At 34.2% G+C, this 144,179-nt stretch overlaps 4 protein-coding genes and 1 long non-coding RNA gene across 6 annotated transcripts; 2 read left to right on the forward strand and 3 right to left on the reverse strand.

Annotated features, from left to right (window-relative positions):
- Positions 1 to 7,854: 7,854 nt before the first annotated feature.
- LOC123531616 (plasminogen-like) lies at positions 7,855 to 25,077 on the forward strand. The gene is made up of 6 exons (XM_045312734.2): positions 7,855 to 7,986; positions 10,934 to 11,029; positions 14,858 to 14,921; positions 16,014 to 16,271; positions 17,053 to 17,307; positions 19,606 to 25,077. The coding sequence occupies exons 1-6, from the start codon at positions 7,897 to 7,899 to the stop codon at positions 19,875 to 19,877; spliced, it is 1,035 nt and encodes a 344-aa protein (XP_045168669.2). The 5' UTR covers positions 7,855 to 7,896; the 3' UTR covers positions 19,878 to 25,077.
- Positions 25,078 to 39,614: 14,537 nt separating this feature from the next.
- Positions 39,615 to 55,637, reverse strand: LOC123532719 (uncharacterized). 2 transcript variants are annotated; one of them, XR_008365980.1, is made up of 10 exons: positions 55,433 to 55,637; positions 50,685 to 50,885; positions 50,279 to 50,429; positions 49,594 to 49,756; positions 49,176 to 49,233; positions 48,815 to 48,923; positions 47,896 to 48,287; positions 47,189 to 47,261; positions 44,149 to 45,909; positions 39,615 to 39,718 (listed from the first exon to the last, which is right to left on the reverse strand). XR_008365980.1 is itself a non-coding variant. In XM_045314280.2 (9 exons), exons 2-9 carry the CDS (start codon positions 50,880 to 50,882, stop codon positions 45,818 to 45,820), a joined length of 1,236 nt encoding a protein of 411 aa, XP_045170215.2. In that variant the 5' UTR covers positions 50,883 to 50,885; positions 55,433 to 55,637; the 3' UTR covers positions 43,927 to 45,817. The 2 variants fall into 2 exon arrangements, 1 of the variants encoding a protein (XP_045170215.2); XM_045314280.2 differs by lacking the exon at positions 39,615 to 39,718 and having other exon boundaries at positions 43,927 to 45,909.
- On the forward strand, positions 40,625 to 41,630 carry LOC123530854 (ATP-dependent DNA helicase RecQ-like). The gene has a single exon (XM_045311632.2). The coding sequence runs from the start codon at positions 40,732 to 40,734 to the stop codon at positions 41,590 to 41,592; it is 861 nt and encodes a 286-aa protein (XP_045167567.2). The 5' UTR covers positions 40,625 to 40,731; the 3' UTR covers positions 41,593 to 41,630.
- Positions 55,638 to 66,581: 10,944 nt separating the features above from the next.
- Positions 66,582 to 71,029, reverse strand: LOC123532625 (uncharacterized). The gene is made up of 3 exons (XM_045314099.2): positions 70,817 to 71,029; positions 69,046 to 69,257; positions 66,582 to 67,175 (listed from the first exon to the last, which is right to left on the reverse strand). Exons 2-3 carry the CDS (start codon positions 69,241 to 69,243, stop codon positions 66,582 to 66,584), a joined length of 792 nt encoding a protein of 263 aa, XP_045170034.2. The 5' UTR covers positions 69,244 to 69,257; positions 70,817 to 71,029.
- Positions 71,030 to 118,741: 47,712 nt separating this feature from the next.
- On the reverse strand, positions 118,742 to 121,072 carry LOC123530679 (uncharacterized). The gene is made up of 3 exons (XR_006682318.2): positions 121,019 to 121,072; positions 119,765 to 119,978; positions 118,742 to 119,378 (listed from the first exon to the last, which is right to left on the reverse strand). It is a non-coding gene; the product is annotated as an uncharacterized LOC123530679 (long non-coding RNA).
- Between the last annotated feature and the right edge of the window lie 23,107 nt (positions 121,073 to 144,179).

Consider the following 144,179-nt stretch of genomic DNA (forward strand, 5'->3'; position numbering starts at 1 on the left):
GAGGCTCATAACTAAGTAAGTAATTTTCAGATATCTCCAAATTATGTTTTCATATATTTCCATCTTGAATAACTGCGTTCACCATTTTACAATGATCCGCTTGAAGAAAAGTACATCTATTGCGAGTTTATTTTAGTGTACGTTTTATATAGTGTGACACAATAATTTTCAGCTTTTCACCAATTATCACCAATTATCCCATCAAAACGTTCATTGTATCGAAATAAAGAGGTAGTATTCTTCCTCCTGTGTTGGGTTTAGATTGACTGGATAAGTTTGCAGATGACGTTATTAAAACACATTATATCAGGGACAAGTAAAATTGTCCATAGAAACTAAAAAGCTATTAACTATTTTTGTAACATGTGAAGCCGGTTGTAAATCTTTATATAAAATCTGAATAAGCCGGATGTAAGACTTAAAGGTTCAAACTAAAAAAAAACAAAGAAAAAAAAAAAAAAGAAAAAAAAACATTAAACTATTTTGTTTTCAATATACAAACCTGAATGATTTTTTAGCGGATTTGGCAAATTTAAATATGCGCAGACATGGTTAAGGCTACACGAAATTGATAAATAGTTCTTCGGAAGATTTTTAAAACAGTCGAGCGATTGGAATTCCTTATTTACTTTGCCTACTTTTTGAGATATGGCGACCTTTTACATGTACTACGAGATATTTTTCTTATAATGTTCACTTTTAAAAACCAAAGGGGCAGAGAGGGGGATGGGGGAGGGGGTGTCACACTCTACCTTAATCAAACAACAAAGATGGTCGCACTATACGAAAAGGGGAGTTTTTATATTGTTTTCCTCGATTCAAATCCCGTAAGCAGCATTCCTTGAAAACTACAAAAGTTTTTGCGTAGCGCAAAGACTTGAATGATCCGAAAAGTATGTAGCAGGTTCATATCAAGGTATTTTTCTCCAGTATTTTTTTAAGAAAAAAAAAAGCACAACAATTATGAAAAACTTACCTCAAAATCTGTCATTTGTGGTAGAGACATAACAAGTTGCTTACCAAACCTTTCTATGATTTTGTTTATACTGGTGAGAACAGTCAAACCAGTGTTAGAAGTTTTGTTTCTACGTCCTCTGTAAGGCTGTCTTTTTAAGAAATGAGCCGCGCCATGAGAAAACCAACATAGTGGTTTTGCGACCAGCATGAATCCAGACCAGCCTGCGCATCCGCGCAGTCTGGTCAGGATCCATGCTGTTCGCTTTCAAAGCCTATTGGAATTAGAGAAACTGTTAGCGAACAGCATGGATCCTGACCAGACTGCGCGGATGCGCAGGCGCTGGTCACAAACGCACTATGTTGGTTTTCTCATGGCGCGGCTCATATACTGTAGTAGTGTGTTTATCTGTCAATCTGGCCAGACTCTCTAAGCTCCGTCTACATATTATATTTCATTGTAGTATGTGTAAAATCTTGATGAGGGTTTAACAAACATGCAATCGTAGCTGATCATTAAAATATATATTAATATAATGGACAGTCTTTATTCATTCAATTCAACGTAAAAATATAACTCTGACACTCTACAGTTCATTTATTAAGTACAGACACTAAGTTTCCTTTTTGAACGACCCGTCGTATGAACGTATTTATTTCATAACTTAATTCAAGTTTTATTCATAAACAAACTGACTTGTTGACACATTAAATTTCAGAGTTAGATTTCCAGATAGTAATTGTGTAGGTATTTTTCACATTTCATAATGCAATCCCGGATGCAGTTTTTTGCTTATGTTTGCGGATACCGCCTACCGCAGTTCCGGGTAGCTGGTAATGAAAAGCTTGAGAAAATACTAAACAATCTGCAAAATTTGAAAGTCATTCTCAATCGCCTGCTTTAAAGCGACTCGCTAGCAGATTTAAAGATATTCTTTTAAATTTATACTAATATGAAATAAGGCACTGCCTCAATCGGGAAACGATTCAACTTCAACTCATCCCATAAGATTTGAAAAGAACTGTCCAATGACAGCACGGAAGGACACGTCACTATATCTTATGTTCTCATAAACATTGGAAGAACAAAATCTATCTAATGACAAAATATCGTTTTTTTTTTTTAAGAATGTTTAAAAATGAAATCTGTTGTTTATGTAAGAATTGTGGGCTTATTTAATTCTTATTGCATCTATTCGATGTCACTGCATTTGTTGTCTTTTTTGAACATATTTTAAATGGTATAAAAAATCAAGAACATTTGATCTGTTGTTTGTATGAGCATTTGAAATTATTTTGAACGGTAATATATATCTTAAGAACATAATATATGCTCTCTGTATAGGTATTAACAAAGTATATGTGTCTGCACATACATTTGAAGCTGTTTTATATAGTACTATATATCTTCAAGAACAAAGTATATATGTCTGTACATCCATTTGAAGCTGTTTTATATAGTACTATATATCCTCAAGAACAAAGTATATGTGTCTGTACATCCATTTGAAGCTGTTTTATATAGTACTATATATCCTCAAGAACAAAGTATATGTGTCTGTACATCCATTTGAAGCTGTTTTATATAGTACTATATATCTTCAAAAACAAAGTATATGTGTCTGTACATCCATTTGAAGCTGTTTTATATAGTACTATATATCTTCAAAAACAAAGTATATGTGTCTGTACATCCATTTGAAGCTGTTTTATATAGTACTATATATCTTCAAGAACAAAGTATATGTGTCTGTACATCCATTTGAAGCTGTTTTATATAGTACTATATATCTTCAAGAACAAAGTATATGTGTCTGTACATCCATTTGAAGCTGTTTTATATAGTACTATATATCTTCAAGAACAAAGTATATGTGTCTGTACATCCATTTGAAGCTGTTTTATATAGTACTATATATCTTCAAAAACAAAGTATATGTGTCTGTATATGCATCTGAAGCTGTTTTATATAGTACTATATATCTTCAAAAACAAAGTATATGTGTCTGTACATACATTTGAAGCTGTTTTATATAGTACTATATATCTTCAAGAACAAAGTATATATGTCTGCACATCCATTTGAAGCTGTTTTATATAGTACTATATATCTTCAAGAACAAAGTATATATGTCTGCACATCCATTTGAAGCTGTTTTATATAGTACTATATATCTTCAAGAACAAAGTACATATGTCTGGACATACATTTGAAGCTGTTTTATATAGTACTATATATCTTCAAGAACAAAGTATATATGTCTGGACATACATTTGAAGCTGTTTTATATAGTACTACATATCTTCAAGAACAAAGTATATATGTCTGGACATACATTTGAAGCTGTTTTATATAGTACTATATATCTTCAAGAACAAAGTATATGTGTCTGGACATACATTTGAAGCTGTTTTATATAGTACTATATATCTTCAAGAACAAAGTATATGTGTCTGGACATACATTTGAAGCTGTTTTATATAGTACTATATATCTTCAAAAACAAAGTATATGTGTCTGGACATACATTTGAAGCTGTTTTATATAGTACTATATATCTTCAAAACAAAGTATATGTGTCTGGACATACATTTGAAGCTGTTTTATATAGTACTATATATCTTCAAAAACAAAGTATATGTGTCTGGACATACATTTGAAGCTGTTTTATATAGTACTATATATCTTCAAAAACAAAGTATATGTGTCTGGACATACATTTGAAGCTGTTTTATATAGTACTATATATCTTCAAAAACAAAGTATATGTGTCTGTACATCCATTTGAAGCTGTTTTATATAGTACTATATATCTTCAAAAACAAAGTATATGTGTCTGTACATACATCTGAAGCTGTTTTATATAGTACTTTATATCTTCAAAAACAAAGTATATGTGTCTGTACATCCATCTGAAGCTGTTTTATATAGTACTATATATCTTCAAAAACAAAGTATATGTGTCTGTACATCCATCTGAAGCTGTTTTACATAGTACTTTATATCTTCAAAAACAAAGTATATGTGTCTGTACATACATCTGAAGCTGTTTTATATAGTACTATATATCTTCAAAAACAAAGTATATATGTCTGTACATCCATTTGAAGCTGTTTTATATAGTACTATATATCTTCAAAAACAAAGTATATATGTCTGTACATCCATTTGAAGCTGTTTAATATAGTACTATATATCTTCAAGAACAAAGTATATATGTCTGTACATCCATTTGAAGCTGTTTTATATAGTACTATATATCTTCAAGAACAAAGTATATATGTCTGTACATCCATTTGAAGCTGTTTTATATAGTACTATATATCTTCAAGAACAAAGTATATGGGTTGACATCCATTTGAAGCTGTTTTATATAGTACTATATATCTTCAAGAACAAAGTATATGTGTCTGTACATCCATTTGAAGCTGTTTTGTATAGTACTATATATCCTCAAGAACAAAGTATATGTGTCTGTACATCCATTTGAAGCTGTTTTGTATAGTACTATATATCCTCAAGAACAAAGTATATGTGTCTGTACATCCATTTGAAGCTGTTTTGTATGGTACTATATATCCTCAAGAACAAAGTATATGTGTCTGTACATGCATCTGAAGCTGTTTTGTATGGTACTATATATCCTCAACAACAAAGTATATGTGTCTGTACATACATCTGAAGCTGTTTTATATAGTACTTTATATCTTCAACAACAAAGTATATGTGTCTGTACATACATCTGAAGCTGTTTTATATAGTACTTTATATCTTCAACAACAAAGTATATGTGTCTGTACATACATCTGAAGCTGTTTTATATAGTACTTTATATCTTCAACAACAAAGTATATGTGTCTGTACATACATCTGAAGCTGTTTTATATAGTACTTTATATCTTCAAGAACAAAGTATATGTGTCTGTACATACATCTGAAGCTGTTTTATATAGTACTTTATATCTTCAAGAACAAAGTATATATGTCTGTACATCCATTTGAAGCTGTTTTATATAGTACTTTATATCTTCAAGAACAAAGTATATATGTCTGTACATCCATTTGAAGCTGTTTTATATAGTACTATATATCTTCAAGAACAAAGTATATATGTCTGTACATCCATTTGAAGCTGTTTTATATAGTACTATATATCTTCAAGAACAAAGTATATTGTCTGTACATCCATTTGAAGCTGTTTTATATAGTACTATATATCTTCAAAAACAAAGTATATGTGTCTGTACATGCATCTGAAGCTGTTTTATATAGTACTTTATATCTTCAAGAACAAAGTATATATGTCTGTACATCCATATATCTTCAAGAACAAAGTATATATGTCTGTACATCCATTTGAAGCTGTTTTATATTAGTACTATATATCTTCAAGAACAAAGTATATGTGTCGATACATCCATTTGAAGCTGTTTATATAGTACTTATATCTTCAAGAACAAAGTATATGTGTCTGTATATGCATCTGAAGCTGTTTTATATAGTACTATATATCTTCAAGAACAAAGTATATGTGTCTGTATATGCATCTGAAGCTGTTTTATATAGTACTATATATCTTCAAGAACAAAGTATATGTGTCTGTACATCCATCTGAAGCTGTTTTATATAGTACTTTTTATCTTCAAGAACAAAGTATATATGTCTGTACATCCATCTGAAGCTGTTTTATATAGTACTATATATCTTCAAGAACAAAGTATATATGTCTGTACATCCATTTGAAGCTGTTTTATATAGTACTATATATCTTCAAGAACAAAGTATATATGTCTGTACATCCATTTGAAGCTGTTTTATATAGTACTATATATCTTCAAGAACAAAGTATATATGTCTGTACATCCATTTGAAGCTGTTTTATATAGTACTATATATCTTCAAGAACAAAGTATATATGTCTGTAATCCATTTGAAGCTGTTTTATATAGTACTATATATCTTCAAGAACAAAGTATTTATGTCTGTACATCCATTTGAAGCTGTTTTATATAGTACTTTATATCTTCAAGGACATAGTATGTGTTGTCAGATGAACCTGTTTAACAAGGTACTATATGTTATCAAGAGCTACGTATCTGTTGTCTGTATGAGAATTTGAAGCTGTTTTATATGGTACTATATATCTTCAAGAACACTGAACAATATGACTATTTAGTTTAAGAATATTTTATTGCAAATGTTACACAAGATACATTCATACACATACAGACAGACATAACAACACAAGCAATAGGATATTGACGGAAGTATTGAAATACTTATCGAGTCAACCTCCGGAAAGATAATATTTACAATACTATGGATGGCTGTTAAACTAATGTGTAACACATTCTTAGTTATTCATGAAAAGGAAAAAAAAGAAAAATGAAAAACAAAAAAAAAAAAAAAAAAAGGAAAAACAACAAAATGCTCAGAAATGAAAGGTAAAGATGAAATAAAAGTATGAGTACATCGCCTTTTTAGTATTTAGAATATTTTAGCAAAATTAGGTAACCATAATGGTTAAAGTATGAAATAGTACATAGAAGAACTATATTCACTAGAATGAAAAAGGAAGGAAGAAAATATGTAGAGAAAATGTTCAGCTGCCCCAAACCACTCCTAGCTTTATAACTTAACAGTCTTGTTGTCTGGAGATAATGACAGTGTGAAACAGTATAGGGGTCAGATCACAAGTCAAGCGAACCTATGGCTTCCAAGGATAAATTGTTGGATAGCTGTGAAGATTTGTCTGTTGTCAGTATCAGACAGAGAAGTATCACCATAAAGTAAGGTGTTAACAGTGATAGACTGGGTGAAATTACCAACAGAAATTAACATTACATGCCGAGGAAGGTAATAAAGTCTACATTCAAGCAAAAAAATGTGAGCTGGTCTCGGGTTGTCCGCAATGACAAAGCGGAGAGTTAACAATATTACGTAAGAACAAATGATAATTAAGACCACTGCATTTCATACGAAGTCTAGCATGAAGAATTTGTGCTTTTCTACTTCCACAGTAATAATAAGAGGGAGTTTGACGCTGGTCGGCCTTAAGACGCCTCTTTAACACACTAAGCGGCGGTGCATTTTTGATGTCATCCGAAAGATCGTTCCATTCGCGCACAGTCAAAGGAAGAAAGGAATTGAAGTATTGTGAAGTGCGAGAAGCCACCCAGCGGAGATCACCGGAATTGCGAAGGCTGTAGTTGGAAACTGAATTAACGACTGGCGGGACGAGACTGATCAGATACGAAGGAGAAGTGCCTCTGCACATTTGAAAAAACATGATAATTCTGTGATCGAATATGACTATCTGAAGCTGCTTTATATGGCACTTAAAACTTTACGAACATGGTATGAGCATTTGACGCTTATACATATATACTACATATATCTTCAAAACACGAAGCATATACTGTCTGCATGAGAATTTTAACCTATTTTAATATGATAGAAATTATTATGTTGTCTGTATGAGAATTTGATGCTGTTTTATATTGCACTATATATCGTCAAGAACATATTTTACGTTGATTGTATGAGAATTTGAAACTGTTGCAAATGAATTTAATATTTTTAGAGCCCAATACATTATGTTTTAAGAGTGAGTATTTAAAGAAAAATATTTATTGTTTTTTTTTTTTTTTTATTGAAGCTATTTTAACATTAGAGCTGAGGAATCATATCTGTTGTTTGTACACGTGTAAGCATTTGAAGCTGTTTTATATGATACACATTATTTTAAAGAACCTAGTATTATCTGCTGTTTCCCTGAGTATCATAAGCCGTTTAAAAGTACTAGATCGCATGATTTGGATTAAGAACTTGGTGCAGTTATGAGTTAATTGCAAATTTTACTTCATCTATAAGCGAGCAGCTTTAAGTAAATTTATCCTTCGTATTTAAGAGGCATTTATCTTACTTTTTTGCAACATTGCATGATCATATATCCCAGTCTTCGTTCAGCTCTCAGTCATACCCGGGGATATTCGAAGATGGCAGGACTTTATATCTGGATATTGACTATGGTAAGTGTATTCAAATCTTAAATATAATAGCAAAATCAATTAAAATGGAAATGGACTGTGAATCTGTAATTTATAACTAACTGTTTTAGGGAAAGCACTTGAAAAAAAAAAAAAGAAAAAAAAGGAAAAGCACTTCTGATTGTTTCAGCTTATTAACCAAGAAAACAAAACTTGATTCAACACTTCGTCAGAAAGTATATACTTATTTAGATTATTGAAATTCACATAAAAGATTGTTAGTTCATCCACATAACTTTGTAAAGTAAATTTAATATTTTCTACACTTCGTCAGAAGTTATATTAATTTAGATAATTGAAATTCATTCAAAAGATCGTTTGTTCATCCACATAACTTTGTAATACCACAGTCACACATATGGCGCAGGTAGCTACGTCTAGCTACGGATAAAAACGTAGTTATCCGTATCGATCCGTACCTGAGCCGTACGGATTGATACGGGTTACTACTTTAAGGTACGGCTCAGGTACGCATCGATACGGATCGATACGGATTACTACGTTTCTGTCCGTGGCTAGACGTAGCTATCCGCGCCGTATGTGTGACTGGGGTATAAAGTAAATTTAATATTTTCTACACTTCGTCAGAAGTTATAATAATTTAGATGATTAAAATTCACCCAAAAGACCGTTAGTTCATCCACATAACTTTGTAAGGTAAATTTAATATTTTCTACACTTCGTCAGAAGTGATATTAATTTAGATTATTGAAATTCACCTTAAAGATTCGTTAGTTCATCCGCACAACTATGTAATGTAAATTTAATATTTTCTGTATATACATGTATTATCACCATATTATGTCATGTTTCTATTGTGTTTAAATTTTATGATGTAATAAAATCTGTAAAAAAAGATCATTTGGAAGCAAAGAATACAACCAAGCAGAATAATAGCAGACTCGGTTTGGTTGAGTCTGTTCATGAGAGGTAATGAAATGTGCAACACTTTTCACGCCCCCTAGGCACCGGCTTAAGCAGAACTCTATTAACATATATTGAATGGATTCCATGATCCCAAAGGACCAGAAAATATAATAACACTCAATCTAAGTACTGTGAGCCTTTTACAGCCGCCACACGGTACTTGAAGATATCTATTGTGATAGTTAATAAAATCTGTAAAAAAGATCCTTTGGAAGCAAAGAATACAACCAAGCAGAATAATAGCAGACTCGGTCTGATTGATTCCGTTCATGAGAGGTAATGAAATGTTCAACACCTCTCACGCCCCCTAGTACCGGCTTAAGCGGAACTCTAATACACATATAATGAATGGACTCCATGATCCCAAAGGACCAGAAAATATAACAACACTGAACATTTCAAACAGTATAGTTTATGTGTAATAAATTCTGTTCTGTTCTGTCATTGACCGAACATATTATTCAGTCGCAACAAATTATTGCATGCAATTGTTTTGGTAGAAATGTGATTTCGTTGGAATATATATATATATATATATATATATATATATATATATATATATATATATATATACTTAGAAGCTCTTAGATATATAATAGTAGCAGTATTTTTGTTCCTCTTACGAAGTACGAAATGACTCCACCATAGCATGCAATATTGCAAATAAACATTATTTTTCATTTTAGAATAAAAGTATTTCAAACCTTTTCAGATGTTATGGGACTTGATTGGTGAAAACTTAAGTTTAAGACATTGCACCAGTAATTTTCATTCGATTACGTCCTCTCGTGAAATACGATATTTCGGCATTCTCCGGTTTTAACGAAACCATTGCTCTTACGAGTTTCATTAGTAGCCGAGGGATGCCGAAAATAAGAGACGGAAATTGGGAAATTGCTGATTGTCAATAATGGGTCCAATAACTTAAAGGTCCACTACTAAAACCCGAACGAGTATTATATAAAAACCAGAGTGTGTAGCTAAGACTTCATATTTACTGAAAATATGACCCACTGTTTCGGATCTGACCAAATAGTCGTGAATATGTTCAAGAATAACCAACAAATAAACAAAAACCTTCTGCCTATTTCAGACCGAAAGTATGTTTTCCGACTGCCTACGACCCGCCGCGCATCTTCGGATTTTTTTCGGATGAATGCTCCGAAACGAGGCTATGATTTATAAATAGATCCAAAGATAACGCGATGTTTACAAACATAGCATAGGAAATTCAACATTTTGTAACTCACAAAAACTTCATGAAAATCATTCTTATAATACAGGTAATATACAGCTATACTACAAGTTGTCGGGTGGACAATTTAGGCCCTTCCTGAATAAATGTGTTTTCACAACCTGATCTGCAAATTTATTTAGTCAATCTCTCTTAAGAATAGTTTGAAGAATATAGATGAATACATAATCTTACACACTAGAAACAAAATGTTATTGAAATTTACCTACATACACTGATTTATGTACATATTGCTACATTAATTCAATAAAAAAAAAATACATTAAACACATTGTCTTGGCCTAATATATGTCACTGTCAATTTAAAACTCAAAGCTTGTATATTTCATATTTTTCATGCAAATCATGTATAACTACTATCATACAAAAAATGCAGTTATTTTGTGGCGCGTCTTTAACGGACATTCGTTTGAATTATTATAAAATTACGTGATCCCGAAGAATTTCCGATCAGTTACGGAAAAACGATAAACACGGAAGTAGGACAAAATGACCACCTATGTCAGTCTAAGAAAATACAAAAAAAAAAAAAAAAAAAAAAAAAAAAAATCATTCGTTTCTCTGCACATGTTTTGACTTGTGGGAATATTGCACGGCTATCGTAATGTTTAGATGTATATTTCAAAATGTGTAGTTTTTTTAAGATTTATGCTTTTTTATTTGTCTTTATTTGGTACCTTTAACTTAATTAATAATATGTAAGCCTCGGCTCGTTGTGTAGTGATAAATTGTTTTCATTCTTTCTAGGTCTTACTGGCGTCGATCACAGAAATACTATGCGGATATGAAAACAAACAAAAGAAGCAGGCAACTGTTTTTCCATGCAGGTCTGACAGGACTACGGTAAAGTCGTTTCTCATAACTTTGTTAATTTGTTTTACACCAAAATCGTCCACTATCTTTCTTGCTTGACGCTCAACATTACTAAAGGAAAACCGTCATCACTTACTACCATCGTGTCGACGGATACCTTTTACACAACTGATATAAAAGAAATAATGTCACAATTACATATAAATAAAGAAGGAACTTACTACCTTCTGGCATTAACCCCTCGATAATGTTTTATATCGTTTCAGTGTAGTAAAGTGTATCAAATAGGATCATTTGGAATCTCAATTCTGAATTTGTGGTAAAAATACTTGTGTTAAATTTTGCAAAAATATTGTGTCTTTTCTTTAAACTATTTCTCAGCATTACTAAAGGAAGCCGTCATCAGTTATTACCATCGTGTCTATGGATACTTTTACAATTGAGGTATCGAGAGTCATTAATGAACATTGTTACATACCTAACATAAAAGAAATAGGCACACACACAAATAAGTTGGATATTGTTTTGATGCTAGCAAGATGTAGCCAGTATGGTCATTTTGATTCTTAGTAGAACTTTAGTCGTACTCACTTTTTGGTAAAAATACTTAAATACTTCATTTTAGAAAAATATTGATACATTTTTGTGTGTGCTTTTTTCTTGCTAACTAACAGTTAATGTAAGATTATGACCTTTAATATTTGTCAACACAGAGTGAGCATTTCTGAGTGTATGCACAGTATTGTTTGTTAGTTTAAAAATAGTGCACACTTTATAAATGTACAACTAGTTACAGTATGAATTTGTACTACTGTCAGTTTTTTAAACAGTTGACTGCTACTACATCACAATTTATTGTGAATGCAGGTTTACAATATATTTAGCCAAGATGAAATACACCTGCTGAGAATTTTCCACGTTTTAATGATAAAATATTTTAGAGACAGATGCGCATAGTATATTACGGAAGCATGGAGAGAACATCGGATTTTTTATTTTAATTTATCTCGTGGCCACGAGTTATAACTAAGAAAAAAAAAACGAAAAGCAAAAAATGTTATCTCGTGGCCACGAGATATAACTAAGAAAAAAAACAAAAAACAATTTCTTAATTCATGGCCACGAAATATAAGTAAAAAAACACAACAAAAAACGATTTTTGCTAATTCGTGGCCACGAAATATAAGTAAGAAAAAAAACAAAAAACGATTTTTTGCTATTTCGTGGCCACGAGATATAACTAAGAAAAAAAAACGAAAAACGATTTTTTGCTAATTCGTGGCCACGAAATATAAAAGAGTATTTCGTTTTTCGTTTTTTTTCTTACTTATATTTCATGGTTACGAATTAGCAAAAATCGTTTTTTGTTTTTTTCTTAGTTATATTTCGTGGCCACGAATTAGCAAAAAAATCGTTTTTTGTTTTCTTCTTAGTTATATTTCGTGGCCACGAATTAGCAAAAATCGTTTTTTGTTTTTTTCTTACTTATATTTCGTGGCCACGAATTAGCAAAAATTGTTTTTTGTTTTTTTCTTAGTTATATTTCGTGGCCACGAATTAGCAAAAATCGTTTTTCGTTTTTTTCTTAGTTATATTTCGTGGCCACGAATTAAGAAATTGTTTTTGTTTTTTTTATCTTAGTTATATCTCGTGGCCACGAAATATTTTTTGTTTTTCTTTTTTTTTCTTAGTTATAACTCGTGGCCTCCGATGTCCCCTCCATGCTTCCGTAGTTTTAATATATATTAATTTAAAAAAAATGAAATAGCAAATGATAAAACCTTCATAAGAAAGAGTAAAATGAAATATTCAGTCAGTTATCAAAGTTATTCATCAGATAATAAATCATCACTTTTCTTTATATGGCCTCTATTTACGCCTTACATTTTATTACGACAAAACCACTTATAAAATTTTATAACATTTGAGGTATACAAAAGAATTTTAACTACAAATTTGCATACAAAAATCACAATACTTATTCATCAAGATTTCATCTTCAGTGATGTAAAGAAATTATTTTGAGATCAGAGTTTGAAATGAGCCGTGCCATGAGAAAACCAACATAGTGGGTTTGCGACCAGCATGGATCCAGACCAGCCTGCACATCCGCGCAGTCTGGTCAGGCTCCATGCTGTTCGCTTTTAAAGCCTATTGGAATTGGAGAAACTGTTAGCGAACAGCATTGAGCCTGACCAGACTGCGCGGATGCGCAGGCTGGTCTGGAGCCATGCTGGTCGCAAAGCCACTATGTTGGTTTTCTCATGGCACGGCTCAAATATCATGTGACAAAATAGTTTTGCAGCAGCACTATCATAAAAGACACTTGCAAGATTAAATAAACCATATATTATAAACGCGGGGCGTTCGGGTATTCATTACATAACAAAAACCATTAGTCTTTGTTGATTCGTTTTATAAGATTCAAGTGTCGAGTCTATGCATAAAGGCGCCGTAAATTTATTTTATGAAAGGAGTGAATGCTACTTACCTTTTGTATGGACTTGAAAATGATTCATGCTGCGGCCCACTGCAATTAACATAATGCAAATAAAATATACCTTAATATGTTATGGTTTTGATTTCTTTGGTGCGGCAAACAAGACTACATATAACTCATATCTTTTAGAGAGTGTCTATAGTATGTTTAAAGATGAGCTGTACCTTTCATAGCCAGATCAAAATTTACTTTATGGTAATGCACCTTTTTTGTAATTAGTTTAAACATATTTTTATTCCGAAATGCATGAACTATTTACAATACAACATTCCAGGAATTGGACAGAAAGCTATATTAGCTTACAGTTGTCCTCTCCTTTTTTGTAATTGACAGTGTTATGTATAAACATGAGGTACGACAATGACATGAATTGTCACTAGATACGAAAATGTTATGAATAGTTACTAAATACAACAACGACTTTAATAGTTATTAGATACGACAATGATATAAATAATCATTATATACGACAATTACACGAATAACCGTATCTGACATAAAATGTCATTAGATACAACTGTTACAATGATTTAAATAGGCATTAGGTACATACAATTAAAAATCATTAGACGAAGGAAGCATAGGACATAGAATGCTACCAAGCAGACAAATAGCAGACTCGGTGTGACTGAGTCTGTTCATGGGAGTGATGGAAAGTGCAACACCATTCACGCGCCCTCAAAAGCCATAAAACCCTACGCACTGTGCGAAGATACTATTGGCATATAAGCATTGTGTAATGGTCCTTTATCAATATCGTTCAAGTCATGACCAAACTTAGCGCTGTCAATGGTGTTTACTTGTTTTATATGGTCTTAAATACAAAAAATACCCTCAATGCCTAGAGCTTAGATATTTGGCGTATTGAAGTCGTGCTCCTGGTGTCAAAATTTCCCTTGCTTTGGGGTTGACCTGTTATACATTGACATATACAGGAAATCTCAATTTATAATGTTGTAATCTTAAACTGTAATGTTTTAGCTTACATATTTGTATATAGCTTGTCATATAATTATCTTCAACGTTTGGTTATACCATGCTTTTTGGGACAAAATTAGCCATGTTCTTGGTGTTATTTGCTTTACTTAGACATACAAAAAGAAAAATGTAAATGAAAACAGACAACACTGTCCCAACTTTTTATTTGTATAGGTTAATGTTACTACAATAAAATTACTATTACTAAAAATAAAGAAAGAAAGATACTGGCCAATAAGCTGAGTTCGAAATGCCATATTTTAACTTGGTGTAAAGCGAGTTTTATAAAGACAACTAGTCTAGCACTTTGAACAAGGTCGCTGTACCTTTTAGTGTCAAATGAGCTTCATAGCCATCATGGACCTTTTTCTATTCTGCAGCGCTGTCCTCCAGGATTTCGCTGTTGTGAAGTCTCTGACGGCCTTTCCGAATGTCTGCGTACCAGTAAGTACTACTATGTAACTAACCGTGTCCAATCGTTACCCTGAGAAACCGGATAAGTAACTTATGACCTAGAATCAAATCGGGCAGGTTTGGTAATTCTGGGTACAATTTTGCGAAGTAATTCAGAAAAGTGCCCAGAGTTATAGGAACATGAATAGCAACCAAGTATTACGCAATGCCGGGAGCCTATCTTATGCAGTATGTCATCCTTGAAAATAATTTCTAAGAATTAGTAGCTGGAAAAACAATTTTCTTACCCAAAATCATCAAAAGTCGCCCGATTTGATCCTGTATACTTACTGGTGTAACGATTGAACATGGTGATACTCATTCTCGCATACCAGAGGTCTACCGTGGTTCCCCGGATGAACGTCTCGGGATTTTGACGGACATCTGATGGATGAGAATGGGTGATACTATACCTAAAGATAAGACAAACTTGAACTAATATATTTACAAACTCTTAAAGAGTGTCAAAATTTGAAATTACAATTGATAACTATATCGCATGTTGATTTTCTGTCATTTACTGTTAGTTTTCGTAACAACTCTTTGCGAGTATGTAGGAAGCATTGTTTTAATTTGAGGCTGAACTGACTGACAGAGTACATTCCCTCATAATCTAACTTATGAAATTTCGTTGCTGAGAATATTCAGCTGCTCTGTTCAAGAGACTCGTATTTCCCGATGATTGTGCGCAGATAAATAATACATGGATATGCGGTAAACAATGTACTTATTAAACTACATGAGTGTATATTTTGAAATGAATGTTATAAAATTGTAATTTGTACGAAACGTGCATCACTTAACCCTTACCCTGCTAAATTTCTGTAATGAATTTGTCCATCTTTCAATTTGGACAGTACCATTTACTGTTTAAAGGGGGTGCTTATCAAAAAGATACTGACTGAATGGCGACCAGTGCAGATCTTGATCAGACTGCATGGATGATCATGATTTGCACTGGTCGCAAAGGCAGAATCAATCGAAATCCAAAACATTACTTACACAATTTTGATATAAGATCCTATTCACTTATTTACTATAAGTCAATTGTGAATCACGAGTTTTCATGATTATTCAATATAGGGAAACAAAGAAAGTGTTTTGACGTGGGATTTGCACACATATACAAAGGGTATCAGACCAAGACGATAAACGGTAAAATATGTCAGCGCTGGGACTCACAAACACCACATAAACCGTCGAATTTGCGTGCAGACAATTTTCCCGACAATACGATCCAAGAAGCAAAGAACTACTGCCGGGACCCACATAAAGAGGGCAGACCCTGGTGCTATACGACTGATCCCAATGACCGATGGGACTACTGCGATGTCCCAGAGTGTAAGTGCTAGATATATCGTCGAATTCCGTGTGATATTATGTAAATATTGCATTCGTGAGAGGGTGATATGAAAAATGTTCACCTCGAGATATATGAATATCGACCGACGCATCAGCCTCTCAGGAATGCAACATTTATTTTGTTACACCGAAAACATACTAACTTAAGAATTAAGAAAATAAAGTCGGAACAATCAACATGATGAGTTAAATTATCTATTGAAATAATCAGTAGATTATCAATGCCCAATAAAATAAAAAAGACAGTCATCACCATAGAACACTGTGGCGAATTTGCTGTAAGACTTTGGTTTCATGCTATCTGCTTGCTTAAGCCGAGATGTTCTCGTATCGATAAGCCCCTTGTTTACATTTTTATTAATATGCGCGAATTTCAGAGTTGTGTTTTACCTAAACAGACAGCAGCAAAAAGGCGCTAAGTTTCTTTCTCGTTAGAAAAAAAGGAAAATCGGCAGGGTTGACACATCCATGAACACTAGAAAAAATAATCTAATCCTATAACATATCAGCTCCCCGACAACTTTGATCGTATCAGTCTTTAACTCAATGCGAAAGTATATCAGCCAATGAGAAATAAGAAAAGTAATATCATATTGGAAGAAAACCAAAATAGCACTGTAGCGCATGTGATGTTAAATGTAAATGTATGTAAAAGCATATCTATTTGTCACTATTTCATAGTCGGTATTACTGTATGCTTTTGTCGTATTGTTTATATACTAATAAATTGAAAATTCATAAAAAGATATATTTATTGAAGGTACGAAGCAAGACGACTGTTACAAGTACGGTTTCGTTAAGCAATATAAAGGGTTTAAACGTGTGACGAAAGACAATGTGCAATGCCAACGGTGGGATGCACAGAGTCCACACAAGCACAAGTACACAAACCCGGATGACTACCCGGATGCGTCTCTCGCCGACGCAAGTAACTACTGTCGCAGCCCTGAAGGATCAAGACCTTGGTGCTATACAACCGGAAGCAAGAGATGGGACTATTGTGACGTTGAAATATGTAAGCGTTTTCATTATTAGGAAGGCTTTGATATCATACATGCAGAGCAACTAATGATATAGATCTCTATTTTATATTTTCTCATTTTGCATAATTATATGAATAACAATGCCTAATTTATTGTTTGATCCACCTGATCCGGAAAAGGTTTTCCAGAAGTTCAGTTTTATTTTTTAAGGTCAATTTTAAAGTTATTCATCATTTTAACCTTTAGCCCAATGGTTCTGCCTTTGCACTGTTCGCTAATGAGTCAGTAAATTTTCAATGAAAACCCCTTCGAATAATACATGGTACTGCCCAAATTGAATGATGGATCAGTCCATTTTATAAATTTAGCAGGCTAAAGGTTAAGGTATCCCAAGTGGTGGTAGTATGATATTCTAATCTGCATATGAGCCGCGCCATGAGAAAACCAACATAGTGGCTTTGCGACCAGCATGGATCCAGACCAGTCAGGATCAATGCTGTTCGCTAACAGTTTCTCTAATTGCAATAGGCTTTGGAAGCGAACAGCATGGATCCTGACCAGACTGCGCGGATGCGCAGGCTGGTCTGGATCCATGCTGGTCGCAAAGCCACTATGTTGGTTTTCTCATGACGCGGCTCATATACTTTTGGTGATAGATTCTTGTATACCGAATTCGAAAACAAAACGAGTTAATAATATATAGCAAATGACATTCTTGAAAGCACGTCTTCTTAAAGCAAATCTATTGTATGTATAAGAAGCACGAAACATCTACAAAAATGACATTATGGCGAGAAGTTTATTACCTGCAGTTGAACGAAACTAACTTTTTTGACTTTATTTCTTCATGATACGTAATTGACAGGAAAAGAGTACGTCATCCTACAACCTTTGGTGTAAGACGGAGTTTCCAGCACCGGTGAAACACTAAAAACACCTGTCTAGTATACAAGTACATTCTATATTATGATAATGGACCCGTAATGACAATCGGCATTTTCCGTTCGTTTACGTATTCCCGGTATGCCATTTCGTCATTTTCCGGTTTTTCTGTTATGGCCGAAGGATGCCAAAATCGCATACGGAAGATTCGTAATGGAACGGAAATTGCGAATTCTCATTACGGATCCGTTATCAGAAACTTAAAATACAAATGTACACGGTCTTACAAAATGTCTATATCTTGGATCGGTAAAAGTATCTTACACTGAAACAACAAACAAATTTGCTATTCCTTTTATGCATTTTTAAAGGTGGATAATCAGATTTTGGCCATGTAACGGATTTGTTCGAAACTTTAGCATCTGATCATTTACACTCATTTATGTTCACTTAACACTTAATACATATTAGATTTTCACTGGAGGTATTTTTAAAATTTCATTTTCCTATCCTGGTTGCCCAACCAAGATAGAGTTATTTTATCATAAGTATAAATTTGATAAACATACTTTGCCTAAGGAAATGTATAAATATTAGACATATTGTAATATATTTGTAAAATATTTGCATTAAAAATTATGTATTTAGATGGAATGCAGTAGAAACGCAAGTTTGAAAAATTATTATTACCTCCCTTTGCCTATCTTGGTTGCGCGATTGGAAATAAATGAATTCAGAAGCTACACACAGCTTTTAAACTTGCATTTTGGTTCAGATTGTTCAATAGTTGATATGTCTATCAAATGCAAATGTAAAACTAGACATTGTATCGAAATAAAAAGAAATACCCAGCTTTTTATATACTTTCATATTAAAGGGGAGTAATTACAAAATTTTATAAAAATAATAAAATATACATTTCAAATAGGAATCTAACTCTATGTAATTGGTCTTTATGTTCCTTAAATAATTCTCTACTAGAATATACAAAAAGTAAAAAATGTCATTAAATGTTGTTTAAATGTGATTGACCACCTTTAATGGTTTTAACAAAATTATATCTAGTTTGTCCGCGCAACGTCGCATACATCGCATCATGACGTCATAATGTCGTGACGTCAAAATATCTTTGTAGAAAAACTGTAAATAATTCTATTACGTTTCTAGATTTCTTTTACATTTTATTATAAAGAATGTATATATTTATGATCCTGTTATATTTCTATACCTTTACTGAAGTATATATAGCAAGGACTTTTCTGTTATTTATACTTCATATTCTTTCGCATTCAAGTGCAGTTCCGTACCAGTGAAAAATAAAAATGATACTTTCACTGTTTGAAACAGTGAAAATATCAAATTTATTTCACTGATAAATTTCAGTATTTTATTTACTGAAGAACATGAAATAAAAGTATAGAAACTGCAAAACTGCACGAATATTTCAGGTACATTTGACTTTTGTCATGATGACAAGTCTTGGAAGTATCGAGGATTTGCTACGAGAACTCAGGATGGTTTGGAATGTCAACGATGGGACTCACAGTCTCCACATACTCACAAATATGGCAACATGCCAATGAAATTTCCAGAGGCCACAGTAAGCGAAGCGGAAAACTATTGCCGGGATCCTAGCTGGTCAGGTTATACCTGGTGCTATACCACTGACCCAAATATAAGATGGCAGAAATGCAACGTAAAGAAATGTAGAGATATATAATTAATGTTTGTTTGTGAACCAGCTTCATGTAAGGCAATAGAAAATGTTTTGTACCTGGAAAAATATTCCTCCTACTAAAGTTTTAACGATAACCCACTTCTTGTGATGAAAAGACCCAATTTTGATGTAGACAAATTAACAATAACAAAAACAAACCAAACAAACAAACAAACAAAAAATAATATCAACTTCATGCCTTTAATCAATAAATTTTTCTATGACTGAAAGGCCGTAACAATGTTAAGAAATGTTGGCTTATAGATAGAATATAATTATATTTTGCAATTTTTATTTTGCAGTTTATACTGGCAGGCATACAAAATGAAACTGTGCTGTAATAATGTTGATATGGTTTCGAATCTTTATCTGTTACTATTCTATGCCCATAATATTTACAAGTATTTTGTTTTTTGTTCTGTTGAATGGTTTGGTATAGATTATACAATGGCTTATTGTATAAACTGACTAAGACAGTGAATTCCTAAGAAAAGTGGATTTAATATGCCTAGACTCTACTATATAAGAGGAAGGGATACAGGGTGCAGTAAAAGGTTCTGACCTTTACACAATCAGTCCCCTGCCTATATTAGGGATATGATGGAAATGTGTAAACCGGTCAGAAACCTAAGATCATAAGACACGCTGTAACTGGTTATGCCAAGAACTAAAACCATGGTGTATGGCAATCCAAGACAGGTGGAACGATAATTTTAAAATTGAACCAATAGAATGGAAATACTTACATAGCTGGGTGTTTATTCTTACAAAAGATACATATCTACAGTGGTTCCAAACCAGATTGATACACAGAATATTAGCTACAAATATATTATTACACAAGATGAACATTACACCAGATTCTAATTGTTCTTTTTGTAAGACCGATACTGAAACTTTAATCCACCTGTTTTGGGAATGTCCAATAATAGAAAAGTTTATATTAGAAACCAAGAATTATGTTATAACTTTTGATCGAGACTTTCAGATTGATTGCAAAATCTTCATTTTAGGAAATTCTAAAAAGAACTTTGAACATTATAACATTTTTTGCCTGGAAGTAAAAAGATATATTTATATGTGCAAAAGAAAAGGTTGTATTCCATCCCTAAATGGATTGAAGGGAAGTCTAAAGTTAGCCTTGTCAATTGTTAAAGAAACAAAAATATCAGAAGATAAAAAGGAAAATTGGTCTTTGTTAAAAAGAATATGTGAATGAGTTTGTATTTATTTTGTTTTTATTATAAGAAGTGTTAGTAAGCTGTACAGAACTTTACTTCTTCTATACCAGTGTACCAGTGTCTTAAGGTCTTAAGTTATACTTGTCTTGCTAGAATGTAATATGACTTTTCATTTGAATGTTTATCTCCTAACATATAAGGTACAATACATCAACATTATATTGCTTGTTAGATACAGATTAACTAGTGTCTTTTATTATGTGTCTTTCATATTTTGTATATATTGCACTCTTTGTACGGTGTGTTCCCGTGGAGTGCCCCGATCCACGCACACCTATGGACGGGGAAAATAAAGATGTATTCAAAAAAGAAATGATGTATGGCAATCGCAGCTTTTCGATCAGTGCTCCAAAGCTTTGGAACTCCCTTCCCGTGATGAGAAGGGAAGTTCACACGCTAGCTGCTTTTAAAAGCCTGCTAAAACCCACTTCTTTGTACAACATTTCGTTAACTGACCGATACATTGTTTTTCTTTTCATAAAACATCGTAGAACAGTATTTTATCCTAGGGTCACTTAAATACTTTTAAAAATGTATGTATGTTCGTCTACATTTGTATATATATATATTTCCACTTTTCAGTGATATACATTTCAAATACCACATAAATTACAGATGAGAATGAATATAACAATGTAGCAAACAAATGTACATAAACAATTTCAATTGTAATAGAAGTACATGTATTAAGGTTTTCGCTTTAATCAAGATTATCTTATTTATATACATATATAGAGAAAAAGGTGTAAAACTTATATCAAACATGGTCACGATTCATTACAGCATACATTGCATGATGCAATAATTGCATTTGGCCACTTACTAATTGAATTATCTTATAAATTAATCATCTTTGCAAGAAAAATGCATACATGAAACAACATATCGAATGGCTATTCTTAGAAAATGCTTATGAACGTTTTTACAAGCAACTGATATCAAGCGTCTACCAATAAGCTTCTGAAATTTTGTGTCGTTGTCGTCGTTCAATAATTCATGCAATACATTATCGCCAAAACTAAAGCCTCTATAATTACAAAAGAATTAATCTCATTTAGGTTTCATTTTTATCACTGTCAATTGCTATAGGCACTAGCTTGTTATTACATAAAATTCCACAAGAATCACAGAGAAATATTTCTTCGTGGCTTGTGTCAGACCATAATTTACTTATTTGAAATGCATTTAATAATGACTCTGAACCTAGTGCACAGTCCCATAAAATGGCTCTGCAAGAGACGAAATCTAACAAAGTCATTGTCGGTATTCATTCTTTCCTTCCATTTATACACTTACGAATTATTGATACATTTTTACATATCAATTTTCACCTTTCTTTAGAAAGGAAATTACCTAATTGCATATAATTTACTATGTATTCGAATAATTCGAAGACTATTGATTGTTTTGTTGCTCATAGTTTCTACATAGATACAAAGAAAGGCGCGCGTAAAAAATTCGCCTGGATAACATAGTAGTAGGCATGTTAAATAATCTAGCCAAAAAGCCCAGCTTTCTAGCTTCTATCTGAGAAAGAGCGTTTTTCCAGCCTAGCATGCTTAAGCAGATATCAGTACGTGTTCTCATGTTAAAACCTTTGAATCTTTTTAGCTGCTAAATTCAGAAATTTGTAAAGGAGTTCAAAATCACAGTTTTTAAGGCTGTTCCACAACTCACAACCAAACAATAAGCATTTGGATAAGCTCAGCCGGTATGACTGGATTTAATACGACGGGTCAATTTTAAGGGACAATAAGGAGAAAAGTGACGATTTGGCTTTTTGACGAGCATTGTTAACCTTATCTCTGACAGTCATTTTGCTATTCAGGTAAATACCGACATGTTTGACATTCTGAGCAACCTCAATTTTATCAGAACCAAACTTGAAGTTCTAATTCTTGAACGATCTCCAAAGGTAACCACATAACTTTTAGATGGGTTAATTATGTATCTATACATACATGTATACTTATATGTAATGTCAAGCATACCCTGCAAGTTTACAGGGTGTATTGCTGACAGGGCAATATTGTCTGCTAATGTGGTGTTTCTATTATGGTATCTAGGATAAATGTGCCGATACCACTTTTCTCTAGTTCTTCGAGAAGGCCATCAATATATAAGTTATATATCCAGGAGGAAATTACTCCTCCCTGTCGAATTCCTTGTTGAACTTTGAAGAAATTTGACTTTAAACCGTTTGCCGCCACGCAGCTTGACATATTTGTATGGGCATCAACGAGTAGGGTCCAAATTTTTCCCTGTACACCAAGCTTAGACAACAGCAGTTTATTCCGTAAAGCACTTTTAAACGTGTACATGTGCATGAAAAGAGTGCTATATAAAGGTGGTATAATAATAATGATAATAATAATAATAATAATCTAATACCTAGTTTCTACTTTCTTAGATTGAGATATGTCAACGCATAAACTATATTATATAAAGAGATGCATTCCATTGCCTAGACTCTGTAAGACTATTTCAATGCATAGACTGTACAATCTAAGAGAAAGAGACACATTTTAAATCCTAGACTCTATTATATAAGAGAGAGGTATTTCATTGCCTAGACTCTACTATATTAGAGGGAGAAATTTCAATGCCCAGACGGGGGTCAATGCATACATTGAAGCGAACGTGTAACTTGCTTGTTCTATAATTGTCACGCATTATAGAACAAGCAATTACGCATTTCAATTCCTTATGGTAACACAGAATCGAAAACGAGTAAATACGTTTTTGAATGATTCAATCCAAAAAGCTGTCAAAACACTTGAAGTGTGTTCTGTAGATGTGTGTTCTGTAGAATGAGATACATTTAAAAAAAATAAAGTAGTTACATAATGAGTGAAAAGGTATCGTGATTAGGATATATGAGCCGCGCCATGAGAAAACCAACATAGTGGCTTTGCGACCAGCATGGATCCAGACCAACCTGCGCATCCGCGCAGTCTGGCCAGGATCCATGCTGTTCGCTTACGGTTTCTCTAATTGCAATAGGCTTTGAAAGCGAACAGCATGGATCCTGACCAGACTGCGCGAATGCGCAGGCTGGTCTGGGTCCATGCTGGTCGCAAAGCCACTATGTTGGTTTTCTCATGGCGCGGCTCAATTATGCTAAACAAAACAGCCAGCCAACACGCTATTTGTAACTTTTATATAGCAATGAATAGAGTGTAAGTGTATCGTGGAGCCTTTATCATACCCTTTTATATAGCAATGAATAGAGTGAAAGTGTATCATGGAGCCTTTATCATATCCTTTTATAAAGCAATGAATAGAGTGAAAGTGCATCATGAAGCCTTTATCATATCCTTTTATATAGCAATGAATAGAGTGAAAGTGTATCATGGAGCCTTTATCATATCCTTTTATATAGCAATGAATAGAGTGAAAGTGCATCATGAAGCCTTTATCGTATCCTTTTATATAGCAATGAATAGAGTGAAAGTGTATCATGGAGCCTTTATCATATCCTATTATATAGCAATGAAAAGAGTAAAAATGAGTCATTGAGCCTTTGACATACCCTTGTATATGGATTCTATACAATATCATTTCTCTCAATGGCATATCACTTTGGACTCCATCCCTGCCCTCTCATAACTAGAGCTAACACGAGCTAAGCGAGCCACTTTCTAGTTTATTTTAAAACTATGCTTGTGATGTATATTAAAATGTATTGGCAACATGTGACTTTTGTAGTATATTAAGTTCGGTGAATCACGTACATGTGCAGAAACACTTCCTGGTTTTTGTTTACTATACTATGCAATAGGTGATCCAACTTGACCGATGATTATCTTTGAAAAGGCTGAAAATAATTCATTTATATAGTATGTTACAACCTACACAAAGCGCAAATGGTACAGTGTTACGTTTTGTTTCATCTTTTGATCAATATCTAATGCTGTTAACTATAATACCTATATATATAACCATTAAATCATCTAAGCAGATATGCTCTTTGTTTTCTATCAAATCTTATGGGCGACGTTTTATTTCACAGTCCGGTGTTGTAGTTACAGTGCATTAATCAACACTATATGGAAATATTTGGAATAATAAACAATACAAGTAGCAAAACCGGTTCACTGTAGTAACAGTTTTGCTTGGTTGCACCCAGTGTTTTACAAATAATCTTCTTATAGATTTACTGATTTTGTCTCTCTTTTCATAAAAGTTAAACATATGCATAATCTGAACTCAATTCACGAAGGACACTGGATGGACTCCGTCATATCATCCCGAACAACTCCGAGTTTAAATACGAGGTTAATATTATACAAAAATCACAAGGCACTGCTTCGGCGAGACAGTGTTACGATAGGAATTTACTATGAAAACTACCTGAAACGCCGAACATATCCAATTACTGGCTCCGACTTTTTTCCCAGCAACCTAAAACAAAATGTCGGTTCGTTTATGAAAAGTGACCAATCGAAAGCTGGCTTACAAAAGTCATAGTGCCCTACTAAGCCGCGGCCATCTTAATGAACGAAAAAAGCTAAATGACACGCAAATGACCAATCTATAAGTAGAATATTGCATTAATCGCTTCTTCCTATTGCAGAAACGAGCTTAATAGTTCCGAAAACGTTGGTTAACTATCCAATTGAGCACTTAAAAACTTGAGTATTTGAAATGAATGCCATTAGGATATCTTAACACTGGAAATATTTCAGAGACTGGATACATGTTTATTTCATTTTAAAACAGAATGATTCAGATTGCTTTTTGGTGGTATAAATGATGACAAAATTTGCATCAGGGCTATGTGGACACTTCTGTGATATTGAGGTTCTATAAACGTTCATAGATCATGTGTACGTTTATTACCTTTAATGAATAAACTCGAATTTGCTATCATTGTGCTTGGTTGCGTTTTTAGCTCAACTGTCACAAAGTGAGAAGGTGAGCTTTTGTGATCGCGTGGCATCCGTCGTCCGTCCGTCCTAGCGTCCGTGCGTCCGTAAACTTTTGCTTGTGACCACTCTAGAGGTCACATTTTTCATGGGATCTTTATGAAAGTTGGTCTTTTATCTCGATGTTATCTAAGTCAAGTTCGAAACTGGGTCACGTGCGGTCCAAAACTAGGTCAGTAGGTCTAAAAATAAAAAACCCTTGTGACCTCTCTAGAGGCCATACTTTTCAATTTTGAATGAGAAACTGTGACAGGATGGTACAACCGGGGACAAAAACAAGTTAATTAAAAGAATAAAAGTAAGTATTTAATAAATACAATGTAGAAGGATGGAAAAAGTTGAGCCCCATGTCAATAATGGTTTGTAGAAAAAGCTGTTCGAGTCCGAAATTTCTAATACATTTTCATAGTGACGTTTATCAGATGTTTCAATTCCAATTAACTAGAGTAGCACGCTAAAGATTTAACACGATTTAAAATACTGTCCCATCAAATTGCGAAGAAGTTGACCCCATTGTGGCTCCCCATATCCGGTGTTTGTATCTCTGAGCTATCTCAATCGTTTACAAAGATCAGCTTGGCGGTTAAGGCACAACAATGGGACGTAGACTCTCAGCGCTGGAAAATCACATCCAGACGAGAAAAGAAAACCATGGGTATATCACCTCCGGGTCGTAACATCACCAGGAAAAAATGTCGTCTAGTGGATGTAGCTAAAATATATAACATATGGTAAGTACCATAGCAAATACAAATAAAAGCACAAACTGCTAAGTTGGGTACACCATACCTCTACAGGCTCCCATAAATAAAATTTATAGATAAGAGAATGATTAACTGCAGCTATTATTGTCAACCACACATTAACATAATGCAATACAAATTAAACGTAATACAATAGCTGGTATGAACGATAACTCTGTATTATGGACAAATAAGTAACAAAACGGACACTTTATAATTATGCAATACACCGGCACCAAATGTATCTTTTTGTACTACACTTGTCAGACCATACCTTTGTAGTATAACATAGAATACAATACAATGCAGTACCGGCGTTCCATAATTTCCAACGAAAAAAAAATGAAAAATACGGTTTATGAGGAAAAATTTTGCTAAATATCACGTTACACAATTTTCAATATAAATACAACAAATACAAAATGAAACATCTAGACTCCTCTTTCGAAATAAATAATTTACAAAAGTAAAAAAAAAAAAGAAAAAAAATAGCCTGACAACTCGAAACGAACTAATATCTTGCCGAGAAGTAAACTTTTTACAAAATTCTTTAGAATGAACAAAAATTTACTAAATAAAATCATAATTTAAAAATTATACAAAAATCTAACAAATAAACTCCTTACCTCGGTGGAGCAAATTTAATTGCTACAAAGAATAGAATAGAATAACATTCTGTCAGTCGGTAATGTGGTGTGCGCTAAACATATCTGGTCTGTATGGTTATGCCCCGCCAAATACTGAATTTTGCACGGGCGTCACGACATAGCCATGAACTCGCACTATTTCCGCGGGAAAGTATATTTTGGATTACCGATATTGCTATTTTTATTTTCGCAAATCTATTTTATTTTGAACCAATCTGACGACTTGTTTCGACAAGCACTTGGCTGAACCATCAAAATAGCGTCGACTGTCAAAGGGTGGGGAAAATGTACAGTCAACCCGGGGCTCGAACCCGGGACCCCTCGCTTACAGGGTGAGTGCCCTACCGACTGAGCTAACCGGCTGTTTGACACCTTACGTGACCATATCCGTACCATGACATGATTTCTCTCAAAACACCAGGGCATAGTCGCGATGTGGTCTTCATAAGAACTGTAAATATGAAAAACCCAGGCTAAATATAGATTTTTTAGACTTCTGGATGACATACTTAATATGGATAATCCGTTGTTTGATCAGTTAGTGGAAAATATTTATCACAGGGAGCTGCAGTTAAATAAAACTAACAACTCGGAGAATACTGCTTCATTTCTAGATTTACATCTCTCTATTTACGACAGTTTTATACATACCAAAATGTATGACAAGAGGGGTGATTTTAATTTCAGCATTGTAAATTTCCTCCATTTGGATGGGGATGTATCCCAGGCTACATCTTATGGGGTATATATTTCTCAGTTAATTCGGTTTGCAAGAGCGTGTAGTCATGTTGAGGATTTTAATGAACGTAACTTATATATTACAAATAAGCTTCTTCAACAGGGCTACCGTTATTATAAATTACGTAAGTACTTTTCCAAATTTTACTATCGTAATTCAGATTTAATTTTGAAATACAATAGCAATCTAAAGACACTTCTGCGAGAAGGCATATCAAAACCCGCTTTTTTTATGGGGATGTGGTTTAAAAACTTCGTAAGATATTGAGTCATGGCAATTTTCCAATTGTATTTAGTAAAGTCATTAAACGTTTTATGAAAAGAGGTTATAACCCAACTGTTTTGAGACACACCGCATGTTTGGTATTCAGCCCTTTTACAGTTGGAAGCTACGCTTTCCTCTTTGATTGTGTCTGACGGAACAGGTGGAGGACTCTATGATTAGTAGTTCTTAAATCCCACAAGGACTGAGCTATTATGATTTCCGTCTTCATATAATATATATATATATATATAAGAGCATTTTTGTGTTTCACATTACATGCCTTCTGTTGCCTTTACGTATGTTAGGTTTTTACCTGGCGGGGATAACTTTTATTTACGCTGTCTTGTGACTTTGGAACATGATGGAGGGTAAGAGTGAGGTAAGGTGCACCATAAGCCGGTTTAATCACCCAAGTGCTGGTTTTGCCATTGACCGTTCCAAGGCGGTGCCCCACACTGTTCCTGTATTTGTTTTTTTTTGTTCGTGTGTGTGTGTATGTGTGTGTGTGCCTTTGGGGAGGCTGCGGTTTTGGAATGTGGCTTTCCCTGTTGGATATTCTTCCTTGTTTTTCTTCTACTTTCACATACAAAATGTTATAAGTAAGTCTCTGAATGGCTAGCTGAAGGGTCAATAGCACGTCATATCAATAGCACGTCTTCAGATCTAATGTGCATAGCGTTAATTGTACATGTACATGTACTTTAGTCAAGATTGCTTTATTACTGAACAGATTTTAATGGAATTTACATGGAAATCTAAATTATGAATGCAGAAAAACATTAAAGGTATTCATTGCGAAAAATCTGACATTTACCTCAATAACTTAAAAATTTACAAAAAGATGATGTTATACCTGTCTTTATACTACAGATACTTTGAGGTCCGTTTGTCAGTGTGTGACAGAAACGTAGTCGGACAGGTGTAAAACATTTAAAAGTGAATAAGCAACACTTCTGCAATTTCTAATATTTATTTTAGTCTTTTGACGAGAGCTGATTTTGGACGTTGGTCAGAAAACCGGAGACAGACATTTATATGTAGTTATATTTGGATCGCATGCGCTTTTCGGATAAATATTGAATTTGGTCTCATTTGAACGTTTCTGTAAATATCAAAGATCGGTTAGACATGTAAACGTTCTAATTTCATTGTATACTACTTAATTACACTGTCATACATATAATATTGATAATAGTTTTCATACGATGTCTTGAAGTTGCACAACATCTTCATCCATTAAGCCGTTTCTCGGGCAACACAATGTAACAGTTAAAATATTTATTTGTAGTACTTAAAGCAATATATTTAAGCTAAACACTACAGCATGGCTAATGTCACATATTCATGGTTTAGGTATTAACTGTTGTCACTATGGCTCATCGCAAAATAATTTGGCTGCTGTTTTCCTTACAAAATTATGTAAAGAGGTTTTTTTTGTATTGGAAGCAATCCTCAACAACTTAGAACAATAAATAGAATAATTTGGTATCTAAACAACGGTTAATTATACATTAAACATGTATCAATATGGAGAAAAACAAACACTTGATTTATGCCTGACATATTGATAATACATAGAATATTATTTAGAAAGCTCAAGCTTTCTAGCCTTTACGTGTTTTACCTATATAGTTACCATTTGAACTATTTCTGATCCACTTAGCGCCGTTTCTCTTTCACGGGCAGGTGCAGCTATGTGTGATGGTATTCTTTGTGTTTCACCAGCCGGGAGAAGTGTTGCTAATACTTGACCAATCCTTTTACCCCATTTAAAATAAGTATGACTTTTGAATGCGTGAACATGCACCCAGACATTTTTGTCTAAAGTCTAGTGTATAAAATCTGTGATGATACTTGCAGTCTCAAGAGTAGCTTGTACCATATGCCATGGGGCACCGATTTCGCCTCCTCCTACGTCTAAGTAGATATTTTGTTCAGGGCGATTGTTATAAAACAAAGGGTTTTTAAGTGTCTTGTTAATGAAATGGAAATCAACTTCGAAAAAGGATGAATTGTTTATTGGCCACCAGAATGAGGGCGACTGACAGGCAGCGAAGGAAAACACATGTGGGCGTGTCCAAATGGCGTAGCAAGACATGAATCCTCCGAGCGAGTATCCCATTATGCCAAAGTTATCAGTTTGCAATCGCGTTAAAGTGAGCTTGTTGGCAAATGGGAGAGCTTCTTTCTCTAAGAAATCTAACATGTTATCAGCTAGTCCACCGATATTGACTCTCCTTCCACAGAAATCCAAAAGATACTGGGTAAACTCAACTGGGTCTGTTATATTATCCGGCATACAGCCACCACAGTTATCTGCAAACGTGCCATTTATACAAAACAAAAATGGACCAACACGTGGTGTCAGGAGATCAAACCTTTCTTTTCCGCCATTTCTGTAATCACCAAACCCTATCATTGCATACTCTTCTGACACTGCATGCGGATAAATTGGACCTTCCAGATTTTTCTTGAAGTATTTAGCAAAATGTAGATTGAGATCCAGAACGAATACCACAGGATAAGTTTTATATGTATTTTCATTGAAACTAGGAGGTGTATAGATCGTTACATTTCTCTCTTTGCCAATGTATGTAGAATTTATCAAAAAACTACTGATGGCGCCTGTTTTCTGGTAAAACCATGGGTATGAAATGAAGACAGGTTTCTCCAAAAAGTACAGAGAAGTTTTAGATACTGGAAAAATAATGTAAAAGTTAGCACCCACCATATCGTCGTAGTCGTCCGCCAGTACACGCTCTGAAGCTTATTGCCAGGAAGGTAGATGGGTTTTGAACGTGTTTGAGATTGATATTTGGTTACAATTGATTTATATGTGATGTTTATCCCCCATGTATCGTAACCAATCTTTGAAAGACGTTTACCCTTGTTCCATTTTAGACAGAGCCCATTGCCTCTGATGTATAATGTTGTTCGTCCATGGTTCTGTAATTAAATATAATTGATAATATTATAACTCAGGTTAACATTAAATGTCTAAATATTATGATTCCATAGAACAACAAGTATTAATTTTGAACACAAAATATCAAAAAAACATTAATTTAAAACAATTGTTTTAAATTAGATATTACCCGACCGGGTGTGATTTGGTTCTGAAACATCACAAAAACAAGCGTCCCAATGATTTGATTGACTGAGAAAACGTTTTATGAGTAACACTCTTTGTGTTATTTGTGTCTAAAACCTTGTAATAATTTAAGGCGTTCCATTTAGTTGATCAAGCGACAGAGTAGACGCTTATAAGAACTCAAAAGAATGTGTCACATTAAAATTTAACCTAGATAACATGCGCTTACATTTTTGCGCATAGACTAACATAAGTATTCCATTCTTATTTTCCAACTTTTCTTAGGTTTTAAAATTCGTAGCAATACAATTTGCATACATTTATATCGTTAACGTTCCTAACGTACTTTTCAAAACGTTAAACAAAGGTGTAGCAGGACGTGTTTTGCAGTCTGTATTTGTACATTTTAACAAATCACAGAGCTTTTTTAAACCTGTTTTGTTATATGTTTTTAGAATGAGGCTAGAATTACAGGAATTTAGAAAGATATAACAAAAACTTATTGAATGATAAAATCAATCTTTTCGAATAAAAATTTCGAAATTTTTAATAGCGTTGTAAATTCACCGCTTGAATGCATTAGTTTTGAATAATGACACCATTCCAAAAACTATTTCCGTTATTAAAGCGTCCGTTTTCCTGCCAGTCAGTTGTACAGGAAGAGATTTTTATTCTTGCATACAAGACGGGGATTTCCGGTATTTTTTACCGGTGCTGGAAAAATCCATCTTACACCCCGGGGGAAGTAAGATGACTCTCGTGCTTTAAATGACGTATTACGAACTACATATACGTAGAAGATTTATACAGTTATTTATATTTTATTTCAAAAAAGGTATAAAAATCCAATACCTTGACAGTTCCTCTTTGTTTCTGATACTATATTTCTCGATTCAAAACACGTTATTTTATCAAAAATTCATAACGTTACGCTGCAACTGATAAAACAAAACCGGAATTAAACATTGTTATTTGTCTTTGAAACGTCATGACGTCTTTCCCGTTTACGGACGTTGCTTTCCCGCGCTTTGTTTAAATACGCTGCTATCAGAAATAGTTCTAAAAAGAAACCGTCCGATTGGTTTTATTTTTATTATTATTTTGAAGAAAAAGATTCTGTCACTGGTTATAGGTGCAGATGGGAATATCCGGATTTCGGGTAACTGTTTAGGCGGTAACTCGGCAGGGAGCCTCGTTACCGCCTAAACAGTTACCCTCGAGACCGGAAATTCCCATCTACACCTACAACCAGTGAAAGAATCTTATATCATTTCTTTATCACGTATTGCTGAAGATTCATAACAGACAGGGAAAAATGACCATCTCTTTAAATTTTGCAATTCATGTTCACGCATGGATGGAAGTAAACGTAAGACATTACATGCAATCGGTTTAAAAAAATATTTGTTATCAAACATTCTATTCAAAATTTTACCAATATGCTTTGACAGAACCTCAAAAAGTGTGCGGTTTTGCGTTTCAATGTATGTTTAATCGACGCTTTTAATTCAATGTTAAATTTGCTTTTACAATTCAGCCAGTGATGACGTGATTTAGACCGTATATCATAAACATTTCTTGTTGTTTTTTTTTTGACAATTATAGCATAAATGTCCTGATAAGCCTATTAACTAATGGAGATATAATTCTTGAATATTCACTGAAGTATTTTAGTGCTACTGTTCTGTCACCTCTGTTTAATTTTATCAAAATCTATGAAAATAATCCTACCCGTAAAAGGTAAAATTTCGTGATTACCCAATATTAACTGCTAATCTTCTGTATAATTAATGGCTTTTTACGAAACTATCTTAATATCATATTTAACTGACATTTAAAGGTAAGAAAAAGTTAAATATATAAAACTTCCATGCAGGTAAAGACATATTGCGTCGAAGTTTCATGAAATCATCTCGCGACACTTGATATGACCTTTTAACTGTTTAGTACAGACTCTGAGACATGCGGGGTAGCAATAATATATATATAGTGGGTTTTCCGCGTGAGGTGATCTGTATGTAGATAAGATTGCCACAGATAAGTAATAGACTTTAAGGGCAACATACCCACGAATCTTTATGCTTATTTTTAGTATATATCCATACAATTTGAGCTAGGCATAACTGCTGCTTGGTGTCGAGATGCATTCATGTATAATGATAGATGGCTATTCTATCCCTGATGCCTATAAGGCCAGTATGTAAGACACGAACGATCCCGAATGAAGTCACCAACCTACCGCAAACAAGATAAAGGGCTTCCATTAAGAGTGAGAGGAGGGTTCTAGCCCTCAAAATGAGTTGATAGTGATTCTAAGACGGCGTCTGTAACAATCTGGCGACGGATCCCCAGTCAAAGCCATCCGCAATTTTGCCGTCATACAATAAATATTTAGGTGTGTGAGCCAACATTAAAAGATGTTTACTTGGTAAAAAAAAGCTACGAATAAAGGTATCAAATAATGGTAGTATATTTGTAAATGCTAAATCTTATCCAAGAATTCTCAGCAAAGAATTATCAATGGGATTGCCTAATCTGCAAGTATTTGTTACTATTGCCGCGTGTTTTCATAAAAAATAACGTCGCTGCTCTACGAAAACCGCGTAAGTCAATTTTGGCGCGAAAACTATTTTCTACGATTGGAAAGGGGGGTACACGCTACGTATTCTGCGAAAATCCTGGACATTTTAGCCAATCCGAAAGTTGTTTTACCCACCATGTGACAAAATCCTGTATATTCATTGGTTGATATTTTTTCAGCTAAAACCGCGTATAATTGTTTAAGTCAGAGTGGTGTTTGTATGGAACAGTTTTAAAGGATTTTAATGAAAGATGTAAGTTATTTCTTTAGTTTATACAACTAATTTAATATAAATGTTTATGCATTAATGTTAATTGATGTATTTACATGCATAATTTCCTAAAACAACATAATTTTCGAAAGAAACAATGTTTGTTATGTTTTTATTCGCATTTTTCCTCGGGAAAATGATATAACGTGCTTAATTTAATAAAGAGTCATTGTAAAATCGATACACTGTTGAATCTAATACGGTTTATGTTGAATGAACAGGGATTTGAAGCTTTAAAATTTGAATATATTTATACGCGATTTCGTTAACTGAATTTGGTGTTGCTCATGTCAAAATATACGCGGTTTTCGAATATAATAATTTGTTAAGTAATCATGATTTAATGCAAGGACAGGATATTTTTTGAAATGTCAAGGCTAATTTGTTGTACAATTTTGCCACACAGTCAGAAGAATCATAGTGCCGATAGGCCTGATAAAATGCTGCTTTCCTATTGCATTGATTATCAGAAAATTTTAGATGCATGATAATAAGTTTCTAAGACTTTTCTGTCTCTTACAGATACAAGAAATGCCATTTGACAGATGGAATGGAGCACAGTTTGCTTTCGTTGCCTACTGAAATCATTGTCAAAATACTTTTAGACATACCAACCACTCATCTTCTTAAGTCTGTGAATAGAACGTGTAAACTATTAAATGAAATAGTGGAACGAAATAGTGTGTTATGGAGGGACATAGGTTTTGAAATTGAATTTGTAGCAAATTTTGACGTTCTCAAACGAGTTTTAAAACATTCTTCGGGATTTGAACAACTCATAATAACGTGTGTTCAAGTTTCATGTGCAACGTTTGAAACTGACCTCCTATTTGTTACTTATTTACAAAATGCCAAAAAGTTATACTGGCTGGACATTACAGAAAGTAACATTTCAACACTGTGTTTCCTGCAGTTTTAGCCAAACCTTCATATTTTAAACATTTCGCAATGTAAAAATTTGGTCGATGCTGACTTTCATGTTATATCCAAATGCAAAAGCTTAGATCAATTACATTTATCTTACACAAACGTTGAACCAGCAACTGTGGTAAATATATGTTCGGCTTAGGAACTGAATGTGTTGGACTTGTCGGGTATAGAAGTGACTGTAGAACAGTGTGACACAATTATAAAGTCATGTATGATCTATTTACAAGTAACTTTTAAAGTGAGCGAAATAGAAGATGAACTTAAATAACTGACTTATATGCATAGGGACTGTTCAATTAAACGTCTTGTAACTGTACAGAACAACTGAAAATGAGCTCCAGGGGAAAACAATTAGTGCAGTTAGCGTTAGCGAGAAACCGTGTAACGGAAAAGATTGTCACTGTAGATCAGAACAACAATACCGACGTAGAATTTTCTGATGAGGAATTCGGAGGCAGTGTGCTACCGACAACAGCACAGAATTTAAAATCGACAAAAATAGTACAAATGTCACCCTCGAGCAAAGAAAGGTATCCAGTTTGGAAACGTACATAATTCAAGGGACGTCAATAACTGATATAAAAAGTGTATCAAGCTGTAATGAACATGATGAGAATAAGGATTCTAATCATGAAAAAGAGCCTGATGATAGGTTACTCCACGACAATGAAACTGATAACATTTATATGAGTGAAAGCGAAATAAGCTCAAATTTGACTCAGACGATTCAATTAAAGATCCAGATTGGAAAGAAGAGACATACAGAAAACGAAATAAATGTACAGAATCATCTGATTACGATTCTGATATTAGTATTTCAAACAAGCCTAATAAAAGTTTCAAGCGAATGCGAACACAGAATTGCCAAAACCAATCTAATGAGAGCAACGGTGAAAGCCAAGAATTGCAAAACAATGATTTTAGAAAGACAGAAGATTTAGCAGATGAGAGTGAAACATTCGTTGCTTATCGAATGATAGATCAAGGTGAAGATCAACTAATTGATAATGAAACGTCACGTGCAGTGAGAATGATAGCAACTGAACAAGAAAATGAAAAAGAAAGTGTGATCAATACCGAAACATTAAATATTGCGCGTGAAGTAGAAATAACAACTGAAGAGACTGGTCCATCCGATGGAAAACGGAAGCATCCGAAATCAAAGAAAGGTATGGGAAGTCCTAGCAATTGGAAGAAAAACAAAAATAAAATTCTCAGAATGAAAGGTAAGGCATTTTAAGGCCTTAAAGAAATTGACGATAAAAAGTCATACTCTGTAGACAAGAAGGCGAGAATACAAGGAGAACGGAGTTGTGGGAAAAGGTGCGAGAGGGTAAGAGGCTGTTTTGAAATAAGTGACACATTAAGAAAGGAAATGTTTGACACATTTTGGTATAACATGGACTGGAGTCATAAGAGAATGTTTGTCGCTAGTTTAGTGTGTAGGATCGAAGTTAAACCTAGCAGTGGCAAAGCTAGGAAAAGAAAAAACGAAGAAGTAAGTATTGATTCTGATGTAAATGGAGAGAAAGATATTGAGCCTGATACAAGTACTTATAGTACAAGAGGAAACCCAAACGAAGAGGAAATTATTGAGCCTGGTACAAGTAGTTTCGAGAAGAAGACAACGAAAGGGAGAAGAAAATACACATATATCTATCACTTTCGAATTGGAGAGAGAAAAGTTCGGGTATGCAAAGAATTCTTCTTATCGACTCTTGGAATCAGTGAACATATGGTATATGACTGGTTGGATAATAAAACTGACTCTAATGGATTACCTCGACCAAAAGCTGCAAGTAAACGTGCTCCACCTCTTACAAGAGTGAGCACAGAATGGAAGAATGCCGAGGCTTTCTTGGATTCTTTACCAAAAATGCCATCGCACTATTGCAGGGCCACCACCTCTAAAATATATCTTGAACCAGTGTTTTGTCTCATTCGCAGATTTGATGCGTGTTTATGAAAAATATTGTCGCGACAACGGATATAAATCTGTCGGAAGAATGAGTTTAAACAGAATATTTGACCAAAAGAACTTTTCTTTATTCAAACCTAAAAAAGATCAATGTGATGTCTGTGTTGGACACAGTCATGGACATAAAAGTGATGAAAATTACAATATTCATATAAAACGCAAAAATGATGCCCGGACTCATAAAGAAAATGAGAAACAGAGAGCTTCGGATAAAGTTAAAGTCATTACAATGGATGTTCAAGCTGTTTTACTTTCACCAAGAATCGAAGCGAGTGCAGTTTATTACAAAACGAAATTAGACTGCCATAATTTTACGTTGTACGATTTAGGGACCAAAGGTGTCAAATGCTCTTTCTGGCATGAGGGTAAAGGAGGACTGACGGCAAATTCGTTTGCTAGTTGTATTAACGATCATCTAACAAGAACATTAATCAAGCCAAGTGTTGAGGAAATCATTCTGTTTAGCGACGGATGCGGTTATCAGAACCGTAACGCTACTTTAGCAAATACGTTACTTAGACTAGCCGTGCATTATAATATTGTGATATCACAAAACTTTTTGGAGAAAGGGCATACACAAATGGAGGTGGACTCCACTCACAGCACAATAGAACGTCGTCTCAAAACAAGACCTATCTATGCTCCTACAAACTATGTTGAAGTCATGAAAAGTGTCCGGGAAGCACACCCTTATGTTATCGAGTACGTGGACCACACGTTTTTCAAGGACTACACTTGCTTAAAATTCTATGACACGATACGCCCAGGTATAAAGGTTGGTGACCCGGTGGTTACCGACATTCGTAGTCTCAAGTACAAGCCCGACGGGATTATACAGTACAAGGTTTCTTATGCCGACGACTACATAGATCTACCTAAACGTAGAAATGCAACGGTGCCAACTGGGCGCGAAGTGATACCGCCATTGTACACAGGACCGCTACAAATAAAAAATTTAAATATGAGCAGTTACAGCAGATGAAGGCTGTCATCCCCAAAGACTATCACCCATTCTATGACACACTTAAACATTCATAATGCACCTTGTGCAAGGACGAGAATGATGTAACGAGTTTTAATAAGCGTAACTGACCTTAATGCATCATGTTGATTTTGAAACTAGTTTACCTAGTTAATGCTAATTACTTTTCTAGCTAACGTTAAGCTCATAGACAGTTTATGGATACTCGAACTATTCCATTGATGCTTCTTTCGTAGAGTGTTTAGTTCATTTATGTTAAATGTGTTTTCACATGCATTTTCAATATCTTATAAGTTACATTGAATTCAAGTTTAAAACATTTCATTTCCAATACTCAGTTTCATTATGTAATAGCGTGACTTGATACGCAACAGATATGTCATGAACCACAGTTGTATAATGTTCCGCATTTTCCAGATCTTATAATTCTAGTTTTAAATTCTTGAAGATGTCAATATTAATACTAGTATCAGTGGTAAAATTTCTTGCAAAATACATAGGCGGCTTGCTTGAATTGGCGCTAACAATACAAAACTATTGTATAGATATATAAGTATGAAACCTAATAGTATAACAATGTAACAGCGTAAATATAAATAGCCGCTCTAATTTTGATAAAACAGAGGGTTTGTTACGCCAGTTTGAATAATCTGATGATTTATTTATTTTCTTTTGTTTCATTTACAGAAAAAAGTTCTGTCTTGTACTTTTAAAGGCCCAAAAGTAGTCATCAATGTTAAATCATATCATTAACAGTACCTTTTATAATTATTTTCGTTTCGCTGCAATACAATGGAATATTATTGTATTCGCGATTCACAGTCAGAATTATAGATAACATGTTTGCAGTTCGTTTTGATTAAAGTTCATTTCAATCGACAGGTTTTCTAGTTTTCTTTTGTACCTAAATACGTGTTACAATGTCGTACACATTCGTGTCTATTTAGGTTAAATGCGCTGAAATTGATTAGTTTCAAATCAGCAAAACATAGAACAAATTCAATGACACTGTAGCATGTGTTTTCAATATAAAAACAGTCTGAACATTGGACACCTACAGTTTTTGAAAGAGAAACCAGTTAAAACTAATTATATGATCTAATGAATGCAAAGCGCGAAGTCCAGAAAAGTTAATAGAAACGTAACCGAAAATCTGAAATCTGACTGTGTTTTTCATAGCCGACTTGAGTGAGCCCCTCTAAATCTTTAATATGTTCAAGACAATGATGCTGACTTTAGTTATGCGGAACACACACACACACATTTTAATTGTAAAAGTTATGGCGAATGGCATCTGATTTATTAATCAAACTTACATACATAATAACATTCGTAGAGCACTCATTAGTCTGGTTCCCGTCGTACTGCAAACAGTACGTCAGGCAAGGACGAAACATGGCGGCGCCCATTGACTGTTGTCAGGTATTAAGAAATAATGATTTAACACAGCTCACGTCGATCAAACTTGATAATTTAATATATTTACATTGTGTATAATGCCCTGTAAGTTCATTTTGTTATGATCATGTTCGAATATACAGAAAATGCTTTGATAGTAAGTGGATAGTTTTCGGACATGTTATTTTTCCATAAACATTTCGGATATCAAAATACACAACACAAATCGTTCTAAAGGCATACACTGCAGTTAAGAATGTCGATTATCTGAAAAGTTAAGGAAGAATATATGAAGGAGAATGTAGAATCTAATTTGTTAATCTAATATTTCGTCCAAAATCTGGCGACAATGAGTTGGATGGGATCCAATGATACCCCTGCAATTAAGCAGATAATACTTTGTGCTTAGTGCAAGGTTTAAAATGCAATTACGCATTTTCATTCATTGTCTAAGCATGAAGGGGGACCAGATACCCAGGACATTTGTCAGTATTAGCCATACACAGGTCTCAGAAGAGTCACAAATTAGCTATATAGCTAAATCAAGCACTATATAGCTAGAAGTAGCTATAAAACCAATACCAATACCAATATAATGCAAAATGGTCATAATCACGCCCAAAAGGTTTATAAGATGCAAAATGGCCATAATCACGCCCAAAAGGTTTATAAGTTGAAAGACAATAACACAAAACCAAGATCTTTGTATTCACATTTTCAATAATTGCCGCAATATTTTGCGAAAAATCATCACTGAATTTTTCACTTATGATAATCATCGTAGTATAAGACAAATTTAAAAATGACTTATCGCAAAAACTCGCAACATGTATTGAAACTGAAACTGCATAAATCTACATTCTTTGTGATTGTGTTTTTGTCTCATAAACCATTTAAATGGGATAATAACTATTTTATATTTGGTTTTCACATATTTTTGAACAAGTCGTTATTGATTTTATAGCTATTTCTAGCTATATATAGCTAGATTTAGCTATATAGCTAATTTGCGACTTTCCTGGACCTGTTACAGTCTATATACTTTATACATTTTGTTTCAAAACATGTGGGTGACCTTCTGTTTTCAGAATAGAAATTACTCAGCTGCTATATCTGAATACAACAAAATCTTCAGATCAGACTTGAAAAGTTTGAAAGAGTTACAGGAAAAAGCAATAACAGTTTTAATCAGTGGAAAGGATTGTATATGTTCCCTCCCAACTGGATATGGAAAATCATTGATATATGAACTGCTTCCTTTTATAGATCATGGTTGCTTAGTCATTGTAATTGCTCCACTAAATGCAATAATAAAGCAACAAGTACAAAAACTTTGTGGTATGGCAATGTGTTTTTCTGGAGTGAATGACATTTCTAGACTTAAAAGTGGTGAGATTAGTTATGTTTTCAGTCATCCCGAAGAAATATTACAGAGCAGAGAACTGAATGATGCCTTTACATCCGACAGATTAAATACAAGGAAAATCTATTTGGTGGTTGACGAGGCACACTGTATTCATCAATGGGGAGACGAGTTCAGACCAGAATACAGAAATTTGTCAAATTTAAGATCAGTTTTCAAATGCCAGGTATTAGCATTGTCAGCAACAGTCACAGAGTCTGGGCAGAAACAGATCATTTCAAACCTTTTAATGAAAAACTGTCAGATAATATGTGCCAGTCCTGCCAAAGACAACATTGAACTCATTGTAAAGAAAAGACCAAGTCCAAATGCTAAAGGAAACACAGCTAGTAGCCCATATGACTTCATTTTTAGTCATGTTATCACAGAGCTGAATTGTCAACTTGATGCATTTCCTCTTACTGTGGTTTATTGCAAGTCAATGCAGTGGATTGGATATGGCTACGAAATGGCGAGACAACTTCTAGCAGACAACTTTTATGCAGGTGATAAGACACAATAGAATGCACGAGTGGTCATGTTTCACTCTTCAATGGAAAAAGGTTCAGGACAGGTAATCCTTTCACTGTACATTTAGAATATGTTTTTTATTTATATTACTCTATTATGAATTCAATCCATGAATCCTATCAAAAGTTACTGGGCAGACAAGGCATTTTTGTCAAATTTGCCATATCTCAATCAAAATTACTGGACCTGAAGAAACAACTTGACGTGTACTTTTTGGATATATACTCATGCACCAAAAATAAATCCAATCTATCATTCCATTCAAAAGTTATTAAGCGGACAAACAGACTAACTAACTAACGGACTAATTAACTGGTGGACAGTGCAATTACTATATGCTACCGGGGGAATAAAACTCAGTTAACGTAACATAAGATAAGAAACAAACATATAGATTCAATATATTTATTATACTGAAACAACCTTAATTTATTGTTTTCTGTATTCCATTATACACAGCTGAAAGACATGATTATTTCAAGTTTACAAAAGGCAGACAGTTGTATCCGCCTCATTATTTCATCAGTGGCACTGAGAATGGGGGCAGACTTAAAATATGTAAGACGTGTCATACATGCAGGCCCACCGACTACACTGGAAAGTAAGTTGTAATTAATAAAGTGTTTAACACTTCCCTTGCTAAGTGCAATTGTTTTTGCCTTTGCGACCAGTGCAGATCAAGATCAGCCTGCACATCCATGCAGTCTGATCATGATCTGCACTGTTTGCTATTCAATACAATAAAACAGTCAATAAATTTTTCATGAATATCCCAATGAATTATAACTGCTATTGTACAAATTGAAAGATGGAGCATTACATTATAGAAATGTAGCAAGAGAAGGGTTAAATACTCCACCTTTTTAGTGTGACCTAATGAAAAAGAAACAATACAATTTCTTACAAATATAGGAACATGTTTGGACATGTTTTTAAAGTAAGTTGTAATTAATAAAAAAAGTGTTTAACCCTTCCCTTGCTAAGTGCAATTGTAATTGCCTTTGCAACCAGTGCAGATCAAAATCAGCCTGCACATTCATGCAGTCTGATCATGATCTGCACTGTTTGCTATTCAGTACAATAATGCAGTCATTAAATTTTTCATGACCACTATGAACTCTAAATGGTACTGTCCAAATTATAAGATGGAGAAGTCCATTTTAGAAATGTAGCAAGAGAAGGGTTAAATACTCAACCTTTTGTATTGGACTAATAAAAAAGAAACAAATTTCTTACAACATAGGAACATGTTTTGACTACAATAATAGTGTTACAGATAAATATGTCAGTATACACACTTTCTTGTAGCTACACTTAAAGTTATATTACTGCTGTAAGTGACCATCACAATTTTTAGTAAATATTTATAAGATGTTTTTAATCCTTAAAACAAGAAGATTACTAAAAAATATGCAAGTCTTTGTTAGTTTTCTATTGTATTTAGTGTAAAATGATGAAAACCTTTTTTGACTATCGTAATGTAACTTAATTTGAAAAAGCCACAAAATTACAAATACATGCATTAAATATTGCAGCCTATGTTCAAGAGATAGGAAGATCAGGGAGGTCAGGTACCTCTGCTCAAGCTATCCTGTATTCTAATAATAATGATCTGGCGGCTCAACACATGCGAAATGAAATGAAAGTATACTGCAGGGGTGAAAGGTGCTATAGAGAACTGATCAATGAATACTTTGGCTTCAAAGCAGTTCAAAAACCTTCTGTTTGCTGCAACAGGTGTCAACCCGAGCATGGGCTGGAATGGGACTTTGATAAACTATCAATTGCATAATGTACAGTCTAAAGAGACACTGGGGTTTAAAATATGATATCATAATAAAACAGTGTGTTGAACATGTTTTGTTTCTTAATCTTTGTTTGCACTGAAAAATAGGACACCTTAATGCAAGCGGTTTCTTCATACAAGTGGTATCTTAAACAGGTTGGTAAGTATGAAAAAGCCTTTATTTTAATGCACGAGGTGATAATTTTTATTACTTACTATACCAGATCATGTCCAATGAGAAGACTAATTAAAACTGTCTCAATATTTAATCACTGAAATATCCTGTTCTGAAAATATTATCACCTAATAAATTTTATTATACCTCACTTTTGTCTACAATGGTAAAATCACATTACCCGAAAAAGAGATGTTTTGTCTGTCAGAAACATTTTCAACCTTTTTGGTCATGAGACTGCGCTGATATTTTGAATGTCATATAAGGGCAAATAACTGCTTCAATTTTTTTGACATATGATTGCCTTCCTTGTACACAATGTCATATTGTGAAGACGTCACTATTCAATGTGTACACAGGTGATACGGTATAATAAAAGAAATATCATACAACAGCGTGTGCGACATTGATATTGTCAACCCTTGAAACAGAATGTCACCACTGTGCTTTCGCCTCAGGTGACATTCTGCCCTCGGTTGACAATATCAATGTCACACGCTGCCGTATGATATTTATATAATGTCACAAAATGAGCATGACGAGTGTATTCCACACCATGCCAGTCAGATATTATGAGAAATCTAGACTTTGTATCATTTTCACATGCAAAACATACCCGTCACTTACTTCTGTATAACAATTTCACTCTACAGCTCATAATAGAATTTCAATTTATAATGTTCAACCCATTCGATCAAAGCCTCCATATTTAATTTTGTTATAGGGTTCTTTGTCATTTTCAAGGTTTCAGTATGTCGACCCGGTATATTTAAAAAGGGTCTTACTACCCTAAGCTCTTTGATAATTTTCTGTTCGTCCTCTATAGAAGAAAGCCTTTTATGCTTTTGTGAACGCTTAATTGAAGATGTTTCTTTATCAATGTTTTTGGATATCTCGTCCATTCCAAAGAAAGCACTGCTTCGTTTAGCTAGAGAAGAGTCAGTTTCATTAGAGCACATTGTTCGTAAATGGCATTTTGTCAACCTTACCAAATGTTCCATTTGCATATCAGCTGGAATAATAGATTTTCCAGTGTTAACAAAAAGTCCATAACAGACCTCATTTGCTGCTCGTTCACTTAAAAGTGCCAATTGTTGACTTAAAAACCGAAGACGTTCTAGTGCATATTTTGATTTATTGTTGTGTCCTTTTAATATCAGCAAAAGGCACTTCATCAAACATAACAGACGGTCACGACTTGGTGCCTTTACAATGTCACATAATTCCATGTAAACTAAGCCTAATTTTATCACAGTTTTGCCATAGCTGTTTATTTAATCTGTATTGGTGTTTTCAACGTAATTCCCATTCATTACATCCCTACTGACTGAACAAATATTGATAATGACTGGACTGACTTGACTCACTAGCCAAAGCTTAATCTCCTCATTGAACATGTTCTGGTATTCTGGAATGTTTTCTGGTACTACTTCAGTGTCTGGAAGTCCAAACTGCTCACATGCTGCTTCTATTACATAAGCTTTTATTACAGAAACTGCTAATTCTCTACAGCTGTCATAGTGGTTTTTCACATCATTCCCATCTGCATCCTTCCTTAACAAACGAATCTTTTGACTGTGTAGTGTGAAAGATTCTGTGTTTTGTGTATCATACAATATCTGATAGAAGGTAGTCAAAACAGTCATTTGCAAATGAAACAATTCAAATGTAATTGGAAAAAGACTCTCAAATCGCTCCGTTTCTGAAAGAGCTGCAGCTCTAAGCCGCTTAGCTCCAGAAAAACGCTCTCGTGTGAGTTGGACACCACCTATGTGGACTTCCTGTAATGGCTTTTCAGCAGCTTCATATGTTGTCTCACACAATTCCTGGTATGAGTCTAAGATATCCACAATTTCAGCGTACTTCTGTTCATTTTTATGTAAAATGGGGAGAGGTATAACTAGGTTTGGTTCTTTTAGCCCCTCAGGTATGTCATCAATGACTTGACTGACTGCAGACTTGGCAAACTTCAGCCATGGGAAGAAATCAACTAGAATCCTAGTCATGATTAAAGAAAACTTAAACATGATGCCATTCCATTCCTGTTCATCAAGCATGAAAGTTGCTGCAGGTAAATACCGAAGGTCATGTTGTGGATGTGTTCCTGGTAAATCAGGAAATGATACATTTTGAACAATTGCAGCCGAGCCAAACCAGGGTTCCATCTGGCTCACTTTCCCAGTATTTTTTCGCGCTTGAGCTACTCCCATGTGAAAATTAACATTGTCCCCTACTATACGGAACTTCTTTCCCTGTTTAACACGCTCTGTTAGTTCTGTATTGAAGCTGTTGGAGATTGCTGACATGGTCTCTAACATTCCTTGGTGACTCAATGACACACCAAGTGGCTGTAGTCGGTCATAAACATGTTATAAAAAATGTTTTATGAAAAGATTATGTTGTAATCTTGAAAGAATTTTTAAACAATTATTATTTCTCTGATTCAAAACTTGTGATTAAAGATAAATATATTTCTATATAGGACACTTATGGTATGATCCCTTTTTAGAACACAGTGAACAAGGCAGTCTGAAAGACAGCTAAATCCCCCGCCACTGCTATAGATAGTGAAAGGGTAAACCTTTAATTTTAGCTGTGACCTTGACCTTGAGGAGTTTAGGAGATATAGAGCGGATACAAAATGGAAAGCTCAAACCTTTGACCCTAAGTTGTGACCTTGACCTTGAGCCGGCATGACTGACTCATGGGTTCTGCACATCGTCTTGATGAGGTGATCATTTGACCCAAGTTCGATAAAATTCCTTCAAGGGGTTTAGGAGATATAGAGCGGACACAAAATGGAAGGCTCAAACCTTTGACCCTAAGTTGTGACCTTGACCTTGAGCCGACAAGGCTGACCCATGGGTTCTGCACATCGTCTTGATGAGGTGATCATTTGACCCAAGTTTCATGAAAATCCTTCAAGGAGTTTAGAAGATATAGAGCAGACACAAAATGGAAGGCTCAAAACCTTTGACCCTAAGTTGTAACCTTGACCTTGAGCCGGCATGGCTGACTCATGGGTTCTGCACATCGTCTTGATGAGGTGATCATTTGACCAAAGTTTTATGAATTCCTTCAAGGGGTTTATGAGATAGAGAGCGGACACAAAATGGCAGTCTCAAACCTTTGACCTTGAGTTGTGACCTTGACCTTGAACCGACAAGGTTGACTCATGGGTTCTGCACATCATCTTGATGAGGTGATCATTTGACACGATTTTGTTACGGACGGAAGGACAGATGCAGACCATTCCTATAATCCCTCCGCCAGGGCGGGGGATTAACGATGATGATTACCGTATGTTGAAAGAAGTGTTCAAATATTTTTTAAGTTACATAGACTATATTTTCGTTTGTTTATACTAATGATTAACCTCTAGAAGATAATTAATCTCAGTTAAACATAAATAAAATTTAACAGTGACACATTTATTTAATTAAAATATCCAAAATATTGTGTTATTTTGAAATATATACTTGTAAGAATCTCCCATTACATATGTCAGCTTGACTGACTTTCTTATCACTGCAGATTTTTCTTATACATCTAGAGAGAAAATAGTCTGGAGTTCCGTCAACTGGAAGTAACTGAACACAGAACATTTAAAACGGGTTATGTAATTACCTGAATTTGAAAAATTTGTTGTGAAATGAACTTCATAACAAAACAACAATGTACCAAACTGGAACTCTAACATCTGAAACATGCAACAAAGGAATGGATATTGTAAAATATATAAATTAAAGATAAATGCGTTCAACATATTATATTATATTTAACAAATAATCAAGGCCTTCGAGTGGTTTATCGTCTGATTTACCACGGTTCAGAGTTCTGATGCGTAGGAATTTAACCACGAGGGCGTTAGCCCGAGTGGTTAAATACTGAAGCATCTGAACGATGAACCGTGGTAAATTAGAGTATAAATCATAAGAAGGCATTGATTGTTTTCATTCTGACATGCTTATTGACATATTTTAATAAATATTATGCTGGACTTCATTTTACCGAGGAGTAATTATCAAACGTCATGTGGCAATTTGACGTCATAATGCTCTCTTATCGTCAACCGTTGTTTATCGCAGAATATACAGAGCTTGATTTCCTTGTTTGTTTAACTGGAAACCAAACCGAGTCATGTTAGAATAAATGATATATATCATATTATATTTCTATTAGAATTCTTTTAAAACTGTTCTATATTTATATTGTGTATACTCTAGATTTGGAAACATATGAAACTAAAACTCCAAAACAGTAACATTTTATGAAAACAACAGGCAAGCAAAAATCACACACACACACAAAAACAAAAAAAAAGACCATCATACCTTTTGGTGGGCCTGTTCATTAGCTAGAGAAATCGATATGACTTTCTGGATAGCAGAAAGTTCATGAAATCTTTGTTTCATCAACATTCCATATACAGTTCCAATGACAGGAACCAGCCCTTCTGTTGCCTTGGTGTTTCCTATTTTTCCTGATGGCAGTGCCACTGCAAGCAGCACTTCAGCAAGGAAGCTTTGTTTTACCACAAGTTCGTTAATAATATCTGTCCAATTAAAGTTTCCTAGACTTTGATACTGTTTACTGCGCAGAGTACTGCCTTTTGTCGAACACTCACGAGCATCCATCTCAGTGTCGTATATTATCAGTGTATTGATTTCATTAGCAAGTGATGATGACATAATAGCCCTGGCTACCTGGCGTGATGTTCCAGTACCTACAATGTGTCAATGACAAATGTCACATACTTAAAAATAACTTTTCCGTTGGAGAAAGCATGACTTCCTAATATTATAGCTGAACAGTTATTATTTAAAGTAATTCTTTACTCTTACTCCACAAAAACAGCTTTGACCTATGCATTAATAGAAAAGACACAGATTATGCACATTCATACAATTTGCTTAGAATCTTACCACAGAGAAAAGTCTTTAGCACTCCTAGTGAGCAGTGTAGACCTTTTTTCTGCCCATCCATGTATTCTGATCTTGATCTACACTGGTCACTCAGGTGCAAAGTCTGCAGTGAAGAGACAATATAACTCTGGTTTTAAACCTAGATATTTGAACTTAATTATGGTGAAAGTGAAGAGCTTATGCAAATGCTTTGGAGTCTATTTCCTGGTGAGCGGAACAAGAACTTTGGATTGAAGGAATGTACCAAAACAGAGTACGAACAAATCTGCAAATAGTACCCTTCCTTCAAAATAAAAATTGTTGAACATAGAAACTAAAAAAAACATACATAGTAAGTCAATTAAGCCTGCTTTCTCCTTGGGAGTCATGTTGGGGTAATGTCTTAAGCGCTTTAGTGCTGTTTTATTCAGTACATCTGCAGCAATGCTTGCATTTTCCTGTAAAGCAAGTAACTAAATATTGTACAACAATACGCAGTCAAATATGCTTGCTGAACTTCTAGTTATGTCATATTATTGCGTAAGTTTGAAGACAATTTGTATACGACATAATATTGATATTTTATTTTTAGTAAGAAATCTAAATTTCATTCATACGTTTCAGTCAGTGACCTGGTCATGTTAAATTGCAGGCAATGTATATAAAAAAAAGACAAAGTGAAATAATCAAGCATATAAATGTCATTATACCTGAAGTTGCTTTTTAGGCTCTATAAACACCCAGTCACCAGATTTACAATCCTCAGCCCTGAAGAAAACATATTTACCATTAATTGTTTTTTATAGACAGCATAGACAAATCAATATTAATCAGTACTCCTTCATGTGATATACCGGTAAGTAAAAACCACACTGTATTGATTAAGTTGAACATTGTACATGTACATGTATATATATATTTTTTTTGGAAAGAGATGTGTAGAATGCCTTCCTAACCATATACATAATAAACAACAATGTACCTTATAAACAAACTTAAAATTTGAAAAAAAAATACCATGATGTACAGTAATATAATGACCATAAAAGTGCTAAAACATAAAAAAATATATAGTATATATAGTATACCTCCTAAATTTTAGTATTACATAATAAAGTGATAACTTACCAATCAGTGTTTACAGGGAGTGTTAATGTAGTCTGCGTACTAACATCTACAGTTGATGGTAATAAACAGCAGCCTGGTACAGTTACTGTTTCAGAATCAGATGTGCTTAAACGAGTACTCGGGATAATATATAGCCTTTGTGCCAAACTCTTGCATGCATGCCCTAAAGAAATGGAATAATCCAGTTACTTATGAGTTAGGAACATTGTTATTATACATACGAAATGATACATACAGTAAACCCTGCTTTAGCAATCAACTGCATGCAGCAGCCACGGGCGCACCAACTCTGTATTTAGTCACAGACTTTAAAGTTATATAGCTAGCCATTGATATGTAAACCACTGATCTTTATCACTTTGGCTGCAGTCAGATTTGACATTGATTGATAATGTTCTTAGATAGCAATAAACTATTTATTGGACATACGAAATAGACTGGCTACAATCAAACTAAAAACAAAAAATAATAAAAAAATATAACATAGTCTAGGAGCTAGTCTAGATTGTTAGGAAAAAACTGGGGAAAAAATTGTCACTAAATCACTCATTTGAGAAAGATTCCGACCAAACTTTACAAACTTTAAATTGAAAAAGTGGTCTAAGGCGATTATGAGGAAGTTGTTGACAGACATACAGATGTACGCCAGACCAAATTTAATCACAATAGATCAGTCTAAACATACCATTACGCATCCCAGATGGAAATTTGGCATTCATGGCAGAAGCACATTTCTGCCAGTAATCTGTAAGTGTTTCACTTCGTGGTGTGTGCTTGACATATTGTATGAAATATTCTTTCTCTGGATCTGTCCAAGGAGTATTGCGCTTCTGGCCCTGCATTAAATAAAATAAAGACAAATAATCACCACACAGATATCACGGGAACATGGAGGAGGAGTATGTTTTGAACATCTAAGTTGAACTTTAAGTATGAAAAAGATGCAAATATTTTCTTTATAATTTGTGAACTATTATTAAAAATACAAAAATGGTTTGATTTCACTCAATCTAATGTATTTTAAAGTATTTTCTGTATATATATGCACTAGCATTCATACAGTATTAATTTGTTTTTACAGCACAACTTACAGATAAAACTGCAGTTCCAATTTTTGAAGGCTGTTGAGGAGTTTTCCCAGTTGGTGTACTTCTTTCTCTCTTACGATTGTTTGTTGGAGTTCTAGAAGTATTGTCACATATTTTGTTGTAGCTATGATCAGTGGTGCCAAATACTGATGGAATTCTCTCTTTTTGTTGCTGTTTTTGCTTGGAATAACAATGATCCATATTCTGAAAAGTACACATATGTAATAATGAGCTGCGCCATGAGAAAACCGGGTTTGCGACCAGCATGGATCCAGACCAGCCTGTGCATCCGCGCAGTCCGGTCAGGATCCATGCTGTTCACTAACAGTTTCTCTAATTCCAATAGGCTATGAAAGCGAACAGCATGGATCCTGACCAGACAGAAGAGGTAAAAAGGGGGTGGGGAAGGAAATTGAAGGGGAAAGTAGAACAAGGATGAATATACATAGAGAATGCTACGTTCCTTAAACAAAGTTACACTACAACGTAAACCATCATAGCGCAGACATTCATGTACCCAAGATAAACACACGTTCACATCCAACTAACTAACATAGAAAAAACAAGCAAGATACAAGAACTCAGTAGGGCACCGCTTTAGACTCACAAAGCACACAAACGCACCCCTATAAGCAGGAAAAAAGACACTCGTGTACCGCCTTAGGATTCCGGCAGCCAAATAAATGTGGGGCACGAAAACTTACTCAATGTAAAGGGGGAGGGGATGTAAAAAGGAACGCAAATGCAAGGGGAAATGAGGAGGTGATTTGGGGAGTAAGGAGAAGGAGGAAAAACGCTTACAACAAACAAGACAACATACGCAAAAGACAATACAAGGCAAACAGAAAACCAGTGAAAATAGAGGCACCGCATTGGAACGATAGTAACCTATATAAAGGAAACTGGGCTTAACAGTACTAATTCATTAGCATCACATATGCTTTACTACTTTTATGACAATGAATTACTGTTTTACAGGAATACGAGAATAATATAATTGGTATATATTGTATATATACAAAAGTTATACAATTTCCAGCGACGAGCAATAATTTACCTCATTTTTGTCACCAGCCATTTACAGTAATTTACGGTTATTTAATTAATTGAATATTAATGTACGCATAATTATAACAATGCACAGTTGTAAAAATATTGATAATAAACACTATATTCCATCATCGAAAATATGTAAATGTAATTACTGGGTATATGTATTAAAACTAGCATAAAACTATTCTAAAATTAGTGAAAACCTGTTAATAAAGCATATATACCTGTCTACAATAGATCCACTGACAGAAATGAATAATATGATAAGACACAACGTTACATTATTATGCGGAGGATATCACGGACGTAGTACAAAAGTTAAGATTTCTCATTTATCATCATTTATATTTTATGACCTCGTCTAATGAGAAAACTAAGCGCTTAGATTATTTATATTTTAGATTGATAAATGCACAATATTTGCCAGTATATCCAATTATGAGTTGATTCGTTTAAATTTTCATAAGCATCAGAGATAATTCAGTTTATGAATTAACTCTATTGTTTATGAAAATATAATTAATTACGTTTAAAAGATTTAAACAATCTTTCTATTTTTAGATGAGCGAGTTCAAGTTATCGAGTTTCAACTGTATTTCTTTAAATGTCTCTGCCACTTTGCTTGGGTTTGTTTCGTTCCAAACGATCTGTCCTACTACTTCGTTTATTTTTAATTTACTATTAGTCAGACAGAGACACTTCGGTCATATTGCAACTTTCTAGTTGTAGCCTGAAGAATCCATGTAACCTACAGTTATCTTAATAGGTCCAGTTGGGTACCTTGGTAGGTTCACCGATCTTCTGTAAGCCTGCTATGGCATGCCTCAAACCCATAGAGGTGTGGGATAAGGGATTCGGAGTTAGCGAGCGATGGTGTTCCCTTTCCAATTCATGGAAAGTATCTGTTTCATATAGTAGTAAAACGCAAACACACACAAAACATAAATGATAAGGCAGGGACGAGAGAAAGCTTGAACAGCTTAAACTGAACACAATCGAATGCAGAATGTAAGGTTCACATATGCAATATATTGAAATACTCTTTATGTATTTTTGCTTAAAATCTGAATTCTTCATGTGAGGAAGCCATCCAGCTGGCTTACGGAAGGTCAGTGGTTCTACCCAGGTGACCGCTCGTGATGAAATAATGCCCGGAGGGGCACCTGGGGTCTTCCTCCACCATCAAAGCTGGAAAGTCGCCATATGACCTAAAATGTGTCGGTGCGACGTTAAACCCAACCCCCCAAAAATAATATCTAAAAAAAAAAACAAAAAAAAAACAAACAAAAAAACAACGAATTATCATATTTACAGTCCCTGGCTCGCGGATTTTTCAAAGTTCGTGCTTCCCCGCGACTGGACCCTAGCGCGGACAATTTTATGAGCCGCGGGCATGCTTGTTTTTTCCTGCATCACCAAAAGGCGATGGTTCGCGGTGAATTGCGGTGGATCGCCGCGATTTACAAGTAAGGGAAAAACGATATAAATGCTACATACAGTGTATAATGCATATAAACTGACTGGAATTTCAACATTTAAAAATGAAGTTTATGGCTTTTTACCATTTTTAATAATAATTTCAAATACATTTTGCATTAATCCTTTCAGTTATACGTATTGTCGTAACGTAAAATTCATCTACTGACAAAATTTGGTAACATCTATCTTTATATGAAATAAGGCATTCTTTGTCTTGCCATTTCTATTATGTTTTGTTTTATAATGTGGCTGTATTATGTAAAAAGTATATATATACATATATAGTGAAGACTCAATATTTTTGTCAATAACATAATGATAAAATAATGAAAAGCATATATCAATGTAATTGATATTATTATTTTTATCTATATAAAAAATACAAAAGAATGGTTAAATGAATTTATCATTAACGTGCAATCACGGTTATTGAAATATAACACAGCAGGATAAAATCAGATTATTGAGTTTCACCTGTACAAAAAATATCAACACTGATGATTGTAAATATGAATGAATCGGGAAGATATGTCGTGGGGTCTGACAAAATCATTGCGATTGATCACCCTCTTCAGTAGTGGTTCAATGTGAAAAAAACATCGAGATTTTTCACGCAGGGTAAATATTTGTGCTGGTGGTAACGTGGACAAAGCAAAATCCGCGAGCCAGGGACTGTAGTTATTTGATTAAGTTTATACTAATTTCGCCATGAGGTTATGAGAGAAGAGGCCAGTTTCACTTTTAATGCTGAGCGCCAAGGAAGGGAGCTGCTGGTACCACTTTTCACGTCTTTGGTATGACGCGGCCGGGGATCGAACCCACAAGCTCCCGCACTCGATTATTGCCAATTTCATTAATTCCTGAATGGATTTTTAAGAGATATGACACAGAAAAATAAAATGTAAGCGCTTTTCGGACATAAAATAGTTTTATGAATGGACCTTCTAGCTTTTTCAAACATTCAAAAATAAAAATTTTGCACTGGAAGTAAACAAAATACACACCTCTATTTAATAATTTTGCCTTTTCTTGACTTTACAAATCTTTCCTAGAAGAGATTTTGTCGTTAAGGTTTAAGGAATATCGAAGCTATAAAAATGTACTTATTCATTACAATTTTCATTCATTGGCATATTAGTGTCATTGTGACGTAAAAGGCTCATAATGCCTTTGTTTATAATGTGGCTGCAACATTTTTGGTTATGACCATAAAATATGCTTATTTCTTTTTTAAATTGTATTTTAGATAATTGTTTTCTGATGTAGTTTCAAATATTTGAATATCAGTAAACATAGTGGAACATATTAGCGAATACATTATTCATGATTACTTCCTTTTACTTCTTTAACGGATAAGGTTCATGTGTAATATTGAAAGTAGTGATTTTCTGTTCATGTAATTATGTATTTCATCTAAATGGACAGTTTCTTTATCTGGTTTTAGCCTTATGGAGCTTTAAACCAAACAAGAGTCTATCACTAACCAATTCGTCAGTAAGTACACAAAAGAGGCCAAAATGGCGAAATATAAATCATTAAAGGTTTAGTGCGATTTTTTCCAAGCAGCATGAAAGTTTTGAACACAAACTGTATTGTTGTGCTCATTTTCGAATACGTGTCGGCCTTAGATTTCAATACATTCATGTTGAAGAGAATGACCTCTAAAACATACATCAGGATTGTTTCGTGATGTGAAACACAATGAACTTACTGAAAATGCTATATATTTAATAACATATTTTGCACTTTCTTTAAACCACGAAAAGTAATTTAATATAATCACTACTCTAAAGCCCTCTGCACAGGTCCACGGATTTAGAGGGATATTTTACTTGCAAATTTTGAGCGAGCTTCGTTTGTTTCTATGACAAATATTTATGAATTTATTTATATACAGAAAGACCAAAAAGTCAAAGTAAATAGTTCATGCTGTGTAGCTACTCCGGAGACAAAGAGGATTTCTTAAAGCAATCTGAATTATTCGACGTTTTATTGACCGGTTAAAATAACATAACGGTAAAACTGCTGCTGACAGTTGTATCGTACAATCAATTGTCATATTTTTATGTTTAACTGTTTTACGAAGTAATCGTAGGAAAAGAAGCATATGCATCACAAACAAATACTTAACATCAAATAATATTTTTACCTGAAAGTAAAATAATACATAATTCCCCCAAATATCATTCAATGAATAAAATATACTAAACAAAACTTACCGGAATTTATATCCGCAGATAGAAAAAGAAAACAAATATTTAAGTTTTTTAAAGTTTATATGATAAATCTAGAAAACGGTATGATGATGGATCCTACGATCCTATCCTTTCTCAACCGAACTAAGAGAAGTGCCCAAAATAGAAAAGAAACCTGACGGGAATTGTTGGTTGTCGGTAGTATGGGCCATTCTATGTAAATGTACAGTTTAGTAAGTCGTAACATGCGATAAAATATATACTGTCTCTCCAAGCATAATTTTAACATTTAAATGACATATTCACATAATATTTACAAAGAGAAAATAATACAAGTACCGTAGTTATGAAGTTTAGAGAACCGCATTACATTCATAATGGGTAAAACTTAACATTGACATACATCGTATAGCATAAATATGATCTGGATCTATTAAGAAAAAGAGAAAAAATATTTTTATTGTATTTAAACATTGATATTACAAACTATTGCAATATTCGTTTTTTATGACGTGTGAGTGGAGAAGCTTCTACCGGGTTAAAAAGAAACTATAAACTACTTATACGCTAACAACTGTAGTAGATACTTTTCATTGCTGCTGTTGGTGCTAATAAAGTTTAATTTCAGTCACTATTTGCCTGGGCAACTGGAATATACCTTTTTTGGTGGAGAATAGAGCGTTTATCGCAAAGTAATAGGCAAAAGCCCTTTTAAGAATTTTCAGTGTCTCTCTTTCCTTTACTCCGAAAGGCGTTATCTGCCTAATGTTCAGCAATGAGAGGTTCGCAGTGACATCAAAATTAATTTTCGAAGACGCTTTGATTTTCGAACAAGATCGAAGAACAAAATTCAACATAATTCAAATTGTAGCACGGTCCTGCACGCTTCATGTTTGTGCATATTTCATGATTTTTTATCATGTTTATGTATGTGGATTAAACTATATTAAAGACATTCTGAACTTCGTGCTAATCGAAATTCAGTCTTTTAAACAGTCAAATTTCGTTCTCTAGGATCACCGTCTCGAAGACTGCAAAAAGTCTTATTTCAAATTTACTTTAAAAGTATATTACCTTATTATGGCATTCAGAAACAAGAAGCATTTGAAAGTTTAAAAGTAGGATGAACTAACTTTGGAAACATGTTCGGTAACGTATATCAGTTTAGTCCCTCTAATGTTGCTCTAATTACTGGTCTTTGGTAAAATACACAATGCAATGATTTAGACATTGTCAAACACTTTTGTTTTATTAATTTATGTACAGACTGTGTCATATTTGTTTACCCTAAGTTTGTTGAAAGTACTGTGTTGTTTGATTTTGATAAAACAATAAAAAGCAAATTACATACAACGTATGTTCTTATGTATCATATTTTAACAAATTCGCTAAGTTGAAGAATTTCAACTATTTGCACTGTATCCTGTGCACGGGAAAGTGAAAGTAAGCATGACTTACAGTAAACATGTTTCCTGCAATGCGCCGAGCATGTTGCCTTCTGTAAAGGGCAAGACATCAGCTTTTTGACTTAAATGGTTTAACGCCGTTTTTCAACAGCAGTTTTGTTACATAACGGCGGACAGTCAACCTAACCAGTGCTGTTGGATTCTTTACCAGTAGAGCTATTAATCTGCTCTCTGCAAGTAACTTCCAACTTCAACACACGAATCAGAGGTGGAGGACGAATGATTTTAGACACAATGTCTTTTATCAAATTGTCATGGAGAACATGCGGCTCGCCCGGGGAAAAGCAAAGCATTTCTATTTTACACACCAACTCTACCTCGTAAGTTATTCTTTAGAAATTCACGAATCGTACGGACATTGGAGCAATTTAAAGTCTGATGTTAAATGCGTTTCTACATATATAAAATGTTCTATTTTACATCCATACTATATGACGTGACTACATATTTAGGAATGAACATATCGTTAAGACCTTAGGACTAATTCTGTTTTCTAACAATTTACTTCGTACAATAAATATTAAAAAAAAAACAATCAAATTAATTTTATGCATAATATGAAATACAGCTATATGCATGATATGTACTATCTAAATGAACATATTCTGTAATTGACAACTTATCATTTAAAGTAGTAGTACTTGTAAAATTTCTGAATTTGAAAAATAACAAAAAGTTCTAACTAAGAGACATCTATATCGTTTAAAATTACAACGATAAAGATCAATTAATAAACTCAAGAGATAAAGTAATTATTCTTATCGGACTGCCCGCTCAAATAAACGAACATCTGAATCAAGATATCAATTTGATATGATACAAACAAAGCAAGTGCGGGAGATGAAAAACACAAGCACTTTTAGTGCAAGCGCGTCTTTGGGTCGTAGGGGAAGTGTCAGTTAGGAAGGGGGAGGTAAGTATAAGGGAATGAGAAACAATCTAAGTATATTACGTATAAGTTAGTGTGATAAATGTAAAAACAAATAAGAAAGGGGATAGCAGGTGGTGTGAGAGTGAGGGATAGAGAGGGGTGAGCGCTGAGGGGTATGAGAGATACTTAGAATTCGGATAAGATGTGATTACTCCATTCCTAGACCATACGTGAAGTTTTATATTAATATAGACAGTGGTTAAGAAGATATAATAGTGAAATTGATAAGCTCTCAATAAACAACGGCGACATCAATGCCAACAGGGCAAATACAATAGCATCCTTATTCTTCGAATAATCGAGGTAGAATGGGCAAAGGGTACACAAAAAGATGCTTCTAGCTCAGTATCAGGTTATATAAAAATTCCAAGCTTTAAAAATGTGAAGGCGATACAACAAATATTTATTACAAAACTTAAACTCTTACGTGCGGAGTCTGAATTAAGCATGAGGGGCTCATTTATGCGAAATAAAGGATTTTAAATGCAGATGCCGATACTGAATGGTACAAATAAAGAAGCTTCCACAATAAACTTGCATCAAGGATGTCTTAGGATGGCGGATCAAAGACTGTCGATATAAATACGCTTTGCCACAACCTCTTACCAATGTCTTTCGACCACATTTCCATTTGGTATGTCATTTAAAGCAGTTTAAACAGTTAAATATGCTTCACTTTGTGATATACTTAAATGGGATTTTTCCGTATAATGCTTCAATGTGCGTTTTATAACCGAAACTTTCACTACATGTATTACACCCATAAGGTCTTGAATCTACGTATATATCTTTGTCCCTTCAATAGCAAAGCTTTTCATAAAACTTGTCGATATATTTCATATTTGTAGTTTTGAATGCCCTGTTAAAACATATCTTCACAGTGTAAATCTGTTGTTATAGAGCTAGCCACAAAATTCACATAACATTTTCAAACCTTAATGAATTGACCATGCGTGTTGTCTAAGGTCGTACACATCTGAAAATGACTTCTTGCATTTGCAACATTTCACAGCTATTATGTCTATATAAATATTTCCTATATAATGTTTTATACTTGCGCTTTATACAACGAAATTTCTGTTTTTATTATCTCTTGCCTAGTAAATGATTGTCTCTGCACATATCCTTTGTTCCACGCATACACTTTCGTCTTCCTCAGGTCGTTGATACTAAGTAACACAGTAAGTGAGAAACAGTAACACTGTTTTAGTTTTCGATGAGACGTTGTAAAAATCGTGTAAAGTTTGCATCAAAATGAAACAAGCACATTTATATGCTAAACGAGTGGATATGACAAAATTTTGTAAATACTAATGTAGATTCAGAAAAGCATATACAACTAACAACATTTGATTGATTGTACATGGATGTAATTGCTCATCAATGTGAAATTAATATATCTGCCTAAACCTTACTTTCGGTTTCAGTTTAAGCAGGTAGTATAGGGTAATGTTTTATAATTCATACAGATTTTTTTTTTAAATTTCGTTATAAAATATGTCTTTCCCGTAAAGCATACTTATCCTTCGCGTAATCCAGTACATTTTCCTGTGCAAATCAGCTGCGGAGATAGGTCACGTGATAAAATTGTCGGTGATAGTTTGTAACATGACATCGTTGAGACTTGACTTACATTGGAACTTATCTCTCCCGGAGTGATAAGGTATTCCCCCCTTCACAGAAATGCATTCCTGTAGATACGATATCCTTTGTCTAAAAGAGTCAGAGTACTTTGTCCTTGGAATTTGTTTCAGGCACTAATGGATTACACTTCCAAGGGTACTTTTACTGTCATATCGCCGCCAAGACAACATTTTCTTACGGCGAGGAAAAAGAAAAGTTGCATGGACTTGAGAATAAGGTGGTTATACTACTGTTATAAGTTCTAGCATTGTTATGAAGAGGAAAATTCTTTTTAAATCAGTACTCGGGGGCTTTTCCTTATAGAATGTCTTGATTTAAGTACTGTGTGCTTGTAGAAACTGCTACCAGTTTGAGAAGGGAGCTGCTCAAATGGGCCAGATGAAATAAAGAAAATTGTATTGAAAGCTTTTTTACGCTTTTCTTTTACCGGACGTTTGTGTTTTTTTCTCCTCAATTGTTTTGCTGTAAGATCGTCATTTGAGTTCAGACATATATACCAAAGTTTCATTTCCGGTTTGTAAGTTAGAGATCATTTTCTACCGTAGAAATGCTTTAGTTGTTTAAGCAGGTTTTTTCTGGAACCTTGTAATTTAAGACCAAAATGCTTTGTCAGAAAGCGTGAACTGTTTCTTCCAGCTATTTCTTTACCTGCCACCTTCTGCGGCAAAATATTTGACAGCATCGTGATTCTTAGAGGTCAAGGATGCCTTAATTTGTTGCGGTTTGGGGAGACTGCGTATTTGGAACGTACCTTTCCTTGTTTGATTTTGATAACAAACGTCTTCCCGTACATTCAATCAATAATTTTATCGATTTCTGTCCTTCAGGGAACGCTATGCATTCTAACATTCCAAGGCGGTGCCCATTGTGTTCCTTTATTTGTTCGATTTGTGCTTGTGTGCTTGTTTTGAGTGTGTATACGAGTGTTTGTGTTGGCCGTGTGCACGTCCGGATGCTGTGATTTGCGGTTTGGCGAGGCTGTTTTGGAACGTGGATTTCTCTGTAGGATATCTTTCCTTTTTAGGTCGACTAGCATGTTCAGAGCCATGAAAATGAACCTTAAATTTCTATATTTACAAGCAAACCGTCATATGTTTGGAAGACCATGTATATTGTTTAGTTTATTATCCCACGCCGAAGGCGGGAGTTATAGTTCTGGCGTCCGTCCGTCTTTCCATCCGTCCGTCCAGAGCCATATCTAGGATCTGGTTTGGAATATTTAAATAAACTTCATATACAAGTTCACCACTATAGAGAAATGCGGCCTATCGCGTTTCAGTCAGATTGTCCAAGTAACACCAGAGTTATTTCCCTAAGTAGTTTCTAGTGTTTACTAATATAGGGTACTATAATAATGACAATTTCTGCTTCATAACTTGACATATTTTTCGCTTTTTCATCTGAAACCTTCCATTAATATTTATCAATATGCAAAGTTGTACCCTTCCCACACCTCGCTACTCCACCCAATCACCCCACTACCCCGCTCATGCGCCCCCACCAATATTTCTTTTTCATTTTTTATCTTTACATCAATATTTATTATCAACTTGTGTAATTCTGTACCCTCACCCGGTCACCCGGTCACCGCCCCTCGCCCTCCCCACCCTACCTCCCATAAAATTTTGTATCATTCCTTTTTTAATTTTTCAAAGCTTTCATGAATATTTATCATCATTCGAAGTTGTAAACCACCACGTCACCATCCACGTTCCAGATTTTCTTACTTGATTGTGCTGTCTAAAGAACTTCGGTTCTTTTAAGTTTAAATGTAATGAAATTTTTTCCTTAGCAGCATCCTAAACTTTTTGCCGGATATATTCCTTTGCCATTCCTCAACACAAACCCATTCGGCGGGAAATACCAATTCATTTAATTTGCTTGTTAAACATTCGTTTCGCTTGAATTTTATGTGTCTAGATATAGACTTTGATATTTCACTTTTTCAAATGCGTGTAACTTTTTCATTTCTTTCTGAATTTCCACGAGCTTTTCAGTTTTGTTACGGTATTAAATATTTCTTTACATGAATGTAGGAATAAAACATATAAGTCATGTAGCGCATCAGTTACAAAACGTTTTGAAGCACCCTCGTATTACTTCAGTGGTAGCAAACTTGTAACTCAACTAAATAATGACAAACAGGTTGCTGGTATTATAATTATATCAAAATGAGGAATCACTATATAGAGCGTAGACGGAAAAACGTTATTAGCCAACTGGTATCACTGCAAAAGGGCTCAATGACTTTGTGGACAAGTAAGAGGTAAAAAACATAATACTTTATTATTATAGTAAATTTCTGGCTGAAAATATTAAATTTTATATAGTTTATACAATAATGTAGTTATATCTATAGCTGGAATCATGCGACAATGTCATGCGTTAAATTGAATAGAATGTCGTTTGGAAACAATAAAGCAGACAAGGAACATACGGGTATTAGCAAACTAGATTTCATTGAGTCTGTTCATAATGTTCAAGTGTATTTAATTAGGATGTATTGGGTGTAACGTTATCATTGCAAACAGTCCGATTGCTTTCTCTCTTACATCGTTCAAATATTTAAAAAAAATCGATATGATATGTAATGGGACTGAAATGTGTTAATATAAAATGTGGATGCCTACCACATAATGATTTTCTTTTATCAGAAATAGGGTTTTACAAGAAATTATAAAATCTTATGTAAACTACGACAGCCACATCATAAACGCGGTGTCCGAAGAAACAACCAAACTCACATAAATAAATGCCAAGTTGTTTTACGCTTTCATATGAATTTTTACCAAGAACTCGTACTACTACGAACTACTATTAGATGAAAGCATCCGTGTTAGCACCATAAGAATAAAATCGTTGGTATGTTTACTGGGTGTACGTAGAGGAAACGCCACTGTAAATAGAGCAAAATCTAAAACTATCTAGCAGTCGCTTTTACGCAAAGTTTTTGGTGAAACTCGAGATCAGTTTTACGTGTTTTGCGTTCATAAATCGTTTTCCTCCGATGTGACGTCGAAATTAACTTGTAAAAATTATATATCATTGGAGAGATAATTTTAAAAGAAACTTGAAAATAAAGAATTTTTGCCGTGTTTTAGTTGTTTATAAAAACGCTACTTAAAAAATGTAAGTAAGAAGTAAGTTATTTTGCGCTCTGCTGAAAATTTGACGTTAGTGGTCATGTTTGAAGGTTTAAAGCTGCTAAATGGAGAATAACAGAGACCTGAAAAAAAGTCTGCCGGAAATATCGTCAACTTTAATTTGTGAAAATTCCATAACAGTCCGTTGAAAACCGGTATGTGGCGCATATTAAAATTTGATTTTTACGTTTGAGAGTTCAATTTATCGACTCGTCTGCCGACTAGGGAAATCGACATGATTTGCTTTGCCTTTTTTAGGTAAAAACCGCTATCGTACTGAATAATATTACCTAAATAACGGATCGTTCCATTATTAACAAGAGCTGTCTCCATAGGATGACACATGCCCCCGATGGCACTTTAAATGAATAGTTATGGCCGATGTTCGAGTTTAGGACCTTTGACCTACGGAGCTGGGTCTTGCGCGCGACACGTCGTCTTACTGTGTCACACATTTATGCGTAGTTATTTTAAAATCCATGCATGAATGACAAAGATATGGACCGGACACGCCCATCAATGCACTATCATGAAAAAAGACCTTTAACATCTAAGTGTGACCTTGACCTTTGAGCTACGGACCTGGGTCTTGCGCATGACACATCGTCTTACTGTGGTACACATTCATGCCAAGTTATTTGGAAATCCATCCATCGATGACAAAGATATGGACCGGACACGCCCATCAATGCACTATCCCTTAATGTCTAAGTGTGACCTTGACCTTTGAGATACGGACCTGGGTCTTGCACGCGACACGTCGTCTTACTGTGGTACACATTCATGCCAAGTTATTTGAAAATCCATCCATCGATGACAAAGATATGGACCGGACACGCCCATTAATGCACTATCCCTTAATGTCTAAGTGTGACCTTGACCTTTGAGGTACGGACCTGGGTCTTGCACGCGACACGTCGTCTTACTGTGGTACACATTCATACCAAGTTATTTGAAAATCCATCCATCGATGACAAAGATATGGACCGGAAACGCCCATCAATGCAATAACCTTTAATGTCTAAGTGTGACCTTGACCTTTGAGCTACGGACCTGGGTCTTGCGCGCGACACGTCGTCTTACTGTGGTACACATTCATGCCAAGTGATTTGAAAATCCATCCATCGATGACAAAGATATGGATCGGACACGAAAAATGCGGACAGACCGACAGACTGACAGACCGACAGACCGACAGACAGACGGTTCAAAAACTATATGCCTCCCTTCGGGGGCATAAAAATACAAAAACATCACTGAACTCGAAAACGAACCATACCTTAATCTATTCTACATCGTGTTTTTGTTGATATTCCCTGCTTATTCGTAGGAGATATTCAAAAAAAGATAACTCAACTTTTGGTGACATAATACTGACAATGATTGAGATGACATGTGACATGTTGTATTGGATTGACTTAAAATGTAAAGTAATAAAAAGTAAAGTTATGATATGATATCATGAAGATATAGAAAAGTTCGTTATATCTTGAAATTGCGTCTATGCTCCGGACAGAAATATTTATCGTCTAAAAAGTCCATTCTTTGCTAAAATGACTATACAGAAACCATGACACAAGTAGGCACACCCTATCCTGTACTCACAGTTCAATTATAATTCTTTGTTTTGTAACACATCTTTTTAAACAAATTTCACATTTTCTTCTTTCTACTTTTAGTGCTACTACCTGTTTCTTTTGATGATCCAGCTTGTGGAGGCGCAGGAAAAATAGGTTGCATAGATGACGTTTCATTTCCTTCTTCCTTTTCCTATCCTTCTTTTATGATACTGTATCTAGTGGATGGTTCCTGAACGCTTACTCCATTAAAAATGTGTGTGGTATAAAACTCTCTTGACAGTTAAAAAATTAAAGACACGCACCTACGCCTTAAATATCTATCCGTCTTATGAGTAGCAACGCTGCCGGCCTCTATTTGTAAGTAAGCTATAAACTCGGTTTTAGTCAAATTAGACCATTCATCCATTTCAAAACTTTTCTTTGATGTATCAAAAGAAATCAATTAATTTGCAGTTGTATTAACTGAGATCAAAGATCACAATGGAAGCTATAGTATCGTTATTTTCGACACAAGAAATTTCTTTCGAAACTTATCGGCTTAGATGATTTATTTAGTTTGGTATAGTTTTAGTAATTTTCAAAAATATTTTTAAAAAATCTCAAACGAGAGCCGATTTTGGCCATTGGTCGGAAAACCGGAGACAGACATTTATACTTAGTTATATTTGGAACGCGTGCGCTTTTCGGATAAATATTGAATTTGGTCTCATTTGAACGTTTCTGTAAACATCATAGCCTTGCAAACGTTCTAATTTCATGGTATACTACTTAATTACACTATCTTACATATAATATTTATAATATTTTTCATACGATGTCTCGAAGTTCAAAAACATGTTCATCAATTAAGCCGTTTCTCAGGCAAAACAATGCAACAGTTAAAATATTTATTTTTAGTACTCAAAGCAATTTATTTAAGCTAAACATTACAGCATGGCTAATTTCACATATTCATGGTTTAGTTATTAACTGTTGTCACTATGACTCCTCGCAAAATAATTTGGCTGCTGTTTTCCTGTACAAAATTATGTAAAGAGATTTTTTTTGTATTGGAAGCAGTCCTTAACAACATTTTTTTGTAAATATCTAAATAGAATAATTTGGGATCTTAACAACATTTAATTATACATTAAACATGTACCACTATGGAGAAAAACAAACACTTCATTTATGCCTGGCATAGTATTTACACATAGAGTATTATTTAGAAAGCGTAAGCTTTCCAGCCTTTACGCTCTTATGCGTCATCTATATAGTTAACATTTGAATTATTTCCAATCCACTTAGCATCGTTTCTCTTTCACGGGCAGGTGCAGCTACGGGTGATGGTATTCTTTGTGTTCCACCAGCCGGGAGAAGTGTTGCTAATGCTTGACCCATCCTTTTACCCCATTCAAAGTAAGTATGACTTTTGAATGCGTGAACATGCACCCAGACATTTTTGTCTAAATTGTAGTGCATAAAATCTATGATGATACTTGTAGTTTCAACAGTAGCTTGTGCCAAATTCCATGGGGCACTGGTTTCGGCACCTCCTACGTCTAAGTAGATATTTTGTTCAGGGCGATTGTTATGAAACAAAGGGTTTTTAAGCGTCTTGTTAATGAAATGGAAATCAACTTCGAAAAACGATGAATTGTTTATTGGCCACCAGAACGAGGGCGACTGACAGGCAGCGAAGGAAAACACATGTGGGCGTGTCCAAATGGCGTAGCAAGACATGAGTCCTCCGAGCGAATATCCCATTATGCCTAAGTTATCAGTTCGCAATCGCGTTAAAGCGAACTTGTTGGCAAATGGGAGAGCTTCTTTCTCTAAGAAATCTAACATGTTATCAGCTAGTCCACCGATATTGACTCTTCTTCCACAGAAATCCAAAAGATACTGCATAAACTCAACTGGGTCTGTTATATTCTCCGGCATACAGCCACCACAGTTATCTGCAAACGTGCCATTTATACAAAACAAAAATGGACCAACAGTTGGTGTCAGGACAATCTGACTAAAGTACTTGATCTTCTAAACGAAGATCTGAGAACGACCCATTCACATTCGTCTTCTGTATATTTTGGATTTCCAAGATTGCTATTTTTATTTTCGCAAATCTATTTTTGTTTGAACCAATCAGACAACTTGTTCGAATGTCAAAGAGTAAGAAAAATTTGCAGTTAATCCAGGGCTCGAACCCGGGACCTCTCGCTTACAGAGCAAGTGCGCTACCGATTGAGCTAACCGGCTATCTGACATCTTACGACATAAAAATTGTTGATATCAAATACCAAGGCTTTTTAAAGCTTGCAGAATGTTGTAAGTTAACTTTTGATTGGCTAGCGGAAGGGTTGTCAGAACGAGGCCATCAATAGCTCGTTGTCAGATCCTATGCGTAGCGCAATAGGAGATGTACTTTAGTCAGATTGGTGTCAGGAGATCAAACCTTTCTTTTCCGCCATTTCTGTAATCACCAAACCCTATTATTGTATACTCTTCTGACACTGCATGCGGATAAATTGGACCTTCTAAATTTTTCTTGAAGTATTTAGCAAAATGTAGATTGAGATCCAGAACGAATACCACAGGATAAGTTTTATATGTATTTTCATTGAAACTAGGAGGTGTATACATCGTTACATTTCTCTCTTTGCCAATGTATGTAGAATTTATCAAAAAACTACTGATGGCGCCTGTTTTCTGGTAAAACCATGGGTATGAAATGAAGACAGGTTTCTCCAAAAAGTACAGAGAAGTTTTAGATACTGGAAAGTTAATGTAAAAGTTAGCACCCACCATATCGTCGTAGTCGTCCGCCAGTACACGATACTGAAGCTTATTGCCAGGAAGATAGATGGGTTTTGAACGTGTTTGAGATTGATATTTGGTTACAACTGATTTATATGTGATGTTTATCCCCCATGTATCATAACCAATCTTTGAAAGACGTTTACCCTTGTTCCATTTTAGACAGAGCCCATTGCCTCTGATGTATAATGTTGTTCGTCCATGGTTCTGTAATTAAATATAATTGATAATATTATACCTCAGGTTAACACTAAATGTCTAAATATTATGATTCCATAGAACAACAAGTATTTATTTTGAACACAGAATATCAAACAACATTAATTAAAAAGTGTAACAATTGTTTTAAATTAGATATTACCCGACCGGGTGTGATTTGGTTCTGAAACATCACAAAAACAAGCGTCTCAATGATTTGATTGACTGAGCAAACGTTTTATGAGTAACACTCTTTGTGTTATTTGTGTCTATAACCTTCTAATAATTTAAAGCGTTCCATTTAGTTGATCAAGCGACAGAGTAGACGCTTATAAGAACTCAAAAGAATGTGTCACATTAAAATTTTACCTAGATAACATGCGCTTACATTTTTGCGCATAGACTAACATAAGTATTCCATTCTTATTTTCCAACTCTTCTTAGGTTTTGAGCAATACAATTTGCATAGATTTATATCGTTAACGTTCCTAACGTACTTTTCAAAACGTTAAACAAGGTTTAGCAGGACGTGTTTTGCAGTCTGTATTTGTACATTTTAACCAATCACAGAGCTTTATTAAGCCTTTTTTTTTATATGTTTTAGAATGCTGCTAGAATTACAGGAATTTAGAAAGATATAACAAAAACTTATTGAATGATAAAATCAATCTTTTCGAATAAAAATTTCGAAATTTCTAATAGCGTTGTAAATTCACCGCTTGAATGCATTAGTTTTGAATAATGACACCATTCCAAAAACTATTTCCGTTATTAAAGCGTCCGTTTTCCTGCCAGTCAGTTGTACAGGAAGAGATTTTTATTCTTGCATACAAGACGGGGATTTCCGGTATTTTTTACCGGTGCTGGAAAAATCCATCTTACACCCTGGGGTGTAAGATGACTCTCGTGCTTTAAATGACGTATTACGAACTACATATACGTAGAAGATTTATACAGTTATTTATATTTTATTTCAAAAAAGGTATAAAAATCCAATACCTTGACAGTTCCTCTTTGTTTCTGATACTATATTTCTCGATTCAAAACACGTTATTTTATCAAAAATTCATAACGTTACGGTGCAACTGAAAAACAAAACCGGAACTAAACATTGTTATGTGTCTTTGAAACGTCATGACGTCTTTCCCGTTTACGGACGTTGCTTTCCCGCGCTTTGTTTAAATACGCTGCTATCAGAAATAGTTCTCAAAAGAAACCGTCCGATTGGTTTTATTTTTATTATTATTTTGAAGAAAAAGATTCTGTCACTGGTTATAGGTGCAGATGGGAATATCCGGATTTCAGGTAACTGTTTAGGCGGTAACTCGGCAGGGAGCCTCGTTACCGCCTAAACAGTTACCCTCGAGACCGGAAATTCCCATCTACACCTACAACCAGTGAAAGAATCTTATATCATTTGTTTATCACGTATTGCTGAAGATTCATAACAGACAGGGAAAAGTGACCATCTCTTTAAATTTTGCAATTCATGTTCACGCATGGATGGAAGTAAACGTAAGACATTACATGCAATCGGTTTAAAAAAAATGTTATCAAACATTCCATTCAAAATTTTACCAATATACTTTGACAGAACCTCAAAAAGTGTGCGTTTTTGCGTTTCAATGTATGTTTAATCGACGCTTTTAATTCAATGTTAAATTTGCTTTTACAATTCAGCCCGTGATGATGTGATTTAGAGCGTATATCATAAACATTTCTTGTTGTTTTTTTTTGACAATTATAGCATAAATGTCCTGATAAGCCTATTAACTAATGGAGATATAATTCTTGAATATTCACTGAAGTATTTTAGCGCTACTGTTCTGTCACCTCTGTTTAATCTTTAAGTTATCAAAATCTATGAAAATAATCCTACCCGTAAAATGGACTCCGGATATTTCACTATGATTGTGAATGTCAGATTCTCTCTTACAGCATCGTCGACTTGTCCTACACACATCTCGTTGTAACACATCCCCACCTTTCCATCAGGTAGAGTGCATTCCGTGTAATCTACACAGGCACCTACCAGATTTAAAACCGAGAGACACACAACGAAAGCAAACTGGTGCATGTCTGTTTAACAATCTGTAAGAACAGGCCATATGGCATAATAAGTAAACATCTTGTTTCAGTTTTGCTGAAACAGTAACGTAAATGCTTGATGTAAATTATTTTACATAAAATTTAGAGTTTACCCAATATTAACTGCTAACGTTCTGTATAATTAATGACTTTTTACGAAACTATTTCAAAATCATATTTAACTGATATTTAAAGGTAAAAAAAAAAACAAGTTAAATATATAAAACTTCCATACAGGTAAAGACATATTGCCTCGAAGTTTCATGAAATCATCTCGCGACACTTGATATTACCTTTTAACTGTTTAGTACAGACTCTGAGACATGCGGGGTAGCAATAATATATATACAGTGGGTTTTCCGCGTGAGGTGATCTGTATGTAGATAAGATTGACACAGTTAAGTAATAGACTATAAGGGCAACATACCCACGAATCTTTATGCTTATTTTTAGTATATATCCATACAATTTGAGCTAGGCATAACTGCTGCTTGGTGTCGATGTGCATTCATGTATAATTGTAGATGGCTATTCTATCCCTGATGTCTATAAGGCCAATATGTAAGACACGAAGGATCCCGAATGAAGTCAAGACAAGTACCTATAACTTTATGCCAAATATAGATGTCGGGTGGGGGGAGGGGGGGGGGGGGGGGGGGGTTGGGGGTGAAGATGTAAAAAGGGAGTGGGGAAGGAAGTTGAAGGGGAAAGTAGAACAAGGATGAATATACATAGGGAATGCTACGTTCCTTAATCACAGTTACACTACAACTTAAACCACAATAGCGCAGACATTCATGTACCAAAGAAAAACACACAACCACACCCAACTAACTAACATAGAAAAACAGACAAGCAAGATACAAGAACACAGTAGGGCACCGCTTTAGACTCACAAGCACAGAAACGCACCTCTATAAACAGGAAAAAGAAACAATCGTGTACCGCCTTAGGATTCCGGCAGTCAAAAAATGTGGGGCACGAAAACTTACTCAAAGTAAAGGGGGAGGGGATGTAAAAAGGAGCGCAAATGCAAGGGGAAATGAGGAGGCGATTTGGGGAGTAAGGAGAAGGAGGAAAAAACGCTTACCACAAAAAAGGCAACATACGCAAAAGACAATACAAGAGAGACAGAAAACCAGTTGAAAATAGAGGCACCGCATTGGAACGGTAGTAACCTATATAAAGGAAACTGGACTTCACAGTACTAATTCATTAGCATCACATATGCTTTACTACTTTTATGAAAATGAATTACTGTTTTACAGGAATACGAGATTAATATAAGTATATATTGTATATATACACAAGTTATACAATTTCCAGCGACGAGCAATAATTTACCTCATTTTTGTCACCAGCCATAAAGTAATTTACGGTTATTTAATTAATTGAATATTAATGTACGCATAATTATAACAATGCACAGTTGTAGAAACATTGATAATAAAGACTATATTCCATCATCGAAAATATGTAAATGTAATTACTGGGTATATGTATTAAAACTAGCATAAAACTATTCTAAAATTAGTGAAAACCTGTTAATAAAGCATATATACCTGTCTACAATAGATCCACTGACAGAAATGAATAATATGATAAGACACAACGTTACATTACTATGCGGAGGATATCACCGACGTAGTAGAAAAGTTAAGATATCTCATTTATCATCATTTATATTTTATGACTTCGTCTAATGAAAAAACTAAACGCTTAGATTATTTATATTTTAGATTGATAAATGCACAATATTTGCCACTATAATCAATTATGAGTTTATTCGTTTAAATTCTCATAAGCACCAGAGATAATTCCGTGTATAAATTAACTCTATTGTTTATGAAAATATAATTAATTACGTTTAAACAATATTTCTATTTTTAGATGAGCGAGTTCAAGATATCGAGTTTCAACTGTATTACTTTACATATCTCTGCCACTTTCCTTGGGTTTGTTTCCTCCCAATCCATCTGTCCTACTACTTCGTTTATTTTAAATATTAGTCAGGCAGAGACACTTCAGTCATATAGCAACTTTCTAGTTGTAGCCTGAAGAATCCATGTAACCTACGGTTATCATAATTGGTACAGCCGGGTACTTTGGTAGGTTCACCGACCTTCCGTAAGCCTGCTGTATGGCATGACTCGAACCCATAGAGGTGTGGAATAAGGGATTCGGAGTTAGCTAGCCATTGTGTTCCCGTTTCCAATTCATGGAAAGTATCTGTTTCATATAGTAGCAAAATGTCAACACACACAAGACATAAATGTTAAGGAAGAGATGAGAAAGCATGAAATTTAAACTGAACACAATTGAATGCAGAAAGTAAGATTCACACTTGCGATATGTACAAATTGTTATTAAAATGTATAAAGGCTATAAGACAACCTACACGCTGGATGTAACTATCCTTTATTTCACTAGTCTTATATTTCGATAATGCCCAATTCAAAGTTAAATATTAGAGCAGATTTATAAATTGGTAAATGAAAGGGGAACTATTGAAATACTTTTTATATATGTTTGCTTAGTATCTAAAAAACCCAATGAATTATCACATTTAGTTATTTTTTTTTCTTTTAACATTAAATAACATTTAGTTATTTATGTAACAGAAAAATTATAACAGTAAATTAAACAGAAAAAGAGTACAGAATGGTGTGTGATATTTATTTAAATAGAACTAATAAAAGTATTTATATAGAACAGCCACCAGGATATTTTTGCAAAACCAGGATTTTGGCAAACTTCACTACCATTTCTGAGTGACTTAGAAACTTCTGTTTTGGCTTGGATGGTAGTTTAGGCGCCAATGAGCAATAAATGATATAGTTTCGCATTATTTTTAATTTTCTTATGTACAAAAAAGTTGATTAAAAAAATTTGTCCAATTGGATTTTTCCAGTTTCCAATCGGATATATGGCGTCCGATTGGAATTTTTGAAAATCCAATCGGATTTATTTCCCATATTTTGGCGTGCTGGATTTTTTTCCGGGCGGAAAACATTTTTTTGTTCGAGGTGTGTAAAAACAATTGGTTATTGTATATAGTGTATATAAGAACGTAATTTGTATCAAAGAGCGGTCTCCTGAGAACTTTTCAAAAATCCAATGGGATTTTTTTCCAACATTTATTAATGGAAAAATATCCGCCCGGACGAATTTCCGATTGGAAAAAATTCCAGTTGTTTTTTTTTTCCAATCTAAAAAATTGGAAAAAGGTCCAATTGGAGTTTTTTTTATTGAAAACGTTTTTTTAATTATTATTACTATTAATGTTGTTTTTTGTTCGTATAACAAAATCGTGGTGTGTGGCGACAAATAATAATTATACGAGGATTATCCCAGCAAATCGCGAACTTTTCTTATTAGTTCGAAAGTAAGCGACGCATGAAATAATTATTTTATCATTTTAACTGTTGGTATTTCATACTCGACAGGACTCTCTCTCTCTCTCTCTCTATATATATATATATAATTGAATACCTCTCATATTATTTGAGTATTCTTTAAATAATTGACTGCAGTCAGTGTTTAACGACGATATAAATTTTAATTGTGTGGGTGCATGTCGGGAAAGTTACATGAATTTAAAAGGAATTATGTGTAAAATTAAGTGTGCGCCGATTAGCGCTAACTGTAATAATAAAAAGTCGCTATTTTCTTGGACAACCCTCGTATTCTTTTATTTCTGTTTATTATCTTATTTTGATATTATCCTGAATGTTAATCTTATAAATTAAATTATCATCGTTCAAATTAAATTAGACGACGATGTCTATCAAACAATATATTCAACGATGTCTATAACAAATCTCCAGGTATCATGCAATCCAGTTAATTGTGTAGTGTGTCATAAGACTCTAATGTTCTCATGTCTATTCAGAAACGGAACTTGGTGTATAACAACATTAACAACAACTATAGGGTTGGTTTTTTACACTTTATGGACAATTACGTAAACCTGTCTGTGATTTGACACTTAATTGTTAAACAAGGCCAAAATAATTAACAATTAAAACAGAAACTCATGACGTTACGTGACAGTAACCCTGTTAAATCAATACCTTGTATCTTCAAAGTAGGTGATTCCGAGTATTTATTTTATTTAAACGACTTCAAACAGTCACTATTTGCCGTCTTATTTTTCATTAGTTGTGATTAAACTCTGGAAATTTTTGGCTTTTATGCATTTGTAATAAAATGACATGCGGAATATAACCGCCTGATTTCATTTGGAAAATATGCAGATACTAAGTTAATTATCACGTTTTTTTTTTTGTTTTTGTTTTTTGTTGTTGTTTTTTTTCAAGTAGAAACGGAGTAGCACATTAAGTAAGACCTCTTCCTGTCATTTGGTATAATTATATTTTATTACTGTTGAATGTACAAATTTAGTTTCTATTTCAATACCAAATACTGCCATCTTGAACGAATCTTGAACTAATCCCTCATCTACTGGTCTATTTAAGGAACACATTTTCAACATTTTAACTATATTTCACAGCGGTACGTGTGTTGATTAAAATTTCATGCATACTACATTATATTTCGATAAAAAGTTAGACGAGGATGACTGCTGTTTATAAGCTCCGATATCTGTTGATTTAAAAGACAAATGAAAAATGAGCTCTGGAGCTATAGCCGTCGAATACGCCCATTCTCTTTGGTTCAATTTGCACGAACGACAAGAGAAAAAAACCTCACCGGTCTTTAAAACAACGAATGCTCCGTGAGCTTTAAAAAACAAAACTTTTAACCTTTACTGATTCCTATTCTGTCCTGTTTAGATTAGAAAGCAAATATTTCTTGAATTATATTTCTTCCTTCATTGTTGATAAACACAAAATTTCAAAGGTTTATCCGAATTTATATCGCGAAAATACTGGTATATTATTTGTAGCGTAGTCCAGTGAAAATCACTGTACGCCGGAAAGAACAGGACAGTGCCGAGAAATCAGACTACCACCTAATCAGACTTGTCAGCGAAGTGAAATGAAGTGGTCCATGTGTAGCTGCATTCATTTTAGAAAGCTAATATAAATACTAAATAATTAGATACTCAGCAACGCAATCTGCTACCGAACCTTTAAGGCTAAAACTACGATAAACTGTGTGGCAACGTTAAATGTCGCAACGCCTCTAAATGTCGCAACCACCGTTAAACGTCGCAAGGTTGACGTTAAATGTTGCAACCACCGCTAAATGTCGCAAAATCGTCGCCGCTAAATGTCGCAGCTTTAACGTTAAATGTCGCAAAAAATTGCCAACCGTTATATGTCGCAACACCAACGCTAAATGTCGCACTTTCTATTTGACACTGTGACTATCGATTCCTTGTGTATATTTACTTTTTTGAGTGAAGAAAAGTTAACAGGTTTATGTAGTTTTATTTACAAATAATTATCTTAATGATAAGTGCTGTACGTATAGCAACAAGCGGGCCTTGTTGGCCCTAGATCACTCACCTGAGTTCCACACCTTGCTTGAACAGTCACGCAAGAAAAATATTTATTATTTTGTAATAGGGCAAGTGTTTTAGAACAGAAATATTCTGAGGTTTCTTCTAACTAAATACGATTTGGTAATGATGTTGTATGTTTGTGGGGGTTTGGTATGGGTGGGGGACGGGGTGAATAACGACACAGAAATCTAAGACACAAACACACAGCACCAAGACAATTACATGTATTTGACTATGACTCCAGGAGAGGACTGGATTCATATTTGATTCATATTAATTTATTATGTATTCCTATATCTCGAGATGAATATTTGCAACATGCTGAAACATTAATGTCTGATGGGACCTATCAAACCTAAGGCGGACGGTCAGTCAGTGTTTAAGTTTAAAAAGGGTCCATTCGCCCTTTCAGGGGCAGTATAGCATTGGACCCCCGGTATGTCGCCAGACATACAGTTGAAGATAATTTTGGAAATTTGTGGTGAAGAAAATTTACCTGTACACAGTTTCCGTAAAATATCAGCCAAAAAGTCCAAATAAGTGGGTCACTATCATGACTAATGAGAGCATAAACGACAGAGATCCAAAAGGTGGTTGCAGACAATTAAGGTGAATACTATCGCATTGCTATAAAAGCTAGCTTAATAGAAAGGACGTATAAGTGCACCCTTAAACCCTACCTTCCTATCACATATTTTTCATATCACCCTAAGTCTCCGGAATTCAATAGGTATGAAGTATATATTGTTTTATTTACCTTTACCTACCTTCATGGTCTCCAAAGTGCGTATATTTAACATACATAGCATGATAGTTTGAATTTAAACATGATGTAGTTAGTGGCAATGCATAACGAACGTATACACACAGACTATCTTGTATCAGGAAAATTTAATACAAATTTAAATTACACAACATTTCAGGCGTAAGCTTGGAAGCAAATTAAACAAGCAAAATTCGGGGGGTGGGGGGGGGGGGGGGGGGGGGTGCAGGTGCAGCGGGGCTGACCGGGTGAGGGTACAAAACATCACATGTTGATTATAAATATTGATGGGGAGGGGGTGTGACCATGTGCATGTGGTGACCAGGTGTGGGTACATAACTTCACATGTTGCTAAAAAATGTTCATGGAAAAGAATGAAAGAAGTTTAATGAAATTCTACCAATTGGTTGGTTTGTTATGTACAAATCTGTAGATTTTTAAACATTTAAAGGGAAATAACTCTAAGGAAAACTGACCAATTAGAAAAAAAGACAGGCATCATGGAAGTATGTTGGTTCATATTTATTTCAAGTTTCATGAAATTCTACCAGCTTGTTACTGAGAAATGGCTGCAGACGTGGATTTTTCATTAAATCAAGAGCAATAACTCTAAGGGAAATTGACCAATCAAAAAAAAAAAAACTTGACGGGCATCATTTCAGTATGTTGGTGCATGTTTATTTCAAGTTTTATGAAATTCTACCTGATAGTTACTGAGAAATGGTTGCGGACGGACATTTTTGGGCATTTTTCATTAAATCAAGGGCAATAACTCTACGGTAAATTGACCAATCAAAAAGAAAAAAACTTGACGGGCATCATCGCAGTATGTTGGTTCATGTTTATTTCAAGTTTCATGAAATTCTACCAGCTAGGTACTGAGAAATGGCTGCGGACGGAGGCACGCACGCACGGACGTGACGGACGGACAACGCCATTTCAATACCCCCTCCCGATTTCATCGGCGGGGGATAATTACTTAGAATTCTTCGAAATAGCCAAGCATCGATGGAAGCTAACATATGCCTTCACTACTTTGGTAAATGGCTCTAAATACTAGACTACATTACAGTTCAATTAATAATAAAAAAACCCCTCTGTTTTACAACGTTTCAGCTTTTACGTCATATATAACATTACGTTACCATAGCGTTATACTAACTATAGGGCGTCAAATAAACGTTGACTATCATAAATACATAGAGGATATTATATGAGTGTCTTTTCATATTGAATTTATTAAACGAGTTGAATAAAATAAGAAAATGCGAGGCTGTGCCGAGCATTTTATTAATTTTATTCAACGAGTTTAATAAATTCAATGTGGAATGTCACAAAGGTAATATTCTTTTTATCACATGTTAGCCTTTCTTGTCGAAACATTAAAAATTCGACTTTCTTTTACTATATAAACAAGTCAGTTTGATCAATATCTCCTATACTATAAATGACGTCGACGTCAAAGCTTTATTACACTAGTGTATTATCATTTTTATTTAATGGCTTTATTACACTCCCGCGACGTTAAACATGTGATAAAGATCATTAATTCAAAGTCGATTGATTTTAAAGTTCTTCTTCTCTTGGGTTTAACGCCGTTTTCCAACAGTATTTCAGTCATGTAACGGCGAACAGTTAACCTAACCAATGTTCCTGGATTCTGTCCCAGTATACACCTCTTCTGCGCAAGTAACTGCCAACTTCCCCACATGAATCAGAGGTGAAGGACTATTGATTTCAGACACAATGTCGTTAATTAAATAGTCACGGGAACATACGCCCCGCACGTGAATCAAAATGTGCTAACCTCCATTCCATATTTAAGTTTAATAAGGATCCGACCATCCGCCATTTCAGGCACAGTATAGCTTTCGCTATGTAGAGTATAGACCCCAAATGTGACAGTTTTCCTTTATATATTAGGCTCCACCTTACAATCTATAAGGTTAAAAATTAAGATAATATATTACAGTCTGTGTAAAATTGTTAAAACTGTTGTTTTATTTAAAATAATTTACTATTCTGAAATTATTAAATCAATCTTAAGATAAAAATTATACAGTACTGTAAATGTAATTACCTCCCTTTAATTTTACGAACTATATTATAAACAATCTATAGACTAAAAAAACTTTAGGAAATCTATTAATATCTATCTTCTTTTAATAAATCTGTTCTCCGCAAGTAACTGCTAACTTCCCCACATGTATATACATATATACCCGTATTATGCATGGCCGTGTAGATACTCGTCCCAGCTTTCAATTGAGATCACGTCCAAGTACATTGGATGCCCGTGGGGGTCAGGGCGGGACATGTAAATTTACCATTTGGTCTTCTAAGTTCCTATTTTGACAATATCTAATAGGTTTTCGACAGGGTTCGAGCCCCTATTCCAAATTGATATACCTATATCATACATTTTCATGTAGGTGGGGGTCTTGGCTATTGATTGAGACCATGTTAAAGTATCTCGGAGAAGCCCTTGAGGTCAGGGCAGGTCATATACGGCTACAAGGTAGGGTTCGAAACGGCTGTTTTGACCATGTCTGGAAGGTTTTCGACCCAGTTGGGTCCATTCTGACCTAAACTTGTACCGCTTTTACACGTGGTCGACAAGGTACGGGTCCTGGCTACAGATTAAGACCATGTTCATAAAGCTGGGTGAGCCATAGGTGTCAGGGCAGTTAATACATGGAGGTACGGTACTGTAATTTATAAATACTGAATTTCAGCTGATAATGACACTATGTAAGATTTTGACCCTTGTTCGAGTCTCTACACCCCAGGTACCTATACCATATAAAAATATGTTTGTAGATGTCTTAGCATTACATTTAAGCTACTTACAAGTCCATATAGTGCCATCAGAGTTCATGACAGGTATCAGAAATTGACCTAACTTGTTATATGCAGTAGCTGGCCCGACCCGGTGAGCCGTGAGAATTGCTCCAATGGTATCATTGGACTCAGTGAAGGTAGTGCTTGAGTTTTCAGGACTGTCTTGACTGCTCTGAATATTTCATATATTGAGAGTATTACCGGATTTTGACCTATGACCTTGACCCCCTAGCCGACCGGGTTCGAACCTGACGTGGCCTATTTTCTCAAGGTACTGGCTTGCCAGTTACAACAAGGTGTCATTTTTTAAAATCGGACCTAAGGTTATGAAAATATGACTCCTCCGACAAGGCCCATCCCTCTATTTGATATATGAAGACTGCATTTTTCACGAAAAAATGATATATTTTGAGACGGTCCTCCGACGAAACTGTCGGTGGTAAAAATACACAAACTAAATATCTGTTTAGACAATATTAAGATTTAATTTATAAAAGTTATTTCATTAAAATGTCTTGTATTTCGAACATTCTACAATTATTTGAGGTTAATGAAAAACACGGACTTTTTCCGTACAGAAAAGTACGGAAATACAGTTTTTATCCTAGATTTCATACTGACGGATGAATAAGTGTTGTCTTTTTGTCACAAATTTTCAGAGTTTGTCATTTTCTATCATAATAAGTTTTTATTTGCTGTTATTTACCCAAAGTAAATATTTTATAAGCACTAATTAGTCTTTTTCCTTACTTTACAGCTTTTATTTTAGGCCAAAAATGGCAAAGTTCAGCAAAATGTTCCCGTCGATGAAGAAAACGGTTTTTTATATTCGATTAGACAATATTTCCAACTACTAATTAAAAGAAATGACTGTGACTAAAAACAGAGCTGGTGCGCCCGTGATATATTACAGACTCTGGTATATGCCGGATTAACTAAATATGAACGAAAAATATCTTAAATGTATGAAAATTATACACTAATGCGTGCGGACATGCAAAAAAAATTGCGCAATTTTGCCGTGCGCTCCTATTGATAATCATTCCAGGCATGCGCAAAATGGCTGCATCAGCTCTGTAATGAGAAACATCGAAAAGAAATTTCAGTTTGATATCTTACTTTTAACGCTTTTATAGTAAAATATAATTGGTGAATTTTTCGAAAAAATGCGACCAAGATTAGCGCTTTACGGTCCCTATAGCTAGTCTACAGATGGTACAGACGGACAAAAATAGAAATAATTGATATTCACCAAAGCGTGTTACTTTAGAGCCTAAGTTGATGTAAAATATTTTTAGAAAGAAAAACAAGGTGTATTTTCGTGCATTTTTTCCCCTTTTTGACATCTTGGCACCCATATTGAAGCCTGAGGCGACCCTAAGGGTCGGGTTTGAGCCTTGCACTATACCTTTATGAAATAGCTCTTGATTAGTTCTACAAATGTCTGTAGCTTTTATTACGATATCTTAATGTACCTTTGTGTAATATTTCATTGAAAATGACTGATTTTTGAAAAAAACATATATCAACAGCATTTGACCTAAATTACCTCGACATGCGACAATTCCGCGATATTTGCGCGATAGACTGTCGTGTGTCATTGCTCGTTGTCGTGTGTCGCGTTGAATGTCGTGTGTCATGGTTAAGCAATTTAAGTCGACAGTCAGAATTTCACGACATCAGCGCGATATGATGTCGAGTGTCGTTGTACATTGTCGTGTGTCTCGTTGAATGTCGTGTGTCATGTTTTTAGGGTGACACACGACAATCAACGCGACACACGACATGACACACAACATTCAACACGACACAAGACACGATACTCGACAATGAACAACGGCATGCAATTTTTACTGCCACATTTTTTGTCAAAACCTAAAGTGACAATGACACATTCAAATGTTAAAACGCTGTGTGTCGTTGTACATTGTCATCCGTCACGTTGCAATGTCGTGCGTCGTGTTGTGTGTCGCGTTGATTGTCATGTGTCGCCCTAAATAAATTACCTCGACATGCAATAATTCCGCGACACTTGCGTTGAATGTCGTGTGTCGCGTTCTAAGTGTGACACACGACAACTCAACGCGACACACGACACGACACACGACATTCTACGCAACACACGACATGACACTCGACAATGAACAACGACACTCAATTTTTGCTACAATATTTTTTGCCAAAACCTAGCGCGACAATTAGACATTCAAATGTAAAAATGTCGTGTGTCGTTGCACATTGTCGTCCGTCGCGTCGCAATGTCGTGCGTCCTGCCCTCAAAGGGCGACACATGACATTCAGTGTGGCACTAACCGGATTCCGTACCCTATAGTTAATATGTGCATTTTTCCATTCAGATTTCAATTAAATGCTGATGATGTAATTCTTGTCTACCTATCGGGGAAAGTATACCTTTGTCCAAGCACATGCCAGGGATAGATATTCCTGTCTTTCCCTAGGAAAAAAAGCCTTGTCTAAAACAGCGTGCACTCCGGTGACGTCAAATAGTAGACCTTTTCGGCGTAAATAGAAATGTACACGACTACGTACATGTATACGTATTTTGACCAATTTCTAGGGGGTTTCTCAAAGCACTGGACACATTTTGAATAGCAGTGATTTTAACGAATAATTCAGCAGGAAAAAATATATAGTCAAGACAGGAACGTAGGTAATTAAAAGTCTTGCACGAACCAACAGTGCGATAAGTAAGATCAGATCTTCCTCGGGTGGTCAAACTCACATGTGCCATGCCTATGAGACTTAGTAATATTAACTAATGGTACGTTATTCGTTGTTGTCTAAAGAAACTTGATGTTGATAATTTATACCATGGTTTATTTGATTTTTATGAGAACAGTAAAAGGAACTGAAAACGACAGTTATTCACGGTGAAGGTCCGACGGACGACGGATATCGCATGCCTCACGGGTCTTCGACAAACGGGAAATTAAAACACTGCTGGTGGTAGTTCTGTTAAGATTCAATAATTGGTAGACGTACGGCTACTAGAAAATAAGAGGAGCCGGCAGATTTCGCTCAGACTCGTTTTCCCTTTATTTGCGTACATAGAAAACCTGGTGCGAAACATGAATCTATATAAATTTTACAATAAATTTGCGAACCTTAATTTTAATCTTAATGACGGCAGAACGTACTATTTTGATGATGAACATTTTTAATGGTTGATTTTCAAACCATATTTAGAATTTTTAGCCAGCGTTCAAATATTTTAAACCATTTCGTCCCCTTAATGCAAAAAGGTACCATGAGCATATGAATAAAGAAGGCACTTGGTACCTTTTTGCATTAAGGGGGCGAAATTTTGTCCGCGTTATTTCTATATTAAATTAGAACGAAGTCAAATTATACATTTACTGTATGTCCGTAATAAGTTATAAACATGTGTTTTTGTACTTCTTTTATTTAACGTAGATGTTCGCGTATGAAAAAGCGTAAGTCAACAACTCCGAACCCAAATACAGAGAATTTTTAAGAGCTGTCAACTTCTGATCCAATCAATCATCCCTTCAACTGTCTAGTTGTGTGGCAGCAAAATGCCCCTGATGGATGCCACAAAATTACTCGGTACTTAACGTAATTTTCGATAAGTGCTTATCTTTGAACTTTTGAATCAATGTTATGTAATGTTTCATATTTTACAAACATAAATTGAAATATGGTTTTGGCTCAGAGATATTTTCACATCAGTTTTAAAATACTCCCTTTCAATCGTAGGCCTACGTATAAATAAACTCAACCCGTTTAGGGTTAAAGTAGCAATATTTACATTCGCCCGATTCTTTTTCTAATGAAAAAGTTGGTATCTACAATTATCTACATTGATTACTTGTATGCCAAAATGACGACTAGGTTACACGATCGAACCAAAATGTACTGGAGGGCTTGTAATACACCCCACAAAACCAAAAAAAAAAAAATGTAATTTAACATTCTCAGTATGGTATTGAGGACCAATTACACACAAACTACATACTGTTGTAATCTAAAATCATAAAAAATATACATGTGAATCATATAATAGTATCTCGGCGCCTTCCTTGCTTTGGCACTGCTACCTTGTTTGTATGGAATCACGGAGGTGACGTCAACGTAAACAAAAGGCTTACAATCGACGTACACCCGCCAAAATATGTGTACATACTTTCTATTTAAAAAGAACCGCGCCACTTACAGAAAGCTAAAGGTTTCCACGAGAAAACTTGAGAAAAAATTCAAAAATTAAATAAAGGGAGGTAATAAATCAATGATGTATATTGATTATTTATTTGACCTAATTCAATTTATTTGGAAACATCTTAAATATTATTAAATATAATAATTATAATAGGAAAAGCAAAAGTTACAGGAAAAAGTAAGATAAAAGAAACCTGTATGCTTGTGTCGGTAAAACTGGTATAAAAAAAAAATGCTTATTAAAAACTAATTTTTCTAAAAATAATACTAGCGTTAAAAACTCTTACCATGTTACGGAGAGGGTGACAACTTTAATTCTGCTACATGCGGCAGCTTAAAATTGTTCAACGCTTAATACAATAGCATCAAATATTTTTTATGCAAATAAGGATTGCTTAATATTAAAAACATGGAAACAATTCTTTAGTGTATGTGGACAACGGATGTTACCGTCTCGGGGATTTTAATCACCGGCGCTTTGCGCCGTGGGTAAATCTATTGACACTAAATGTAAACTACAGTTTCGAGCGAAGTTTCATTTTCTTTTGAGTGGCGAATAGTTTCTTTGTAAGCGGGTATATATAAAAGATAAATACCCATGCATATCGCCAGTATGAATATTGAAATATTCTAAGCAAATAGAATAATTCCACAATGATAGAATATATTTGCCTACTCTAATTTCCGCTCTATAGTTCTGTCGCCTAGTGTGAAATGTTAACATAACTTTGTCGCCTAGTGTGAAATGTTAACATAACTTTGGAATCATAACCATATTTCATAAGAAACTTGGGGCCATCAAACTATTCATATCAATATTAAAGCGATGACCACTAGAAAATCAGGGGCGAGGCTGTCAGAAAAGTAAATAAACGATTATGTACTCCGGTTGCAACATTCATCTTAATATCATATTAGTATTCTTGTCTCAGTCAGGAAATATTCTAAAATCTCATAAGACATTTTACTCGCTTTTCTCTCAATGAATATTGCAGTTCTTTTAAAAGATGCACTACTGCCTCCTAGCCAAGGTCAGTTTGCAATAAAAATGTTATAATCTGGCAACAAGTAAGAATATCCTAGAATATTAAAACATTCGTTCGCTTCACTCTTAATAAATACAAGTATTCTGTTTTTAATCCATATCCTACACATTAAGTATGAAAGACAATATTGTTATAATTTGGCGTTTATTTCAGCAAGGATATCCACATATATTATCGTCGATTCTCGTGCAGTAATTAAGGAGGTAGGTTACCTTCATATTTGTATGTGCGCATGTCCAACCGGAAGCTAACGTGACGATTTACGACGACGTTTACGACAAACTAAATGTGTTTGTATATTCATTCTTCTGAAAACAAATCATGAACCTGTCTTCGATCTGATGCTTTATGGTTTAATAATGCAGAAATAATGAATAAATTGCCACAGAAACGCTTCAAAACAATGTTGCCTTAAAATGACGTCATTGACGTCATGACGTTACGTGTCAGTTACCGCGCAAAATTAATAGCTTTTATCTTGAAAGTATGCAATTCTGTGCATTTTCTTTATTTTAACTATTTTCAAATAACCATTATTTGCTGAAATATTTTTTATGAGCCTTTTGCTCTGAATAATAATCAATATTTTGCTTCTTTTATTTAGTTATATTGAAATGTTATGCGGAATGTAAGAAAATGGGTGATGATAAGTAATTTATTTGGAATATAGTTGGGTGAAAGGTTACTTGTTACAGCCATTTTCAAATAGAAAATCTAGCAGTTTGATTTGTAATACCTATTTTTAAGGTTCCGTTGATAATTTGTTACTTATGTACTAAAACTAAGATCTAAAATTGTTCAAATTTCAGTAGAAAATTGTGGTTTCTTGAATTGAATTGATGTTACCATGGAAACGAAGCCCGTGACCTATGTATCTAAATGTAAAATTTAAAAGCGTTGACACTGGTCTATTTAAGAAACACAGCTTCGGCTTTTTATTTTCATTTCAACAATATCCATGAGAATAATAGCAGCATGCTGAACGATTTTTCCATGAAAAATTCCAGACGAGGGGTACTGCTGTAAGTATTTTAAGTTGTGAAATTTGTTTGAATAAATGCAAATAACACGAAAATATAACTTACGTTAGAAATAATATGTTTTAAAGCTACATCAACTAGAAAGATAATCTTATTCAATACTTTTTATAAGAAATTACGACAAAAAGCAAGATATAAGCTATTTTAAACATCTCTGTTGCCATGGTTACTTTAAACTTTAAGAAAAATAGGGTACCATGTAAAGTGCTTGGTATTTTGCTAATAATATTACCCAAACATTCCATGTTGGTCATTATCAGAATGGCACTGAAGCCGTCGAAAACCCCTATTTTTATGCATAGTTGTTTAAAAATGAGAGAAAATGCGTTACCATGGAAACACAAGCCCCGCGACATATACATTTTAAGCTTTTATTAGAAAGCTAACGTACATATTAGTAAATTTATCAATTATGCAGACTTCTACGGATATCAATGAAATTAAAATACACTGAAAAGTGTTAAATATCCGTATTTTCCTTCTTCTTTCAATATGAAATACCTTTGGAGGGTCATGTTCTTCAAACCTGGATAAAAAATGAACTTGAAGGGACAGAGACAAACGAAATTGAGATTGTAGCAGTTAAAACTTCATATTACACGAAATACTTGTCTTGTCAATTTTATTGGGGTTGAATGTATATCATAATCTCATGGTTGATCATTTGCTTGAGATGTGCGCAAACTGAAATTGAATTTTGAAAAGAAACGTGACATTTACAACCCTAATTGTTTTACTGCTTTCAGAATAATGTAATATTTACATTTTAGACAGAACAAGCCGTGTGCATTTTAGTATTATAAAATGGAGCATTACTTTATGAAACAAAAAATCCATATATAGATATTGTTGATTCTTTCTCATTATGTTAAATTCTTGTAACAAAGACTGCATGTTTATGACATTTATCATTTACCTTTTTTGCAATAAAATGTATATAAATGATAACTTTTAACTGGTAATACCGTTTTCATTATTAGGATAATTTCAGGTATTGTATTTCAATAAAACCGAATGATCGGGTTTTCAATTGATACGTATTAGACCTTCCTGATAATACCAAGATGAATCAATACTGATATTAACAACTTATTTAAGGTCTTTAATTTAATTTAAATGATAACATGAAGAGATGCACACAGTCTCATGGGCTTTATAGCGTAATGTATTTATTAGAATTTATGAAATACTATGCACTTACTAAAAGGTCAAGTTTGTTGTCAAAACTATTGCCCTGTGATTCATTTTAAAAGTTGTCATTATATATTTAAAACCCATGTATAAGCTAAAAGAAGTTTGATGTATTAAGATTAAACTTTGAACATGAAGAATTTCATATTTCAGAACCCTCATCCGTTATTTTTCTTTTATATCAGCCAAACTTTAATACCGGTAGATTAGAACAAATCTTTGGCACCCTGATTAATAATTAATTAAATTGACCATTTAGCAACGAAAACGTGAAGTCATAAAATGATGTAACATAGTGCTTAATAAAAAGATACTGACTGAAAGACGAACAGTGCAGATCATGAACAAACTGCATGGATGTGCAGGCAGATCTTGATCTGCATTGGTGGCAAATGTAGAATCACTTACGTCCAGAAGGCTAAATGTTAAAATATTAGATAACAAATTACTACGAGCAATATCAATTAACGCGTCTAATACATGACACTTTAACAAACTCATAATTATTTTCCCAATTACTATGCATAGGCAAATTAAAGATCGAGTGAGATTTATCTCTCTGTCTTTCTTCTTTAATTAGCTAGCGAACTAAGTAATGTATTAATTTATGTTTACATATTTACATTATTGAGAAACACCAGGTTATATAAAGTTTATATGATTCTTTTAAAAAAAGCCATACATTTCTGTAACACATTCCAAAACGTTTTTCTCGCTTTTACTAAAACAACTTTTCACTGACATATGCACTTGGTTTTGCGGAAGTTTCAAAGGATTCGAAATCGAAGACAAGAATAACTTATTGCCCTCTATACTCTCGGCATGACATGCCCTAGGACTAACTAAAAAAGAATTTTACCGCCTCCAGCCACGTAGAATTTCCGGTGACAGATTGTCGGTGTTCTACGAAGATCTATCTTATCTTACCACCTACTGCGAAAGAAGACAGTCTTGTCGTCGTGTAAAAAAATCAACAGTTACATTTATGTTTGCATTTTAATTGATCCAGTAATCTAGCAATTTTCAATATTTTCGCAAATCGGTTTCTGAATATTCAGAAATGTATCTAAACGTATTTTGATCTTTTATTTATTTTTATTTTTATTTTTTTTTTCAAAAAAATTTTGGTGCATTTAGCTACACATACGGCGAAAAAAAAAACAACATCACTCGTTGTGATCACTATAATTTCGTATCTAAAAAAAAATCGGATTTTACAGTCTATAGAGAAAGTAAATAACCTTCAGTGTCCAAAATTACATTAATCGAGTTTGTTCACTATTGCCATTCGCGAAAGAATGACTGTTTCCCCCCCCCCCCCCAACCCCCCCCTCGGACAAAATCCCATGCCATGTACAATTTTATCAAGACGTGCAAAATCCCCGCTTTGATTCTGTTCAAAAAAATCTCTGAAAAAGATTATTGTAAACCTAAAAAAATAATATGATCAACATAGATTTTTAAACGGAATGAAATGAAAATTTAGATACAATTAAAAAATTAAAGGCGCTCAAATTGCGAGGGGCGGCAGGCGTGGGGGTTGGGGGTTGTTTGAGGAAGTGGGGGTGGGGTGGGGGAGGTGTGTGGTGGGGGCGGGGCGGGGTCGTCCGTATTCCCTTGCGAAATTATTTTGATATGCTGTTCACTCGGATAAAGGTGTTTTGATCTTACATTTAAAATACAAATTTTTTATTTATTTATTTTGTGTTTTACTAATTTTACCAGTTTTGTTGTTTTCAACTTATATGAAATACGGCGCTGCCAATCCGACGGGAATTCTTTTTGCATACTTCTTTATAATTGATATTTTCAGTAAGTCTGACGTGTTACGAAAATAAGAGAAAGCTAGGCAAATCTTTTTAAATAAGTAAACGCAATCATTTCGTCGAACGTGTCCAGACCAGACTAACGATGGAAAATAGTGTTGACCAGTAAAATGTAATAGTGGGTGCTCTGAATCTAGTCCCAAAATGCACCGACGCCGTCATTAACATAATAATATTTAAAACTGTCCAGGATACCGCCTTTCGTACAAGTACACATAGCCTGGCCCCTGGCTGCATGGCTATTGTTTTATATAAATACTGAAAACATTTTATAAGAAAATTTTAAGCCTCTAAAATAGCACAATTTTATCTGTTTGGAGCCAGGGGCAATAAAAATATCAATGTAGAAACAACCTGCTGGAGTTACTTTCCCTCTTAATGAAGAAAACAGATAAATGATAATAAGAACAAACATAGGGACGGGAGCCAGTCTAATGTAGCCTACATCCACTCTCTACGCTACATGCCTCGACGATGATGCTTTTTTCGTTAATTTGTTTCTCTAATAAAAAATATCTGAATCCTGGAATGCAAAGTTGGAAATGGGCTACTTTGATTAGAATTTGATAAAAATGACAAATTTATTGCAAAACAAAAATATCACATTTTCAATGTTTTCGGTGTATTTTATTTACGAGCTGCATATCCGTACGTAGTCTAAAGATTGCTAATTTCTAGCTGTCAGTGGTAAAATCGAACATCTACATCTACATGGTACTTCCAACAGTCGATAACTATGACTGGGAGTACATATTCAAGAGTTTAAATGTGTTATTTGTATGAAGGTCATAATATAATAGAAAAAAATGACAATAGGCTACGATCGAAAATCATTAAAAAAAACTAGAACAACAATAAAGGGAGCTAATAAAATAGAAATAAATTATTCAAATAAGAAATATTACAGCTTATATAAATTATATTTTATCACAAAATATCAATTATAATTTAAAGTCAGAATATAAACAGGAAATGATAATATACAATCATGACATTAAAGCTACAGAAATTTTGTAAACAGGTTGGTATATATTAAAATTACAGTGTCGTTACTTAGTTCATCGCAAGTAAAATGCACGATATCTAACCGGTGAAATTCTAGATTTCGTGTCATAGTTTTTCAGTTACATAAGAAAAAACACAGTTGATAAAAGACTGAAATGCCGATACTGCGACATAAACGACATTTGATAATGTCCAGTCTGCATTAAATTTAAGTTTGTACATTGACGAATTCCAAAAACAACGATGTTGTCCGTTTCTTACGGTGTTCTGTTAGGACAATCGTGACTTTTTATTTAATACTAAACCGCGATGCACGATGGTACGATTACCAAAACGCGATGGCGCGATGGCACGATGATAGAACAACGATGGTACGATGGTGAAAACGCGATGACATGATGATGAAATCGCGATGGTACGATGGTGAAATGTCGATATAATATCGCGTGTTCATCATCTCACCATCGTAGATCGTCGTACCATCGCGTTTTCATCATCGTACCATCGCGTTTTCACCCTCGTGTCATCGCGTTTTCACCATCGCACCATCGCATTTTCACCATCGTACCATCACCTTCCGGTAGGCATGCGCAGTGGTACAGTATATGTGTCAGTAAAATACAGGCTTGATGCAATCTCATTTTCACATTGCACTATGTACCTTCTACATCCTTACAAGAATAAGCTGAGTTTGAATAATACCATGTGACTATTACACCAAGCTTTTTAGTTAATTTCATGCATACATAAAATACAAAGAACGTGGCCTTGAAGATTTTATAGTTTTAATGAACTGAGCACTGAACATTCTGTAAAATATTTTGCAAAACAGCAGAATCTAAATGGTAAATTTCTTCTCACAAAATACATTGAGATACATTCATCTATTTTTGACAAAAATACAAGTGTACGGGACTACGCATTTCTAACCAGAAGGCGATGGTACGATGTTGAAAACGCGATGGTACGATGGTGAAACCACGATGGTACGATGATAATAACGCGATGGCACGATAGTGAAAACGCGATGGTACGATTGTGCGATGGTGAAAACACAATGGTACGATGATGAAAACACGATATTACATCGACATTTCACCATCGTACCATCGCGATTAAATCATCGCGCCATCGCGTTTTCACCATCGTACCATCGTTGTTTCATCATCGTGCCATCGCACCATCGTACCATTTCTGATGAAGAGATAAAAGTTGAAACTAGAAAGAATGTGTTGTCTTGGTAATGTGTTCACATTAGTTACCTAAAAACTGTCATCGTACTGTCGCGCTTCGCCATCGTACTGTTGTGTTATCACCATCGTACTGTCGCGCTTCACCATCGTGCCGTCGTACCTTGGCATGTGAAAGTAAAAGTAGGATTTCAAATTATAAAATGCTGGTATATTTCTATATATACTAGAGTTCACAGGGAGCAGGCGCTGGCCCTAACGGAACACCGTAAAAAACACCTGGGCTTATAAGCACGACATATCAGCTTTACATCTACGAAAAAATATCTGAACTCAGACAAAACCACAAACAGTCACGGAGTAAGGTTTCATGGAGATTTTTTAAACTTCGTCAAATCGTTCAAAGGTCATTTCTTATGCTGTCTGAAAGTGTCATTTTATCCTACCACTATGCATTTTCCAGGCCGATATCTGTCTGCCGTGTAAACTTGAGCTTTACACAGTCGATGCATGCAACTGACGGACTACTTTTTCAAGTATATGTGCTATAGGCGATGTAAACTGGGCTGTGTTCGAAGCTCAAACATTTCATCATTTAATGAGGACGGCCACGGTTGAATTTTTTAAAAAAGTTGGTTCACTCTATCCTAGTAAACCTCCGTACGGAATGGTACTGTGACGGTTTTTTAAAGACTGTGTGAATCGACCGTGGCTTTGTTTATTTGGCGTTTACTCATTTTTAGAAGACAGTAACCTAATATTCTCTATATATGCCCCGGTTGTAAGGTATTTCCGTATTTGAGCTGCAGACCTAGAAATTTTATAAATATTTTCAAGTAATAAATACTGATTCTACAGAAGCGTAAAAGGGTCATCAGACGCTAATATGTTTTACTACGTTACGTTACCATAGCGGAAAGGATATGCACTTTATTAATTTATTTTTCAACTTTTATCATATATAAAAAGCCTCAAAAGTATCATAAAGAAAGAATGTATATAAATACATTGTAACAATATCGTAGTAAAAGGGTATAGTTCTTTTTGCAAAATTGTATATACACTGGTATGGTGACTAAGTATTACTAGTATGCATATTCACAAATATATATTAATATTTACACTCGCCCTATTCTTTTCCATTGAAACTTTTGACGTTCATTTCGTATGAACAGCAAAAGGAAAGGCGCGAAAGTTACGTCATCGCTGCTTAGTGATAACTGATTGCTGTTTTGACGACGTCCGCGTATAGTCAGGGAGAACGTTCCTTAGATGACGTCGCAGTTGTAGGATCCGAATAGGATCCGCAAATTAAACATGAATCGCTAGCGCGATTCATGGATTTGCCGATCCTATTCTGTCGTTCATTTCGCATGAACACCGAAACAAATCATTTCATTTCTTAATTATACCTCACATAAACGTCCAATGCAAATTTCCCATTAGTTTAACTTGAATAATTCTTCGCGCGGAGTATTTGTGATGGCTTTATGTGAGTGCAGCGGGCAGTGTATGTCGTAAATGAAGATATTTTCCTTTTGATTTGCAAAATTTCAAATATTTATTTTAGATGTCTGGTCTGGACAATAAAAATGGACTCAGATTAAACAATACAAACGAGAAAAATAAGTTTCACTAGAATAAAGAAGCATGAAAGAAATCAAAGTGCTGAAAAGAAAGCAATTTGTGTCGGACACCACTTTGGAAATTCATTTCGTTTTCAGTTGGATGATTGTCAATGATAGGGGGTATAGACCTTTTATTCCAACGAAATTCCGGATACTGCTTTTTAAAGTTAATTTATGCTAATTTTCAAACCTTTTTATTGTGTTAACTTTATTAAGACTGTATATAAAGTTATATACCAGTACTGAAGTACATATTTAATAAATATCGTTAGAAATTATGTATTTTTAACTTTTATTATCACTAACTGCGACAACGTTCCGGCCCAGTGCCTTTATCAAGTCACATGCACAATTCTTAGATTACATATTTTGCAGTTATTCTGGCTAACAAATACATGATAAGTAACCTTATATGGAATCACGGAAGTGACGTTTACGTGAACAATACAATCGACGTAGACCCGCCAAATTTGGGTTACATACTCTATACTTAAAAAAAAACATCCGCTACTTAAAGAAAGGTTTCTACAAGACAACTCTTATTAAAAATAATAATGGGAGGTAATTAATCAATGATGTATCTGAATTATTTTTTGGAAAACTGTATCTATTATTTATATAAGTCTTGTATCTTCGTTAAATATAATTATTAAAATAAGAAAATGAAAATTAAGAGGAAAAATTAAGATAAATAAGACTTGTGTTTTTGTATTGATAAACTGGTATAAAACCTACTAGCGGGAAGGTAGGGAAAATCAGAGGTTATGACCAGGAAAAAGGGGTTTATTAATAAAACCCGGCCCGACCCGGCACAAACAACGGAAATAACCGATACCGATTACATATGTATACGGAAACCACCGGCAACTTACGGACGGAAGGCTAATATAATTACGAATGGTTATACCATCATCTTAGTCAATGCAAATGTGTAATTTACTTCATCATTACAGAACTACAAGATAAGTATTTAATATTGATGAAACGTATGTTCAATGAGGTATTTCACTTGACATAAGCAAATACCTAAAATAACGAGATAGTTTAGGTGTTTCAATTAAACTCAATGGAGCTCGGCAATCAACATGTCATTTTGTGTAACGGGCAGACATGAAATAACACATGGCTGGACATTTTCAACAGAACTTGACAGACTAGTTAATGTTACGTCATTACGAACTACTTTCACAACTACTGTGTGACACTGGGTTTTGTACTACGGCGAAGGGGCCTTTACTGTGTCGGTACAGTCGCCTGCATGTGTTTTTCGTCCTACTGTTTCACAAACTGGCAGGTGGGTGGGTGGGTGCGTGGGGGAAATATAAATAAGAACTGTCCTACAATTTTTAAGCAGGTGAAAATCGTTGATCTTGATAAATGCCAGTTAAATTAGAAACTTTGGCTATTGGTCTACAAGAGAACGTGACTATAAAGCTATGAATATTAAGATAAACAAATGACTTTAACTTCTAAATATATATGTGACAGAATGTAACTTGATATCGACACGATATCATTCGTAATAATATAAGCCTTCCATCCGTAAGTTTCTGGTGGGTTCCGTACAATCGAAATCGGCTATTTCCGCGGTTTGGGCCGGGTCGGGTTTTATTAATACAACCGTAACCGCAAAAAGCCTTTTCACTCCTGCTTTCCGAGTAGATACTGACATCTTATTAATGTTTCTAGATAAATTAAATGCGCCAAAATGGAATAAAGAAATAAAAACAAACAATTCGGTTATGTCCATGACTTGTCATTCAGTTACAAATCGGTGAATTTCTTAAAGAAATATTTAAGTTAAGTAGTATTCTGCAAAATGATTGACATTAAGACCATTTCCTCATATTTCTGTAAATACTATGGTCAGGATTTGACGAATATACGTGTTATCGCTTTGTGTGAATTAAAACCTGCGCTAAGTTAAGTGGCAGGGGCCTGTTTCGTATTATGGTCTAGTACGATTTTTTTTCACTACAACAGGTAGATCTGTAAAGGCATTTATATTCAAATGGTTACTAATAATAATTATAGAATGAAGGACTCCTGCGTATGAGTAATTACTGTGTAAAATAAACTAATGCTTGAAGCTTCATGTAGATGGTCTGGTCTAAAATCTTACCTAAGATACCGGAACTCAGATAAAATGGAAATGGTCATCCATCCATCCAGGTTTAGCTTAAATTTGTGGAAAAAGAGCATGGTTACAAATATGGTCGCACGCTTTATAAAAATACATATGTTTTAGACCAGTCATTTGCAGATAATAAGGTACAGGTCGCACAAGGATTGTATTTTGGACCATTTATATCTCAAAATTTAGTGTCTTGAAACTGGTGTTTCACTCTTTTTTATCATAGAAACAACAAAATGCGTTCGGCAGGCTAAAAATGTCACATGTTGAAGCGCAACAACAAAATTTATTTCTTTATATAGCATGATAAACAATTGTTGCGCTATAGCATAAAACGGAAGAAAGTTATATTTAGTCTCTATATTGGAATAATTATTGGTTATTAGATTTGTATAAGAATTGAGAAAATACGCTGGAAATATGCTTCAGATATTCGGCGACGTAATGGGTAGAATATTATTCCGAGAAATATAGAGTGCCCATTTCTAGATGCAATACAAACATTTTGTTACATTTACAAAAGTATATTATTTCTATTTTAATGGTATAAATTCCTGTTTATAAAAACTTTTAAACGCAATGGCAGACATGAAACTGGTGTCACAAATGACGTCGCACGCCCTATATGATATTTATTTGGACGTCAACATTATATTAGAAAAATATTGACGTTTCAGATTCCATTGGAACTCATAATAATTTATAGATAGGTATCAAATAACAGACCGTATTCTATGGCTCACACGTCAGTAAATTTATATCAATGCAGTTCAGAAATGATTAGAAAAGAAGTATTTTAGCTTTAAAATGATCACACTCATTCACATTTGGAAAAAAGTCCCATTTTAAGCTGGATATTTTTCCAACTTTTTAAAGCTGGAAAAAATTCCAACTTTTAAAGCTGGAAAAATTTCCAACTTTATAAGCTGGAAAAAAATCCAACTCCTAAAATTGGAAAAAAATCCAATTGGATTTAGATTTTTTTAAAACCATTTTAAACTGACTAAAATCATCGTTATTCACTACTTATGTTTAAGGGTGTTCATTGATCCTGTTTATAAGCGTTTACAATAAATCGGAATTTTTTTCTGAAAATATCCAATCGGATTTTTTTCCAGCTTTTTAAATGGGATTTTTTTATTTACCATAGTATGGATCTCAAACCAAGACAAAAAGATAGTAAAACACAAAAGTAACACAGATATGCCTTTAAATTTGTTATAAAAAAATTATTGTTTTCCGCCCGGAAAAAAATCCAGCCCGTCAAAATATTGGAAAAATGTCCGTTTGGATTTTCAAAAATTCCAATCGGACGCCATATATCCGATTGGAAATTGGAAAAATCCAATTGGCCAAATTTTTTAAATCAACTTTTTTGTACATAAGGAAATTAATAATAATGCAAAACTATATCATTTATTGCTCCTTGGCCCCTAAACTACCATCCAAGCTAAAACAGAAGCGTCTAAGTCACTCAGAAATGGTAGTGAAGTTTGCCAAAATCCTGGTTTTGCAAAGATATCCTGGTGGCTGTTATAGTAAGTTATCCAATTATTACCTACTTAACCCTATTGTAGACATTGCCCCTTAATTCGCCGATAACCGCCAAAAGTAAAATCTTACCTTTATGTGTACTGAGAAGTTGCAATGTCATCATATGAAAACCCGGAAACAATGATGATATTATGTTATTGACTTGGTTGTCATCCATCAACGAGCTTGAAATGTCATTTTCATATTAACTTGACAGTTCAAAGAAATCCATTTGAGAAATGATCATTAATATTTATCATGATACATTTTTGTAAATTGATAAGGAAATAATAATACTCTGAACAATAAACAACTATATACTATAAACAATGTTTAAGGATCTAGTATATCATAATGTTCGAGTGTGCACGTGTTTAACTGGCCCGACTACTCCCGACCGAATGGAAAGACACGTACTGTGTTTGTAGATTTATTTTATTTAAAGTTGTTATCCAACGTAACTTTATTGGTACGGGACCACGTCTTTTACTATTTTAGAGTCAATTTTGTGGCTTTTTCTGGGGCAATATCATTTCTGATTATTACCAATTTCATTATTCCTGAATAGATTTTTAAGAGATATGACATAGGAAAGAATAAATTGCAAGCGCTTTTCGGACATAACAAAGTTTTATGAATGAACTTTTAGCTTTTTTTTAAACATTAAAACTTAAAAAGTTTAATTATACGCTGACAGTAAAGTAAATACACAGGTCAGTAGGATAAATTTTGTATTTTCTGGACTTTACAAATCTTTCCAAGAAAAGAACTTGTCGTTAAGGTTTAGGCAATACCGAAGCGATTAAAATGTACTAATTCATTACAGTTTTCATTCATTGACATAGTAGTGTCGTTTATGACGTTAAAACCAAACGTGACTCTAATTTACCAATTCTTCGGTAAGTAAACAAAAGAAACCGGAATGGCGAAATACAGTCCTTAAAGATTTAGTGCGATTTCTTCCAAGCAGCATAATGTGGATAGCTATATGAAAGTTAAAAACACAGACTTTATTGTGGCGCCCATTTTGTAACATTGTCGGCCTTAGATTTGAGTACATTCATGTTGATGATTATGACCTCTGAAACATTCATCAGGATTGTTATCTGTCGTTAAACATGATGAACTTACTAAAAATTAAAAATGCTATATATCTAATAACATACTTTACACTTTTTTGATACCATGAAAAACAAATCTTCGTATCTGAAAAAGTAAATTAACTTTATTAACTATTTTAAAGCCGTCTGCGTAGGTCCACAGATTTAGAGAGGTATTTTACTTGTAAATTTTGAGCTTCGACTGTTTCTTTGTAAAATATTTATGAATTTATTTACAACATCAAAGTAAAAAGTTAATGCTGTGAGACAAAAATGATATGAGCCGCGCCATGGGAAAACCAACATAGTGGCTTTGCGACCAGCATGGATCCAGACCAGCCTGCGCATCCGCGCAGTCTGGTCAGGCTCCATGCTGTTCGCTAACAGTTTCTCCAATTCCAGTAGGCTTTAAAAGCGAACAGCATGGAGCCTGACCAGACTGCGCGGATGCGCAGGCTGGTCTGGATCCATGCTGGTCGCAAACCCACTATGTTGGTTTTCTCATGGCACGGCTCATTTCTTGAAAATTAAAAGCAGTAAGGTGAATTATTCGATTTCTTATGAACTGCTTAAGGAGGTAGGTTACCTTGATATTTGTAAGTGCGCATGTCCAACCGGAAGCTAACGTGACGATTTACGACGATGTTTACGACAAACTAAATGTGTTTGTATATCCATTCTTCTGGAAATAAATCTTGAACCTGCCTCCAATCTTATGTTTAATGGTTTAATAATGCAGAAATAATGAATGAATTGCCGCAGAAACGCTTCAAAACATTGTTGCCTTAAAATGACGTCATTGACGTCATGACGTTACGTGTCAGTTACCGCGCAAAATTAATGGCTTTTATTTTGAAAGTACGTTATTCTGTGCTTTTTCTTTATTTGAACTATTTTTAAACAGTCATTATTTGCTGAAATACTTTTTATTAGTCTTTTGCTCTGAAAAATGATCAATATTTTGCTTCTTTTATGTAATTATATTGAAATGTTATGCGGAATGTAAGAAAATGTGTGATAGTAACTGCTGTGATTGGGAATATAGTTGGCTGAAAGGTAACTTATTACGGTCATTTACAAATAAAAATTGGGGGTTTGATTTGTTATACCTATTTCCCAATTTCCGTTGATAATTTGTTACTTAAATACTAAAACTAAGCTCTAAAATTGTTCAAATTTCAGTATAAAATTGTGGTGTCTTGAATTAAATTGATGTTACCATGGAAACGAAGCCCGTGACCTATATGTCTAATTGTAAAATTCAAAAGCGTTGACACTGGTCTATTTAAGGAACACAGCTTCGGCTTTTTATTTTCATTTCAACAATATCCATGAGAATAATAGCAGCATGCAGAACGATTTTTCAATAAAAATGTCAGACGACGGGCACTGCTGTAAGTATTTTAAGCTGTGAAATTTGTTAAATTAACTGCAATTCATACGAAAATATTGCTAACGTTAGAAATAAGAAATTTTTAAAGCTACATTAACAAGAAAAATAACCTTAATACGATAAAAAGCAAAATATAAGCTATTTTAAACATCTCTGTTGCCATGGTTACTCTAAACTTTAAGAAAAACACAGTACCATGTAAAGTTCTTGGTATTTTGCTAATCATATTACCCAAATATTCCATGTTGGTCAATAACAGAATGGCACTGAAGCCGTCGAAAACCCCGTTTTCATACATAATTCTTGAAAAAAATGAGAGAAAATGCGTTACCATGGAAACACGAGCCCCGCGACATATACATTTTAAGCTTTTATTAGAAAGCTAATGCGCATACTAGTAAAACTATTAATTATGCAGACTTCTACGGATAACAATGAAACCAAAATACACTGAAAAGTGTTAAATATCCGCATTTTCCTTCTTCTTTCTATATAAAATACCCTAAGAGGGTCATGTACTTCAAACCTGGATAAAAACTGTACTTGAAGGGACAGAGATAAACGGAACTGAGATTGTAGCAGCTAAAACATTTAATTACACAAAATACAAAAAATCACTGCGGTTCAACTAATTTGAATTTACCCTGGTAACAAGGTAACCTACCTCCTTAAAATAACATAACGGTAAAATTATGGCTGACTGTTGTATCGTACGATTATTTTTAATGATATTTTATGTTTATCTGTTAATGAACATGTATTTTTGCATAAAAACTACTTTTTTCACTGGATTCGCCCATGCATTTACGGGAGAAAATTCGTGTGCAAACAAGGCAATTCACGTGCTGTTAATACCCGATTTTTATTTTTGAAATGCTTTCCCAGGGACGTATTTGTATTTCTGCGCAGATTGACATCTGGTATCTGCGTCTTGTTTCTTTCATAAAAGCCTCTTCTTGTAGCATAAAAGATGCAATCTAAACCATAGAATGCTTTGCTGTATCAGTTACAAACGCCAAATGCGCTGCCTCAAACAATGTTTGTACTCGCTTCTTCCCTTCTTTACTCCCCTTTTAGAACTCAGCGTCGTTTCAGTTTTTGTAGACAACCGTGAATGAACAGCGTGTAACTTGTGCGATTATTTGGTTTTAGGAAGCATATTCATGATTTTAGTAAGTATCAGTCGGTATGATTTTTTTTTTATCTATTTCTGGACGAATTCATATAAACAGCTTGAAATCTTGAAACTACGTTCGTACTCATCCGTACTCAAAAAGTGCCCGGACTCAAAATAACTCGAATGTAAAGTTATTATTCTTGAAATTGTGCTCCTGTTTACCAAATGTTGAAGATATATGAACATTTTTGGTAATTTCACGTTTGTAATAACGAGAGATTTAAAATCGTTTAAACATCTTGAGTATGTGCTTTTAGTAATGTTGTCGATTTCTTGGCCCTGGTTATGGTTATTTAAATCATGTTTATCGTTTCCAAGGACAACGGAATGGAAAATAAAAAACGTACCGGAATCATAAAGTCATCACATATGAAAACAATACATTTAATCGTCGGGTAATGCTTTTCTATGCAAGAATAGCGAATACTAAATGCCAATTATGTCATGCAAACATACCAAGTACTTAATTCTTAATGCAGCATATCAAATGCTATATGCCTATGGGTGGCCGATGCGCCATGCTAATTGTCAAATTCTAAATGGCAAATCGTTCATGTAAAATGCTATTCATCAAATGCTTATCAAATATTGACTGCAAAATGGTAATTGTCAATAATAAATGCTTATTGTTAAAACAATAAATGCCAAATATTCATTACTAAGTGTTAACTGAAATTCGCTCTGTTAAATATTTTAGTGAACAGTTTACAGCAAATACATACTTTTCCGTGTTCTTATAACTGATGCAGCATGTTATTGTTCCAACTAAGACTGGTATAACATTTTTATTTTTTTAAATCAGCAAAAGTTATTTTCATTAGTTGAAAATTATAAGTAATAAATAAAGTTTATTAATTTTCATTAATTTGAGAATTTAGTCTTGGGTCTTTAGCATTAAAAATTGTTGTTTAGCATTTGGCAATTAGCATGGTGCACGGGTCTTCCACTAAATGCACAGGAACAATTCCTTGATCGCCTGAAGCCCTCGTGATAGAAGTTCGTCAAGAATTTAACATGATGTGTATGGAAGGCCGGTGCGCTATGCTAAATGTCCAAATTAAATGCTAATGACAAACAGAAAGCTCAAAATGCTTTGTGCTAAATGTTTATTGTCAAATATTGACTGTCACATTGAAATTATCAAATGATATATGCTTATCGTGAATTGCGAAGTGTTAACCAATAAATGCCAAATGCTAATTGCTAAGTGCTCCTTTCAGTTAAAGGGCTAATGAGTTTAACCTCAAATATTCATTGGCCCTTGTTACATAATTTTGTTCCTTTTAAAAACCTATTTTCTAGACATTTCAGAGTAAACAGATTCAGTCCTACGTTCTCATGGCTTCAAATCAGACTGATAGAACATTATATTTTTCACATAACTCAAAGGAGTGTTTATCAGTTTAAAGATATAGATCATAATTCAAAAAGAATTTGACCATGAGCACTTATCATTAGCGATTTGATGTATTAAGCATTGAGCATTTGGCATTTAGCATTCAATATAATTATGGAACATAGCATTTGGTATGTAGCATTAAGCATTAAGTTTTTTGGCATTTAGCGTAAGTAATTAACATTTGGCATAAAAAAAAATAATTAGCACTTGGCAATTGGCATGAAGCCAGGCCTTCCATAAAAAAGGATGGGGAGGGTGTATGAGCATGGGTGGCTGGGTGTGGGTGCACAACTTGAAGATAATAAATGTTCGATCCTTACGACCCCATGTGCACTACCCCATATGGTGATCTAATACCATTGTAAGTTTCATAGTTCTAGGTCAAATACATCAAATGTTATGAAGAAGACACTGCTATAATTATTGTGCCCTACATAGTTAACACTAGAAGCTACTAAGGGCAATAACTCAAGTGTTTCTTCTGAAATCTGACTGAAAGTTGATGGGCGGCATTTCCCTGTAGTGGTGAATATTTGAAGTTTTAAATATCATGCTGAACTTCATTTACCCGAGGAGTAATGTATCGGACGTCATGCGGCAATTTGACATCATATTTGACGTCATAATGATCTCTTACCGGTCCGCGCGTCGACCATTGTTTATCGCAGAATATACAGAGCTTGATTTTCTTCATTGTTTAACTTGAAATCAAATCGGGCCATGTTAGAATATTCTATTGAAGCAACGTCAATCAAACGTCACTTTTTACTGACGAATAGATTTAATAAATCATTTAGTAAAAAAAAAAAATAACTGGGTGGTAAAAGTACTTATTCTTTTAATTTTCTATCAATCGTTAGTTTAAAAAAATTGAGCCGTATTTCCGTTAATTAAACGAGTGTGCAATTTTTAGAATGAAATTGAGAATGTCGTTTTTCTTTTATTTTTCTATCATTTTGAAAATAAATGTATTTATTCTAGGTTTAAAGTAATCGAGATTTTACTGTATTGAAAAGTTATTGAAGTGTTGGTTGCACGATTATTTCGTGCAAATTTCAGTTGGTATATAGCTGAGTTGAATAGTCAGTTAAACCATTCGAGGTTGTCTGCATTGCTTAACACAACACACACAACTTACATGTATACAAATTGGATTATAATGGCTGGTGAACAAACGACCACATGGGAATTCGGTAGCAAATTTAGTTGTAGTGGAGCCGAAAGAACTTTGATTCCGGTGAAAGGGTTTAACCAGCTTCAGTGAACATTCTCAAGAAATTGAATGACAGCTAATGCTCGTCAACATTTACATATCAACTAGATGTTTGTGAAAAATTGCATTTTTTAGAGTTTGATCTACCCAAAGTTGTAACAAAGACTGTCACAGTGGTAAACTTGTCGAAATTGCTGATGAAATCAGTAGACAAGAACTCGGTACATCAGTATGATAGTCAAGGATGAGAAGATGAGAAATAATTTACGGCGAGTCAAGTGTCGGACACCGTCTAAACAGAGAGTAAGGAGACATAGGCCGACCGACGACAAATTTATCCATATGGTTCAGAGAGAGGCTTAACGTTATGTAAAAGATGAGTATTGTTTTTACGATTATGTAATTTAAGTTTAAGATGCGATTAGACTAAGCAGCCCGACGTCAATGAAGAGCGGCGTATGCTTAGGGTTGATATTTATAGTTGTATTATGCCAAACCGATGGGAAATAGTGAGATTTATGGTTCTATAGTTATTTTGTAAAATGTTATCGCAATTGCACTATCCATATTTATAGGATTATGATTTTTAGCAAGTATATAGTTATATTGTATGACGCCCAGCCGAGGGCAAGGGCAAACGCCAATGGCCGAGATTTAAAGTTTTATTAGTTAAGCCGATGGGAAAGGGCGAGATTTATGGTTCTATAGTTATTTTGTCAATTTTATCGCAGTTGCAGTACCCATATTTATAAGACTATGATTTAGCAAATATATAGTTGTATGACGCCAAGCGAGGACAAGGGAAACCTCCAATGGGCGATATTTATTGTTGTATTACGTCAACCGATGGCAAGACGAGGTTTTATGGTTCTATAGTTATTTGTCAATTTGTATCGCAATTCAGTATCATATTAATAAGATATGATTTAGCAAATATATAGTTGGATGACGCAAGTCGAGGGCAAGGTAAGCCTCCAATGGGCGAGATTATTGTTTGTATTACGTCAAGCCGATAGCAAGGGTGAGATTTATGGTTTGTAGTTATTTGTCAATTTTTATCGCATTTGCACTACCCATATTTATAGATTATGATTAAGCAAATATGTATACGCAAGCGAGGGCAAGGGAATTCCAATGGGCGGAGATTATTTTTGTATTACGCAAGCTGATGGACCAAGGGCGAGCTTTAGTTCTATAGTTATTGGCAATGATTTATCGCAGTTCACTATCCGTATTTATCAATTTATGATTTAGCAAATATATAGTTGTATGACGCCAAGCCGAGGACAAGAGCAACGCCAATGGACGAGATTTATGTTGTATTACGTCAAGCTGATGGGCAAGGGTGTGATTCATGGTTCTATAGTTATTTTGTCAATTTTTATCGCAATTGTACTATATGATTTAGCAATAAATAGTTGTATTACGCCAAGCCGAGGGTAAGGGTAAGCGCCGATGGGCGAGATTTATTGTTGTATTACGCCAAGCCGATTTGCAAGGGTGAGATTATGGTCCTATGTTATTTGTCAATTTTATCGCAATTACGCTATCCATATTTATAAGATTATGATTTAGCAAATATAAGTTGTATTACGCCAGCCGAGGGCAAGGTGAGTGCCGATGGGCGGGATTCATGGTTGTATTATGCCAAGCCGAGGGTAAGGGTAAGCGACGATGGGCGAGATTTATTGTTGTATTACGTCAAGCCAATGGACAATGGTGTGATTCATGGTTCTATAGTTATTTTTTCAATTTTTATCGCAATTGTACTATATGATTTAGCAAATATATAGTTGTATTACGCCAAGCCGAGGGCAAGGGCGAACGCCAATGGGCGAGATTTATTGTTGTATTACGCCAAGCCGATGGGCAAGGGCGAGTTTTATGGTTCTATAGTTATTTTGTGAATTTTTATCGCAATTGCACTACCCATATTTATAAGATTATCATTTAGCAAATATATAGTTGTATTACGCCAAGCTGAGGGCAAGGGCGAACGCCAATGGGCAAGATTTATTGTTGTATTACGCCAAGCCGATAGGCAAGGGCGCGATTTATGGTCCTATTGTTATTCTGTCAATTTTTATCTCAATTGTACGGTCCATATTTATAAGATTATGATTTAGCAAATACAAAGTTGTATTTCGCCCAGACGATGGGCAAGAACAAGCGCCAAGGCCCGAGATTTATAGTTGTATTACGGCAAGCCGATGGGCAAGGGCTATATTTAAGGGTTCTATAGTTATTTTGTCAATGTTTATCGCAATTACACTATCTGTGTTTATAAGATTATGATATAGCAAAGAAATACGTTTTTATGCAAACACATTTTTTTCTAAATCATATTATTTTCAACGTATCAGACAATGTCATAGTCTGTTTGATAGTGGGGTTATCTCCCTTGTTCAGATATTTTCACACACGTATTATTTAGATTTTCAGTTGCATCAATATTTCCATCATTATATCATTTATCTGGGTATCTTTTGAATATTGAATATACTTGATTAGCACAATGGCTTCTTATAATCACGATATCTTCTAAAAGGCCTCGCATATACTATCTATTAAGATAATTGAACACAAAATAACACTTGTATCATTTCATAAAGATGCATAAGGGTATTTGTTCTGCACTTCATGCAGTCAGTAAATTGGCTATTTGTTAAATCTTTGTTCAGTGTTCAAAGGTAGTCAGTCATGCATGCAAAGAGCAAAAGTCATTCAAAATGTTACGTCTGTATACAATTTCTGACACTGACTTTTCTTAACATCATTTGCATGTGTATCAATAATGCATTCCAACAACTTAAGTTTTTCTTGAACATCTCAGTTTTACTAACATTAGGAAATATACGTGTTTTGTACTTTTAGGACATTCTGATATATTTTATGAATATAATGACGGCTATGAAGTCGATATTTACTGTATAGAATATCAATTGTTCAGTGATAGTGAAGAGGTCGATTTAGGTTTAGAAACGATTAAAAGTTATCAGAAGTGTAACAATAGTTGCATCTTACATTAAAATTATAATATAATCCCTTTCCTTCTTTGTTGCTCGATACATGACAATGCAGACTGCAAATCCTAAAATGCATTTATGTATTTGTTCTCCTTTCTTCCCTCGATTTACTTTGATTATGGGATAAATAATTTATTTACGTTTGAGCGTAGCGAATTAGGAAATAAAAGTGACAAATACTGTCTAGCGCCATAGTCCTTTATATAATTCATATCATATTGCTTGAATCAAAATTAAACAAATGAGAGAAAATAAACCGATTTTTATCTCTTATTAACGTGGCGCCAAAAACATGGCAATGTTTGCGACGTCGCAGCTAGAATCCTTCATTTAAAACCAAGAAAACAGTTTACACTCATGCCGGGGGTAACTTCTACAGTAATATGATAACAAAATCATACGCAGGTTGCTTAAAAGTACAAAGTGCTATTCCCCCTTAATAGCTCTAAATTGAACCTATCAGATATAATCTAAGAGGATTATGATAAATTGTTAAACAGCAAACATATTTCTATTCTTGTACAAAATACATTATATTTTATCTTTTAGTGGTGTGGCGATGGCGTGATGGCACGATGATGAAACAACGATTATACGATGGCGAAAACGCTATGGCACAATGATGAAATCCTGATGTTGCGATGGTACGATGCCGAAATGCTGATGTAATATCGCGTTTTTATCATCGTACCATCGCGTTTTCACCATCGTAGCATCGCGTTTTTACCATCGTGCCATCGCGTTATCACTATCATAGCATCGCGTTTTAACCATTGTGCCATCGCGTTACCACCATCGTACTATCGCGGTTTCACCATCGTACCATCGCGTTTTCACAATCATACCATCGCATTCCGGTAAGAAACGCGTTGTTCTGTACACTTGAATTTTTGTCAGCAATAGATGAATTATCTCGAAATTTTTTTGCAAATTTAATATTATTTACCATTTAGATTCTGCTGTTTTGCAAAGTGTTTTACACAATGTTCAATGCTCAGCTCATTTAAACTTCCAGGCCTCGTCCTTTGTATTTCCTGTATGCATGAAAGTAAATAAAAGGCTGGATGAAATAGTCAAATGATATTTCAACCTCAGGAGGTGGAAGGTACATACATAGTGCAATATGAAAATAAGATTTATAAAGGCTGTATTTCTGACAAATATACTGTACCACTGCGCCTGACCTTCAGACGGCGATGGTAGGATGGTTAAAACGCAATGACACGATGGTAAAAACGCGATGATACGTTGGTGAAAACCCGATGGTACGATGGTGATAATGCGATGGTACGATGATGAAAACACGATGGCAAGATTGTGAAATTGCGATGGTGCGATGGTTAGAACGCAATGGTACATGTACGATGATGCTATGGTAAAAACGTGATTGTACGATCGTGAAAACGCGATATTACATGTACGATTATACGATGGTGAAAACGTGATGGTACGATGGTGAAAACGCGGTATTACATTGACATTTCAACATGTAGCATAGTACCATCGCGATTTCATCATCGTGTCATTGCATTTTCACCATCGTGCCATCGTTGCTTTATCATCGTGCCATCGCAACATCGCGTTTTCGTCATCGAACCATCGTATATCGCGGTTTAGGATACAATAAACATACGAAACACCGTAATAAGTTTTGACCTTGATATTTATATGAATTGATCAGCTGATCAGCTCAAAGATAAATTCTGTTCTGTTCCAAATATTTTATAACTGCGATAATATTACACATAGTTGTTTGAATGATGTCTAAATGAAAATATTGAGAGAGAGTTAAGTACAATTTATCCCTTAAAAATCGAAACGTTTTAGGAGTGAAGATTTTTTTCTAATAACAAATAAAACATTTTCAGAGAGATGTGCACTTTAAAAAAAATACAAAGGGATATATTTTACAGCAAATAAAACATTATCAAAGAGGAATGTATTTTTAGATAAAAGAGGAAGATAAATTGTTTTTTCAAAGACAAGTAAAACATTTTCAAATAGGAGTGTATTTTCAGAAAAAAAGCACTTAAAGAGGAATATTTTTATACCAATAAACACTTTTCATAGAAAAGTGTATTGTTTTTACTTTTTGAATAATCAAATAGGAATATAGTCTAATCTGAATCAAGTAGAAAAGGTCTGATAGGGGTGTCATCTGATTAGGTGCCATCCGTTTTCGCAACTCATTCAATATCTATGAAATTTAGGGAGTGGGGATAGGGGCTGGATGTGGGTAATTGGGTAGTACTAGAGGTTTCCGATCGAGATCGATAATTTAATTACTTAAAAACTGTTAAACAGGCTGAATATTTTATATTCTTAGGAGCTTGGATCAGCATATCTATTCACGTTCAATTCATGTTCCAGTCCAGTCTTAGGTCTGTAAACGGTATGTCATGATATACAAATAAAAGTATACATGTATGCATACATGAAACAACTGGGTTGCAAGTCACCTAGTAAAGAAGGTTTCAATAAACTGCATTGAAAGCTCAGTGTACAAAATTCAAACTATGATTTACACTAAATTTGAAATTAGAACTAAGGGCAACTTATTTAAATGGCCCACAGGAGTTAACGTATGTCAAAAAGAAGTAGAATACTGGTTGCGGTCGTTTAATTTTTAAATATAAATATTTCCGGTTGACCATATTGATAATTTACATGAAACAAAAACAAAAACAAGGTATAACAAGTCAAGGAGATTCAGATGTTTTTAAAACTGATTTTTAACTTTACACATAAATAAAACGATATTTAGCAACGCAGATTCTTTTTACCACGATGACTTACATTCTAAACACTGAAAAACACTAATATACAATAATTTCGTTTTAAGAAGCAAAGAGAAAGATAGTCCAGGACTACCTATAATGGCGTATTCCCAGTGTGGATGACTAAATTTGGGTGCTCCAGCCCCTAACATCCCCAACTCCCCCAATACCCCATTACACAATTTGAGCAACTTGAGGTCTCAGTGCTAGATTCTCTCGCCCGCTCTGGCACTTATAAATACGCACACTTAACAATCACTTTGCTTCGAAAAAGAATACCGCAAATGGGTTGTTTTTACATTCATTAAAATTATTTTATTTATTTGCAAACACAAATTATATGACGTTTAGCGACGCAGTAGCCATACTTATCATTTACTTCTCATCATTTACTTAAGAAATGACATGTGGAAAACCATACGCAAAAGTGTTAATTTTCCGCTTAGTTTCATCTCTTGTTAACTGTTATCAATGATAGCTCAAATGTACATAATACTAGTAAAATGGTTTTTCATTCTGGTCATATTTTATGAAATACTATTTTTGATAATTTATTTCATAGATCACAAAATATTTATAGCAAAACTAAAACACGTATAAAAATCTTAAGGCAGTTAATTGCATGTTTTTTTTTGTGAAATCCTATTTATTTATATACACATTGGTTGATTAACATAAATTATGCTACTAAGTTCTTGTCTATAACACTAAGCACGTAAATCGACCGATATTTTGAGGGCACACATTAAACAACACGCATCTCTCCCAGTGTTCTGACTGAAATAGAAAGAGGCCGGAAAGAATGGGAGATAATCAATTAGTTTTTATTTTTATTTAGAATAGTAGCGGCACATTTACTTCCCTTTATTATAGATAATGTGTTGCTCTAATACATGTACCGAATTATCGTAATCGTTTAATCAACAAAAATTGATAGAAAATAATTATTGTAAACAAAGGAAAAGCATGACGCGGATTAAAATGACTTGTTCTCTTACTATTTCATAAAAAAATATGTATTTTTTTGTAGAATATACGAACTACTACTCTCCCAGGCGTCGACGTCTGCCTCCGTACTTTGGATAATGTTTTAGTGCTTTTTCACTTAATATCCGTTTTTACTCGATTGATTTGTCAGTCATCATCAACAACATCTTATGACAAATGGATCATACGTCTCACACAGATATTTTATGGATTGTCCACTCTTTTATTTAGAGTTTCAGAATAACGTTTTGATGTGTTGTCTCTGCAAGACGGGTTTTATATGAACTTAAAATACGTGTCATACATTATCATTTACATAGTTTAAGATATATAAAACTAAAAGGTGATGCATTTTGTTCCATTTTTACTTTGAATTTCGGGATAAAGGTTCGATGCACGTCAATAGTAAAAGGATTTGACCTAAACCTAAACCGTTTCTAAGTTTGTTGTATTGATCACATTTCAATTATTGCTCTAGTTTCCTCTAATATGTCTCATTTTACAAATATAAATAGATATAGTCGAGCGTATTTAGAATAGTATAACGTTACATTTACTTCTTTTATTATAGATGTGTCGGAATTACATATTTCCGATATCCCGGTCTCAGCATAAAAATCCCAGCCTGGTATTTATTTTCTGATTATCCCGGAACTGTACCGGGAATTCCGCTATGCCAAACAGGAATCCCACTAATATCCCGGTTCTTTGCAAAATAATCCCGGTGAATGAATGAATTCCCGGCGGGATTTCGACATCCCGGTGGAATCCCAGTGAATTCCACTGGGATTCCACTGGGATCCCGCCTGGATTTTCTATAGGGAACAAGACCGTTTGATAATGATAGGTACAACACTTAAAAAGATGATAGTGAAATTAAGAAGCTTCCCAAAACACTTTAGCCGGAACTGTTAAAATATTTGACCCCAGTGACCTTGACCTTTAGGATATGTGACCCTAAATTACCAGATATCTACTCCTTTCCTAGGCCCATATGTGAAGTTTTATATTTATAACGGCAGTGGTTAAGAGATAATTATAGTGAAGTTGATAAGCTGGCGGCATCGATGCCAACGCGACGACAGGGTAAATACAACAGCATCTTTATTCTTCGAATAATCTAGGTAGAATGGGCAAAGGGTAGAAAAATAGATGCTTCTAGCTCAGTATCAGGTTATATAAAAATTCCAAGCTTTAAATATGTGAAGGCAATACAATAAATATTTATTACAAAACTTAAACTCTTACGTGCGGAGTCTGAACTAAGCAAGAGGGGCTCATTTATGCGAAATAAAGGATTTTAAATGCAGATGTCGATACGGAATGATACGAATAAAGAAGCTTCGACAATAAAACTGCATCAAGGATGCCTTATGGACGATCAAAGACTGTCGACATAAATACACTTTGCCACAACCTCTTACCAATGTCTTTGGACCACATTTCCATTTAGTAGGGTCATTTAAAGCAGTTTGAACAGTTAAATATGCTTCGCATGTGTCATATATGATACTTAAATGTTTTTTTTCTCCGTAAAATGCTTCAATGTGCGTTTTATAACCGAAACTTTTACTACATGCATTACACATATAAGGTCTTGAATCTAGGTATGTATATTTGTGCCTTCAATAGCAAAGCTTTTCATAAAACTTGTCGATATATTTCATATTTATAGTTTTGAATGCTCTGTTAAAACATATCTTCACAGTGTAAATCTGTTGTTATAGTGCTAGCTACAAAATTCACATAACATTTTCAAACCTTAATGAATTGACAATGTGTGTTGTCTAAGGTCGTTCACATCTGAAAATGACTTCTTGCATTTGCAACATTTCACAGCTATTTAGTCATGAACATGTTTATGTCTATATGAATATTTCCTATATACTGTTAATTACTTGCGTGTTATACAATGAAATTCCTGTTTTTATTATCTCTTGCCTAGTAAATGATTGTCTCTGCACATATCCTGTGTTCCACGCATACACTTTCATCTTCCTCAGATGAAATCTCCGTCGTTGATACTTAGTAACACAGTAAGTGAGAAACAGTAACACTGTTTTAGTTTTCGGTAAGACGTTTTAACAATCGTGTAGAGTTTGCATCAAAATGAAACATGTACATTTATATGCTAAATGAGTGGATATGACAAGATTTTGTAAATACAAATGTAGATTCAGAAAAGCATATACAACTAACAACATTTGATTGATTGTACATGGATGTAATTGCTCATCAATGTGAAATTAATATATATCTGCCTAAATCTTACTTTCGGTTTCAGTTTAAGCAGGTAGTATAGGGTATTGTTTTCGCTATGCAGTCTTAATAATTCATACAGTTTTTTTTTTTTCAAATTTCCTTATAAAATCTGTCTTTACCGTAAAGCATACTTATCCTTCACGTAATTCAGTACACTTTCCTGTGTAAATCAGCTGCAGATGTCACGTGATAAAATTGTCGGTGATGGTTTGTAACATGACATCGTTGAGACTTTACTTACGTTGGAACTTACCTCTCCCGGAGTGATAAGGTATTCCCCCTTAACAGAAATGCATTTCTATAGATACGATATCCTTTGTCTAAAAGAGCCAGAGTACTTTGTCCTTGTGCTTCCAAGAGTACTTTTACTGTCATATCGCCACCAAGACAACATTTTCTAACGGCAAGGAAAAAGAAACGTTGCATGGACTTTTAACTTGAAAATAAGGTGGTTATACTTCTGTTATAAGAGTCAGCATTGTCATGAAGAGGAAAATTCTTTTCAAACCAGTACTCAGTGGCTTCATTATAGAATGTCTTGATTTAAGTACTGTGTCCATGTAGAAACTGCTAACAGTTTGATAAGGGAGCTGCTCAAGTGGGCCAGATGAATTAAAGAATTAAAGAAAATTGTATTCAAAGCTTTTTGACGCTTTTCTATTACCGGACGTTTGTGTTTTTTCTCCTCAATTGTTTAGCTGTAAGATCTTCATTTGGATTCAGACATATACACCAAAGTTTCATTTCCGGTTTATAAGTTAGAGATCTACCGTAGAAATGTTTTAATTGTTTAAGCAGGCTTTTTTATGGAACCTTGTAATCTAACCTTCTTCTGATCAGGTGTCAATAAATTAGAAATCAACCTAGCACATTCCAAGGCGGTGCCCATTGTGTTCCTTTATTTGTTCGATCTGTGCTTGTGTGTTTGGTTTGAGTGTGTATGCGAGTGTTGGCCGTGTGCACGTCCGGATGCTGTGGTTTGCGGTTTAGCGAGGCTGTTTTGGAACGTGGATTTCTCTGTTGGATATATATCCTTTTTAGGTCGACAAGCATCTTCAGAGTCATTAAAATCAACCTTAAATTTCTTTATTTACAAGCAAACCGTCATATGTTAGAATGACCATGTATAATATCCAGTTTATCATTCCCCGTCGAAGCGGGGGGATATAGTTTTTGCGTCTGTCCGTCTTTCCGTCCGTCCGTCCGTCCGGAGCCATATCTAGGATGTGGTTTGGAATATTTAAATAAAACTTCATATACAAGTTCACCTCTATAGGGAAATGCGGTCTATCGCGTTTCAGTCAGATTGCCCGAGTAACACCAGAGCTATTTCCCTAAGTAGTTTCTAGTGTTTACTATATAGGGTACTATAATAATGGCGGTTTCTGCTTGATAACTTGACATATTTTTCGCTTTTAGATCTTAAACCTTCTATTAATATTTATCAACATGCAAAGTTGGACCCTTCCCCCACCTCGCTACTCCACCCAGTCACCCCCACTACCCCGATCATGCGTCCCCTTCCAACATTTCTTTTTTATTTTTTTATTATTACATCAATATGTTATTATCAACATGCGAAGTTCTGTAACGTCACCCGGTCACCGCCCCCGCCTCCAGCTCCCATAAAAATTTTGTTTCATTCTTTTTTTTTTATTTTTCAAAGCTTTCATGAGTATTTATCATCATTTGAAGTTGTAAACCACCACGTCATCATCCACGTTGCAGATTTCTTACTTGAGTGTGCTGTCTAAAGAACTTCGGTTCTTTTAAGTTCAAAAGTAATGAGATAATTTCCTTCTTAGAAGCATCCTAAACTTTTTGCCGGATATATTCCTCAACACAAACCCATTCGGCGGGGAATACCAATTCATTTAATTTGCTTGTTAAACATTCGTTTCGCTTGAATTTTAAGTGTCTTTGATATAGACACGTATTTCACTTTTTTATTTCTTTCTGACTTTCCACGAGCTTTTCAGTTTTGTTACGGTATTTAATATTTATTTACATAAATGTAGGAATAAAACATGAAACCATGTAGCGTATCAGTAACAAAACTTTTAGAAGCACTCTCATATTACTTCAATGGTAGTAAACTTGTAACTCAACTAAATAATGACAAACAGGCTGCTGGTATTATAATTATATCAAAATGAAGAATCACTATATAGAGCGTAGACTGAAAAACGTTATTAGCCAACTGGTATCACTGCAAAAGGGCTCAATGATTTTGTCGACGAGTAAGAAAATAATACTGTATTATTATAGTAAATTTCTGGCTGAAAATGTTAAATTTTATATAGTTTATACAATAATGTTGTTATATCTATAGCTGGAATCATGCGACAATGTCATGCGTTAAATTGAATAGAAAGCCGTTTGGAAGCAATTTTTTGTTTTGTTTTGTTGGATTTAACGTCGCACCGACACATGACAGGTCATATGGCGACTTTCCAGCTTTAATGGTGGAGGAAGACCCCAGGTGCCCCTCCGTGCATTATTTCAACACGAGCGGGCACCTGGGTAGAACCACCGACCTTCCGTAAGCCAGCTGGATGGCTTCCTCACATGAAGAATTCAACGCCCCGAGTGAGGCTCGAACCCACATCGATGAGGGGCAAGTGATTTGAAGTCAGCGACCTTAACCACCCGGCCACGGAGGCCCTTGGAAGCAATAAAGCAGACAAGCAACATACGTGTATTAGCAAACTAGATTTCATTGAGTCTGTTCATAAAGGGTTCACAAGTGTATTTAATTAGGATGTATTGGGTGTATCGGTATTAATGCAAACAGTCCGATTGCTTTCTCTCTTACCCCGTTCAAATATTTAAACAAAATCGATATGATATGTAATCATGGTAATCGGACTGAAATGTGTCGATATAAAATTTGGATGCCTACCACATAATGTTGTTTTTTTTTTATCAGAAATAGGGTTTTACAAGAAATTTTAAAATCTTATGTAAACTACGACAACCACATCATAAACAAAGGTTTCATCAGACATTGAATGAATATGATACAATACTTACTTGTTATATATTTTTAAGCATATACAAAATCAAAGAAATGTTGGCAGTGGGAGAGTATGGACAACTGCGGGCTATAATGGCTAGCCGTATCTTCTCGACAATCAACTGGTTTAAGACAATCGCAGTCTGCAGAATATGCTTCTACTACCAGATTTAGGACATACATAAATCAACGCAATAAACACATGCTTCAAACTTTTGTTAGAGCCATATTTCAAAGACATAGCTAAAATATTAGGGTTTCGTACTCACAGAGGTTTAATGTGTTGTTGATTTTGTTATGATAATCATAAGTGAATGTCATGGATGATTTCGACCATATTCCTTCAACCTTGGATGAAGTCCTCATAACATGATTTTATCTTACTTCAAACACAGACCCAGCACTCCATTACCTTTACCAATACATTAACAGAATAATCAGATTGATGTGTGATGTCACTTTTGATACATACCATTTTGCCCCTTTTTATATTCCGACGTGGTGTCCGAAGAAACAACCAAGCTTACATAAATGCATGCCAAGTTGATTACGCTTTGATATGAATTTTTACCAAGAGCTCGTACTACTACGAACTACTATTAGACGAAAGCATCCGTGTTGGCACCATTAGTATAAAAGGAATAAGAATAAAAACATTGGTATGTTTACTGGGTGTAGAGGAAACGCCACGGTAAATAGAGCTAAATCTAAAACGGTGACCCCATTTTTTCCTTTAAGGAATCGATAGCGACGCTTGTTCAAATTTATTTAAAAAGCTATCTACCAGTCACGTTAACGAAAAGTTTTGGGTGATACTCAGGTTAGTTTTGCGTGTTTTGCGTTAATAAATCGTTTTCCTCCGATGTGACGTCGAAATTAACTTGAAAAAATATATATCATTGGAGAGATAATTTTAACAGAAACTTGAAAATAAAGAATTTTTGCCGTGTTTTGATGTTTATAAAAACGCTACTTAAAAAAACTGTCAAGTATATCATATTGCGCTCTGCTGAAAATTTGACGTTAGTGGTCATGTTTGAAGATTTACAGCTGCTAAATGGAGAATAACAGAGAACTGAAAAAATGTCTGCCGGAAATATCTTCAACTTTTATTTGTGAAAATTCCGTAACAGTCCGTTGAAAACCGGTATGTTGCGCATATTATAGTTTGCTTTTGACGTTTAACGTTAAAGAGTTCAATTTATCGACTCGTCTGCCGATTAGGGAAATCGACAAGATTCACTTAGCCTTATTTAGGTGAAAACCGCTATCGTATTGAATAATATTACCTAAATAAAGGACCATTCCATTATTAAAAGTACAAAAACATCCTTGACCTCAAAAACGAACTATATCTTAATATATTCTACATCGTGTTTTTGTTGATATTCCCTGTTTATTCATAGGAGATATTCAATAAAGATAACTCAACTTTACGTAACATAATACTGACAATGATTGTGGCCAAATATGTTTAAATTTGAAAACCTTACGTCCGAACATAATAGAAGTACTGTAAATAATTTAGCAAAATTTATATACTTCGCAAATAATTCAGGAATTTAAAGGATGGATAGTATGATTTATATTTGTTTTATATTTTATGGTGTTAATGCATCATTTCAAGTTCACAATTGTATATGTTTGTAAATTATTGGCTACAGACCTTTCAGGTGTTTAATGCTGTATAAAATGTTGTTGTTGTTGTTGTTGATTGTGACATGTTGTATTGGATTTACTTAAAAATGGAAAGTAATTAAAAGTAAAGTTATGATATGATATCATGAAGTTATATAAAAAGTCCGTTACATCTTGAAATTGCGTCTATACTCCGGACGACACAAATATTTATCATCTAGAAAGTCTCCATTCTTTGCTAAAATGACTATGTAGAAACCATGATTCCAGTAGCCACACCCTATCGTGTACTCACAGTTCAATTATAAGTCTTTGTTTGGTAACACATCTTTTTAATCAAATTTCACATTTTCTTCTTTCTACTTTTAATGCTACTACCTGTTTCTTTTGATGATCCAGCTTGTGATGGCGCAGGAAAAATAGGTTGCATAGTTGACGTTTCATTTCCTTCTTCCTTTTCCTCTCATTCTTTAATGATACTGTATCTTGTGGATGGTTCATGGACGTTTACTCCATTAGAAATGTGTGCGCTATTAAAACTCTTGACAGTTTAAAAATAAAAGAGACGCACCTACCACTTAAATATCTATCCGTCTTATGAGTAGCAACACTGCCTGACTTTGTTTTCCAGTTAACCATTAACTCGGCTTTATTCAAATTAGACAATTCATCCATTTTTAAAAGAAGTAGATACTTTTTTTATTTTCATAAATCTAAATCGAATATACAACATATTTGTCTCTTTTGTTAAAATATTACATACCGAATGTTATAAGGCTGAATACAGATGAGCGGTGATATATATATTTTTACATTTTTCAGAACTGTAGGACGTCTATTAGTAAGCGCTTGTTCCTACTGTCAGAATCCTCAATATATCTTAGTTTTACTTTGCCCGTATGATGGCTTTTGGGCTTTGAAGCCTGCCTTTTATTTACTTTCTAAGCATAATTTCTCTTCGTCGGCTTCTGGGATAAACAATGATTTTCCATAGCCTAATTTCTGTATCACATGTATTGCATTTCATATCAAATTTTATTTCATGAGTTTACAAAAGGTACTGTTTTCAACATTCAACTTTGAAAACGTGTATGTATAAAACCGAATAACATACCATTCTAGCTGCGAACCGTGTACTGTCATTAAGAACAAAGTGTATATGTATAACATACGTCATAAACACACGAAAAAATATTTGAAATGTATTCTAATTTTAAGGAGAAAGTATTTTAATTCCAATTATTGCAGCTATCAAAATATTAGGACACTCTTTACCACTTTTCTTTGTTACGGTCAAATTAGATCATTTATCTGTATTTTATACTGACTGATTGCTAAAACAAAATGTCACCATGGATAATTCCAAGGTAACCGTTAGTTAGAACAGGAAAAGATGGATTTCACTCAATTACTTCGGTTTAGTATGAGATGTGTACACCAAACTTAATACAAAAATAACGCGAACGGGGACTTTAAATCCTATGGTGTGGTTGGTGTTTGGTTGTGTTGCATTGCTTTGATGAAGTTTATTAATACTAACAGAAAAAATGTTTTCACTACATATGAGGGATTGCGAACAAACATTGTACATCTGTAGATTGCATGGAGACCAACTTTATGTTGCATTTTGGTTGATTGTATCAATTTCAACACCATTGTCACTAACCGTGTTAATGATTGTATATCATGGACTTTAGCTATAAATTAGGTTCATTTGACTAAAACGGAATAAGTTGTTTAAGTTATGGTACAGATATTTATAACACACAAATTGAGCGTTTCACCTACATTTTAGTTTGATATTGATCATTTAACTTATATCACTGGAATCCCATTTTAGAAATAAAATGTAGAACACAGAAATAAGATAACACAGTGCAGGTTTTAAACCGGTCTTTTAACAACATAAATAACCTTTATGTCATTTTTATCAGTCTGTCATAAAACGTCCTATTAAAATTGATAAAATATATGATGTGATTTTGTAGTACTTAAAGCACACACAATTTTTAAGCTGAACATTATATCATGGCTAATGTCACATGTTCATGGTTTAGTTATTAACTGTTATCACTATGGCTTTTCGCAAAATAATGCGGCTGCTGTTTCCATGTACAAAATTATGTAAAGAGATTTTTTTGTACTGGAAGCAATCCTCAACATCACTTGTGCTTGTTTCACTATACACTTGCAATCTTTGGTAATTTTTTTTTACTAGCATTCAGAATTATTTTGTATCTTAACAGCGTTTAATTGTATGTGAAACAGTGAATATGGAGAAAAACAAACCTTGACATTATGTCTGGCATAGTAATGACACATAGAATATTATTTAAAAAGCTCAAGCTTTCCAGCATTTACGTGATTTTGCCTATATGGTTAACATTTGACCTATTGTTAATCCACTTAGCATTTTTTCTCTTCCACTGGCAGGCGCAGCTATGCGTGATGGTATCGTTTGTGTTCCGCCAGCCGGGAGAAGTGTTGCTAATGCTTGACCCATCCTTTCACCCCAATTGGTGTAAGAATTATTTTTGAATGGATGACCAGGCACCCAGACATTTCTGTCTAACTTGTAGTGTACACAATCTGTGATGATACTTGCAGTCTCAAGAGTAGCTTGCGCCATATACCATGGGGCTATCGGGAGTTCGCTTCCTCCTACATCTAAGTAGATCTTTTGTTCGGGGCGATTGTTATGAAACAAAGGGTTTTTAAGCGTCTTGTTAATGAAATGAAAATAAACTTCGAAAAAGGATGAATTGCCTATTGGCCACCAGAATGAGGACGACTGACAGACAGCGGAGGATAACACATGTGGGCGCGTCCAAACGGCGTAGCAAGACACGAGTCCTCCGAGCGAATATCCCATTATGCCTTATCAGTTTGCAATCGCGTTAAAGCCAGCTTGTTGGCAAATGGGAGAGCTTCTTTCTCTAAGAAATCTAACGTGTTATCAGTTAGTCCACCAATATTGACTCTCCTTCTACAGAAATCCAAAAGATATGGGATAAAATCATTGGGGTATGTTGCATTTTCTGATATACAACCATCACAATAATCTGCAAACGTGCCATTTATACAAAATATAAATGGACTAACAATTGGTGTCAGCAGATCATACCTTTCTTTTCCACCATTTCTGTAATCACCAAACCCTATTATTGAATACTCTTTTGACACTGCATGGGGATAAATTGGACCTTCGGAGGCATATAGTTTTTGAACCGTCTGTCTGTCGGTCTGTCGGTCTGTCCGCAATTTTCGTGTCCGGTCCATATCTTTGTCATCCATGAATGGATTTTCAAATAACTTGGCATGAATGTATACCACAGTAAGACGACCTGTCGCGCGCAAGACCCAGGTCCGTAGCTCAAAGGTCAAGGTCACACTTAGACGTTAAATGTCATTTTTCATGATAGTGCATTCGTGTCCGGTCCATATCTTTGTCATCCATGGATGGATTTTCAAATAACTTGGCATGAATGTGTACCACAGTAAGACGACGTGTCGCGCGCAAGACTCAGGTCCGTAGCTCAAAGGTCAAGGTCACACTTAGACGTTAAAGGTCATATTTCATGATAGTGCAATGATGGGCATGTCCGGTCCATATCTTTGTCATTCATGCATGGGTTTTAAAATAACTACGCAAGAATATGTGGCACAGTAAGACGACGTGTCGCGCGCAAGAGCCAGGTCCATAGGTCAAAGGTCCTAAACTCTAACATCAGCCATAACTATACATTCAAAGTGCCATCGGGGGCATGTGTCATTCTATGGAGACAGCTCTTGTTCTTGAAGTATTTAGCAAAATGTAGACTGAGATCCAGAACGAATATCACGGGATAAGTTTTATATGTAATTTCATTAAAACTAGGAGGTGTATACATCGTTACATTTCTCTCTTTGCCGATGTTCGTAGAATGTATCAAAAAACTACTTATGACACCTGTTTTCTGATAAAACCATGGTTATGAAACGAAAACAGGTTTCTCCACAAAGTACAGAGATGTTTTAGATATTGGAAAATTAATGGAGAAGTTAGCACCCACCATATCGCCGCAGTCGTCGGCCAGTACACGATACTGAAGCTTATTGCCAGGAAAGGTAGACGGGTTTTGAACGTGTTTGACATTGGTATTTGGTTACAACCGATTTATATGTGATGTTTATCCCCCATGTATCATAACCAATCTTTGAGAGACGTTTACCCTTGTTCCATTTTAGACAGAGGCCATTGCCCCGAATGTATAATGTTGTTCTTCCGTGGTTCTGTAATAGATAATTTTTGATATTATACCTTAGGTTTAATACTAAATATGTAAATGTAAAGTTTGCAAAGGCCGACGGGGATTTTTTCGAATGCAAAATTTCAAACAACATCAAAGTGTATTAATTGTTTTGGTCATTCAGCAACCGAGCACAGACAAGCGTTCCGTGATTTGATGGAACGACTAAGAAAGCATTTTATGAGTGACATTCTGTGTTGCTTTCCAGAAACAAATAGATAGAATAGATAATTGAATAAATTTTATAGGATGAACCGAAGTACTTAGACAACATTTGTCTCGCTTTTTGAGGATTGTAAAATAATAATTGACTGAGGTCTTTTTAGTGTTACTGTTTAAATTTATCAAAATCTATGAAAAAAATCATACCCATAAAACAGACTCCGGATATTTCACCACGATTGTGAATGTCAAATTCTCTCTTTGAGCATCGTCGACTTTTCCTTGACATGTTTTGTTGTAACACATCCTCACTTTTCCGTCATTTAGTGTATATTCCGTGTAACCTACACAGGCATCTACCAGATTTTAAACCGACAAACACAAAATGAAAAAAAAAACTGGTGCATGTCTGTTTAACAATCTGTAAGAAGAAGCGATATGGAGTAATAAGTATCAACAGAAACGAAAGCAAATAGAAATCTTATTCATTGTTACCGAAAACGTAACGTAAATGCATGATGTAAATTGTTTCCCTTCAAATTTCATATTTACGCAATATTAACTGCTTAACTTGCATGTAATTTATGACTTTTTACGAAGTAGGTATATATGTTGATAAAAGTACATGACACAGATAAGTAACAGACTGTAAGGGCGACAAACTCATGAATGTTTATGTTTTATTTTTTCCGCATCTGTACAATATGAGCAAGGCAGGATTTCTGCTGGATGCCGATGTGCGTTTATGCGTATTTTTTAAATGTACTCGATTTATCACTGAATTGCCGAGTCATGAACACGTGTCTGAATGAAGTCACTAACTCACGACAAACAAGACGGAGGGCATCTTCACTTGTAACATGTCTAAGCACTATGTGGGAGAGGGGTGTGTAGCCCTCAGATGTGATTCTAGACCAGAGACTTGAAAAATCCGGCGACGGATCCGAAGGCTAAATACTAGCCATCCGAAATTTTGCCATCGTACAATAAATATTTGTTTGTTAATCTACATTAATAGGTGATTTCTTTGAAAAAAGAAAACTGAGAATGAGTCTCAGCAAAGAAGTATCATTGGCATTGCCTAATATGCATGTATTTGTTACTATTTCCTCGCGTTTACATAAAGGCTTAACGGTACTGTATATATATATACACTGAAGTTATACCTTTTCCAGTGACGAGTTTTAATAAAAACAATTATTACCTAGATTATTTTTCATCAAAGTGTAAACAGTCTGCTTTAAAGTATATTTGCAGTAATACTCCATTCATAAAGTAATTTACGATTAATAAACTAAATAATTTTCAATTTAACAATGCACGATCTACTGTAAAGACTATAGACATTTATTTTAAAGACTATATGATAATCCATTTTCAAAATTAAGTAATTACAGGCTATGTTTATTAAAACGAACATAAACTAATTTTAGTGAAGGAATGTTAATAAAGCATATATACCTGTCCACACCAAATCCGATGGCAAATTGAGTGATATGATAAGACACAATGTTCACATTATTTATACGGAGATTATTATTAAAGATTTTTCATTTATCATAATTTACATTTCAGTACATAGCCTATAAGGAAACATACGTGCTTAGATTATTAATTCTTCAGATTAAAGATTAATAAATACACAATTTACGTAAGTATAATAAAATATGAGTTTATTCGTTAGTTAAACTTTTCATAAGCAACACATATAATTTAGTGTATGAATTAATTCTACTGTTTATAAAAATATATTCAACTGCATTTTAGAGAGTAAATTTCGTGTATGATTGAACTATGATAATCAATAAACGTATTTCAAATATCTATGCCGCTTTTTTATGGTTTGTTGCATCCCAAACCGTCTGTGCTACTACTTCATATTATGTTTTATAGTTATCAGTTAGGTGCACACTTCTTTATAGTTTTAAAGAAGGTTGATGGCCCGATGTAACCTACGGTTATATTATCAGGCACAAACGGGTACCTTGGTAGAAACACACACCTTCCGTGCGCCTGCTGTATGGCATGACTCGAACCTAAAGAAGTGAAGCCACGGTGGTCCCCACAGTATCAAAACATAAATTGTTAAAACTGTGAAAGGTAAACTATTTTTACTGAAATTAAAATACCATTTATGTACCTTTGCTTAGTATTATTACATACACTGTTGTTTATGTAACGGGACAACTATGATTATAAAATAAACGGAAAAAGTTGGAAATACGTGTTTGAAATTCGCTTAAATAGGACTAACAAATTTTTGTATAGTATTTGTCCAGTAAGATATTTAGTATTACCTACATATGGATTAAATTTATTGTCGACATTTTCCCTTCATTGAGTGATAGCCCCCAAATTATCATCGAACCTTTATACCTTCTAAGTATTTGAAAATTCAGCATAATATTATGTTGAACCCGGAAACAATGATAAAAGCCGATATGATACTTAATTATGGACAAGGTTTTCACTAACCAACGAGCTTGAATTTCCATTTACATATTAAGTTGACAGTACCAAGAAATGTATTGTGAAACCTCCCCTTTGATGATTGATGTTTATTATTATATAATATTTGTGAAAGATAATAAAATAATACATTTTGTACATTGAATAATAAACTATACACTATAAATTATATTTAAGGATCTAGTATAACATATTAAAGAGACAATTTCGTGACTTGTATTGAACAGGCACATGTCTGTTACATTTTTAGAGTCGATTTCGTGACTTTTATGGGACAGGACAATGTCTGACTTTTGACCATTTTATTATTCCTGGATGGATCTTAAAGAGATATGGCACAAAAAATAATAAAATCTAAGCGCTTTTTGGACATAACATTGTTTAAAGAATGGACTTTCTAGCTTTTTGTTTTCAAACATTCAATCGTTCAAAAATAAAAGTTTGATAATACGCTGACAGTAAAGTAAATACACAAGTCAATTTGATAAATTTGCATTTTCTAGACTTAAGAGATTTTTGTCGTTAATATTTAGAAAATATCAAATCAATACAAATGAACTGATTCATTGCACTTGTTCATTCATTGGTATACAGTGCTCCCTCTCTATAGAGGCTCTCTGAATAACAATTCCCTCTTTGCAACAACACTTGCTACTGACTCCAAAACATGCTTATTGTTCTTTATTCTACACTTCCACTAAATGCTTTAGGAGTAGTATTTCGCCATTCCGGACTCCCGTGTGTATTTTATTTATATTATGAATATTAGAACATGAAGTTTTGTTTTAAACTTTCTTAAAATGCCAAAATCAAGAAAAAAACCAGGCCGCGACGGCAATAAAAACACCGCAGAGGAATACGTACTTAAAGACCCACCAAAACCTAGTTATCTACTTTTTCCTCTTTCGTGAACTTCATGAAAAACATTTTGATAAAACTGGTATAATACAAGATGACAGGTGGGCAATTTAGGCCATCTCCAAATTAATGTGTTTTCGCAATTTAATCTGTAAACTTATTCTGTATACAATGTAGTTTTAAAAATATAGATAAATAACTGTCTTACCCTGTAGAAACAAGTGTTGTCTAAACTCAGCTTAATGCAAAACGCTAAATTCATTCCATAAAATGTTTAGATATTAAACACATTGTTTTGGCCTAATATACGTCACAGTCAATGTTTAGGTAGTAACTTCTATTTCTCAAGTTTTTCATGCAAATCGTTTATAATTGCCAACATGGAAATACAAAATATAAAAGAATACAGTTATTCTGTGGCACGTCTTTAACGGTCACTAAATATAAAGCTTTATGATTGAGGCAGTTTACCTCTGGTACCCAGTTACAAACGCTTTTCAATTGTGAATGGAAATATTAGTAATTACAACTAATTCTTATGTGTTTCCATAACTTATAATATGTCAATTACTAAGTTTCAAAGCCATCTTAAAAATATAAAACAATAACTTTCTGATACCAAAACATTTCTTTTGTACAATCTCAGGTTAATGCCCTTAATGTAATGACTAATATAAAGAATTTTGCAAAGGTCCAGAGGGGGTACTTGCATTACTTGCATTTTGAATATCGATAGTTTCTGTGTAAAAGCTTTTTCTTTATGAATTTATTCAAATTTCATAAAATGACAAGAAGAATGAAAATGAATAATGATGTGTAGTTACTACAGAGACAAAATTTAATTTCTTGAAAATCTATAGCAAGCTGATTCATTCGTTTTGTATATGAACCGCTTAAATTATAACATAACGGTAAAGCTACGCCTGATTGTAGTAGCATACAGGCAATTCTTTAAATACATTTTTATGTTTAACAGTTATTCAACATGTAATATTTCCTTAATGTAACTGGGGACGTACTTTAAAGAATAAGTAAGCGCACGGCACGATGAGGTTTACTGATCTAATTGTAGGAAAAGAGGTCTAAACAGTTAAAAGCAATAAAATCAATTAATAATTGTCTCATCAAAGTAAAATAATACATCATTCTAAGTATCTTTCCATGAATAATATCAATTCTAAATAAATACTAAACAAATCTTACCGTTCTATATCCTTAGGCAGATAACGAAAACAATTATTTAAGTTGTAAAACTTATATTAATAAATCTAGAAAACTGTTTAAAGATTGATGCTACGATCCTATCGTTTCTCAACCAAACTAACAGAAGAAGTGCATGAATAGAATAGAAACCTGACAGGAATCATTAGTGTGTCGGTAGTATGGGTCATTCTATGCAAATATAGGTAATAGATACAGTACGAGTTTTTCTTCAAAAGTGTCCTCTTACAGACGTAAGAAGCCGTTTCGCTAGGACATACACCAATATTGTCCGAGGCGTCTGTAAGGGGACACTTTTGAAGAAAAACAAGTAACTGTATCTGACTTATACGTCTATAAGTGTAATGAATATATTAATGAATGAATAAATACATGTAAATAAATAAATAAATGGACTTTTTTTAAAGATAAACATTAAATTATTATCGTGTGCCTTTCTAAATATATTGTATCAGCTAGTGGTATTACCCGAAATTTTCGTGCATTCAAAATTCAAACGGGTGGCAGTACATATGTTTGTACACACTGGTATACATCAATACATGATATACAAGTTGTTAAAAATGACAGACGCTTTTCTGACGAGGAAACGAACGAACAAGACGAAATCCTAGACGTCTTAGTACCATCCCTTACTGTTGACATTGAGGCATCGGAGCTCCGTTGCTGGATATGTCATTTTGTAATGTAGGTACGATTTATTTTATCTGTTTATATATATTACGTTTTAACAGTTTAATAGAGGTTTGTTGTAAATTTAATCTTGGACTTTGTTAAAGGTGTCTATAATATCTGTTAGAAATACACACGCCTTCCATAACCTCAGATCCCCTTCCTAAATTCCAGTTTGTTTAGTTCTGTCCATCATTTTCTCGTTTGGGGCAAAGCCTTTACTTTATCTGGGGACCAAACGCCGCTCTTCATGGAATTACACGCCTCAACACGCGTATCATTGAAGGTTCCATGTTCACCGCCGTTTGAATACATCTGCGGATGTCTCTAAATTGCTTTTTGTACTTTTAGCATGTGTAAATGTTGAGTTCTGCTCAACCCGGGGCTAGAGGGCGTGGACGGTAGCATGCATTTCCACTACCGTCCATGAACAGCTCAATCAAACCGAGCCTGCAACATTCTCGTTTTTGTCGTGTTGAGCGACCTGTGAAGTTTCCACTTTTCTCTATTTTAAAGGTTTTTAAAACAGCCTGTTAAACGGAAATATGTCACAAAAGGTAAAGTGAGCTATGTAGGCTCACAAAAAGAATAGTTACTAAACTCACCTGAGCACATAATGCTCTTTGAGGATCGATGAATGCCTGGTTAAGGACACGTCACGGCTGAGATAGTTTAGCATTATTACAATACACAATCGGTATTGAAATTGTGTTTGAAATACATGTGCTCATTAGATAAATTCTCAATATCTGTGTGAAAATTAGGGTTGTGTTTTGCATGATTGCAACACTGTGAGTTGCTCTAATTAGTGACAAATGACTGAAACAATAGGAATTCGTACGTGACATGGATAGACAAAACGACAGTGAGGAAAGAATATATTCTTTTATTGGTTTAATTTATGAATTGTAAGCTACAATATAAAATACCCTTTTATGAAAACAAACGGGAATTAGAAATAAAGAAAACATTTAAATTAGGTCTAGTCATCAATACCTGCAAAATTTGCATTGTTTCACGAGCGAAAGGTTATTTTTATCTCTTGTTCTGCAATCTGTTTTTGTAAGTACTTGGTGGGATATTGTGTATGAAACTTACTTACATTCCACAAAAATTTGTTTTAAAATTGCTTTTTTGATTCACCGAAGTCACGTAAATTTCTATTGTTTTTTTTTTATTGTCTGTTATGAAGGTACCAAATTTCAGTTTAAGATATAAGTTTTTTCCCTTTCGGGAGACAAAGGAAATTTTTGGTTGAATCATAGCATAAGGGTTTTTGGGAAAAAATGAATATTCTTGTTTATTTTTGTTTTCCCGAAAAATTCAAAAGTGACATCCCCTTTAAATTTTTAACATTGATTACCCAAAAGTCCCCCTTGCAAAATCATTGTGTATCAAACGTGAAACAAATTTCAAACGAATATCACCAACAGAGTGTTATTCATAAAAAAAAACAAATTGTTTACTTGCTCGTAAAAAAACAAAAACTATTTTTTACCAGCTTAAAATAAAAAACAATGCACTCTTTTTTTAATTTTTTGCTTATATAAAAAGCATTTGTGAAATTTTTGTAAAAAATTTTGATAGGTCCGAAAACATTTTGTTTTTTTTCGAAATCTGAACGAGGGGTTATCGGTTCCTTAATAAAGTATTTTCATTTCCTTTCAAAAAATTGGTTTTTTCTTGAAATTTACGACACAAGATTAATAGAAAATAAAGTACGTTCCCCCGTGTTCGTCAGATTGCGGGAAGGAAATCAAACGCGGTAAAGAACAAGATGCGATAGCGAAGCGCGACATTTAACGATGGACTTTCACCATCATACTGTCGCGCTTCGCCATCGGACTGTCGTGTTATCGCCTTTGTATTGTCGCTCGTACACTCTCCCTTTTCCCCTTTATAGGGCAGGCGCGGGCCCCAAACGGAACACCGTATTTTCCCCGGGGCGGGGCCACTTAATTTTTAATTTGTCAGGTATTACAGATGCTCTATGCTGACTGCGGTATAAAGCTATCATTGGGTTAAAAAAAAAATGGAAATCAGCAAGGAGATATACTATAATAAGCTAAACGAAGATATTCTACTTATACTCTAATAACGCAGTGGTGTTTTTGGTTTATTAAAGTATTGTTATTCTTTTCCCCCCCCCACTGGGGGAAAAAAAACGTTTTTCCCTGTCCGTCCGTCGTACACTTCCCATTTACGATCAATACTGGAGAACCATTGGGGGACCTAGAATCTCAAACCCACATAAGGGGCAGGGGCTTAGGAGTAGACGAACTCCTATTGTTTTCGGGGTCACACGATCAAACTCAAGGTTTCACGGGGGGCCTGAAAAACTATTTTCCCTGACAAAAAACTTGAGAACCCACATGACCCAGAATGTTTTGAAAAACTCCATGGATGATTGATCATGCTAGGAATAACCCATTGATTTGGATCCTCTTTTTAAAGGCAAGGTCCCAGGGCCAAACTGTAAAACCTTTTCCGATCATAACTTGAGAAAAACTTGACACGAAAGTTGAAACTCATAGGTAAGGACATCAAAGTAAGGGAACCCCTAGATTTGGGGTCACTCTTTTAAAGGTAAAGGTAAAAGCGAACGGGAAATAAAAAATCCTTTTTGGTCATAACTTAAAAACACTTGACCCAGAATGTTGAAACTCTTTGGCTGATTTGGTCAGCAAAGTAAATGATTCCTGTTGTTTTTTGAGATCACTCATGAAAGGTCAATGTCACAGGGGCCTGAACAGGAAACCATTTCGTCAATAACTTGAAACTACTTCCCCCAAATTTTTGAAACTTCCGGGATGATTAGACATGCAGAGTGAATGACCCCCTTTTAAATTTTGGGGGGTCACTTTGGTAAAGGTAAAGGTCACGGGGGACGAAAATGGAAAAACCCAAATTTCGGCAATAACTTGAAAACCCTTGACCTAGAATTTTAAAACCTGAAATTTGAAGGGAAACTTACAGAGTAGATGACATCTATTATTTTTGGGGGTCCCCAAAAAGGTCAAGGTACGGGGACCGAATATGGAAAACCATTCCTTCAATAACTTGAAAACACTTGACCCAGAAGTTAAACTTCATAGGATGTTTGGGTCGGGCGATAAGCCCCCACGGTTTAAAAGGTCACGGGGCCTGAACATGGAAACTGTTTCCAATTAAAACCTGAAAACCCAAAATATCCCAGAATTGAAACTTAGGGGGATTTTTGGAATGCCATAGATGATCCTTATTGCACCAACCTCAGGTCTCTTTGATTTTCGCCCCTGCCCCTATTGACTTCTTACCTAAGGGGGACATCTGGGGGGAGACATCCTTTTCTAAAAAAGCATCTTTATTTCAGTCACTTTTTTCCCTTGGAAAACCGGGAAAAAAAATATCTTTTGGGGAAAAGACGTTACATAAAATGTTTTTCCCAAAATTTGTGTAAACTAATACTTTTATTACGGTATTAGTGAATTAAAACAATTCTACAACATTTTGAATTTATCTTACTTGAAATTCGACCCAGCTCGAAGATCGAAAATTAAACATTTTAAAAAGTCATGAGATCGAAATCAAATTTTTCAAAGAGTCAAATTTCGATCTCAGAGCCAATTTTGAAACGTATCGAAAACTGAAAAAAAGTCTAATTTTTACTTAAGATTGAATTACGAGTCAGTTCGATATTATGCTCTTTGTCACAAAGTTACAAAAGAGGCGTTAACTTCCGTGTGGACAACTCATTTGCATTGGTTTTGGATGACGATGCATTCTGCGCTTCCCCACCGAGGATTTTAAAAGTGCAGCAGTGCCCACATAAGGCCCCAACCAGAATTTTAAACAAAGAAGAGAAAGGGATTTATTAAAAATTGGTGGGGAGTAAGAGCGCCTGCTTCTTTTGGTAGTAACTAACAAACATAAAAATGAATAGCCGGTGAGTATTTTTCACGTATTACAAATTCTACTAAAATAGCGTGGCAAATGTAACACTTATTATAATCATGAATTGGAATATGAGAGGAAAGGTATAAGGCGACAAGTTATATACTTAACGATGTCAGGGAAGTTCAAAGTATGTAATGGACAAGAATAGCTACATAAAAGCCGAGGCTAAAATACAAAACAACTTCATTTAAATGATAGACAATGACGCCTACTACTGCCATATTATTTTGGTGTGTTCTCTTGTCTTAAGAATGAAAAACATTGCAATTCAACGCACAAAATACAGGAGAACATATTTCAACTAACTAATAACGAAAGCATACGTACATACATACATAATACATACGTACGTACGTAACAACATAACATAACATAAACATGTGTGATGTCTATTTTAATTTACGCATGTGTTGTGGGTTTGTAACAAAATGATCCACAAATATATCTAAATATATAATATGTACTTCCCTAAAAGCTTTAAAATTAATACATGTATAAATTTTTCGGGGATCTACAAAAAAATTTGGGGCCGAAGTGTTGGTAACCGTTTAAAAATATTACAGTCAATGCAAACGCCAATTGTTTAGGTCAATGTTCCTCCAGTCATTAAGCACCCCACCCTTTTAATACTTGACCAGAATACCTGAAGATACGCTCAACATCGAATGTTGATCTAGTGCCCAAAACCTAGAAAGTGAGCTTGAATGTTAAATCTAATGTTACAGCATCGACAGTCAAACTTGTTGATAATATATTTCCTTTATAGCTCAAGGTGATAAAAATAAAACAGTTTAAAATTATGATAGGCTCCGTAAAGTTTGTTACAACACTTTTCCCCCATTAATTTTGAAGTTGCAAAAATGGGTTAAAAAAAGGTCACGACTGTTCAATCAAACAAATATATAAATTCAATTTACTCAAGCTTTCAAACTTTATCTCAATGTCTGAAGTTTCTTTGGAATATATCAAATGTACATATGTAAACAAATGTATGTATCTTCTGTCTTTTCCCAAGAATTAACGATTTGAAATAGAAACACTTTCTAAAAAAATACCAGAAATTTTCGTCACAATCACAAAAAACAGGATGTAAAAGCCGGGTTTGACCCAAAACTAAATACCAAACGGAATGGGGTTTGACTTGTAGCAGATGCAAAAGTCAAAATTATATTATGTACATTGGGGAGGCGGGGGGTCATTTGTCTGTGGGGAAAGAATGAGCCTTTCCCGATTAAAACAAAAAAGTAAAAAATATTCATTCGTGCTGAAGGAAAAAACCAAAAGGAAAAAGAAGTTTGATGGAAAATTTTGGATTTTTAAGGGAAAAATATAATACCGAACTTTCCCAATAAAAGAGAATAGTTCCTATTCAGTATTTCCACGATCATCCACTAAGAAGTCGGCTTGTGTAATGTGTGTGGAAAAACCAAACTTACGTAGGGGCGACATCCCTGTAAGAAATAAAACTCATAAATTAAATCTGAATGAAGGTTGATCGCGTGTATGTTATATTAAAACATGGACAAGTTACGATACGATTTTACAATTTTAATTCGTCAATGTCTGAATTTTTTTCCTTGGGGAACGATATAAAAATTTAGCGAGCCGCCGATTGGGGTATGATAAAAAATTAAGATAAACATTGGTCGGGTAGCGCATAAAATGTTGCTAAACGTGTCATTCCTGTCTGCAGATTTAGCTAATTCATAAGAAGTCATAGGTAATACTGGAATGCAAAGTTTTGGAAAATAATAGGTTGAATTATATTTATAAGTACAAATTATATTGGCAATTATTTCCATTGACGCTTTATAATTCCACTGGATTGTACTTAAAGATTATCAGAAAAGGCATGTCATTTATTTTCGTTGTGTTTTTGTCGTTTGTAAGTCGGGAGGCCCCGTGTAGAATATTCAGAGGCAAATTCCCGGATGGCGCTTTGGGATTTTTTACAAAAATTCATTTTTAAGTCAAGTCAACAAAATCAAAGAGAAAACTGACTTTACGTCAGAGTAAAATCCCCGGGAAACATTTTAAAGGTAGGATTGTATTAAATACATAATTAAATAAAATACTTAATATATATAAAAGAGAAAGATCACATTGATATAAATTTGAAACGTCAGATAAATCCATTGACTGACGATATAACTATCCCCACTATTTAAGTTTTAAACAAAATTAAAACGATTAGTCCCCCAATTATCGTAGTTTTTTTTTTTGGGTTTTGTCAAATGTAATAGATAAACCCAAAGTGATTATTCCCCCAGTTTATTTTTAGTCAATATTAGATGTTAAGTTTTGCTGATAAAATAGCACAATCTGACAAATACATTTTTCTTTAATGAATCATGGACGCCCCTCATTTTCATCGGGGAAATGGACTGGGACTACTATGGATAAAAAGCAAAAAACTTCAAATCCCGGGATGAACATGGGAGGTAAACGTCACAAAGATCACCCAAACCCGGTTTTCATGTCAGCTTTTTAAACAAGCCACCCCCTGAAAAAAAATTTCAGTACCGTATACTGCGACGATCGCGAAAATATGCTTGGTGTTTTTTCGTTATTAATTCCCCAAATTCAAAATCATCTTCGTATTTTTACGTTAAAGCCTGGTCACTTCAACCATGGTTTTACGAACAAAAGGAGTCGTAAGTAGCTTTGTAAAAATTCGACACATGGGCAATGAAAAAAATTAACACTCTACAGCCCCCGATTTTAGGAAAATAGTTATAAAACAACCCAAAATTTTTCGTTTTCGATCAAAGTCTTAATTTGCTAATTTTTTAAGAAAAATTTTGAAGGTCCAATTTTATCCTAATGCTATATCAGAAGAATATGCATTGATAGGTTTTGGTGATTACAAAAATGATGGAAAAGAAAGGGTAGATCTGTTGACACAAACTGTTGACCGTTTTTAGCTGTATAAATGGCATTTGCAGATTTTGTAAGGGATTATCCCCCGTAGACTTTATCATAACCGAACGGGGTTTTACCCGACATCTTGAAGACGGCTGTGGGAAAAGATCAATTGTTGGTGGACTTGGTGACAACACATTAGATTTCTTAGAGAAAGAAGCACCCCCGTTTGAAAACCCAAACTCTCTTTAAGAAGATTGAAACCAATAATTTAGGTATAAGGGGAAATTCCTTGGGGGATGACCTGCTATGCATTTGGAACGCTCACACGGTATTCCCCTTCGTGCTGTCAGTCCCCCTTCTTTATGGGGGGCCTTTTCAACTTTTGTGATGTACCTTGCGATTCGATTTCAGAAAAAAACGCTTAAAACCCAATTTTTCAAAAAAAAGCGCCCGGATCAAAAGATTATTTAACCAGGGGATATGAATTCGGGAAACCGTACAGGCTGAAAAATCAACTTTGAAGCTGCACACAAATTACAGCCTTTAAACTTTACACTTAGAAAAAAATGTTTGGGTAGATTTGACCCCCATAAAAAAACCTATTACGAAAGGGGGGGAAAAAACGGATGGGGCAAGCATTGGCAACACTTCTACCGGCTGACGGGTCACCACGCATGCCTTCGAATGATGCGTCACCTGTCGGTTAAGATTTGGGGCCTTTTCGGAAAAAAGTTTGAACATCACCAAATAAAAAAAAGAAAGATTGTTTTACATGAAATTAAACACTATAAAACATTAATTATTCTACAAAACCTTGTCAATTTACTCAAACATATTAAATTCCCGGGGAAAGGGACGTAATGGGCCACACCTTGGACATTTTCAGCGCCTTTAAACACTCACAATTTTGATGAAATTGCAACAATGTACCAAAGTTTTAAAATTTTAACAAAACATAAAACCGTTTTGACAATTGTTCATTTATTATTTAAAAAAGACATTCCTTTTTAAAGGGGAACAATTCTTTAGAATTTTTAAGTTTAAAAACGGGGACAGAACAGTAAAACATGTATTGGACAGATAAGTTTTTGTCAAGATTTTTCTTTACTAATAATTTCTGTTGTTTTGTGATTTCGCAAACCCTTAAAACAATTTTTCGGGGAAATCTTTTAATATAACAGTAAAGAAGTAAATGAGCCGACATTTCTAAAACTATATTGTAAGAATTTCGGCTAAGAAATTTAAGTCATAATCAAATTTGGATAAAGCAAAAGGGTTTATCGTTTTCTCACTGTTTTTGAAATTAGAGCAAATAAAAATCATAAGTATGTGTTGTTTGGTATTGTAATGAAACAAAAATGAATTAGAAAGAAAATAAATACCTAGTCTTGAATGACATTTGGTGTGTGGGTTTTTTTGTTTTTTTTTGTTGTCATTTTACACTCCTACTCATACTCCTTGCATCTATTCAGAATCGTTAAATGTTTTTCGAAATATAATATGCGCCACATACGAACGGTCAGTGACAAAAATACCACTGGGGAGCTATGCGTAAACTCCCTGTCTCTGTTCCTACCAAGTTCCAATTGCTAATTGACAGGGTAATCTTTCCCATTTGAAGTCTACCATTGCTTCATTCATATTACGTAAAACTTAAGTTTATCATTGCTTAAACGACTTCTCTAATAATGAATGCACTGACTTGAAATGTAGTTAGTGTTAGCATTCAGTATTTTAGTCAAACTCCAGTTAGTCAAACTACATGGCCGCCCTAGCTAAAAGAAAGAAAACTCTTCAAACGGCGTCTTATGAAGAAGTATCACTTAGTGAAACTTTTCCAAATCTGTCAAAGTCATTTTGATTTGTCAAAGAACAAGTTTGCCAGGGTGCTGCTATTTTGTCCTGTCAGGTTATATGGGAAAGTCTCCTATAAATATGCAGGCCAGTTGTTAAATTAATTTTAATAAAATATTCAACGAATGATTCTCTACCAAAAAGCTGGATACGTTTTTTAGGGCAATTTGTTATAGATTTCCACCTTTTAAGTCAATTGTCCTAAAAGGTCCTTAAAACAAAAGAATTCCGAGGGAAAAGGCAGCTTTCCGTCCGTGCAGTCGCTTTTGATGTCTGCTCTTTTTAATCTATTTGTTAATTTGTAAAATTTTTATCCAGCAAAACATTTAAATTCTGTTTTTTGGGTATTTATAATTCTTACATTTAATCACTATTTTGAAATTTTATGCGGGGAATTGCTTCTGTTTTTGATAGTCCAATCTCATACCTGTCAATCAAAACAAGTTTTGAAAAACGTTTACTTGGAAGATCCTTTGGAAACGAAAATGCAACAAAGCAAAATAATTCTTTCATTCAAATTTTTTGTCAAAGAAAACAAAATCAAAAAAAAAATTCTTTATAAAACTGACATAGGCTAGACCTAAAGATGATAAACTCTTGATCAACCTTGGATTCAAGTAAAAAAGAGTTATCATTCATTGCATTAATGTATTAATTGAAAAATGAAAGCATTATAGATATTCTGTTACATGATTACACGGCAAATATACATTTTGTAAGAGTATTGAAACAGTATTGAGACAGAAATATTTTAATGTAAACAATACTGACTAATGTACAATAACTTGGCTACATATCGCAACAGTCGTCCGTTTAACATTGCGTTATACATATTTAGAAAAAGTCTCGAGTTCACAATAAATATGGGATCTGCTGCATGGGGTCATAGTCCAATTAAGGTGCTGTAAAATGCCATAGGAAAAGGCACATAAAGCCCTTTAAAAAAGCTTAAAAAAATAGATGATAAAAGGGAAAGGGAAACCCTTTTAGTTATATTTTCCCCCTTTCCTTTGCGGGGAATTTTTGTTTTTAAAAAAAACTTCTTTCTTAAAGACTTTTCCATAGTGAGTATTGAAATTCATTTAAAAGGTTTTTTTTTTTAAAAATGCTAAAAGAAAAACTCCAAATATTTTTAGGCCCAAAAAAGGGAAATGGTGTTATAAAAAAGGGGTGACAAAAGAGACTTTTCTTAGGGGTTGATCTTTTAAATTTATATTTTTTCAACCGGATCAATTTGGGGCAACTCTCAACCTAAAACCTTTTCCAAGGACATGGGGGCTTTCCCGGCATTCGACCTCCGGAAAAAAGTAAATGAGGAGGAAAGTTAATGTTTGGAGATAAAAAAGGGATCTTTATATACCCAACAGGTAAATGGCCTTTGTATCAAAAATATAGCGATCCAAAGTCATTATTAAAACTTATATTGTCACATAATTTTGCAATAATTCATCAGTAATAAAATCTGTGTAAAGACCCTTTGAAAGATAAAAGGTAAGGGTAAATTTCCCTGAAGCACAGAGCACCCCAAACAAAGACATAGCCAAAAACATTTACTGAAACCCTTGCTTAATATCTATGTCATAAAATGCATGAAAGTAACATAATAGCATACTCAGTTTCATTTTATCTGTTCATGAGACGTAATGAATTATGCAATACTCGTCATGCTCGGCAGCAACGGCTATATTAAAGTAAAACTGAATATTCTTCATAATCTCTAGGGAACAGAAAGTATAATAGCACTTAGTCTAAGGAGGAGCCGCCAAAAAAGGGCTTAAAATTGTTGTTGTGATAGGGAATAAAAAAGAGTAAATTTTTTTTCAATTCATACTTGAAAGTTTAAAAACGCTTGCCAAAATCAATCGTAAGGGCATATATTAAATGAGTTACTACTGCAACGCACACGAATGATTTAAATAACATGCACTGAGTTGTGAACTGCTTTTGGGTATGAAAAGTTACCCCTGAAAATTATTTTGGGGAAAAAGTCTTTATTAGTTTTGAACTGTTAAAAATTATTTGAAAAAGAACAAAAAATTTATGAAATCGTTGCTTAATATTTATGTCAAAAAGTGTCTTGACATGACATTTTTCAGTCAAAATTAAACAAATATATTTACAATGAAATATTAGAAAACTAAAACAGTTGTCGCCAAAATAAAGTGTCATTCAATATGTAAGTTACAATAATATGTCAAAATTATTATCTTTTATTTGAAATGATTCATTCGTAAATAATTTTGTTATACGCAAAATAAATTTCTTTTCATTTTAAAAACCCAATAAAATCTATGTAAGACTACCCCCCAGATAACGACCACTCTATAAAAAATGGCTAAAAAGGGTTTTTTTTATCCGTTTTATCTTACCTGTGTTAGAAACCCCTTTCCAAAAAAAAACCACTTTTTTCAATTTCCCAAAAATAGTTTTATATGCTTGACGTAGTATGACATGTCCCCTCACACCCCGCAGTTTTTATTGCAAATCTTTATTCACGAACATACGGTATCAGTGGAGTAAAAAAATAAGCAAAGTTTTTAACTACAGTCAAATTAACATTGTTTCTTTGGGGTTTTACCTTTTTGGTTTTTTTAGTAATAACAATGTTTGGCCGCCTGTGCATTTCCCTTATACAAAATTACATTATCACCCGTGAATCAATTATTTCAGCATTATTAAAGAAAGCATGTGTGTACATCATTTAAACAAACACAGATGAAATAAATTTTAATGTTCATGCTAAGATCGTTTTATTGACTAATCTTTTTCAGGCGTGCAACTATTATTTTAGCAAAAAGAAAAAAAATAATGATATCACTCTTTTCGATGTATTCCTAACTAAAAAAATTTGTTAAGCGGGCGAAGGGGGTGTTTAACAATCAAGGGGCGTCACAAAAATTAGACTATACATACCCCAAAATAGCCAAAAAAAAAAACAGACGTCCCAAATTTTAGTAAGAAAAAATAATGTATCTTCTTTTTATGAAAAGATAAATCTGAAATTGTTTCCTTTTTTTTATATGTTTGGATCTTTTTTAAGTAATGGGACGCTTCCCGGCTATTAGCGACGCTTATAAGCCAGCTTTTTGTTACGACATTTTTTGTCCACTTTTTCGGGGAACGCCGTCTAAATCGTTTTCGTTTCCATGCCCCGGACTTTTAGTTTTCAAAACAAACTCCCTTTATAAGCATTATAATAATTTATCAAAAAGGAAGATTTATAAACACCCCTGATTGGGGCGAGAGTGTCAATTTCTTTTCACTCGTTATTGTGACGCGAGTGAAATGAGACAAACGTTATCCCCAAAAGACGCTGTTCAAAGTTTTTTAAAACTAACTTTGGGCTCAGTAATTTAGCAAGAATTTGATATACTCAAATGAAAGTAAGTTTTTAAAAAGTAAAAACCTTTCAAATACCCAAAAAATCAATTAAAAAAAAGCGAAAACGGGCTGCATACACTGAATAAGGGTGTGAAAAAACTTTTATTAGAGAAAATGCTTTTTAAAAAAAATTTTTCCCTTTTTACAATTGGTCGAAAAAAAAGGTTTTTTGCTTTTGTATTATTCAGATTGCTATTTAAAAAGAATTTTTGCTTTGATATATTTTGTTATAATATTTAATGATTTATTTTTATGAATTTTTTTCTTTTGTAGTATGCAAAAAATTTAACTCAGTTGAAATCGTTTTATTATAATATACTATATAATGACTGATCTCATTAAACTGAAAGAAGTACGCGCCCACATTTATCTATGGATATGAATACGGGCAAACTTTTCTTTGAAACAGAATTTTTTGAAATAATTTCAATTGAATTTTGCTTGACCCTTACTTTTTTATAGGGGTGACGTCATTGTCCAAAGATTCGAAAAAGCGAATATCATTTGTTAAAGCGGACAGTTGATTTTTTGAAAAAAAAAAAAATGATAAAAAAAAAAATCCTTTTAAAGGATTTTTTTCATGTTTCATTTAAAATTGATTGGCATCTTTAAGGGGCCCCAGCTAACTTTTTAGCTGGGGCATTTAAAACCCCTTTTTTGGGGGTGCTAGAGCTAAAAAGAAATGCCTTTTTACAGCGTTCCCCTGAACACTTGGTGGATCTTTGTCACTTGGCTGGGGGGCATCATTTTAAGGGCCTCTTCCAATTTTTTATTAGGACTTTTGGGGGCCCTAAAAAGGACCACTTAGCTAAAAGAATTGCCTTTTTTTTGCATTAACACTAAAATGAAAAGGGTTTTTTTTCAAACGGTGTGTAACAAAATCGTAAGTCTCCTGCATTTTGTTTCAAAGGGGATGGACCAATTTTGCTAAAAAATAAACCGTTTTAAAAGACCCCCTTCTCTGAACCCCTTCATGAAAAAATTTTCAAAACTGCTGTAATTTTTGCTAATATAAAAAAACAAAATTGAACCCTACGAAACCTTTGCGAAAAAATTTAAAAAAGAACCATTTTAAAATTTTTAAAGTGCGGGTTTATTTTGCAATTTTAAAAATGTTTTGATGAAAGGAATGTTAGATAAAATTCAAAACTTTTTCCTTTTTACAATTCGCCGACCCTCATTTTTTTAAAATTTCTTGTTTATCTATACAAATACTGGACTACTGTTCTCATTAAAAACGAGCGTATCCTTTGAAAAATAAAATTGATTTACAATAAGAAATCAATCTCTGTTAACGTCAAAATACATTTAACTGAAAAAATAAGACTTTTTTGTAATTTTTTTCTCTTGTACAGTCAAACCTCTACAAAGACCACCAATGGGAGAGCCCAAAAAGTGGGCTTTATTGGGAGGGGGTTTTTATTCCAGGGTTAAAAAACACGTAAAGTTAAAATGGAAACAAACATGTTTTTCTTTAGACCAGGTGGTCTCTGTTCAGAGGTGGTCTTTAACACAGGTTTGAATGTATTTATAAGTGAATTATGCCTCATCAAGTTATTAAAAGTATTGCTCATTGATGATTAAACTCTCTTTCAACACATTTATTAAGTCAACTACATCTACGGTATTTAACCTTTAGCCTGCTAAATTTCTAAAATGGACTAGACAACATTCAAATTTAGGGAAAACCATGAATTAAATTTGAAGGGGCGTTCACTGAAAATTTACTGACTGAATAGGAACATGCAGACCATAGTGCAGGGTGATCTTGGTCTCAGGTCACAAAAGGGAAAACCACTTGCCCCTCAGCAGGCTAAAGGTTAAAAATCTCTTTTAGTGTTTTCGCTATTGAAGTAAAAATTTTATTTGTTCTTTTGTAGCAAGAAATGTTAAGTCGGTCACGTAGACTCCTAAAAAAAATTTTTTGGATCATTTGACCAAACAAGGTTAAAATTTTAAAGGGGATCTCACTTAAACTCATAAATAATTCAAGGATTTGGTGATATTCATTGCAAAACATTTATGTAATTGTATTTAAAAATGGGAGTCCCAAACTAACTAGGTAACGAATTATATCAATGTACTTGTGCGTTATTCATAATTATTTTAGTAAGTACTATTAATAGCGGATATGTTATTGAATATATTGGCTACAGTTATACTTAAATTGCTTATAATAGGAACAAAGTAGTTAGTCCACGATTTTATTGGACAACCCTCGTATATGCATTTATAAGTACTGTGTACAGTAACTGCAGGTACTTTGAAATGTATGTGATGGAAAAATTAACTGAATGTTTTGCAAGAAATAAAGTGTGTGTGGCAGCCGGATTATCGGCGGTTGTAGGAGCAAGCATTTACTTCTGGAGAAGATTTAAAGGCATAGATGTAACAAAGGAAAGGTAAACATTTAGATTCAGAATCATATGAATAAATGCAGAAATAGCGGATAGGTAAGATATATTGGATAGTTTTCAGCTGAGCGTGGGTTCGAAACTGTGCAAAACCAGTTATCTTTATACGTATGTTTTGTAAACATGCACATTTGTACTAGCTTGAAGTTTTTTTCTATTTCAAATAAGATATTTCTCTTGATAGAAATTAATTTTCTACAGTGACGTTTACGATTTTTAAAACAGCAGACCCGATGAAGAAATGTGCGAAACGGATATGGTTGAATGGTACATGTATTTCAAGCTGAATATGAATATTTGATTTGACGGAAAGAATATGCATAAAAAGATAAATTGCATTAATCTATCTAAAATACAAATATATGAAATATAAAAGATGCGTATAAGTAAACAAAATACATTTTGAAATAAATGTGAGAATAAATGGCAAGAACACAGGGAACGGAAATGATAGAATGCTCATAGAATTTTATTTGATCTAGTTGTAAGATATTACCGTTTAGTCAGGTAGAACAAGCGCGTCTGATGATCAATATCGGGAAACCGCTTTTCAAAAGTGTTATTTTAAAACCATCAGACCGTGGTAAATTTAACCCCCCCGACCGTCCATGTACAAGAAAAATTTTGCAGTTATGCAAAAGATGGGGAAAAAATCCCAGTGGGAAAGACCTAATGCAAAGTCATTAATCGTTTTCTTATTTTTAACCTGTGATCATAAGTGTCATATATATAAGGCATGTAAATACATATATATTTGAACTACATTCGCTCATTGAAACTATCTAGTTATCAGCTATATTTTTGGATAGAAAAGAACGTACTTGACAGCTGGATTTAAACGACTTCAAAATATAATTTAAAAAAAAAAAGAAAAGGTATTCATTTCTGAAACTTTCAATATATTTATTCTCAGTCAATGTGTACTTTTAAAAAAGGGATTAGAAATTTATGAAAAAGGAACATTTTGTGAAGTGTCAAAGTAGGCAACACATCTTATCAAACAAAAGCGTTCTGTTTTATCTTTTAAAAGTCTTTTAAAAACCTTTTTTAACCATCTAAATTTCGTATCATTTCCTAATTTCAAATTTTTCTTTCAAGTCCTTTGAAAGCTTTTAAATCTAGCTTTGGTGTATTCATTTACAGAATTTGTGGCGTAGATTACCCTAAGGATGTTGATATTGTACATAGATTTGCCGGAGGAAAGACAGGCCCAGGTATTTGACATTGTGATGTGAAGCTACAGACAATACCTTAGAGTTAACAAGATACCTTATCAGGTAAAATAATCTCATCTACATATATGTGTACGTTAGGCAAAATGTAAGATGATGAATTAATTAGATGCAAAATAGAAACACGTTACGTATTTATTGAAAGTGTTTTTTATTAAGACTAAAAGATCATGGGGCATAATTTTACACTTTGGGGAAACCCAAAACCGTTTTGTATATACAGAAAGCATTCGTTACCCTAAAATGAACTATTGAATATAAAAAAGATCGGTCCTGTAGCTTGTCACATTTTCTACATTCAACAGGGATTAAACGAAAAAAACACACTCAAAGCCCCCGCAAGACTTTTAAATATCTTCTTTTTTACCCAAGGTGCATAAAGATTGAAAAATGAAATATCACCAAAACGGTTGACATTATATATCATTTTAATTATCATTCCCCAACCAATTTTAAAAATTTAAACCCAAAAACAACACTTACATGCTTGAATTTTGAAACGAGAAATTTTGTTTAAGGCATGAAAACAAAAAAAACTTCTTTATGATTCATACTGGGAAAAAGTTTACTCTGTTTGTATTTTTCCATATTTTAGTGAAAAGCCAATATCACACCTGCCCTTATAGATGATATTGCCCTTTAAAAGAAAACCTTCTTTTACACAAAATTATTAAAACCCACTTTTAATTTATGATAAATTAGTTGTTACTTTAAAATTTTAGCCAAAAAATATTTCAAAAATAATTGACAAAATGGACATCTTTTAGAAGGAAAGGTTTTAAGTTTTTAAATTGAATGAGAAAAAATAAGAATATATGAAATAATCTTTAGTAGGGGAAAAAGCAATTCGGCAAATTTACAAAAAATTTGATGTTTCCGGTAAGAAATTTTTTAGATTTAACGTTTTTTTGTGTTTATTAAACAGTTGAAAAATGAAGACAACTATAAGTTGGTTCCAAAAAGAAACGCCCCGTTTTAATCAAAGGGAAAAACTTGGGGGATTCCCCTGATTATAGAATTTCTAAAAAAAGAATTTAAGGGGGGCATGAACACATCTCACAAAAAAGGGGAAATGGGTAGAGGATTTGTGTATTGGGATACCAACCTGTTTTATTTAATTAACCCTAAACCCGGCTAAAATTCTATAATGAACTTGCCATCTTTTAATTTGGACAGTACATTTAAATTTTAAAAGGATGTTTATCAAAAGTTTACTGCGAAAGGGGAAAAGTGCAGACCTGATCAACTGCAAGATGTGCAGGCTGAACTTGGCTGGGACTGGTCGCAAAGGGAGAATCACTTTCCCCAGCAGGCAAGTTTGGCGACAGAGAAACAAAATTTTAAGTTTATATGATGCAGAAAAAATAATTACAACTTTTTGATGATCTTTATGACAGTTTTCCCTTTTGGGAAGAATTGCTTTTTATGGAGAATACAAATCAAATTTTCCTTTTTTATTGGGGTTCAACCGCGACCTCCTGATCAGAAAGTCAAGCTTTACTCCTTCCCGCGAGTGTCCTTTTTTTTGTTTGTCAAATTTTTTGCTATAAAATATCGACGAAATTTGAGGTATTGAAATCATTGCTAGGGGGTACTCTAAAATTGTGACTTCATTTTCGCTGGGGATATTTTTCAAGCTGTTTTGATTTTTTTACTTGTCTTTTTCCAAATAAATATTTCAAATCTAAATTGCTCGGAAGACCATCAGTGTCAGGTGTATGCTTTTATTAATTTGAAAGTTCGAAAGATACTAGTTCGGAATTTTAAATTGTAGCTCGCACTTTCGTTAACTTTAGACTTAGTTATTTCGACTTGGTGTGTTGTCTCTATTAACAAAAAATCATTGTCTTTTTGTCCGTCAAAGGCCAAACCTTTTTTAGGCTGCTTCTCCCAAAAAAGCATGGACTTAATTTTTTTATGTACTCTTAATGTAATAGAAAAGGGTTTTTATATCATTCTTTTTACCTAGAGGAAAAGGACCCGAACCAAATGCATACATTAGGTATGGCCCATTACCTCTAAAGCTACACAGTTTTCAGTATCAGGATATAAATCTAAATTTTCAAAATTTTATTTTCCGGGGGTGGGGCTCGAACCGGGGGGTTTGAAACCTTCCGGACGGTCAAAAAAATGAAAAAATTTAATTTAAAAAAAATTTCCCCTCACCTTTCGATCTCTCCCCTTTTCTAGTATTACCCCCTACCCGGACCCATTAATCTATGATACTTTTGAAGTTTTTTTAACTCGAAATGTTACATTTTTAAAATTGAAATTTTTGGTTACTAAGTTTAAAATTTTTTGGTTTCTAAATCGAGTTATGTATTAAACAATTTTTAATTATAAGCAAAATTTCGGGTTAGTGTTAAAAAAAAAAAAAAAAAAGTATTTGTGATGGCTTTTTGGAGGCAATGTATTCGTAAATGACGATTTTTTCCTTTTTGATTGCAAAAAAGTCAATTATTTATTTTTTATGTCTGACCTGGCCCCCTAGTAATGACACAGAATTAAAAAAACACAAACCAGAAAAAAAAGTTCCATAAGATTAAAAAAGCAGGAAAGAAACAAAAAGCAAATAAAAACAGTTTTTGGACACACGTGAAAAAACCTTTCCTTTTTAGTTTTACAATTCGCCAAAAAGGAATGTTTTTAGATGGTTTGCCATAAACCTAAAACGTGAATGTGCATTTCCAAGCCAAATGATGGCTTACCAGTATTATTTTTAAATGTTAGCATATCCAAATATTTTGTCCGGTGTGTTGTATTAGTTACCATTTGCGTAATAAGCAATTTGCAATTAGCTCAACGATTAGTAAATAATGGTCTTGAAAACATCTTAGCTAAGTTTGAAACTCAGTCATTTCCGATGAATAACTACGCACAAGAGAATTTAGAACAACCTTTTGTACAAAATACATTTCATTCAATAAACCAAACTTTTGAAAAAATTTATCAAGGGGTTTTTGCATAGGATTATGATCAGTCAAAAGTAGGGCCCCAAAACAGCCCATAAAAATCCGCTTAAACCCACAAAAGTAAGTTTTTTTCTCAAACATCATGAAACCCGTCAGCTGTTTAGTAGGGTATACAACCAAACACCAGTATGTTATATCACTTCCTGTTCTACACTGCTTTGTTTGGCGTGGAGTTTTCTTTTGCTGGATCATGCAGCAACTTTCGTACTAGTAAGTGTTTTAGGCTGCTTTAAAAGTCACATGTTTTGTTGATTGTAAAACAGGTGAAGCAAATAAAACGGTGTTTCATTTACAGAACGTTCATAAATACAATTGACTAATTATGTTAACATCCTCGGTTCCGTTATCCGACAAACTGTTAAAGGCGTATCACTTAAAATGGCTTATTGTTGCTGGCAGTCTCTAAGAGGTTGAACGTAAAAAGATTTGATACGCAGCGTTAATAATACTATGTTGTAGGATCAACGTGCACACAAGATGGGTTCTGTATGTTGACGAAATGTTTCAAGATTCCGCCTTTTCCAATGGAGCAGAAATCTTTCATCTGCCAATGGGTAAGTGGAATGACTTACACTGTTTGGATTGGTCGTCACACCAAGGAAAAGGTACAGGGTATGGTTGTGGACAACTTACGTTATTTTTCAGAGATTTTAGGTAATAGAATTTTGTTTGTTGAAATATAGCTTTGTATTTGTATTGTGCCAGATTACCACAACTATAACGACGGTTATCAAATAAAATTAAAAAG

The sequence above is a fragment of the Mercenaria mercenaria genome, chromosome 11 (assembly GCF_021730395.1).
Source record: "Mercenaria mercenaria strain notata chromosome 11, MADL_Memer_1, whole genome shotgun sequence".
Classification (NCBI taxonomy): Eukaryota; Metazoa; Mollusca; class Bivalvia; order Venerida; family Veneridae; genus Mercenaria; species Mercenaria mercenaria.

Excerpts from the sequence above, each read along its gene's own strand:
- LOC123531616 (XM_045312734.2), top strand. The coding sequence starts at position 7,897 with ATGATCATATATCCCAGTCTTCGTTCAGCTCTCAGTCATACCCGGGGA. Across the intron at positions 11,030-14,857 it reads GCAGGTCTGACAGGACTACG|CGCTGTCCTCCAGGATTTCG; the intron begins GTAAAGTCGTTT and ends TCTATTCTGCAG. Across the intron at positions 17,308-19,605 it reads CTATTGTGACGTTGAAATAT|GTACATTTGACTTTTGTCAT; the intron begins GTAAGCGTTTTC and ends CGAATATTTCAG.
- LOC123532625 (XM_045314099.2), bottom strand. The coding sequence starts at position 69,243 with ATGCACCAGTTTGCTTTCGTTGTGTGTCTCTCGGTTTTAAATCTGGTA. Across the intron at positions 67,176-69,045 it reads ATCCGGAGTCCATTTTACGG|AACCATGGACGAACAACATT; the intron begins GTAGGATTATTT and ends ATTTAATTACAG.
- LOC123532719 (XM_045314280.2), bottom strand. The coding sequence starts at position 50,882 with ATGGATCATTGTTATTCCAAGCAAAAACAGCAACAAAAAGAGAGAATT. Across the intron at positions 47,262-47,895 it reads ATGAACAGGCCCACCAAAAG|ATGTTAGAGTTCCAGTTTGG; the intron begins GTATGATGGTCT and ends TGCATGTTTCAG. Across the intron at positions 45,910-47,188 it reads AACAAATTTTTCAAATTCAG|CCACTTGGTGTGTCATTGAG; the intron begins GTAATTACATAA and ends GACCGACTACAG.
- LOC123530854 (XM_045311632.2), top strand. The coding sequence starts at position 40,732 with ATGTGGGTGACCTTCTGTTTTCAGAATAGAAATTACTCAGCTGCTATA.